The sequence below is a fragment of the Phalacrocorax carbo genome, chromosome 2 (genome assembly GCF_963921805.1).
Source record: "Phalacrocorax carbo chromosome 2, bPhaCar2.1, whole genome shotgun sequence".
NCBI classification, from domain to species: domain Eukaryota; kingdom Metazoa; phylum Chordata; class Aves; order Suliformes; family Phalacrocoracidae; genus Phalacrocorax; species Phalacrocorax carbo.
This window is the reverse complement of record NC_087514.1, coordinates 87,866,809-88,010,987: the sequence shown is the minus strand read 5'-3', so window position 1 is coordinate 88,010,987 and position 144,179 is coordinate 87,866,809. Positions and strand designations below refer to the sequence as shown.

At 36.2% G+C, this 144,179-nt stretch overlaps 1 protein-coding gene across 1 annotated transcript; it reads left to right on the top strand.

Annotated features, from left to right (window-relative positions):
- Positions 1-38,625: 38,625 nt before the first annotated feature.
- Positions 38,626-139,475, top strand: CDH9 (cadherin 9). Its single transcript, XM_064443428.1, has 13 exons — positions 38,626-38,884; positions 39,447-39,516; positions 68,041-68,356; positions 93,925-94,219; positions 114,977-115,096; positions 117,353-117,520; positions 121,432-121,619; positions 122,922-123,175; positions 124,493-124,629; positions 126,061-126,182; positions 135,018-135,135; positions 135,228-135,479; positions 138,104-139,475. The coding sequence occupies exons 3-13, from the start codon at positions 68,129-68,131 to the stop codon at positions 138,589-138,591; spliced, it is 2,370 nt and encodes a 789-aa protein (XP_064299498.1). The 5' UTR covers positions 38,626-38,884; positions 39,447-39,516; positions 68,041-68,128; the 3' UTR covers positions 138,592-139,475.
- Positions 139,476-144,179: the final 4,704 nt, after the last annotated feature.

Sequence of the window (144,179 nt, the reverse complement as noted above, 5' to 3'; positions counted from 1 at the left end):
CTTTCCTGTGCTAAGGGCCCCAGAGCTGAACGCAGGTGGGGTCTCACCAGAGCAGAGCAGAAGGGCAGAAACAACTTCCTTGACCTGCTGGACATGCTTGTTTTGATGCAGCCCAGGATATGGTTGGCTTTCGGGGCTGAGAGTCCATGTTGTCAGCTCATGTCCAGATTTTCATCCACTGCTACCACCCGAGTCCTTCTCAGCTTGCTGCTTTCAATCCCTTCAACCCCTAACCTGTATTGATATTGGGGGTTGCCCCAAACCAGATGCAGAATCTTGCACTTGGCCTTGTTGAACCTCATGAGGACCATGTGGGCCCACTTATCGAGCTTGTTCAGGTCCCTCTAGATGGCATTCCATCTCTTAGGTGTGTCAACCACATCACTCAGCTTGGTGTCATCTGCAAACTTGCTGAGGATGTACTCAATCCCATTGCCTATGTCACTGATGAAGATACTGAATAGTTCTGGTCCCAATACAGACTCCTAAGGGACCATTTGTCACTGATCTCTATCCAGATATTGAGCCATTGACCGCTAGCCTCTGGATGTGACCATCACCCAATTCGTCATCCACCAAACAGTCCACCCATCAAATCCATATCTCTCCAATTTAATGAGAAGAATATTGTGGGGGACTATGTCAAAGGCCTTACAGAAGTCCAGATAGATGGCATGACATTGTCCACTGATGCAGTCGCTCCATCATAGAAGGCCACTAGGTCGGTCAGGCAAGACTTGCCCTTGGTGAAGCCATGCTGGCTGGGCTGTCTCGCATCACCTCCCTGTCCTCCATGTGCTTTAGAAGATCTTCTAGGAGGATCTGTTCCATGATCTTCCCAGGCACAGAGGTGAGGCTGACAGGTCTTCCTTTCTACCTTTTTTAAAGATGGGTGCAATGTTTCCCTTCTTCTAGTCCCCAGGGACTTCACCTGACTTCCATGACTTTTCAAATATCATGGAGAGTGGCTTGGCAACTGCATCAGCCAATTCCCTCAGGACTCTGGGATTCATCCTGTAGGGTCCCGTAGACTTACATATGTTGAGGTTCCTCAGGTGGTCTTGAACCTGATCTTCTCTTACAGTGGGAGGGACATTGCTCACCCAGTCCCTGTCTTGAGGTCCATGCACTTGAGAGGTGTGGGAAGAGAGGTTGCCAGTGAAGACTGAGGCAAAAGGTTGTTGAGTACCTCAGTCTTCTCCTGGTCCATTGTTACCAGTTTGCCATTCTTGCTCATCACGGAGGATATGCTTTCTTTGACCTTCCTTTTCTGGCTGACATACCTGTAGAAGCCGTTCTTATTATTCTTTGCATACCTTGTCAAGTTCAGCTCCAGCTATGCCTTGGCCTTCCTGACCCCATCCCAAAACAACAAGGCAGCGTCCCAATACTCTTCCCAGGATACCTGTCCCTGCTTCCATTGCCTGTGCAGTTCCCTCTTGCCTTTTAATTTGACCACCAGGTCTTGACTCATCCATGCCAGTCTCTTGCCTTCCTTTCCTGAATACTTACACCTGAGGGCTGAGAGCTCTTGCGCTCTATGGAAAGTGTTCTTGAAGACCTGCCAGCTCTGTTCTGCTCCCTTATCCTGAGGGGAGTTTCCCAGTGGCTCTTATTGACTAACTCCTTGAAGAGCTGGAATTTTGCTTTCCTAAAATTCAGGGTTTTTACTCTTCATGCATCCCATATCCCTCAGGAGTGTGAAATCCACTAATGCATGATCACTGCAACCTGGGTTGTCTCCAATCCTGATGTCTCTGATTAGCCTACTCAGGTTCATGACCAACAGGTCCAGTATTGCATCCCGTCTGGTACAGTTATCTATTACCTGATTTAAGAATTTATCCTCAATGAATTCCAGGAATCTGCTGGACTGTCTATAGCTTGCCATGCTACTTTTGCAGCAGATGTCAGGGTGGTTGAAGTCCCCCAGATGGTCAAGAGCCTGCAAGCGTGCAGCCTCCAGTAGCTGGAATAAGAAGCCTTTGTCAAGGGGCTCCCCTTGACTGGCCAGTTTGTGGTGGACAGCAGAATGAAATTCCCTTCATCGTCTGTCAGTGTTGGAGGATTTTTGGCAGATAAAGGCTCTCAAGAAAACCATCCTCTGGACTGCATCTATGCCTTCGAATGTACATCACAGGACAGAGTCCTCAATACAGAGGACCTGACTCCTCAATAAAGACCTACAACAGGACTGTTTGTTGCATGAAGCATTCTGTCAGTAGATTCTGATGTGGAGATTAAAGGTTTCAAAGGTAACCAGTGAGCAACCAGACACTTGAGGTGATGACTTTGAGATACCTGAAAAATCAGATTTTCAGCAAGTGGCTAGCACTCTCCTTTAAAAACCAGTATCCTTTAAGGCCTCTATTTCCTTCCCTTTAAACTAGAAAACCAGAAAGAGAGGCACCATAAATCATTGTCTTAAGTTTGGGGAGAGGTGAAATCTTTGTGGTGGGGTATGACTGGAAGAATTTTATTGCTGCATTATGACAGAGAACGTCGTGTCTACATTAGAAAACGAAGCTCAGGCAAGATAAGTATCTTAGCAAAGCAAGAAAACTGTTGATTAAATAGATTTCTAGTGCCTTCCCCACTCCCGCAGATTCAAATATTATACTGTGTTTCTTTTATGGCTAAAGCAAAGCAATGAAATCATTACATATTGAAAAAGTAGGAGCCAGCAGTTCATAATTGTTTATGACTGGTATAGCCGGAAAAAAAATCCCTGTTGTACTTCTGATTCATTTTCATGATCCATTGACCAGCTGGTATGAGAAGCATCATTAATGAAGCATGAGATTTCATGCAGTTTGGCCACCCAGCAGGAGATATGCTTCACCTTATGCTGATTCTCTTTTTACTAGCTCCTACAGCCAGGAAAGTCAATGTGTTAAGGACACATTAAAAGTAAGATATGTATATATTATTCAGTCTTCTTTGGATATCACTGACAACTATCATACTGCTTCTTAGAGTGACAGCTTTCAACAGAGCATTGCCCTGTGAAATAGAGTACAGAGCCACACACTGTGAAAGGAAAAATGTAAAATCAAAGGAGTTTTGTAACAGCTATTATTCAGTGAGGTTTTAGATATTTTTAACAAAAGCAAACTGGTTTTCCTCTCTCATAAAAAGTCAGTACTGGAAACAAATTAGATTTTATATGTCAAGTCAGTAACAGGATTAAAAACACAAAGAAATATTTTTAAAAGAACAGTCTCATATGTACATGAACATGAACGAATAGGCATACATGATGGAGTTTTTTAGGCATGCCATTGTACAGGTTACTTACCTGTATTTTCTTCCTTAACCAATCTCTGTAGGAAAAATCTCTTTGATGTCTTTGTACAACAGGTATAATATAATGACCAAGATCTGAAATCTAGTTCACCCCCAAGACTCTTTGTAAAACATTTCACTACTGCCCTCTGCATATCTTGGTCACTTAAGATGAAGGATGGATCCAAGACTTTTGTTAAACTACATACAGAAATTAGCAAATGGTATCAAAGTAAATTCTTACTTAATTTTGACATTCATTTCCATTTTAACATCCCAAACTTGAATTTTCAAAATGCTTTTGAATTACTGTACTGAAACTGAAGTAGAAAAATTGACTGACGAAATCACTGGGGTGGGAACAGGGGGATGTGGGGCAACAGTTACACCTCCCCAAGCTTACATGTCAGATTACAGGGTCAGAAAGGCATCATTTTATACTCTGTTCATTGCAATGGGAAGAGGGGATGTTCATCACTTTGTAGGCTGGGATTTTTTGCTTCAAAAAGGAATAGAAAGATATAACTTCGTTACAATGAGAGGTACTAAATATACCTTATATTATTACAGAGATTCTTTTAAATACTTTATGATATTATAGAGATTCACGTATGAGGGCTTGGGAGGATCGAAAGGAATCCAAACAGTAAGCAGCAAGAAACTTTGTAAAATGGTGTCAATGAAAAATATAGGAAGATATACATGGCCTAATAAAAATAAATGTATTCTTTATGTTACTCTATGGATAGCTCTTATTCTCTGGACTCATCTTCCTCACTTTATACCAAAAAAGACCAATCTATTCCTACAGAAACCTTAAATGCTGCAGGTAATTTATGCGGAGTCAGATGGTCTAAGGGAAAAAATTTTTAAAAAGACTAAATTTCAAAACAACTCCCTTTTTCCTTTGAGATGCGAAAATTGTGCATATTGTCTTCCCCCTTTCAGCTCTGCTGTGAGATAGAGAAGAAGCTTAAGGCAAAAGAAGTTGGAAAAAAATTAACATCCCAAATTCTGGCTAGGCAGAACAGAAAGACAGAGACATTTAAAACAACAAAATCAAGCCAACTCAAAAAACAACAACAAAGTTTAATTCACTGAGTAACTGAAAATAAAGGAATTTAAATTATTTCCAGAAATTGTTGTATGTCCCTTCTAAATAATGTTTAAAATATTTGAAACATATGAACTAAATATTACATTAGACCACAGCTGTGTCACAAGGAAATTATGAAGTCATTTTACCTAAGTAGAATCACAAGTATATGTTTCTGAAGCACAGAAAAGATGATGGTAATTTATGTCATAATCTCAGTTAAAGATGTCTGAACAGTTTAGTGTTAGTGACAGTACTCCTGTCTCTGATGCAGTTTTGCATTTCTTCCAGTCTCTCTTCCTGCCTAAAAATGCAATGGTGCCAGAAGACTTCCGAGTTCGCTGCCTGCTGAGTGCAACCCACTCACAGGCTGGCACCAGCTTGTCTGTCTATTCGTAGGTGTCACTCACCACTCTAAAGTGTTAAACAAACTATTGAATCAGCAGGTATAAAACCAAAAGTAATAATTTCTTCTTTCCACACTGAAATACCAGGGGAAACAAAAAGTATATTGGAATCTATGAGTGAAATTGGAATTTGCCAATGTCAGCCTACCTAAACACCCCCATTTTCCTAAAAAGTTTCCTGACACTTTAAAAGACCACAAGTAACAAGTGACTCAGTTTTCTCATCACTAAAATATGCTAAAGATAGTTATTGTATACTCTATATTAGAATTACCACATTAATTGGTGGATAGTGATTGTTTGGGGTTATTTCAAATTTTTTCAGTAAGCCAAAAAAGATTCATCACAGCTGTTAGGGTTAAGAAACACCTGCCAGATACTTTATTTTAAGTAAATTGAAATAACTTTGTAATAAGAAGGCATTAATAGCATATTATAAAGGAATTTCCTTGGGATTTCAACATTTGTTGGAACCAAAAAAATATGTGAATAAAACAGTTATTAACAGTTATTATGACATGAAATAATTATGAGATGCCACTTGCTTGAGATATTGAGTGATAAGACAAATATTACATTATATGGATTTATACATATAAATAGTAATTAATTTTCAGATATAAAGTTAAAAATCAAGAAGACCATTGTATTAATAAATTTAGAGATTTTCTTTGGGAGAGCAATGAATGAAACTATCTTCTGCAATGCTGAAGAGAAACAATAGTTTAGAAGCATGAATAATTATAAAAATAAAGCAGACACCAGTGAATACATCTTATTCTAAATATCTAATCCTGAAAAATCTACCTCAGTACCATTTTCAGAACATCTGGCATAAGGCCAATCATATCAAGTTTACTATTGTACTGAACATTATAAAAATTCAGAACTAAATGTAGAGATCTTTTAAGCATAAGATTCACTACTGTTCTACTTAGATATAACGGCAGGTGTAACAGACCTGCAAGGTGATGGATTGAGTTATGGAAACTAATTGTAGGTCTGCAAACAATAAAAAATAAGTTCTGTGAGTTATGAAACACCCCAGGCAGCTCTGCAGAATCTTGAAGTAATCAGGAGAATATTCAAGTCTGTCCTTTTAATCTCAAATATTTCTGTTCTGCAGAGAAAAAAGAGTTCCACAAATGACATTTTTCTAATAGAACACTTTTTATCTGAAAAATTATCAACCAATTCAGTCAATAACTTCATGCAAAACCACCTTAAAAGACAACTCCAGCTGAATGAGGTAAGGAGGAATGAAGGTTGCCCAGAACATTGCTTATCCAGACACAAGCAAACTAATAATGAGACAAACAGTGGAAAATATTTCAATTCTTTTTCCTGTAAATACAGATAACAAAGAAAAGAAATTTTGGTCTGGTTATTCTTTGAAGGAATAGATGCTTAGGATGGGTACTGGAGAGAGAAGGGATGCATTATTGCTACTGAAGAACAACACGTAACCACTTTTAATAGGGATATCTAGACTGACCTTACTAATATCCTTAAGAAAATGAAATTTTTGGAACTGTCCGCTAAAGACGTAACAATGAATTATGCGAGCCTGACAAAACAGAAGCTGAGGGCCAGAGACAGGAATTGGGAGATAGAGAAGCACCTGTTTTACTAGTATATCCTTGAGGAGAGCTGAGAGACTGATCAAAGTAAACATCCCACCTCAGAAGCCACTGAGAACGGGGTGATAAAGTGTATAGTCAAGGAGAACAACTAATTGGGATGTAGATAAGAACTAAAACAAAGTGCCCAGTAGGGAAAATAGCCTCGTTATAATATTAAAAATCAGGCCTGTAGGCCAGAAAACACCCCCCCTTCTATTAAGTCCCTTAACCTATGAGCATGCGTGGTAAATCAAAGTGAACTGTACTGTTTCATCCAAGCAAGAAAGAAATTAACCAGTTATTAGCTGAGGCTTGTGAATATTAGCTGTGACTGACATATTAAACTGTATAAATGCCTTGTGGTTTCTCAGTGTGGTGTGCTGGCTTTGTAGGTTACCACCTAGCACCAATCTTTGCACAAAAATGAATGTAATAAAATACCTCCGCTCTGTGTGTTGTTTGGCATTTTGCACACCAGGCAAACGAACCTGCATTTTGGGATAACATTACCATGGGACAAGACAAAGGAGAAAGAAATTACCAGGAGTTAAAATTAGCCAATTATACCTCTGCATGCAATTATCCTAGTACATCCATGACAGACCCTGGAGGAATCCCAATTTTCAAGAGTGCCTTCCTTCCCATGTGTTCATGTGGGACTCCCTGGTTTGTAGTGACAGAAAGTATCCCACAGCAGCAGTATGTGCTGTTTAGAAGATAGCCAAGAGGAAATAACAGTTTTATTGTATATCTTCCTAAAATATTCACAGGCATTGAGCTGCAGAACATGGAAAGATATTATGGAGATACCTGCATTCCAAATGCTTCTAAAATTTAGCATGGTGAAATGAATGATGTGTGCATCTTCAGTGAAACAGCTTTGGCTGCCTGTAACAAAGACCCTTGTTTACATCTGAACACAAATCTGTTTTTAGTAGGGTGACAAAAAGACACTTAGCTCTACTTGTGTAGCAAAAGCTGGTCAGAACCTTGGGCTGCTGTTTCACTAGAAATGTAATTTTTATCGGTATTTTTCTGATTCGTGGCGAATGAAAGGCTCCTAGAGCTCCCTCATTGATGACATTAGCAATTTTTTCTGTGCTAAGGGAAAATGTCTATTTCATTAAACTCCATGTAAAGGGCTGTAGATCTTAATTTTCTAATATGCCAGAAATCTTCCAGAGGCCTCCTTAAGGGTTGGCGAAAAAGTCACCAGATCCAAAACCTGTTAAATAGAGGTTTACAACCTTAATAGACCAACATTGTTTCAACCAAATGGTGTTCCAGTGGATAATTTACAGACACCTCTATTCATTGAAGACGGAACATCTCAGCCATTGCAGATTTAATTAAAAAAAAAAAAAAAAAAACAAACAACTTATTGAACAAATACTGAATGTAGAAATTTTATGTTATTTTTGTATTATATTTTTCTTGAGACCTTAGACTAGACACAGTATTCAGAAGGGTTCTCACAAGTGCCAGGCAAAGTGCAATAATTTCTCCCTTTGATGTCCTGTCTGTACCCCTGTGAATATCTCCCAAAGTACTTGCTGTATCTGCAGCCAGGGCACACTGTTGGCTTATGTTGAGCTTAGTCTGCTGTGGCCCCCAGGTCCATTCCTGCAGAGCTGCTTCCAGCCAGGCAGTCTCCAGCTTGTGCCCTTGCACCAGTGCTTCCCGCCCACTTGGCTTTTTCCTGATTGATTGAAATACATCAGGTTCCCATTGGCCTCTTCCTCCAGCTTGTCTAGGTCCCTCTGGGTAGCACCACTGCCCTTGAGAGTCCCCAGTGGTGCCTCCCTGCCACTTTGGTGTTATCTCTGAAGTTTGTTAGAGTGCTCTCCCACACCTTCTTCTTCAGGCCATTGACAGAGATGGTAAACAAAACAGGTCCCAAACAGACCCTTGCAACAGATGCTTGCCAGAGACCTCCATGTAGAGTAAGAACAATTAACAACTACTCTCTGAGCCTGACTGTTCAACCCACTACGTAGCCATCTAGTTCTTTACTCACCCACAGCAAAAAGTCCCAATTTGGATACAAGAATATCTGGGAAACAGGTTGCCTTTCAGCTATTCATGGTGGACACCATTTCATGCTATTTACCTTAACTTTAGCAAGGCTTTCAATGCTATTTCATGCTCTGGGCTTAAAGAATCTTGGAGTTAACTAATAAGAAATTCAACTTTATTTAAACAATACTCCTTAAGCTCTTTGGAAACAAAACTTCAAAGCAAGGTTGTACTGTATCTATTTCAGTGGCACCTCATCTTAGGAGCAAAGATCTCATCAGAGAGATTTAAAGATCCTTATTTAATATGTAAAGTGAGTAAGAACATGGTGGCAGTTACTAACTTTTTTATTGGTTTCAAACATTCAAAGTTTAGTGACTTTAAATTCCCTTTTTTTTTGTCTATGCATTATGATGCAATTTTTAAGACTGGACCACAGATTATTTTTTTCCATAGGTAGGTTCCCTACCTTGTGGAGAAGGCTTGTGTTGGCCACAAGCTATTTGATACTGCTTCACGTTTGATAATCAAACCATGCTGGAAGAAATCTCCATATCTTTCTCCCTGATGTTCATCACAACAGTTCAGTAAGTGCTTTCTCAAAAATAAATTTATTTTCTTGCTACTCCAGTCACATTACTCATTTTACAAACAGAAAACTGAAAATTAAGGCCAAATGCAGTCTTACATTTAAAGCACCCAATCTGAGATGCTTACACCTAACTTCTCAGGTCAGGTAGCACAATACGGCATGTTCTTACTGACTTTAGCTGCTGTTCAGAGAGTTCTGCTTGTTTGCATGGTAGAGTCCAAAGTCTTAGTAATGGCACCTGGAGACAAAGGGTGCCTTGTGATTTCACTATATGTTTTGACTTAAATCACCGGGGCAGTCTAATGTATAATCTACACTGCACAGATAAAAAGAGAGCGTTTTTTAATGGTGATTTCCATTTACCTCTTCTCTGAGATAGGTTAGGTTTTTTTCCTCTCATCTTTAACCTCACTCAACATACATCTTACATATAAAAATATGCAAATTCCTGAACACATGAAAAAGGCCAGTTTGTGTAGTAGTATCAGATATGAACTGTCTGGCCTCCATCTGGTTTTAGTCTACCCTGCTCAGCAATATCATTTCTCCTCTCCTGCTACAGGGCCTTGTTACATTTGTCTCACAAACTCCTCTTCCTCTTTTTATTGCTTCCACTAGCTTATGTTGGTGTTTTCACCCAGGTAGCTTGTGTCATTCCCCACTCAGCTCACACTTGGTCCCTATGGTTTTTTCTTCCCCATTCCCTTTTTCAGGCACAGTCCTGGTGTGCTTTAAAACCTTCATGGATAGCTACAGTGTTTCCTTCCCTTTCTCACGAGCCTGCAGTCAACATCATTTATTTTTATTTCCTCAGGCTTTTCACAACAATGTAGTTCAATTTTCTCTGTACTCTTCTGAGACTCGTCTTTTTCCATCGTTTGCTTTAGGAGTGGTGCATTGAGCCACAGGAAAAATAGTTTTCCTGGCATCACTGAGAGCTTACACCCCAGCAGACAAAGCAAGCTGAGACATGGGTGCTAAAGAGAACAGACGTGTCTGTTGAAAGGGGTGGTTGTGATACTACTTAAAATATAGCTCCTCCACATCCTAAATAGAATATTATGTCCCTGAAGCAAGAAGGTGATCCAAGAAGCTCCAGAGAGCTGGCCACCAGAAGACCACACTATTTGTCAAATGATTAAGGCAGGTCAATTATGTTTTATAAATGCTTTCTTATCTGTACAAATTTTACCGGAGAATCTAAGTGACTACACTGGCAACATTTACCTGAGAGATGAATATGCCTTGCAAAGTCACTCAGTTCCAGAGAAATGTCTGCATAACTGTATTAGTGTGAGGTTATGTTGCTCTTAACCCTGGGAAGACATGGCATAATCAAACCTTCCTTTGTGTCTTATGCTTTGGGAAGATTTATTTGGAAGTTGTGAGTCAGCTTAAATATTCTACATGATGACATACTGAGAGCAACATATGTCACTGAGACCTCAAAGCTTGTTTATTAAGATTTCTTTTTCACTGAAGTATTAACAAGACTCATCTGCTGCTTCCAGCTTGTTCAGGATATAGCATCATTATTGCCTATGAGCTTGAAACACTGTGGTATCTTCCCCCGCCTTGAAACAAGTAGTTTTATGAACATTAGACCTAATGCATAAAACTTATGTCTTGAATCTTATTGACTTTAGTGTCTGAGTTGCAAATCCTGGTTGAAGCTGAGGTGAGCAGAAACATTCACTCTAACAGGTATTAAAAATATTTATAAAATGTGTGGAAAAATAGAAAATTGTGTTCTAAAGTTCCCTTTTTGAATCTCTCGCTATGTCATCTGTATTGTCTCTCTACTTAATTTACTCAAGGATTCACACATCTGAAAGTTCTTTCCTTCAAAAATCTGATAGGGTGCTGCACTTGCTTTGAGAGTTACACTGTAACACCGATTTATGAAATATTTTAAGGTTTCCTAAAAGTTTATGCTTATATTTCCTTTCCTCCTGACTTGAATTCATGTTATTAAGAACATAGTTATTTTAGAAGCAAAAGAAAACAATCAAAAGAACCTTACCTCTTAACAATTAATTTTAATTTTTTATTTCTTTGTATGTTTGTTATGTGGGCTTTGTATACTGGGACCAGTTGGGATGGAAGTAACTGTCTTCATAGCAGACCATATAGTCCTGTGTTTAGATCTGTGAGTAAAACAGTGTTGATAACACACCTGTGTTTTAATTATTGTTGAACAGTGCTTGCACAGCATCAAGGTCTTCTCTCTTTCCCACTCTGCCCCCACAGTAAGCTGGGCTCAGCAAGAGTTTAGGAAAGGGCACAGCTGAGACAGCAGACCTAGGCTGACCAAAGGGATACACCATACCATATAATATCATGCTCACTAATAAAACTTGTGGGGGTGTTTTTCCAAGGTAGCCATTGCTCAGAGACTGCCTGGGCATCAGTCTGCTGGCAAGAGGTGGTGTGTGATTACCTTTGCATCACTTCTTAGCTTTTTGGTTTGGTATTTTTTGTTTTTCATTCACTCATTAAACTGTCTTTATCTCAACTCAAGTTTTTCTTGCATTTGACCTCCTGATTATCTCCCCTGTCCTGCTGGGAGGGGGGACTGAGCAAGTGGTTGGTGGGTGCTCAGTTGCTAGCAGGGGTCAATCCACCACACTCTGGGACTGAAAAAGTTCTGTTTCTGTAAGATGAGATGCATACACAAAACAGAAGATGCTATCATTCCACACACAAATATTTTTATGATGCAGCTAGCTTGACTTTTTCTGGATAGTTTTCAATGTTGTTTCATTTTTCAGATATAGTCTCCTTTTTTACCATAGTCATAGGGAATTTTTTTGTGTTTCCCGAGGTATCTATGTATTGGTAAGTGTTCTTAACTCTAGAGGTTTGAAATATCATGAAAGTAATGGCTCTCAAGATTTCCACTGGTGGAGAAAATAAGCTTTATGATACCTACTGACATGGGATCTAGCTGTCAGGCAGGGTTGAAGTAAGATAAGAACAATTCTCCACATCTAAGTCTTAATCTTGCTTTCCATTTGGGTTCAAATTTTCTCTGAAGTTTCACATCCCTGACCACAGTGACATGACTGAAATTTAATGATAGGTCAAATTATAGAGCTTTCAAAATGAGATTTAAAAAACCTCATGGAATTGTGAAAACTCTTCTTGAATGCTTTCCAAGGCAGTTGATTACACAAAAGTGACAGATCCCTCTAATACATTTTCAGATCAACCAAATTTTGTAAGACAGCTTGACGTTAGCTTCAGCAATAAGAAGAACAGAAGTTATACGGTAATCATGTCTGTCTTTCTTCCCAGTGGAATACCCATTTGATTTAAATGCAGGCTAATTTATTTCTTTGTAAACTCGATATCCAAATAAATTATATATCTATGTCTTCAGACTAGGTTCTTACCTGTTTAAATTTTGATCTACTTGACTGCTTATTAACATGATTTGCAAATTTTGGGAATTCACTGAATCATCCTGTCTACTTAGCACTATAGTCCAGAGATGTTCCATAGGAAGAGAAATTTTCTTCAAACTCGTATTTTAACATTTAACAACTTCAGATGTTAAACAGTAACTTGGATTGTTTACCATGAAAATATGTAGCTTTATGAATTAAACAATAACTAACACAAAGCCAAACTAATAAAAGGATTTAAGTAACACACGTCTAAAAGCAAAATTCATCATCCATATTTTTATACGTATGGCCAAAATCCCAACTTTTCTGAAAGCCAGAATTAATCTGTCCTTTAACTGACTCAGATATGGTACAGAAATATACTTTTATGGGAAAAAGAAGCAAACAAAGAAATAAACAAATAAAACACTTGTTATTGCATTTTATCATAAAAATGCAGCTGCAGGCTTATGCGATTTGTACATGTATGTGTGAGGTTTGCACATGCATCCATACAAGTGCAGTGAAATCATCCACACTGGATGTTCAGGAGGTAGAAATGCAAGGGAGAAGAAATATATAGTATTTTAGCTAGAATCAAAATCTGTCAGTGCCTCGACAGATGACAGTTGTGGCCTGGAATTCATTATTGTTAACCTTACTTAAGGTCACAGAAACAAAACTAGCTTCTGGGAAACTGGCTAAAATTACTCCCATTATTTGTTTTTCTCTATTCAGAGGTCTGGTTGATATCACCTGACAGAGGAATAACATTTGTCCAAGTGAGAAGTGTTACAGTTGAAAACACCATAGATATTAGCACCAGAATTTTAGGATGATATTGGGAAATCTTCTCTTCTGAAAGATAATATTTTCATAATAACAAAAACAGTGAAAAACAAGGAGACCTCCTGGGCTGAAAGGAGTATACCAGAAGGCTTCACCTCACCTGTCAGCAAATGTTATTGTAGGTATCAGAGAGGACCACTCTTTCTGAACATATCAAGGGAAGTGCCTGAAAATAACCCTCACTGACATCTAGAATTCAGAAGAAAAAACTGTGAAGCAGTAACAAGCTGGAGTGTGGGGGAAGCTCCTGTTGATGAAAAGAAGTGCATACTGCAGTAGAATGACGCAATTTGTACAAGGTAGTCCTGAAATTGTAAGACAGCAGAGTCCAGAATGTAGTTCACAGGAGGCCTTACTACTAAAGACAGAAATAGTATCCTACCAAGGAAAATCATAGCCTTCATGTTTTACAGAAAAACATTGCACTGATCTTCCTGAAAACAGTCTGGAAAAAATAAATAAATTAACCCCCTCCCAGATGCAAATGCTATGTATGAAGGGAACAGGACATTTTTGTGTTTCTGTCAGGACAATGGACAGGTATTAAGATTTCACCACTAATGTGAATCAGATAAAGCCTACAGTTTTGGGACCTTTCATCTCCATGTGGAAGGGAATGCTGTTAACCCTCTCCCAAGCTGGAGAAAAGATATTGGATTACATGACCTTTTGGTCTGACCTGCTAGGGCTGTTCTTAAGTTCTTATTCTAGGAACTAACATCCCTGGGGTTTTGACTTCCTAACAGGTTGGCTACCATAAAGGTCCACCAAAGCTATTGGTTAGTATGATGCTATTTTCTTCTGCAGAAAAAATATCTTTGGTATCTGTTGACTGTTTACAATTGTTCATATCACTTTAATGTCACAGTTCTGAACCAGCAAAGGAGGCACTGTTGCACAGGTATAAAATAATTAAAAACTTGTGTACCACACAACTTGCACTCCAGTTATAAAACAAGAAGTATGAGATGGATAAGGTAAAAATTATGGATATGTGCTGCTCTGGCAGGCAGTGGTTTTGAACCATTAACAGCCTAATGTTGTCAAATTTCCTGCAGAAATTTTTGAAAATTAAACAAAAAGCAGTTCTGACAAGTAACAATGCAGTATCTGGATTAGTACTTCTTTTAAGTTAGAGAATAAACATAAATAATTCTGAAGATATTTATTTCAATGTTTCGCAAAATAGCAATGGGGGCTAATGTTTGCTCTTATCAGGGGTTCCAGGTAGCTTGTCAGTAGGGAATAAAGAATGATAAGCAGAGTGAGAAACTGATTGATGGCCTTAAAAGCAATGCTTTTTTAGACAAGTGTCGTGGTTTAACCCCAGTCAGCAACCAAGCACCACACAGCCACTCATTTTCCCTCCCCACTGCAATGGGATGGGGGAGAGAATCTGAAGAGCAAAAGTATAAAAACTCATAGGTTGAGATAAAACAGTTTGATAATTGAAATAAAATAAATTATATAAGGTTTATAACAACAGAACCATAAAAATTGTGATGAAAAGTAAAAAGAGAGAGAGGAACAAAACCCAGGAAAAACAAGTGATGCAACCATTCACCACCTGCCAACCAACATCCAGCCAGTCCCCAAGTAGTGATTACTGCCCCCAGCCTACTTCCCCCAGTTTATATACTATGCACAATGTCGCCCAGTTTGGGTCAGCTGTCCTGGCCATGCTCCCTCCCAGCTTCCTGTGCACCTCCCCTCAGGCATAGTATGGGAAGCTGAAGAGTCTTTGACTTAGTATAAACACTGCTTAACAACAACTAAAATATCAGCGTGTTATCACATTATTCTTATGCTAAACCCAAAACATAGCACTTTACCAGCTACTAGAAAGAAAATTAACTCTATCCCAGTTGAAAGAAGGACAACAAGATATAGAAAGGTAAGCTAGAGGAAGGAGATAAAAGCAAGGAAGCATTTTTGGCCTTGACAATAGAGAATATAAATAAACTTTGTAGCAGGAGTTTATATGAATCCCAGGAAAAAGGATTTGTTATTTATTTATTTATCAAGGGTAGGTAGTATGTTGCTGTAGTAGCTGAGACAGGAGATTAGCTTTGCTGGCATCCATCAAAGGAGTTGTCTTAGAGGCATTATACAGAACAAATTGAATTATTTAATACCTTGTAAATTTCAGAATTAATTATGATATCCAGATGTTGTCAACAAAAAATAAGAATGTTCTTGGTAGATAAGAACAGTTTGAGGAAGCCTTCTGGATAAAGAGGAATGTGAGAAGGCAAGGTCTGCAAAATACTATGTATCCACTGACTTTAATGGTGGAAGAGCAAAGGGAGATGAGACAATTATTGGAAAACTTAATCATCACTGGAGGACTTTTTGAAGGGGAAGCATGCATGCTTTCATCATGAAGAAAAAAAGCCAGAAAAGAACTGTCAATCAAGAAGATTTAGAGAGCTAAACAGAGATGTCATGAGAAAGATCAGTGGAAGAAAGATGAGGTAAAAGAAGAAAATGAAGGAATTAGAGGGAAGAACAGATGAGTAGGAGGTGGCTGGATGAATCAGGCTGTGTGAGCATTGCAGTAAGAGATAAAGGCCAAAAAAAATTCTGAAGAAAAAAAACCCCATGAACTGTGTAAGAGGGTGGCTCAATAGATGAATTAGCATTTTTTCAAGTGAAAACCGTTCCAAAAACACCTTCCAATTCATTCTATACAAAAATGCAGCAACATAAAACCTGCCATTCAGTTTTGAAGTCTTACAAAATTTTATGACTCATGATCTTTGAAAATGTGTGATGGGCAATGCTGCCCATTAAATCACTTTCCACAGTACCAAAACATTGCTTTGACAACTCTGTCTGCATAGCTGGCCAAACCCTTACTTTTAAGATAATTTTAATAGAGTAGCATTGCTGCTGAAGAGAAGTAAAATGAAAATGCTGGAGGGCCAAGTCCAGGTACAATTAGACTTTAATTAGCTAGGTTCCTAGCCAAGGCTTACTTCAGCTTTCACAGAAATCAAGAGAAAGCCTGCTACTGATTAGAGTGAAATTGGATCAAAGGTGCACGGTGAGATGAAGACTCTGTGAGAGTTCTTTGTCCTCAACTCTTTTTAATAGAGAGGTCAAAAATAATAATTTTTCTTTGATGGATATATTAAGGTTTGGACTTATGTTCATATATCTTATAAAACAAAAAACAAAATACAAAATTGTTTGGTTTTCTTTCCTCTGCTTTGTCAGTTTTTTTCTTCTTGTTTTCCCACTAGACTAGAAAACGCAGAAAGAAATCAATTTAGAAGAATCTTCAGCAAAGTGATACTTAAATGCCCTTTTTAAAAAATGTTTCCCTCTCCCCTGTTTCTCTCCCTTCAGTGGAATATTCTTCTGGTCTATTGCCTGCTGGGAAGCTGGTTTAAATTGTTGCAGTACTTTCCCTGTATGTGAAGAACCGGGGATGTTGTGACATCCCTGACCTCCTTGTTGGGTTAAGAGAAAGTAAAAGTCCTCTATTCTCTGCCTATTACTTCTTCCTGAAACAGCCTGCTTCTGTAGGTAATTGGATACAAATGAGAGCAACCTTTTCGATAAACCAGTGTTAATCAGAAAATTAACAGTTACTTGGCAATGTCAGAACTAGTGGCCAGAAAATTTGCCATTTAGGTAGATATACTCCCTGCTCAGCTGTATTGATCTCACAAGCTGGCAAATCATTCATATGTATTAAGGAAGAGTTGATTTAATACAGCTGGAGATATGAAATTTAAAGGCTGATACAATAATTTGTGAAGAAACGACAGCTACACTACAATGCCTATATGTATATCTAAGGAAATAATTATAAAGAAAAATACACAATATTTAACAAATAGAACTTATTTTTCAGTAATACACATTTTATATTTTTCAGCATTTAAATGAAGTCAGACAGGAAACATTTTTCCACTCCCTAGTAAATGAATGGTGTTTCAAATTTCAAAAAATTATCAACATCAGGTTTGGAAAATAATATAAAAACATAACTTTTCTATTAATCTATTTAATTTTTTATTTTTCAACTCACTGTAAAACAAGAAAGGAAATATTGTGTTTTAATTTAAAAAATGTTCAGTTTCAGATCAATAATTTAATAATGAATTTTGTTTTGTCTGAACCTCAAATCACACTCAAAAAGAGAAATAATTCCCACACCTAAAAAATATTTTTAAGTCATTGCAATAAGATGCTTTAGCACAATTTGTAAAAATATTTTTGTTTTTCAAAAATTGGAAATTAATTTACACTATCCCTTTTACCTAGAAATTTCAGTTTCAACTATCATAATTTTGTAAAAGAAAAATTAACTCTAGATTTCACTAAATTTATCAGCCACAAGTTTATCAATTGATCAACCACGTCTGTATAGTATTCTGCCCCAGTTAATGTACTGGTCATGGCATCACATGGCATGGAACGAACACCCCATTGGTCAGTCGGGGTCAGCTGTCTGGGCTGTGGCTCCGCCCCTCCCGGCCTCCTGCCCACGTGGCAGAGCATGGGAGGCTGGAAAGGTCCCTGGCTCCTACAGGCACTACGGTGATGAGAATTAACTGTTTCTCAGCCAAAACCAGCACACTAAGTAAAGAAGTGGAGAATTTCCTTAAACTGGTACATGTTTTCAAATACAGAGTTGTTTTTGGTTTTTTTCTCCCAGATTTCACAGTCACAAGAATGAAAAAACACGATGTGGAAAAATATTTCCCTATTTCTCACTCTGCAAAAAGCACACTTCACCAACTCCACCATCCTAAACTGTTCACTTCTTATATAGCCCTAATAAAATGTTTTAAAAATACACAGGTGTGAAGCATTAAGGAAAGTTCAAAATAAGACCTGTTAGTAAGACCTACCAAAGTAAGACCTTCCAGAAAGCTTCATTATCTACAACCTGTTGTTATTAACTTCAAAATCTGGAATAAGGAAATAGAGATGCAGTCAGAATAGCAATGAGCAATATCAGAAGTTCATTGTGAAGTCCAACAATGCTGTTGACAAAGTGATCTGTCAACCTCATACTATTTACCCTAGAGCTCTCGGGAAGCCCTTAGAGTTCACCTGCTACTGAAATAAGATTCTTAGATGGAAATTGAGCCTTGCCTTTATAAAATAAAAAGCAATAATTAGTGAAATAATAGCCTGAGAATCAAATTTAAGATGTTTCGATTCCACTGAGATTATATATCTATTTTTTCATGTGTTTTTTTTTTATTTTTAAATGAACGAAAGGTTCTTTTGGGAATCTGAAGGCTGTCTAGTTCTATTGTTTACTGAAAATGCTATTTTTTTTTCTTCTTATTTAGGTTCTGCATGACCAACTTAAAAAATTTAATTAAAAAAGAAAAAGAACATCATGTATATTCTTTGATTGTCCTTTTCCTCAAGCCATGGTGATCAAGAATTATGTGTTACCTTGCAATGAGTTTTTCCTCACAGCTTTTCCTTCAAGTAAGAAGGTCTTCTGGGCTCCTGGTTGGATTCATGAAAATTTATTTATAAATACTTAAATAAAAAAATAAAAGATGTGAATACTGCAGATGCTTGTGGTCAAAAGTAATTAACATGTTGATTGTTTGAAATTGTCAAGATAAGCTATTTAAACTAAAGTTTCTTGGTTATTCTTTAACTAAGGACCTAATGTTTCATTCTCCTTGAAAGCCAAAGACATTGGAAGAAAAATCAATTGGAAAACCAGGTAGCCAATTTTCTAGAATCACTTCTGGCTCAAGAATAATAATAAAAAAAAACCTCACAATGCTATTAAATATGGGGAGACACAGGATCTGTAGGATGAAGTGAATATAATTTTGGAAGCATGGACATCTCAAAATGCCAAACCAAAAAAATCCTTCATTTCCCTCCAGCAGGCTTGCTATTGGCTGCATCATTCTTCCTATAGCTCACAAGCAATTTTTTTTTTAGCCAAAAAAACCTTATTTCACTGAATTGTTTTCAAATGAGAACAAATTATAATCTGAACAGTGATTGGATCTTGCTGTATCCTTACTTGCCTTTCAGCAAGCACTGTGTGGCTTCACTGCAGGGTTCAACTAACGTGAGGACAAGACAATCTAACTTGCAATTTCCGCATGAGTAAACATGTCAAAGTAAACTCTTGTCTCCTTCTAGACTTTAACGTGTGCCAGTAACTCACATTAAAACAGCAAACCACTTTGCTTTCACTGAATTTTCTTGTAACTTGATTCCTTTGAACTAAAAAAGAAGCACAAAACATTTTATATTAGTTATATGATGGTTAGACTCGCTCTGAGGGAAGAGCTTCAGTACTGTCTTAAAGAGAATAAAGTATTCCTGGGTCACCTGTTTCTTGACTTTTATTGTGATTCCAGTCTATATTTATCTCCTTCTCTCAAAAAAAATTAACAAGTGTCATTTACTGACACCCAAACAATAATAACCCTAAATTAATCACCATACCTTTGCTCAAATAACAGCTGAAATGAGCAGAAAATACTACTATAAAACATATTCAGTTATTAGATGGTGCTTTACAAAGGGCAGGTTGTCAACTCTGTCCATTAGCCACATTTGAATTTGAAGAGAACTCAAGCAGAAGAAGAAATGAGAAGGACAAGGGAAAAGTAGGTTAAGGTAGGAATAAATAGAATACAGTCTAGTATTGTATAGGACCAAGTAATTTCTATGCAAGCGAAGATTTTTGTTCTTTAATATATATAAAATAATTTAGCATAGGAGAGTAGTTTTTTAAAAACGCTTTTGTCAAGTGACAGTAAAGTCTTAAACCCCAGCAGTACAGATAACAATAACGTCCCATACTTATTTAAATAAATAGGATTCTTTCTCTAATCATCATGACCTGAGACATCTAATAGCTGTAAACCTTTCTAATTACTTCGTAGAATAGGATTACTTTCACCTGACTGAGTAAACTGACATTTTAAATTCCTTTTTACAATATAATAGGATATGTTCTGTTCAATGCTGCATTTCTAATGTCCCAGTGTCTGGCAGAAGCATATTGTGAATTTCATTCAAAATACCAAGGCAGGTGTTTAAACAGATATCCCAAGCTCCAAAGAAAACACAACAAAAGCCAGCATTTAACTTTCTATGAGGAAAGAAAGGCAAGGAAACATGTCAACTTGTGCAATCCTTAAGAAACAGAATAACCCAGAAGCTATTTAGATTTGCATCAAATTCATCTACCTGGTATGCAAACCTTGTCCCAAAGACATTTTATCTCTTTAGAGTCACATTTTGTATGAAAAAATCACACACTGACTGCAGGGATAGGCTGTGCTGAATGAACGTGCTCAGATGCAAATCCTGATGTTACTGGCATGGTAACAGTTACAGTCAGTAGAAAATAGGACCAGACTTGGTGACATATGCAACAGTGGCTTATAGCCAGGTATGTTGTAGATGAGAAATACAGAAATTTTTTCACATATTTCTTGACAATGCAACTCAATTACAATAACTGAAAATGGCCTTGAAATTTAGAATTTGGTCTGGTTACTCAAATATGTAAAGTTAATGACTTTTAACACCAAATTTTTACTGAATACTGAATGGATCTTGTTGAAGAATTTGGAATATCAAGTAGAGAAAAAGACTTCAAGGATATCAGTTTGGCAAGGATACATGTGACTAACTTTATACAGCTGAATTATCTCACAAAGTCAAACAATTTATCTTAGCAGCCTAATGTTTGAGATTAAAGAAGTTATCATATATAATTTAGCTGACTTCCCTCCTATAGTTCCTGATCCAAAAATTTATTTCAAAATCTTTTCTGGGTGAGCTTTTGTAGAAACTTCAACTTCTTCCAGTGAAATCCATTGGCTACACAAGACCAACTCCAGGGGAAAAACGGGGAAAGAAAACATTATTTGGAAAAAATTTGAAGATCTCATCAGATGAGAACAGGCTATACTAAATGTATTCCCAAACCCAAAGAACATGTCCTGTGGTGACATATGATCCACATGTTTAAAGAGGGTTAAAATGAGTCGAAAGCACTGATCGGTAATCTGGGATGTAAGTGAAAAAAACAAACAAACAAACAAACAAAAAATCCTTAAAAATTGGAAGCTGATACAGCTGAAAGAGGTGAAAGCTTGGCTCCGTAACAGTCATTACATGATTTGTCATGAGCTCCAATGAACGCAGGATTTTGGTCATGAAGTTTGAAATTCCTTCAGAAGATTTTAATAATTAAATGTGAACCTTAAAAAAATGAAACAATTACTACATAAAAATGTATAATCAAGGCCACTAAACATTAACTTTTTTAAAATTATACAACAGGAAATACAATTAGGAGTAATGAATAAGTTTCTGGGGGGTCTTTTCATGAGACATTAATTACAATTTTTCCTTTCTAGCATCATTGCAAAACAAAGTTTTGACAGTCTTAAAGTCTCAATTTGCATATTTTAACGTCAGTTTGTGTCTTTTTTGAAGTAAATCTTAGCACTACATTTTCTGAGTGTGTAGTGCTTGATTTTGTGATAATTATATCGCTATAATCCTTTCTGCTCCAGAAGTATAAATATGTACTTCTAGATTTTCCTACTTTTCTTTGAGAACCTCCCATGAAAATAGCTTAATTATAGACAAATACAAATCAAAGACATTCTGGAAGAAAATGTTATGAAATGTTTATGACAATTTAAGGATTTGTGTTATAAAGCTTTAAGCTAAACTGAACATCAAAAAAGGCCTCGCTGCTTTTGGGTTTTGGCTTACCTGTATTACCTGGATCTTTTGTTTAACTCAGAATAATGGAAAACAATGAAACCATGTTGACCAATTTAAAATGCATTTACAGCTGATTTAGATTTCCAAGTGTTTCTGTCAGTTCAAGGCTGAAAAAAATGTAATATACTGCACTAGAAAAACTCACAAAAATGCATTTCTTCAAACAATGGAGATTGGACTTTTATAATGTGATTTGCATTGCAACCACAGGTAGCAGGGGACACCTCCCCCTGTTTAGCTAAAACCTGGGATATTACACTCAATTTAAACAAAGAGATAGTCTCCTTTACAGAGACATGCCGTTCTGTGACTTCAGCAATGCCATCCCAGTTATGAGCAATTGTATCATGAAGTAGATGGAGTTTTCCACGGAGAGACCATTAGCTAATTTCCAGATTGATTATAGCACAGCTGGGCTAATGAAATGGTTGCTGAAGGCAGTGTCACAGATGCTGTGAGAGGAACAGAAGAAAAAAATGGTTTGCTAGTGAGATGGGAATATACATGCCTCTCGTATCACAGATAATTGGACTAATCAGCTCTATCGCCAGCAGAGCCCTATATCCCTATTTCTTGATTTATCTGTCAAAGGCAGTGGTAGAGAGTGGCCCATGGGGATGTCACACCAAAGGGAAGGGCAGCATCAGTGCAAAGACATCATGGTATTTCATAGCGTGTTAGGGAATCTGACATCTCTGTAAAAAAGAGAAGCATAAATTTGTGAAGAGGTTAACTATTGAATTGTTTAGCTTACCTAACCAAAACTTTCAAACATTGTGAAGGCAAATGGTTCATATAATCAGGGTCTTGAAAATATTCTATGTTAGTTTAGACTCTGGGATATCTTCTTGCTATGGACAATTGAAATTTTTCTATCAGTTCTGCCTGACATACAAAATTTGTTTTGAATCAGAAGTGGTTTTGATGGAGAGTTTGTGCCTTCTGCATTCTTATTTTAGTTTTAATTTAAAGAAATTAAAAACCTAGGAAACAAAAAGGAACTTCAGAAAAATAACAGGATTGCTTGGTTAAATTTCTTTCAGATTTTAAATTAAAGAAAAAAGTTCTTGTTTGGCTTGTAACTTAAATCTTCCATCAAAACATAAGTAATTTTCAGGCTACTTTTTGATGGTGCTATTTTCCACTCAAAAAGGACTTATTTAGGTACCTTCTTTTGTAGAAAGTAGTGTAAGTTCCAGTACCTAAATGAATAAGACTTCCATATTTTTGTTCATTATTAGGAAACCTTGCTGTCTAACACATGTGCTGTACACTCAGCTCTTGTGCACATAGAATAACTGATGCACATGACACATACTGTCCATATTCAGACATGAAATTCACCATATATCAGCAGTTTGGATGCATCTGCAAAGCTTTGGTACTAGTTTGTGCTTACTGTACTGTTGATTTACTTGTGAAGAATAAGACTGAAGCATCCAGTCAAGGAATCATGGACAAGTGACTAAACCTCTCAATTTTTTCATATTTTTTAATAGGCTAAAACAGAGATAAACCTTGATACACTATTGTTTTGTATGCAGTTCTCCTAATGTATCCATAAACTAAGAGAAAACATGCATCATTTTATTCAGATAAAAAATTTTAAGATGTGAAATCCAGTCACTTACAAGGAAACGTATGCATATATTTTGTTCTGAAGCCGCTGAGGCTGTTATATGCATAGTTTATTTCAGAAAGAAAAAGCAAGGAAACAAAGTTAAATAAAAGAAACATAGATATCTGGCTCTTGCAAAAAAGAGGCACCAAATTTCCCATTATCACAAATATCATGCACTTTAGACCTGTCATTAACATTTCAACTGCTATCATTATGGTTTATCAGGCGTATATTTCTAGCATTAGGAATATTATAGATAAGTTGCTCCAACATTTGGTAAAAAGAAGGAGTAGTTTCAACACAGATTCAGTATAGAAATGTGATTACAGATGGAAAGGCTGCAACGCTGGTATTTCAAGGAATCTGGAATTACTTTGCACTTTGCAGTCAGAGTACATGTCAAAGTGTTTGAGAAAGTTTCAGACTTTTCTATTGGGGAATGCACTTTGTGTATCACCCTATAATCCACAGCAATGCTACAATGTGTTAATGTGCTTAGGTGATAAAAAATTAACCACCGAGTATTGAAGAAAAAATTGGGTGTCAAGTTGCAACTTTGAAGTTTAGTAAGTATCAAGTTATCACTAATTCATAAATAAATTAATGATTCTTGAAGTCCACGGACTGCTTTCTTTGCCCAATGTGAAAGATGGTTTCTTCTGGCACCTCTCTGCTTATTATGTCTGCTGCATTTGCAGTGTGATCTTGCTGAGTTATTTAGTTTCCTTCTTTTTTTTTTTTCTTTTTTTTTTTTAATACAGGTTTGCCATCCTTGAGGGGTGTTCTCAACATGAGCATCCTGAAAGCCAAATCATGTAGTATACATCACAATATGATGACTTCAGACACCTCCCCAGATGCTGTTTGAAATATGCCACCTGATTTTCTGAAGTACTAGAAGACTGCAAAAACACAGAAAAACAAACAAGCAACGCCCTTATACATACATTCCAAAACCTCTGCATATTCTCACTGAGTGACCTGAAAGTGTGATGTGCTTGGTCACCACAGAGAACACTGCTCAATCTTCACTAGCATGCACTATTTCCTTTTTTGAAGCTTGTGGTGTGTTAACAGGTTGCTTTATGTTTAAAAAGGCAATAATTCATAATACATTCATATGTGAGAATACAGTTTTATTATGATCTTGAACAAGTAATTAAGTGGAAAGCAATGATAATGACACACTGGCAACACTAGTGCATATAAAAAGGAGAATGAACTAATCTTTCAGTGACAAAAAAACCCCCCTGTTATTTAATTGCCTCATCCAGTAGGCTTAAATAACAACACTATCATAACATGAAGTTAATGTTCAATTTTAAACATATACTTTACTTAAAATATCATATACATTTAGCATGAATATACTTACTCTTTTTCCATGCTACTTTGAAAAATTATATATAATATTGTGCTATACATCAATTTCAAAGAGTTGGAAGGATATCTTAATTTATAGCCTGAAGGTATACAAATTTGATCATTTGATCAGTACAGCTGTCAGGAAACAATTTTCCTGTCCTTTGAGAATTTTTGACGTATCAAAAATTTTTCCACCTAAAATGAAGCCAGAAATGTCAAAATCCCCAAAATAAAATAGTGAGAGCTGATTAATCCTTCAGTCCATACTCAGTTTAGTTTCAGTGTTCTGCATAGGGAACAAGAGCAAAAAACACTGGTTGCTTGAAAATACATTGGTTTATTTTGGCAATTTTCTTTGAAACTATTTATTGACTTTTAATTAAGATATTTTTGATACTAAAAATATAGCTAAAAATATTAGAGTCCACTCTATTTACTAGGTTCCCCAAATCTACACAGAGAACAACCATGAAAAACTGATTTCTCCTCAGTAAGAACCTCAGAAGCATACATCTGTGGATGTGCTTAAAAGCAATTTTTGTACTTAAGAAACATCACACACAAACTAAAGATGCAAGGCTTCCCCAGAAAATCAAGAAAAAAAGAAAATCAGAAGACTGGTAAATTCTTGTCTGATTATTAAAAATCTGCTTTGTCTATACACTTTTTTGTTCATATTTATATACTAGGGTTTGTAATTCTAAACAATGCATTCATTATGAGAAAGATGGGAGAAGTTGTACTATATATTCAGTACATGACTAGCAAACACTAACGGTAATAATAAAACCTAAACAAACAGTTCTTTAAGTGTGTTTTACAAAAAAAAAAAGTTATTTTTTTAAAATGTGGTTATCTGTTGATAGTTATCTGCATGTTTACCCCATGTTTATTATTTACATTTTGTGCATTAAAAATCTAATTGTTTATTAAAAATTAATTAATCAAAGCAAACCTTATGGCAACAGAGGAACACAGCAGAATGAAACAGAAACTGTCAGGACAAAGCAAATTTGCCCAGAAGCCCTATTAATCTGAGACTTTATGATTGCCTGCTGTTTGTGCTAAGATGTCAACAACTGAAGTGTTGTAGGTTTGGGATATTTTTAAGCTCTAAATGCAACAACCATCAGTCAGAGGAGAAATTACATTTGAGTAAATGAGTGTGGCTCTCCTTTGGGGTAAAGGGAAATGTGTCAGAATCATCACAGTGAGTCTGGCATAGCGTCTGGGCTGAATTAATCTATCACAGAGGTCTTTAATGTCTCCACAACAGTAGTGCAAACAGACCGCATGCTTCTTCTGACACATCGAGCAATTTCCCATGAGATCTCGCTTTGCTTTACAGTACCACAAACAGTTTTAGGCAGCTTGACACAGACTGTTTCAGCAGTGGTCTACTTTCTCTAGGATTTACATTCCCCTTAATGCAAACAACAGTATTTGTCCTTAGGGAAAGTTGCACATAGACGGATTTTTTTATTTTCTCCTTTTATTTCATTAGGATTATGAATGGCACTGTGGTTAAGAACAGTGATAATACACAGTTTAAACCTAATCGGTGACATGTAGAATATAATCAAATTCTTTTCTCACTCTCACTACATCCCTAACTTGAAAGGGGAGCAAATTCAGTTTAATCTTCTAAGAAGCTTGGAGGAAGTTATATAAACTGAAAGACAACAAGACAAATAATTTAGAACTTATGAAAGAGAAGGAACTCTTGAAAAAAATCCCAGAGGGTAGTTTTAAAAGAATGCAACTTATACTCAAGAAAATTCAGCAGCCATTGTTAAGCTAGTCCCTGTATCAAATCTGACCACAGGTCTGAGGGATAAAAGACCATTGCATCTTCTCTGACATGAAGGACCCTTCAGCTGCACTAGTTTTGTAGCTTAGCAGAAGATAATTAATAAACTCTTCAGTGTCATACTGCAGAGAAAATTCTTTTAATTCAGAGCCCCTTTTTAACAGCCCTCCAACTATTTGGTTTTGTGTGCTCTAAAACATCCAGTTTAAAGCTAAAGGGCAGCAAAGTGGCACTCAGAGCTCAGACATTGGGGAGGAGCATGAAAGTCCTCTCATTAATCATGAGATGAAGGAGGAAAAGAGCAGAGCAATAACCGGAAAGCAAGTGTTGAGGTAGGATGGCACCAGGGCTCTGGTTTGAATGGGCCAACAAAAGGGTGGCTGCTCCTTTTCAGTCTTCCCAGCAGGGCCCATATCTGTCCCTGAAGAAAAGAACTGTGATTTGCAATATAGTAAGATCAGGTCAGTGACTGAATATGCATATTTTATACCCAGAAAATTGTTAATGGTGCACTGTGGCTGAAGCTGAATGCACTGAGATTGAAGCATAGGCATTTCTTTTATTCTGCCGAGTTCTTACACTCAAATGAAGTATTTCTCAGAGTAATATTTCTAGACAACTGGATAACTTGCAAAATTACTTTTGCAATAGACAAGTCATCAAACCCTGTGTTAAAACAGTAAAATTACTTCACTGTAGTAAAGGTACTTATTCTTTGCTACCTATTTGATCAACGATGAGGGCATCTAATCTGCAGACTTCCTTACTACAGTGGCCTCAGCTCTCTGCTTGATTTGGCTTGAGAGAATAGAAGATAATTTACTGTTATTAACAACACATACACTGACTAGCTAAGCTTGTGCTCAAGGCAATACAATAGTTTCTATGCATACAACGAAGATGGTTTCTTGGTAGAAGCTGGACAACATTCTCATTGAAGCTTTATTACAAAAATCATTATTGAAATTTGAGCAATAATAATTCTTACTCAAAAGCCTTAATATTTTATTTTCAATATTTTAATTGATCACAATATATTTCTACAATCAAAATCACAGACTCAGTACTCAGAAATAACTAAAGTTCTTGGAAAGTTATGTCCTCTTACTTATAGCATATATAAAATATTTGCTAACAAAATGTGGAAAAACTGAGGAAAAAATGCGCTGGCAGCTTAATTATTGCAACACAACATTTTGGGTTTGTGTTGCTTATTCCCATACTTTACCCCAGGCTTTTAAGAAAGGTCGTTTAATTTGTTTTGGGTTTTTTTTTTTTTTTAAATTTTCCCTACTCCTACAGCTGATGTAGCTATAATGATAAGTTTTTTTATTTATTTGTTCCAAAGCAAATTTTTAAAAGTGATGTGCATAACAGCTAGGCTCAGAAATACTACCATGTAGTTTGTTTGGCCCATCTTTTCAGAGTGATTTCTTGGATGTGTTTTGTTTAAATTCCAGTATGTGGCTTCATGAATTTTGATCTTGGAAGGGTGGGAGTGTTTCTGAGCACTCTTTTAATTCAATAACAAATAATTATCTCTAAGAGAAGGCCTCCAAAGGGAAAGAAATGGGAAGCTGGTATGATTTGAATATATTCATGTGGGTGCTGTGATTTGCAACTGACCAAAATGTGCAAGCAGATGGAGCTGTGTTTTCACTACTTTAGCTTCCTGAATAACGTGTGTCATAGTCATTTGGCCACTGGATGCAATGGTTAGAGCTGAGAAATACTGAATGATTCCTGACAAGATGGAAAATAGCTCAACATTGTCAAAGGTGTTACATTTTCACAGATGGTGGTCTGAGGATCTATGACCATTTGAGGAAAACCCCCTGCGTCTAGGTGCAGGTGGTCCTTTGGATTGTACTGCAAAAAGACCACACTCTAAAATAAAAAACCCACAAACAATAACAACAAGAAAACAAAAAAAGTAAAACAGAAAAAATCCAAAATCTATCCATGGCAAAAACTGCTGCTGTTCAACTGGCAGGCAGTGCACTGCCGAAGTGCTGACTGATGCATCAGAGAGCAGAAGGTGCATATTCCATTCCAACTAACCAGGGCTATGTGGGCACAGTTAAGCTTTGAACAAGTTCCTGTAAAGTGGTCTGAAATGAGCATTGTGGTCTAGGGGAGACACAGCACTCAAGGGGCAATGTGGAGAGCGAAGTCTTCCCATCCCTTCCCTAAGCTGCTCTATGACTGACAGGAGTAATTTCAGTGTAATTTTGCGTGTGCTGTTCCTTTGCATCCCTTCCACTCATGTTAAGAGGTCTTTGGTTATTTAAACTGTACATTCAATAATGTAAAAGCACTGTCTTACAGCACGCTTTTGAAGCATCTAGCATATTATGTTCCCAAGTTCTACAAAAGCCATCTTTTCACCACAAAAATAAAAGTAAATCATAATAATAAAGACTGTCACAACATAGTATTGGACACTCATTCAAACACAAGTGTACACAGCTGGCTACATCTAAACCACTGTGTTGTCTGTCTGCTGAAATAACCTGACTATTTTGCTGTTTGGGGGGGACTCAGTAACAGAGTACTCCACTCCTCCATCTGGCCTTCATCCTAAGAGGACACCTATTCACTCCAGGAAAATATTTTGAAGCTTGAGCTCTTTTGTACCTTTTAGGATAATGCATTTTTGGAATGTGGTATATTGTTTTTCACTAACATGTAAATATCTTTTGGATTTTGAATAAATTCTGATTCTGAATACATTTTGGATGCTATGTTAGACAACAAAATAACCAGGTGATTGGGCCTCACTTTTGGATGCCTTTATATATTTCCTTCTCATCTGTCTCTTTTCTTTTTATCCTTATTGTGATCTATGCTCCCTCCTGCTATTTTTTTCCCATCTGCAAACCTAACTTAAGGTGCTTAGAAAACAGCAGAAAACAGTCATTGATTTCAGGTCCTGTAAAAACAATAAGTAAATAAAAAGTATAGCATTTTTATGCTAACTTTTATAAGTTCAAGTGTCACTGTGTGCACACTTACAAAATAAGGTTATGGGTTTCCATTAACCTCCTGGCAATATCCAGGAATTCAATATAATCTAGATAGTATTTCCTCTGGTATATATAAAGAATGGTTGATCCTACAGAGAGCACCCTGTAAGGGGCTCTCCTTTTAAATTATCCTGCTGTGGTTAGCATAACATTTACCAAAAATGCATGTTGTTTAGAGAAAACTGATTACGTGGGACTTGAAGCCACATAACTTTTCTAGTTAAGATAAATTCACATTAAATTAATCACATTTTCATGAAAATAAGAGCCAGGAAACTAAGCACTGTGTAGATCATAGACCCATAAAACAGGGCATAAGGTTTTGCATAAAAAAAGAAGAGGAAGGTAAACATGAAGGCACAATATTAGTTCTCTCTCTTCCTCTTCTCCTACTAGAGACAACAATGCTATTAGGGTTGACTGAAACAGAATTTTCTAAGTAGCTAAGGGTGGGTTGTTTTTTTTTTAAAATCCAAATTAAAGAAAGAAATGTTAATAATTTTTAAAAAATCAAGAGGATGAAATATTCTGAAAAAAAACCAACCCAGACTCCTCAGAGTATGGTTTATTTTTTTTTAAAGACATGAGCCAAGTGGTTTCCCCATGTACTTTAAACTATCATGGAATCATAGAGTCATTAATGTTGGAAAAGACCTGTAGGATCTTCAAGTCCAACTGTCAACCCAACACCACCATGCCACCTAAACTATGTCCCGAAGTGCCACGTCTACACATTTTTTTAACACAGCCAGCAATGGTGACTCCACCACCTCTCTGGACAGCCTGTTCTAATGCCTGACCACTCTTTCAGTTAAGAAATTTTTCCTAATATCCAATCTAAACCTCCCCTGGCCAACTTGAGACCATTTCCCCTCTTCCTATCACAAGTAACTTGGGAGAAGAGACCAACACCCACCTCACTACAACCTCCTTTCAGGTAGTTGTAGAGACCAATAAGGTCTCCTTTCAGCCTCCTCTTCTCCAGGCTAAACAACCCCAGTTCTCTCAGCTGCTCCTCATAAAACATGTTCTTCAGACCCTTCACCAGCTTCATCTTCTTCCCACTGGGGGAACCTACACAAGACACCAGGAAGAGTCACCTGCAGAGAATACTGCCTGCCACTTAAGCCACATAGCCCAGCTCAAGGCATGGACACTGCCTTCCCGCAGCACCACAGCTACAGTCTGGGACTCTTAGGCCTTGCTGTGTCCAAGATTATTGCTGAGTCCTCAAATCTGAATCAACTACCAAAGCCCAGGAACTCTCTGATTGCCCTAAGAACTACCCAAAGGACAAATAAGGTTTCATGAACTTCCTGATTGTGTTTTGGTGAAATCTTGAACAATTCAAAATGCTTGCTTGAAATCTGCTGGTATTGCCAAATTGGTTGTGTTGTTGTTTGCTTGTTTTTCTACTCTAAAATATTTTTAATCAGAAAAATCTTAATTATCTGTGTACTTCCTATGCACATATGAGTAGTAGAATCTATCTATGGATCCATTAAATGTAATTGGTTTGACCCAGTCAAACTGGTCAACAGCACTGCTTATTCTCTCAGCATTGTTACATTTGTATGATCTATATAGATACCTTTTTGTAATTGAGCAGCATGGAAAAAACAAGCTGAGAAAACAGTGAGAGGCCATCATATTTTTGAACAAATAATAACATGCTAAAATCTTCTTTCTTGCCCTCTTTTTCGGTTGCACTTTCATTCTTTCCTCTCAGTCATGATGACTAGAAACATACTTTAACAACAAGTTAGGGGAAAAGATGTATCTTTATGAATTGGCATCATGAATCATAAACATTTCAGAACTCCAGGAGCTGGAACTTGACGACAGGATTCACCTCACCTATCATCCACAGTTGAAAGTTAGGCAAAGAGTTGAGATTCTCAGTAGGGTTCCCTCCATAGTAAGCTGAAAGAAAGAAAAAAAATCCAGATGAGGTTGCTTAGCAACTCCAATTTTCTTCAAATATCTTAGACAGCTATCTTAAAATGGGATGGATCTTCCTCTGGAGACCTCTTTCTCCTTCCAATGATTAAAGATGAAATAGTTTAAAGTGGCTGCCTAACTTCTGGTCCAGTAAAATAGGTGAAATTAATTCCATCTCAAGATCCAATTACAGCACAATTACAGGTTTTGGTTGTGCTCCAAGGACTGTAGTGGAAGGGAACTTGAGTATTACCATACAGGAGGTAAAGAAGTTTGTCTAAATAACTTGATATAAAAAGAATAGAGATTTACCAAACTGATGGAGGACTGTATTGGCATGTGCTGTGAAGATTATGCATTTATGCATTGTCTTACATCCATAAGCAGAGAGCAACATGGGAGAGGTCTGGGAATATTCTACACAGACAGACAAAGATCCTTCTTAATAGACTTATTTATGCATGTATATTTATCCCAATATAGAAAGAATGAAAGCTAATTTATTCAGTTTTGGGATCATTCTTTACCTTTGTCATATCAAGAGGCAAAACATCATCAGACAGAGCTTTGTTTCTTTTTTTTTTAAAAAAAGCTGCTGCTTCTGCAATTTTCTTTATTCGAAATCAGCTGCTTCTTCAATGTTAGAGGAAAACAACTCTCCTCCCATGATTTTTTTTTCAGTAACTCTTCACAACTGTCATATGTCAAACACTGTAAGCTAAGAATTTAGGGATCAAGCTATTGAAGGAAAGGCAGCTGAAGGGTGAGCAGTTCATCTTAATAAATTTTTGAACAAACATGGAAAGCTGATATGGACTCTAACTAAGGAATTAAGAATGGAAATTTCATGTGAAGCTAAAGTACTTTCTAGCTGTTCCTTAGCAAGTCAGAAATATCACTATTTATTTTTATTTTCAGAAAATAAAGTGGCTTTAAAAAATTGTTCATTTTATTGATATTCTAAAACTCCACTCAAATTATTTTTTTCCAATATTACATTTTTTTATTAATCATATTTACAAATTAATGTTAATAGTTTAAGGTATAGCTCTACAAATAAGTACTGAGTCAAAATACCACCTGCACCGCCTAGGGTTCATTGTTGCTGTAGCAAGCAAGTGGCATTCAAACCGCAGAGCACTTTGCTTGTGTCTCTTCTGAACCACAAGGACTGCCATTGTTGCCCTGAAACAGTTAGGTAGGTAGTTAATTAGTTAGTCTGTATATGTGTGTGTGTATGTACACATGAGTGAGGGTGGGAGTGGTTTCAGTTCAATCTGTCTGATCTAAGGTGAAGGCTTCACTCTTGCCCATCAGAGTGATGTTTCTATAATATGAAAGTGAGGGTGGGTTACATCTGCCCGTGGTAGTGGCACATTTTCTAAAATGAATTACATGCTTTGTTTATGTACTTATTCTCTCTAGAAGGTACTTAAATACCATAGTATATCTGGTCTTCTGTTCTGTAAGCAGTGTAGGTGAAGGTCCACCCTGTGCTGGAACATATGGTCTGTTGGTCCGGTCAGGAGTCTTGCATGTTTTTATTAATATTTAAGAAGCCCTATTTTCTTAATGTTTGGTGACAACGGTGATGCTGTTTTGAGTAGAAAGTGGAATCAAGATACCCAAATCAAATATTGCCTTAACTTTATTTCCTGTAGCAAAAGAATATTTAACTTGATTATTTCACCTCTGCAGCTGAAGATAATTTTTTAGCAAATACATCTTATAAAAGTGTATTGCTACTGTGATTGATTGAAAAATTACTGTAGGGAGGTCAAGAAATTTTTCATTCAATGTGATTTTTCAAATTCCTGAGAAATAAGAAGACCTAATCCCAAGTAAAATAATTTCAACATAATTTGCAGATTGAGATGCAAAAACAAACCTCTAAAAATCTGTTTTGATTAGGTCAATCAAAACAATGCATTTAAATAATTTTGAACAGCTTCATTTCATACAGGAATCATATGATTACGATTTGTTCCCCAAGGAATTGATAAAGGAAATAAACAAGAAGCACCTTATATCTGTCACTAGTTTCAGTAAACCAACATTGCCAATAAAAAATCTGTGTTAAAGATTGTGACCAGGTCTAATTATCCATATAAAAATTGTTTATGAAAGACTGGAAAATAAAGTGCTAAATAAATCAGTTTATAAAAGAGTTGTGACTTGAAACTCAGCCTGGCACTCACTCTTTCATGTACATGACTTTATCTTTGCTTTCTCTTCATGTATTAGTATCTTCCATCCAATATTTGTTGTTCCTACTTAAGTATACTGCACTTTATTTTTCTGTTTCTGCAATAAATCATGCTTCTATGATCATTTTCATAAATTGAAAATTAGAACATTATAATTTTTATACATTGGTTACTCTGTACTTTCAAAATCTTCACCAACTTTGAACTGATTAAAAGCTAAGAATACATTAAAGCCTTGCTGCTGTGAAATCTGGCCTGATGTTTTAAAACTCCAGTTCAGCAAAACCTAATCCAGATTTATCTTATTTTAATATTTTGAAAGAGTGTATCTACAGATGAAAGAAAGAAAGCAAAATAGAAGTGATTAACACCACTGATTTATTGATGACAAAAAAAATTTATTCAAAACGTTAATAAATTTGAAGCTGCTAGGGATTTCTAAAACTGTTTTTCCACCTATTTAATTCATGAAATCAAGTTAATTTGATATTACTTTTGAATCTTTACTTATTGCGATAAACAAACTTTCTCATAGAAATAAGTGGAGAATTTACGCCTGTATGTAAATATGCATGCGTGTGTGTGTGTGTGTATGCAAATAACTCCAATAATTTTGTGCCAACTATATAAAAAAATCACTGGGTTTTTACCAAGCTGGGAAAAATTCAAAATCAGGGATTTAATTTACTTAAAAATTATGTAAACAGTGTATACAGATTAAGCTCTGAAACTGACTGTTGCATATATTCTTAACTAAAGGTTTTACTACTGTATTTCTCAAAAGAAAAATACTAATAAATCTGGAGACATTTTAGCCTAATCCAATGGTCTGTGTGGCACAGGGTTGCCTTATATATGTGTTTTAGCTTTGCTTTGTTTTAAACAACTCAAAGTTTAGCGATGTCTAATTGTTCTTACCATGTTTTGGTCTTGTTACATGTTCTTCCCCCCTCCCATGCACAGATCTTCCCTCCTCTCATGCCTTTTTTGGGAACTTGGAGCCACATACAGAAATGTAATTCTCCTTCAGACAAGACAGAGTGGCTGTTCCTCGCATAATTGTACCAAAGGAAGAAGTTCAAAACAGGGAATGGAGCAGAAGATTTCTTATTCTCTCTCTTACGCTCTATCCTATGCATATCAAAGGGGGGCAGTCAAAATCTAGTGCTTGTCAGGTCTGATTTAGTAATGTTCTGACAATCTTTCAAAGTCATACACTTCATCATATTCTTTAACAAATGAATAATTTAAAATCTTTCACAGAAAGAAAGAAGAAAGTTTGAAGAAAAGCTGGAAAAGAAGCCAATAGCATTCTTTTGAAATGATTGACTAAGTGAAAATACAAATGTGTTTAGAATCAGTTTTTCAACTACTGGTAATTATTTGATCCAGGTTCTTTGTGGTTCAGAATCTTAAAGGCTCTGGTGAAAATGAACAGAGCTCAAGTTGCACAACTGTTAGCTTTGTTCTTGTGAATCTTGGGGAGCTTTTCGTATTTATGTGCTTCTTGATTGTTACATTCTGTTCAGCTCTGTTCTTTTTTGGCATCACATATTTGAAAAAGATTAAATACATATTTACCATTTCTGACAATAGAAAAAAACTCATGTAAGTGGCGTATTGAAGGGAAGTTGTTACTACCAAACCCCAGACCATTTTTTTCCTTACAGATCCTAAGACATCCATGAAAATAGAGATTTGTGAGAATTCAGGCCTGTCTTGGCTTATCAGAAACATGGGAAGAGATTGCATGGGATATCAAAGTCCCACTGGCAGATTTCAGACTTCTAGAAATCATCTGCTGACTGGTTTAGGTGGAAGAACCTAGGGATAAAAATAGATTATTTCTCCTCTCTTCTAAAGTTTTATTTGCATTTAGTTTTGACTGAACAAGTTAAGTGTAAACATGTCAAGAAAAGAAAAAATGATGGGAACATGGCAACCAGCCCAACTCCGTGCACTGCTGAGTGATCTTAGCCTCAGTGAAATAAGGAAATGCTCAGAATTTCAACGAAGATTGGGTATGTAATCATCACTTCCCATGAATGTTAGCAGATAAATCTTTAGGAAGGTAAAGAAAAGAAGATGAATAGGAGTCAAAATAGAACTGATTCCAAAAAAGACTTCATGAAGTATTAAACTGAAATACAGCCTGTCTTGCAATAAAAACAATCCTGCCGTACTCTTTTGGTGCACTGTCTGCTTTTCCATATCTCTTTCCACTGCCCACTCTTTTTCAGAAGGAGCATTTTGTATTTCTCCCCTATATGGAGTAGCCTTCTGTGTGTTAGAGCACAGCTTCAGATTTCCACCCATCTCTCCCTATTTGCTGTCACACCTACACTTTTTCCTTTTTGGCCTACTTTTGATGTATATTCCATTTACAGTGTATATTGCAAAACTTTTTATCCCCATCATGTAACAGAGTTTGCATTAGAAGCTCCTGTTTTTTGTGAATGTATAGCATGTAATTTCAATTCTTTTTCCCTTGTAGTAGTTACTGTGCTGTATTTACACCACCATAAAAAATATATGTGAGAAAGCAGGTATTGTGCTGTCTAATATAAATAATGTTGCTTGTTTTAGTACAAACTTGTGGATGACATCAACAGAAATTGAGCCATTCCCATTTATCTGAGTGTCCTCTGCCTGGTATTGAACAGATCTATGCCTGCCTTAAAGCAGAAGCCAGTCTGCCAGCTGCCACTGAATAATGCTTTCTAAAGCTCAAGAAAATATTGTGCAAAGATGCTTTGTACATCTCTCCAGTTTCAGGGATTCCTCTGTAGCTGGATAGTCTCTTAATATTGATTAGAGTAGCCACAATGTTCCCACAGAGCAGCCAAAAGAGTGGAAAAAAGCTAATACAGTGAAAAATGTAGAACTATTACTCAGGTCTTTCTATCATCCAGACACCATCCTATTAAGAAAATATCTTTTAGGATCCCCGAGATTTAAGGCTGCACTGAGACCATATGGCACCAGGGATATACACTTGTCTGTAGCTTTTCTGTTTCCTCTCCCATGTAATTACTGAGACAAAAATTATACTAAATATTTTTTTCCAGTAATTCTACTGCTAAAGTGGACCAACTGTGGGATGAAGATACTGATTAAAACTTCACACAGTTTAACTGAGCTACTGTAATTGATTTTGTTCTGGGTCTGGATTTTGTTTTTTGATTTTCAAAATATTAGACCAAATTCTGCACTCTGTTACACATGCGCAAATATTGTTTTAATGGATGTGTAGCATTCTCAGAGAAGACTTAGTTCATTCAGGGACCAATTTAACTTGCACTGAAATCAATGGAAAGGCTCTGACTGATGTCTATACAAATTTTATCAATCCCTGAATCATTTCAAATGGGATCTAATGGTGAAATGGTTCTTATTAAAAACAGTGTACTGTGAATATGAGGCTGCTGAGCTCATCAATGGCAGTATTAAAGCAATAATAAGAGCAAAAAGAAAGAGGAATTATTTACTTAGGTTTCTCAATTAGCTATTTGATGTAAACATTTTTTTGTTAAAGTTTCTCTGCCAGAATAAACAGAATAAACAGATTCCTCCTTACTGAACCCATAGCCCTAATGATACTTCATAATTAAAAACTAGCCTCATGATCCATCTTTCTAAGAGGAAATGTTGGTGCTAAATTAATTATTCTACAAGCCCAGAGAACTACACTTAGCAGCATTTCATTGTGTTATATTATAAAATAATATATATTATATTAGAAATGGCATTTCTATTGGTGCCCACAACAGACATCTTATGAAAGCTATCTTCAGGGTTTGTTGGTACAGAAAATGACTGCAAAGTACCAGTTCCTAGAAATCCCATTGCAAATGTTTATCTTATGTCCGTGACTGAAATAGTCATTAGTACCCAGAAACCCACAAAACTGCAAAAATAGCAGATCCAAACCCAGAACTTATGGTACTCCAGTGCTCCCATTTTAACAGGCAACATTGTATGCTTCAGTTGAAGATGCTAGTTCAGGCAAACCACAATATTCTGTAATATTGACACAGTAGGAACCAGTGATTACTTGTACCCACACAGGCTGCAGCAGGAAATGGGAAATTCACTACTGTTGCTGGTAAAACCATATATTTCTGTGAATGACCTGAACATTATTGGCCACAATGCCGAAACATCCTTTGCAACTTTGTATTATGCCCACTTTCAGGTACCACGACAAGCCCATCATTATCAGTATCTTTAAGTGGCACTAGTGCTGTAAACCTATGGAGTACAGGGGGAAATCTCCCACACCTTGCTTGCTTTCAACTTAAAATAATTTGTCACTCTAGTATTACAGGATAATTCTGCATTCTTCAATGAGTACGTGCACGCAAATAGCACTGTATTGCTAGTGTAGATAATTAGAGTAAATTTTTTCTCCACATAATTCACAGGTTATGGTCATGCCTTTACCCTTTTTATTAAAACCTAAAACAGATCAAACTGAGCTGGTAGCATGAGTGTCTGTATTTAAGCCTCAGTTAATAAGAGGGTCCTTAACAAAGCCTTCCTCTCTGAACCCTCCCACTGCATTCACTTGCAAATCACTGTATGGCTGGCAAAGCCGGCGTCCTGTCCGCCCCCCCAGCCCCAAACCTTCTCATGTTGAGCACTGCGGCTCTATCAGCAGCAACATCTCTCTCAGTGAGGGACGTTTCTTATTAATCAGGGGCACTGAATGGAAACCAATCAGATAGAGAGTCCCTTTGGCTTCAGCTCCCTGCCTGCCTGACTTAAAAGTGATGCTGGTAGACAGGGAGCCCTAGTTAGATGCAAGTACACACAGCGCTGGAGATACAGTAACAGGCAGAAGGAAGCAGATAGAGACACAGCACTGGACAGACAGAGCTAGGCTCACATTGGCAGACACGGTGAGTACATTAACTTTCTTTAGCATTGAAATTGCTGACAGCAAAAGAGCAGATGCTTTCTTAAGAAGGGTCTAAAGTGTTAAAGATGCATACAGATACTTTTTAGGGAGTGGGGGTGGGGGTAAGGGTCAGCAGAGCACTTTAGGGTGATTTCTTTTATACAATTCAGAAAGAAAATAATTGTACTAAATTGTTGTAATGTAAACTTCTGTTGCTATATATACGACAACTGCTTGTGCATATTCAAAAGCTGGCAATGTGTATGCTATTTGGCAATACTATCAGACATTATTCAGTTTTTACTGCAATATAGCAGTTACAATATAGCCTAACTTTTGTGCAGGATGCTTTTTCACATGTCCAGATAGAAGCTATCTTCCTTTTCTTTCTTCCACATTTGATTTTACTGAAAACATCTATATCAAAACAAACCCAGTTAAGAAGGATGAAAAAGGAGGAGGTCTTTTACTACTAATGAGAATTAAGTACTGATGCTTTGTTTTGTTCTTCTTTAGTGGGAGTAGCAAAATTAGTGTATTTTTTTTCTTTATATGTGTTACAGGAGGAAGTAGCAGTTCAGGGTTCAGAAAGATTGGGAGCTGAGGGAGATGTCCCTTTGGATATTCATAACAGTAAGTCAAAGTCAACAAGCTTAAAGTGTAAGGCTGTTTTCCAGAACTGCTACCAAACAACCTTATCAGCCTGTATAATCAGAGACTAGCACAGAAAGCAAGGCAGAAAGCACAAAAGGTTGAACTGACCACTTGATTTTGAAGTAACCAGCAGAAACAAATTGCCCAAATGAATGACAGTTTGCTTTTTCTTTTCACATGCAAGAAACATGCAGTCACATCCATTCAATTTCACTGTATTATCTTCAGACAAAGAATGATGTATATGAACTACAAAGAAATCGATCCCTTGCAGTTGTATGGCAATGTGCATACAGTAGCTACTTGCCTTCTCACAGATTTAAGTAGTAGGTCAGAAAATGGAATGGTATTTTCTTAGAATAATTTCTATTTCCCATAAACAAATTTACAACTCACATATCAGTCTTACTCTGATTAAATTCAGTGACAAAACTCATATTTTACTTAAATCACAACAGGTTTATGCTTCATTGCTCAGTGCTACACTAGTTCCTCCTCCATCATTACTAGTTGTCAGTAAGGACAAATATGGTTAAAAAGGCAAGTGTAATACTTGCAATAGTTTCATTAATGGATCAAAAGCTTTGTTTAATAAATAATATTGATGGTAATGATAGGAATTTTTAATGACAGATCTTTAAAAATCATTGTTACCCTGTCATCTTCCACATTTAAAATGTTAATTTCTACTCCAAAAAGGGAGAATGGACTAAATAAATATTTAGAAGTCTTGTGTTGTATTTTTTCTGTGAGTATTAAGAACTCTGTAGAAGAACTATGTTAGTTTTAAAAAAGTTGTCCTGTTATCTATATGTCAGTTTGACAGGTAAAATACACTGTCCTGTCATTTGTCCTTCACTATATAATAATATAAATTTAAGATAGAATTAAATAGGTTTACAGGTAATGTGATTATTAACAAAAGTATAAAACTTTTACAAGGTCACATTATACAAGCAAAAGCCTATGAAAGACATAATTTTTGTTTTGCCTTTTTTTTTTTCAGTTAGATAAGATTAATTTTTAATGAGGAAAAGTAACTGTATCAGTACTACATACTAAACTTGTACCTAAAATTGTTGTCAAGTCTTTTTAAACTTGATGGAGTGATTTCAAGAATTAAAATGTTTTGTATCTTTATTTGTGTGAACAAAGTAGGGCATTTCAGAGGCTGTCTTGCAGCCATTATTGTGAAAAATTATGTTGTATAAATAACCAGTACATCTCACCTAAACACAAAAAGCAGTTTAGAGATGCAGTTTGGAGAGAAAATGTGGAGGGAAACAGCCCTGCCATGTTCTTTGTACAGCTGCATGGTAAAAGTGCTTCAGGCTTTGAGCATTTTCACACTTGTCTGCAGAAGTGACCATTCAAAAGGCTGTTGTCCCCTCTGGACAGCACCCCATTTGCAGGGACCTGTGCTCTCCCCTCACCTGACTGCTGCTCCACAAGCACGCTGATCTCAGCAGCAGTTCCACGGCGCTGGCAGGGACACCATTGCATCATTCGATCAGCCAATGAGGATGATTTCATTCCCTGACTTATCTGCCAAACAAAATGTAATAAACTGAATCCAGTAGTTTAAATGTTATCACAATGCTGCAGAAAGAACTGTACAACTTAATTCTGGCATTCACTTATGCCCTGGCATCAGGACACGGTTTCTGAAGTTGCACTGCACGGGCTGCAGGGAATCTTCTGGCAGAAGCGTGGAGCAGTAGAGCTAAAAAGTAACAGGACTGACAATTTCCTTTTAGGACAAGTTTGCTCAGGAGTTAAAACAAGGTAGACTGATATCACCTGTTGGCTGTCCAAAGCCTGATGATAACAGGACACATGAAGGAACACTTATTACTTCAAAATTTTCATTTGTTACAGGGTAACACACACATACATAATCTTGCACCTCTTTTCAGAGATAAACAGAAACACAGAATTGTTCTCCTTCTCTTCCTTCTCCCCCTTCTTTCCCAGTTTTGCAAACTGTTCTAGAGACACAGCAAGACCTTATGGAAAATCAAAACTCCATAACGACCACTGTTTAAATTCTCCCAGTTCCTATGCAAATCTTGTGCTTATACGAAGACTGAGCTATATAGACCTGGATAAGGGACAATACGGATATATAATTTTGTATGTTTCTTTCATGTAGTCAGTGCTATTTAACTGCAGAAGGCAACTGGAGCAAAAGCCTAGACAAAAATGCCTCTCCCACTCATATCAGAATGCCTTCTGAATTTCTAAGGCTTGCAGCAGGTGTTACATGCAAATGCTATCTGCAGAAGCACAAATATTTGAACATGAATAGGGATGTCTGAGTGAAAGCTAACTGCATTCTGCATGTGAGTGAGAGAGTTTATGAAAAGTCATTTGTAGGAATAAATCCAAAATTTTGCTGAAATGTGGTGGGAGGAGAAGGAAAATAAATCAAAGGGAAATGATTCTCAGCTATGAACAAGAAGAATCTTTGTAAAGGCAGCCAAGCGTCGTTTTAATAACTTTCTCCTTTTGCCTTTTAAACAAATAGGAAATTGCTGAATGGCAAAAGGCAAGTTACCATCCTGACTTTCAGTGACTGATCATTATAAAAACACCCCAGTAGCATTGTGGCCCACTTGCCGAGCATTGACTGAACAGGAGAGACATATCTCGATCAGATCATACCCTGTGTTTGCAGTGCAAAACCTAGCAAAACTGGCCTTTGGTTACTTCAAGGAAAATGGTGTTACTAACTTCAGGGAAAAAGGAAAAATACTGGATATATATTGCAGCTTACAAGAAAGCTTGAAAATTATTATGTTTTAGAAAGAAATTATTTTTAATGCATAGCATGTAACTAATTACAGAGAAAATAGGAAGGGAAGTATGTTATTTATTGCATTCTGCAATCTCGGAAAGATTACAAAGAGAGATGGGTGGCATTTTCTTCATCCCATACACAGAGATTATTGCACAGAGAGTTGAATTGACTTGGTGTCAGTTACAGATTACCTTAACGTCACAGCCAGGCGTAGAACAGGGCCTCTGCTTTCCCAGTCCTTCAATTTCTTCATATGAATACAACAATGTTCATAAAAATAAATGTGCCTTGAATACTTAAATAACACCATAAACATCCGTTAATGTTTCTCTGGAAATATATTTCTATAACTGCAAAATTGAATGCCTCAAGTGATGGCCAGTGTATTTCTTTGCCAGTTAAATGCAAATTTCTATATTTAAACTTCATACCTTTTAGTAGTAAGAGTAATAACAACATCAAGAGAACTTCACATTAGATTCAGTTTTCCCTGTCTCATACAAACGTAACCTTCGTATTAGAATTTCCTGTTATGAAAATGTAAATGTCAGAGAGGTTTACGTAAATACAAATTTTCTAGGCACTAAATGGTGTTCAGGTTGCTTCATCATCACAAACCCTAGACAAGGTAAATAACCACCAGTTTCATGGAAATTCTACCTGGAAAAATATTGCAGTGTTGGGTCATGCGTGTCATCGTTTAGAGGCTCCAATTTTCCAAAATATACTGAAAGCATTTTCCCATTCTATATAAGTATGTTGAGAAAGAGCTCCTAAATTACTTGTCCAAATTCAAAACATGCTCTTTATAAATGATACCCAAGAAAAGATTCTGTGAAATAGAGAAAATTGTAGATAATGCTTTTATGCTTGGGGATGGAAACAGCAGGCCTTTTCATCATTTTAGACAAACTATACAACTTTCATATGGAGATTATATCAATTTGCATATTTTTAATAGTTCAGTTGAAGACAATTAATAGTGTATGAGCCTATCTAGAAATACATACAGGAATTATTAGATTTAGCTATTACTTCCAGAACATTATGATCAATTAAATTGATAATCAGTGGTGCAGAATTTGACATTTATATTTTGGCACCTCTTAAAAAAGAATTCAATAAAACACCAGGTTGAATAAGAGTGTTCAATAAAGGAAATTTTAAAAAGTATAATGATCTAACATCCTCCGTTGAAGATCTTACCAAAATAATTGTTCTTTATTTCCTCTGTATTCCATCATTCAATATTTGCTCTTGAGGAGATGATGAAGAGGTAAAGTGAAAAAGGTGTGAGCTGGAGATAAGGGTGAAGTTAATCCCATTAATTCTGCTTTGAAAGAAGAAGTAGGCATAGTACAAATTAAAATTAACATTTTCAAATCCAGAAGTTATAGGTTAAATACGATTAGAAGGTAATAGTAAACTACTCATACCTGAATTTAACAAATCAAAATAGCCCCAGTTCATTAATAGAATTCTTCATATATATACATCCACGTACATTCGTACATATATATATATATATATGTATACAGACATAACCCCAAGCATAATTCAGGCAAATTGTAAGAAGAATGATAAAATATTTTTAAAAGGCGTAGATTAAAATGGGTTTGTTGAAGTTTGCAGTGCTACTTTCTGGCTGAATTTGCCTGCCTGCTTGCTTTGTTGTTTATCATAATACTTTCACGTGATTTGCATTATTCTTTATCATAATAGTTCATAATAATGGATTCAAATATCAAGTTTTGTAGTGGGAAACTATTGTAAACAAGTTCTTTCTTCTGATTTTTAAGGTATAGATGCTCGTTGTGGGAAATCTCATGGAAATTATTCTGCCTGTGTAGTAACAGAAAAAAAGTCAGGAAAACATAGTTATTTCAAAAGGAAATTATTGCAGTTGTTGAAATTATTTATCAGGAGAGCTGTTTGTGCTGGTGCCATATTCTGGAACCCCTATTCAGAACGACTAACATTTTGCAATAAGACTAGTCCCCCTGAAGCCAGTGAAATTGCTTTTGTGCATTTCCCTTACACAGAGTAAAAATGAGTGCTGAATCTGTGTTTTTATAATGATTCTATCTGATAAAGAGATATATTTTCCTCAGAGTAAGAATAAAAATATTATGTTACAGAGAATATTTTCTCATTTCCTGGAAGATTTGCAATAATCTTCACATTTGCTTCCCAAATGTAAAAAGAAATTTCACCTCTAATGAGAATTCAGACTTGTTGAAAAATGGATATTTATTTAAAAATTAATGTAGACTCTTCATTCCTTGGTGTTACCCGCATCGCATGGATTACCAGCAGTTGAGCCAGATCTTGTTCCTAATGATTTTAAATGTATGTGATACATGCCTTCTTTCCTAATCAAGACACATTTTTGGATTGCATTTATATCTTTTCTAAGGTAAAGATACTAAGTAAAACACTTTGTGTTCTAAAGAAAATTAATCAGTCTCTTCATTCTCCTTCATGGAGGTAGAACTTTATCCATGACACTGAAGATATTGTTCTTTGCTTAGTAGTAGTACTACTACTAGTAGTATCAAGGCTGAGAACTCACATATCATTTCAAGTAAGAGTTTTGTAATGTTTTAATAGCATTTGTCACATTTTGAGAGAATCCAAGCTTCTGGTGCTGTCTGCTCTTCCATTCATAGTCCTACTGAAAAATCCTCACTGTTCATGATGGCAAACCATGCCTGCAGCAAGGAGCAGGACTTTCAAAACAGAAGAGTATGTCATGTATTTAATGTACTTCTAACTATGTTTTAAGGCAAATAAAGGGAAAGAAGCTCTCCAAAAATTTGGTACAGCTGCTCTCTGCTAGAAGTGGCCAAAGAACCTACTGTTTGATTACCTTTCCCTGAAGATTTCGTTCATGAAAAGGGAAAATAGCACTAGGGAAGTCAAAAAGGGGATTAAATTAGGAAGCAATTAGACTGCACCATAGATTGATGTTTTTAGAAAAAAAAAAAAAAGTTAAAATACAAGACGCTCATTCATACCATCAGACATAGACCTGTAACGGTTGAATCTAATAAATTTAGTTTAGTTTAGTTTAAGCATGTACCTATTGTTGCACGTTCAGAAACACAACTGTTAGCGCTGCTAGAAGGAAAGATTTAGCACTCCTGCCATTAGTACTCATTCTAATTATTTATTTGCCATTTGACTTTATATTTTCACATTTTAAAGCGAATTTGTCTTATAGCCCCCTACAATATAGATCCACAAATAAACTTCTTAAATATAGAAAAATCCTCTATATATTTTTCTGTCCCCAGGACATTCCAATCCTAGTTCATAATTTTCCCAAAACTAAAAGCCTGCAGGTAGAATATATATATATATTTTAAACTACTTTAAGGATTAAGTTTACTAAGCATTTGTTTGATTAAATAGTGAACCGCACTGTGATACACAGACACAGGACCATAGTTACCTTTGATTACTTGAGATATACTCAGTAATAGCAAGTAATATATAAATTATGATTTCAAAGAAAACATACATCTGAAGGTTTCCTAACAATTCTGGATGAGACCAGATAGTTCTTGTGTAGTTTGTGTACACCCCTGTGTGTGTAACACGCTAGGAGTAGCATATATTCACAGTGTGAATGTTGAACAGAACTAAAACGCGTCTTAAGGATTAACAGCACAGGATTAAAGTTCTTTGTCTCATGATATAAAGAGGATCTCAACTTTGAGTCAAGAAGAATTTCACTGCTTTTTAACTGTCATAAAATTGTATTAACTCAGAATAACTATTTAAATTATATTTTTCTGAAAGAGCAGGTAGTTTGAAACAGCAGCTATGTCCCATGCATATCCCTGGGAACTTTCCTAAGACCTACACATGGGGGTCTCATACAATACAAAGCCAGGGCAGAAGCACATGTTGAGTAACCTGATGTGATTGTTAAAGGACATGCCTAGAGCCACGAGAAGAATCACTAGTTCTCTGAGGAAGGAAGCGAGGAAGGAAGGAAGGAAGGAAGGAAGGAAGCGAGGAAGGAAGGAAGGAAGGAAGGAAGGAAGGAAGGAAGGAAGGAAGGAAGGAAGGAAGGAAGGAAGGAAGGAAGGAAGGAAGGAAGGAAGGAAGGAAGGAAGGAAGGAAGGAAGGAAGGAAGGAAGGAAGGAAGGAAGGAAGGAAGGAAGGAAGGAAGGAAGGAAGGAAGGAAGGAAGGAAGGAAGGAAGGAAGGAAGGAAGGAAGGAAGCTTCAAAAGTTGATTCACAAAGCTGAAGCAGCATAAAGATTTGTGTAAACCAGCATAAGATTCTGGATTACTTCATTTGAGCTTTTTTAAATGCAGTACTGTGAGCAGCTACAATACAAATGGGACCAAAATGAATGTTGTAGTTTGCCTATACCCTTTCTGTGCAAATAACATCAGAATCATTAATTTGTACAGACTGAAAGCTGAAATCTGAAGAAACATGTTTTTAAGGAACATAAATAGGGGGACATCGCTGCAGAAAGGGAAATAAATGAGTCACATTAATTTTCTGCTTCCTTCACCTCAAGTTGATTAGCACTAATTAAATTGTATGCTAGTCAGCCTGTGAGTTTAGTAGGCAATGAAAAAAATCCTGAAATTTCATTGCTCATGGTGAAAACACCCACACATGTATGTGTGCATAATGCATCTATATCTGTATCTGTATCTGTATAGATATTGATACAATTTTATAGACAGGGGTGATAGAGATAAAGAAATCTTCCTTATGTCCAGTCTAAACTTGCCCTCTTTCAGTTTAAAGTCGTTGGCTAGTGTTCAGTTTTTCATCCACCAGTATCCCCAAGTCCTTCTCAGCAGGGCTGCTCTCAGTTGCTTCATACCCCAGTATGTATTGATACTGGGGATTGCTTTGGTCTTTTTCTTGTCAAGACCTTGCACATGGTCTTGTTGAACTTCATGAGATTCACACAGGTCAATTCCTAAAGCCTGTCCCTCTGGATGGCATCCCTTCCCTCAAGTGTATCACTGCACTACTCAGTTTGGTGTCATCTGCAAACTTGCCAAAGGTGCACTCAGTCCCACTGTCTATGCCATTGATGAAGACATTATATTGCACTGGTTTCAGTATGGACCTTTGAGGAACACCACTCGTTAGTGGTTTCCACTTCGACATTGAGCCATTGACTGTAACTCTTTGGACACAGTCATCCAGCCAATTCCTTATTCCTCTAAAAGTCCAACCATCAAACCTGTATGTCTCCACTTTAGTAGCAAGAATGTTGGGGGGGGCATCATATCAAGATCCTTATAGAAGTCCAGGTAGATAACTGTATATCTTTGTCCACGGATGCAGTCAGTCCATCATAGAAGGCCACTACACTAGTCAGGCAGGATTTGCTCTTGGTGAAGCTATGTTGGCTGTCTCCAACCATCTTCCTGCCTTCCACATATTTTGACATGTCTTCCAGGAGGATCTGTTCCATTATCATACCAGGCACAGAGGTGAAGCTGGCTGGTAGTTCCCAGGGTCCACTGACTAGTCAGACTCAGTTTATTCTTTCAAGATTTTCAGGAAACAGTTTCCGCTTCATTCGATAACTTTGTACTGAGGGAAGAATTCCCTGGAAGAGGAACTGATGACTAAACTACATTAATATAATTATATGTCATTACTGATCACTTTCAGTGAAGAAACTCTATTTACTGTAACGCCCATTCAATTTCTACCTGATTACATATATTGGCAAAATTCCTACCTTCAGAAAATTTCAGCAGCTATTTCAAAATGGGAATTTCAGCTTGTCTCACTGTTTCTCACCTCAAGGGTGAAGATTCAGGAAACATGGAATCTTGCTGCCACAATGCAGTTTTCATAATATCTTCACCCCTACTATATGGTCATCTAAACAATCAGCCCCAAGTAGACAAAGTAACACCTCTGACAACTTTCACTTAAACGTCCCTTTACAATGCAAATACAAAGCTGACTTCTTAGTCCTACTTTACTTAATTGCTCTTGAAGTTTAGCTTTATCCTGATAATTGACAGGTGAAGTAATGTGAGCAAGCTCCTTTTAAACAGAAATTTCCATCCCAGTTGCCACTATCAAGTGTCTGAAGCACAGGAAGGACAAAGGAGATATAGATATGTTCTGTCTCCTCTGCAGGTAGTCTGTAGTTGCTGATTCTAAGGCACAACTGAAGGAAGTCCAATGTTTTCAGGATTGCCACAGAGTATCCAAAATTTCTTATCCTATTTATAAAACAGAGAACTTTAGATGTTAAGATTTAAATAAAAAAGGTACCCATAGGACAAAACTAGCACCTCCATTTACAAGCAATTTTCTCAGGTGCAAGTGACAAACAGCACTTACCTCATTCAAAAGATGAAGAACTGTTATTTGCCCCAAAATACAATGGTGTTCATCTTTGGAGATAGCATGTATTGCAATTTTTTTTTCTCAAGAAATAGAATGTTACCATACGGTATGCTAAACTATTGTGTCTGAAAATTGATATACCTTAATACTTTGCCAGCCATATTCATTAATGCTAGATATAGAAGTTAAAACTTGCAGTTTATCTCACTGAGAGTTTAATAACAAGTATTTGTCAGGATTCATTTAGTTTACTGTCCACAGTTCTGTGAAATTACACATGAAAGAAATTTAAACAAAATCAGTGAAAAAAACCTCAGTATTTAAATGCAAGAACGTACATATGCTTTACTTATGTGTATATATGTATTTATGAGCATAAATAAATGTAATTAAAAAGTTGGAGTTGACTTACTAGTGAGAGTCAGATGCATTATAATTTCATAGAGTGCATCTGCTAGTGAGCAGAAATACCTCAGGATCCCAGTAGAATTTTAATTTACATGATGCCAATTACCAAAACTATTATCTGCCAGAATGACAGCAGTATGATAACGTTTCCAACATTTATGTCTTCTCATACTCCATTCCCCAACCCAGGGCCTGGCTTCACTACCTTCTGGAGCAACTGGCCTTACCATCACCATGGGGTGAGGTGTCAGTGGAAAAAGTTCTTTCCCTTTGCTCTGGAGACCAAACTGGCTTAGCAAATGGAGGAAAAGATCCTTCCCCTCACTCCAAGTTTCACTGACCTTTTGTCCAAAAGAATAAATGTCACCATCATGTTTGTCTTAACACTTTATTGGTATTCAAACAATGAAAGATTCAGGAGATCTTATCAATCACTAATGTCTGTACTTCATCATTAAGAGACCTCTAGGAAAGGCTGGGGACTGGGATAAAGCGTAGGATCCAACCTGGCTTAAATACATTAACCCATGTCACTGGACATCCATAGTTTGTCATCCCATTAGGGCAGTCATTGATCAGGTCACCTGTGAGTTATATGTTCTTTAATAATATTGATGCCCACTTATAGTGAATGCCTGGCAAAAAATTAGCTAATAATTAACTTATAGAAATATTAATAATATTTCTATATGCCCCCAACATAGAAAATATTGCCTATTACTTAAGTGAAAAACAATTTATCATTTGTAAATTAAAGACACTCAATCCCGTTTTCACAGGACAACACAACACTACCTAGCTCTCTAGCGATACACTTTTTAAAGTGACTGTTTCTTACCCTGAGAGTCTGCAGATTTTTAAGGAGCCTGTTTCTAAGGATCCATACAAAAATATGTATGCCAATTACAAGCAGGTTTAAATTTGTCATACAGAATTTAATTTTCCTGATCGAAAATATTTATAGTGTCTGTAAACCATAGTAATCAAAAAGGAAGCAACTTAGAACAATATTTGTCTGCTGCATTTTCACAGATTTAAAGTTTATAAAAAAAGATATGTGGCCAAAGTAACCTTATGTTCATATACTGCAAATACAGGAGGCACACAAAGGGAGAGGTTGTGAGGTTGTGAAAAGACTTGAGAGTGGAGAACTTATTATTCATACTTGTTGTGATTTTGATATCACTAATAAATCTGAAGGACAGGAGAATAAACAGGAAGCTACAGATGGTGCACTTTTCAAAATTAGAAGTTTTAACCATTCTAGTTTTAATATGCTATTAACAAGTTCAGAAACTTTCATGGATATAAGTCTGCATAGCTTCAGTTCAAGTTTTGTCTTTGACTTCAGTTGAGATAAGAATAAACAAATAGTTTTACCACTGAATTTGAAGTCCTTTTAAATTATTGGTACAACATGAGAGTATAAACAGAGTCTTAGCTTACGGTTCATTAAAAAACACAGTAACTTGAACAACAGGCTTTCTCACTGATCACAGGATAAAATACTGAAATTAAATCTTGAAGAAGAAATACTAGAACCTGAGAAAATTATGCAAATAATATCAGTGCATCATATGTAATGTCTTTGTAATGATATGGTTCTGTCTCACTATGACTAAGCTGAAGGAAGATCAGTGTTGCATTAGAGACCAAGTAAATAGATATTCATGTGGTGCCCCTCAGAAATTACCAATTACCAGTCAGTAATTACAACAAAGTATTTCAAAGTGTTCTATGAAAGCAGTTAAGTATAAGCTCCAGGTAAACAACAGAAGTGCACATAGTCCTGATGGAAACTCAACATTGTCTAGCTGAACATTCCCATGGACATCGGTAACATTTAGATTCAGTCTTTACAAAGGGAAGAAATACTGTCGTGGTCATTAATAAGCAGAGCAGAGGACCTGAGAGCTGCAAAGGAACAGAAGGGCAGAATTTGCTATGCAGCTGAGCACCAGCTTGTTCAGGAACGTCTGAAGTGCCTGACCGACACCAGAGCCCACAGGACGGGCAGTAGCAACTGAAACAGGGGGGAAATGGTCAACTATTGTGTAATCAGGACTAATGTTAAATGATAAGAATTTTTTCTTTCCAGCCTCTTCATGCCCTTCCTCCTGCACAGGAGTTGGCATGTGTGCAGAATCCACTTTAATTTGTATAATGTGCATGTGAATATAATGTGAGCAGATAGATAATACCACATGCCTAATCCTATTAAAATAAAAAATGTGGAGAAAAAATATTTGGATAATTATTTTTTAAAATGTATTACCTTCTGCAAATAAGTCATCAGTATTGAAACGAATAAGTGGAATAGCTCCATGTTCCTTGCAAGGTAAACGTCAGAGGAAACAGTATTGCAAAATGCCAACAAATACTAATTTCTGATACATCAGAGGATAAAGTTAGAGGAAAATCCAGATAGTGTAAAGAGGCTTCTTTCTGCACAGGCTGGGAGAGAAATGGGAGGGAAATTATAGCTTGTTCAGCTACCAAAATGAGATTGAAATATGATTTCAGTATAGCTTAAAATGGGATAAATAGAATACTGTGAACATGTTGCTCATAAAAGTAATAAATTATTTTATTAGATAAAATAAACAGTCATACCTGAGTACTGCATAATTAGAACAATAGATAAACACATAGTACAGGGAAAAGAAATCTTTGGTTTAAAAAACAGAATAAAAAGTATACATTAGTAACAAGTGTTGAATAAGCCATTGGTTTAGAGGGCATTAAAATGTATATGTCACTAAGGAGAGTTTAATTAAAAGACAGAGACACTAAGTGAGTAATGCCAGACAAAATGCAGAAAAACTACAGAAATGCAACAAAAACCACAAAAACATAAGCCACTGAAGTTAGCAGAATCTTTTTACTCATGTGACTTGGAAGAAAGTTCTAACATTTCCTCCAAATACTACAATGGCAAAAAATATGAACAATAAGATGCACACCTGACCAGAGCAAAAAAACAGTGCATGTAGGAAAGAGAAAAAACACATACCCATACAAAGATTAATTGCTTATTGAAATTATATCCTATGTAAGTGATGGAGGAAAGAATAATGGAAATAAAGAGTGCCTTAACACACTTAAGCTTTGAATGCATGCCAAAATAAAGTTGATACTGAAATAAACACATCAGAAAAATCCAGAACACATTGGCTTTCAGAAAGAAAAAGCAAAATTATAATCGTATGTGTCATAGAGAAATCACCAGAAATTGGGAATTTCATCTATGAAGTAAATACCTAAATTCTTATTAAGACCACCTTTTTTACTGGTGCAGATACAACCTGCATTAAAAACAAACAGTAATTAAGTACTAATCGTAACTCACTGTATGACAGAGGACATACATAATTAAAACGAAACAATAACTTGAAAGTATGAATGTTTTTGACTTGGTAATGGAGTATTCAAAGTAAACCTAATGGCACATAAAAGGACTTCAGTGAATGTAATTGGAGAAAACATGAACACATTTTCAAATACCAACAGGTGAAAATAGAGCTGGAGTAAGCACTTTTATTTTTAATTACATTCACAAGGCTGACATCCAAATGAGGAAAGTTTCACAAGTAGTATATTTTTCAATTCATTGTCTGTTATAATTTTAACACTCACAAGCTGGTGTTAACAAATGTATTTTCTTATTTTTTCATCAAGACCGAAAGGGAAAGCTAAAGATCAAGAAATAGGTTTAACCTCAAGCTCATAATTTCTTTTATGATGACTTAATCGCAGCTGATAACATATATTTATTTATTTTATGGAATTAACTTCTGTGCAAAATTACTCTCTTTAATTGCAACACAAGTGGAAGGGGGGTTCAGTCTGGAATTTAAGGTAAAGTATTCAATTTTGCATTAGGTAACAAGGCCTTCAATAATTAAAGTGGTTTCATTATTCCATAATAACTCTAAAGCATGCCTCATCACAAAAGAAGTGGTGAAGTGGAAAACTGTTTACATATTGTGAGGCAATATAACAAAAACTCACAAAATATTGATATTGAAGAGCAAAAGCATAACTTTTAAAAAATACCAACTAAAGACATTCTCTTTTACAGGAAATCTGAAAAAATACTGGTAATGAGAGTAAATTATGAAAGAACTTTTAAATAATAGTAACTTGAACTTAAATAGCTGTAAATGCTCTCTTTTTTTTCAAGTTTTAACTTCAAACGTAGTGTAGGAGCAAAATATTGGGAGGGCAAGTCACAAGCTGTTTCAACAAGGTGCATCATAGGCTGGGTTGACCTAATGTGATGAAGAGGTATGTGACAAGCAAAAACTACCTAAAGAATTTCAGAGTGAAGAAGAAGCTGCCTAGATGCTTTGTTCAGATAAACTATTTTAAGGTGGAATGTTTATTCTGTTATGCTTTATTCAGCTGATTGCTTTTCTCAAAAAATCTGCAGTCCTACTTGTCTACTTTGCACTGGAGTCACTCTTAAAATTTATCATAACCCAATAACATAGAACTTTTCCTAAAACTTATCTCTATATAATATTACACTAGAAACTGTTAGGTGACTTCAGATACCACTGTGGTAAATACTGATTTCTGTGAACAATGCTTATTCCCAGACATGTTTTATCTTTGAAGTTCCACAAAATTAGCAGAGGCTCTTAAAACACATGGAGAAATTACTACTGTTATATACATCTCCAGTGAGGAGAAATCTAGGGACAGAAAAGTTTAGTGGATCTCAAAATAAATGAAACAATTGACCCAGGGTAACAGACTGTTTTCAGAGTTGCTGAGCATTTATAAAACTGGTTTAATTCCTGGACACGTTGATACTCAGCAGCTCTGAAAAAGTCAGATCCATGTTTCTTGAACTGATTAACTGAAAACAGTGATTCTAATGGACAACCAAACTTCATCTAACAAATATATGCTATGAATGGAGTGTTCACATTTAACTTTATACACTTCTCTGAAGAACACTTACCCTCCTTTCCTGCAGTTTTTTTTGTTCTCAAGTGTTTGTTTCCTCTCTCTCCTCCTCTTTCCCGCTCAGTACACTTGCTCTTTCCCTTCCCTCCACTTGTCTTCCTCTTTTCTTACTTACTCAGCTTTCATTTCACAAAAATATATATATATATATATAATGGTTAAGATTACATAGCATATATAGACTATGATGTTTAATTTTAATTAGGAATAAGAAAGAAAAATACCAGAAGCAAATGAAAAAAAATCACATTCCCATCACATTCCATACAAAGTGTAACATATTTTCACATATATGTCATATATAATTTTAATATTTATTTGAGCATAGGTGCTTTCAACCACAGAACTTGTATGTGGACTTGCATCTCCAGAGTTTTAACTTGACCTTTCTTTTCATGTTTACCAAATAGGTCTATGCTACCAACATTTACATTACCTTGTGCCAACTGCATCACTACTAAATAATATGTTCTTAACCAAAGCAGCAAGGGAAATTTTCTGTAAAGCAACAGTGCAATCAAACCTATACTTTGTTCAAAAATATTAGAGAAGGATTAAACAACTATCAGTGCTCCTCTGATGCCAAAAATACCAGAAGTTCCTCCTCACATTGGCTTACTAGGGTGTGCCGGACTCCCCATGTGGTACACAGAACTATCAGGGAGAGACAAAGAGAATGCCCTAAATAAATTACAAAAGTAAAGCAAGTGTTATTGATTATTCTGCGCTTTTCTGTTCTACTCCTTCAAATACATCCTAGTCCACTGGCCTTTCAGGTATGAACGCAATGCAGTCCATGCTTTCCAAAATATGGTTAATGCCTTTATGAGTACTGTGTTCCTCCAAGCAAAAGTTTCATAGAGCTGGATGCCTCATCAGTTATTAAGAGCAATATTTTACGTTGATGGCACTTTTTACAGAGACAATCAAATTATATTTAGCAAATACCTCAAGAACTCTTCTTTGATATATATATATATATTTTCCATTTCATAAGGTGGGAAATGAGTACAGAGAGATTAAACTCTTCACTCAAAATTAGTAAAAAGGCCTGTGGTGGAATCAAAAGCAAGAGAAATTACTGCAAATTTTTATTTTTTTATGACAGAATTTTTTCTCTTGTTTAAGGGTATTTCCGTTTAGTACAACCATTTCACTCAGCTCCAATAAGATTATTAGCGTGTATTATCTAGTTCTGAACTATATTGCTTATTCGTATAAAACAAACAAAGAGACAAACAAACAAAAACTCAGAGCAAAAATCATCCCTAAGTACATTTAAGAAAAAGGAATAAAACATTGTATGCAGTTTCACTGTCTCATAAGGGAAAAGCTATAGTATAATGTTATGGCTCCCTCTTTTGGATAGCACATATCTAGTATGCAATAATAAGAAAACTCATTATGTCTTTAACACCAGAAACATAACACAAGCCTCTCTCTTTTTCTCCCAGATCCTGCTTAACAGTGATAAATGCAGCCAATAAAACCAAGCTTTTTATAAGTCTCTTGCAAAATGCAATTATATTGCAGATTTCTACATTCTATAAAAATAAACATGCATTTCCTAGCTAGGGCTGTAGCTAGAATATTTTTGAAATACATTAAACATTAGTCTATCAAGTACCTATAAAAACTGGAACATAAAATTCTCTCATGGACAGCTCCTTATTTTAGCAGTGCTGTTAATACAAAATGAAGGAGAAGAATAAACAGAAGATTGATGAAAAGCACTTAAGCTAACTTAGTCTTTAGACAAGTGACCAGAAAGGAACAAATTTTGTTCCTACACTATTATTACTTCATTAGGAACTGTGAGTGAAAAATAAAATAAACAGTCATTTGCATTGCCTTTTTTGAAATCTTCAGCATAGCTGTGACATAGCCAAAAGTCCACAGACTTATATGCATTGGTTTCAGGAAAATTTTGAACATACCCTTGAAGAAGTAAAACACATATACCATTTTTAGAACAAGAAAAATCATTCCTGTAAAATAAAAGGTATTTTATTAGATGGGAAAGGTGAGGAAAGAGTAAAACTCTTACAAGGTATCGATTAACACAAAATAGTGAATCCTGACAGAACCTAAAGTCCTACGGTTTAAGATTTTTTTCTTCATGTAATACTAGTAACCAAACAATGTTGGTTTTATAGATATAACTATATTTAATTCTGAATTTGAGTTTTGCTTTTCCAAGTATTGGAGGCATACCACCATTCTTCTATACTAATATCTAGGCATAATTCCACATTACACAACAGGTTCAATTTACTCCATGTCTCCATGTATGCTGCTGTGAGACAACTAGAAATAAAATTTTTGGCAAAAAATGTCATGAAAATTTCAGTAGCACTATTCACTGACTTCAACTGTGTCATACAGAATACAGGCTTCATTTCACTCAAAAATCCTTCCTATTGCTTTCTTATTACCTTTATATAAAATATGGATTTTAAGCAGATATGTACAAATGAATTGTTCTACAGGAATTGTTTAGCATTTTCTAGTACTAGAAATAGTAATTCTTCAACATTCATTAAGTTGTTGTGCTATACAATTAAAAAATTAGTTGGATTTGTATCAATTAACTTAAAATTTTTATACCATGACACCCATCTTAATTATACCATTGCAGCATGTTTTCCCTTCAAAGCATCCAGAACTGCAATAGGACAATTGCATTTGACTATGCTGGATCATTAATATTCACTCTATTTATTAGTAACTATAAAGTGTTTATTTTAAAATCGGCACTATAGTAATGACATTTAGATGAAGGTACATTCTTTTTCATGAAAAACTACCTGTGGACAGTTAGTATAATGACAGTTCTTCAGAGTTAGGAAAGAACTGTGCAATTTAGCAAGCTTTATTTACTGTAGTAATGAAACTGTTTCAGTTACAGATACTGTCTACACCCAGACGTACTATTAAAAAGTGACATCAAAATCTGGCTGTAATAATGATTGAAGAATCACAAAGATAAAAAGAAGGGAGGAAATTCACTTGTAAGAAGTAAAACTTTGTTTCATGCAAAATATCTATTCCTACATAAAGATTAAAAAAAAAAAGTTACTGACATACGCATCCCTATGTACAGATTAACCATACACTTTCTTTTTTCCTGTTATGTGATTCTGTTAATTTGTTTTCTCTGAAGCCAGATATTTTATGAGTTGTCTTAGCAGTATGAAGCCCAAACATAGTTATGGTCCCTCATATACCCTTTTCCCTCATCTTTTAGAAATGTGAGAAGGAAGAGAGATAGTCATGGGCATTTGAGTTTATGTGAGACAGTTTTAAAGCTTGACTATGCCCTGCCATTTCAGTCAAAGCTAGACAAAAAATACTAGAGCAGACAACATAAAGCAAATGCTTTGTTACATCCACTTCTTTTCAGGCATATGCCTACTTTTTCTCTCTGAAACTGGAACCATATACATAGTATCATGCAGTTACATCTTTTGCTTCTTACTGAGTTTTAATGAAAAGGGCAGGAAAATATAGGGGGTAATTCTGGAATGTTATCTGAAAGGTACTATGTATGTTTTGAATTAAACCAAATAAACCATATGAAAATCTGCATGCTCTGGGAATTCATACTGAGATATAGACTATTAAACTCTCAAGTTTGGTTCAGTTTCTACTAAAGGAAACATATCACATGTCATTTGAAAGCTAACTGCTATCTTAAAGAGAAACAAACTAGTTATTTTTGTCTCTGGTTGCTACAAACAAAGAAACCAAATAATAAAATGGTTGGTATCAGCAATAGCAACTGCAGTCTCATAAGGACGTGATTAAATGATTAAACGCATATGCAAATGACCTATTTCCCTATCTCAGTTCCAGATGGGTCTGAAGTCTTCTGAGATTGCCTGTCATGGTAGTAACACTAAACCACATATAAAGTCTGCACTAAGGATAAACATTTGAGGAAGGCAAATTCACGAAAAGCTATAGGAAATCTTGAAACCTCAAAGAGAAATAAAATTTAGAGGATTTCTTTCCCCAGAGGGCTTTAAATCTTTAAGTAATCAAAATTTCAGTTTGCAATTGAACACAGAAACCAAACTCTGAGCTACTGATCAGAGTTCTTGGTGGGCTTCTCTGCAGGACTGTCAAGCACCAAAAGGAGTTTGACTGCCCACATCTAGGCTACTAGCTCTTGGGAGAGAGCATAAACCCTTAGGAAACAAATAGCAGAAAAAGGGTCCATCAGAACAGAATATACACCCAACATCCAATGCCATGTATTTGTGTGATACCCTTTCTGTCATTTCATCAGAGGCTGGGGAAACATTTTGATTTTAACAAACTCCTATGATTAAAAACTGAAAACTTGTTTGTGAAGTTCCATGCAAAACTTTACCATCAGTATTATGCTTGTGGCTACCCACTGTTCTGTGATTCATTTGTCACAGTTTTCATGGGAAAACAGAAATGGTTATAAACCCTTAAGGATTAAATGCCAGATTATTTATTTATTTATTTATTTATTTAACCAGGGATTCATCAGATCTAATTGCAGTACAGGGATTTCAAGTCAGAGTAAATGTCAGCAACTTCACGCATACTATCAGGAATCTCAGTGACGAAACTGCTGAAATATTCATCATTTTCTTTAACTTTTCACTTCAACTTTCTTGATACATGAGGGTTTCAAGGTATGAAATGCAACACCGACTTTTAAAAAATATTCAGTTCTATCAGAGACAAGTCACAGGGACAAACTCTGAGGCTCAAACCAGTGAAATTGCTAGCAACTCTTACAAAGAATACATTGTTGGACACATGACATACTGGAGAAAAGTCAGTAAAGTTTTTCGAAAAGGAAGTCCTGCCTCACAGACCTGTTTGAGTCCTCTGAAAGAGTTATCAAGTATATGGATAGCTTTGACCTCTGATATGATCTAGTTGTACTTCTAGAAGGCTTTTGACAGGGCCACTAACCAAAGGCTCTTAAGCAGCCATGAGCTAGAAGTGAAGGTCCCTGCATACACCTGTAATTAGTTACAGGAACCAGCAGGAAGAAATAAATAAAAAGTTTTCACATTGAAATAAGGTCTGTTCCACGGGATCTGTACTGGGGCCAGCACTTTTCAACATATTCATAAATAAACTGAAAACACATTTGAATAGCAAGGTGAAAAACTGCGTGACATTCAGCATGCTAGAGCAAAGAGGCCTTTGCAAAAGCTTGCAAAAGGATCTTGCAAGCTTATAATCATAGTAATCTATGATTATACTAATATACTTCACCTGGCAAGTAAACTGGCTTTTGCAATGTAATTGTCCATACCTTTCCACTGTTATTACAGTCCCTAACATCAGTTTAGCCTGTACTGACTGGCACTCTCCCAGAAAATTCCTGATGGTGTTTGAGGGCCAAGCCCAGGGTGATTTCTCATAGATGATATGGACATGGTAACCCTGTTTTGGAGGTAGACAGGGAAGAGAAGAAGAGAGTTTAACCATACGGATTTGAGTCTCCCCATGACAACCAGTCTCTACCTTACAATGGTTTAATAACTATAGTAGTTTGCTATATATACTTTTGTAGTCCATGTGATACAGTGAACGGACACCAAAATGGTGGATGGTGAAATTGTTACAAAATTATGTAAAGCCACACACATGGTAAACCACAGATTTTACATTTAAAATAATAAAGTCTGACTATTGCCATTGGGGAATAACACCATAATGTGATGATAGATAATAACAGGAAAGCATTAGCCCAGAGCTCAGCAGCAGTCAAAAAAAGCAAACAATGCCATGTATCATAATGAAATTAAGTAGACAGTGTGATTAAGCTGCTATCTATATATGCATGAAGCTCCTGCAGCTTGAATACTGCAACAAATTATGATCTCAAATATCAAAAGATACACCAAAAAAATGGAAGGGGTTCAGAGGAGGGCTACAGGTGCAATGAAAAGTATGGCACAGCTTCCAGACAAAGAATGATTAAACAGGGAGTCCCAGAACTTTTCATCTTTGAAAAGAGACAACGGAAGGAGAAGTGGATTTAAGTCTGTACATTAATTGGTGGCAAAGAGAGCGAAGAGGGAATGACTATTTACTGTACTGTCCAATGACAGTACTAGTTGTCTAATGAAGCTGTCAGTTGCAAAGTTCAAAAACAAACAAAAAGTGTTCTTTCCACAAGACTGTTAAACTGTGAGTCTCCTTGCAGAATGTTGTGGCTCCTAAAAGCTTATATGGTTTCAAAGCAAAGAACCTATTGGGGATTACTAAATACCTAATATTTGGAGACTAAGAAAAATCATTATATGCTTCTCCATGCTTATACACTATCATGGATGTCTGATTGTTGAAGACATCCTCATCTTGGACTATCTGGATACTAACAGAATAAGCAATACTTTCTTACACTTATTTAGAATTTGTTCATGTTTTGTATTTGCCTTTCATTGATGAAGTTAGATGAGATGCAAGTCAAGGGCTTTTTTGGTTGTTTGAAGGGTGTTTTTAAGGAAGAGATTCAGACCTAGACATAAGAAAATTGTACTTTATATTTCTGAAATCTGTATTACTCCTGTAAGTGGTAGAATTGCCACTTGTAGGTATTTTAGGGTGTTTATTATGGAAATAAAGGCTGAAGCCTCAGCTGCATCAGACTCCTTTCAGATTAACTGAGATAACAAATAGCAAGAAATGTTAAACCTATGCACTATTTCTGTGCACAAATTCCTGTGCTTGCAAGGGGCCTGCTCAGCTCTGAGGATGAGACTTTTCTTGGTTTTGTGATCCCCCTGGAGACAGCAGAAGGGCATAAAGGGGTTGAGCTCTGATAAATGACAGCATTCAGCAGCGGCTCAGTTCCTTAAGGAAGGAAGCAGCAACAACAGGCTGCAATTACAAGTCCAAATCTGCTAACTACCTTTAATTGGTCAGCAACTGAGTTTTTCCAGTCCAGAGAAGTGAATGTATATCCCCTTTCAGGCAGTAATTAAGTCTGATTTTCATGATCCTTCTCTATAGGAACAAGATTTCTAACAACTCAAACATACATGAGCAAAAAAAACCAGCAGGATGGAAGAGATTAATGGTTTTTTAAAATCTGGGAAATACTAGCTTGAAGATGTCTTTATTCTGAGAAATTCTGACTTGTAACAGCCTCTTGGGCCATTGTACAAGCTGAAGATGCAGAAAGTTTAACAAACTCTCATCCTGGTACATGTTGTGCTCAGGAGATATGCAGAGATAGGAGGCATCTGACATGGAATCTCAGACTGCTTCGTTAGGACCTAGCTGTGTGACCAGAGTGGACAGCTGCATAATAAAGCAGCAAGAAAGAGCCATTTGGTGAAAGCATGTAATCCCAGTTATCAGGAGAACTGGTAAGTACGTCCTGTCATTACCAGTGCTGCCATAGGTGCCATAGGTGAATCTCATCTGCTTCATGCAGAGAGCCTGATGAGAATTGATATGTCTGGAAAATAGGGGCCTTCTCCTCCAGATACTGCTTTGTTTTGGATCGGGCAGACAGAGGGATATGCTGTTTACAGAAAAACAAACAAGCAAACAACAAACAAACAAATAAAACCAAGCCAACAAAAAATGCCTTAAATATTGCAGGGTACCAATATCAAAGTACAGCAAACCAATATACGAGTGACAGAATTTGAGGCAATCTTAAAGGGGAAGCAAAAAGAAGACATTTGCTTTGATGACAGCATTTATTTTTCCTCTTGTCTCTGAAGGCTATTCTTTAAAAACCATGAATGTGATGAATGTGTTGCGTTTGTAAATAAGGTGTGGTATAAAAACACCTAATGCAGCTTCATTATATGATAAGAGTGAAATGTGTTCCCTGTGGAGAAAAATCGATACTAAAGATCAAAGGAATATCTTCAAAAGGCCTTGCATTAAGGGTTTACAAGAGCTGTATTTCCTAGTTCCCCTCATGTTGATGAAAAGCAGATCCTGTAAAAAGGTTCATTATTGGAGAAAAAGGGTCTTCTATTTTTTTTTAATGTGAAAATATACATTTTTCTTTTTTAATACAGTGAGCTGCTGTCTTAGGAGCAGATGTTTTAAAAGTCTCTTTTGAGCTTCATTGAATATCATTGCTAACAAGTGAGAGACCCTTATACAGGATGGGTTGGAAGTGCTGCAGGCTTCATTCACTAACTGATGGAAGGATGGTTGGGGGCAAAAGAGTCTAGAAACAGTTTCATCTGCACCTCAGAAGAGATTTGCTCCAGAGAAGTGCAGATGGTATTTTCACCACCCAGGAACAGTTGCTTTAAATCACAGCTGTGTCTCTGCACAAGTCTTTGCCAGTGGGGATTGTCCAAACACAAATCAACACATTCTCTTGCCAGATCTACCCACCTGGGGGACTGGCATTAACTCACTGTGAGTGCTATAGAGATGGTGACTCAAGCCATGTTGAGTTGGACTAGTGTCTCCAATGTATGTGCCCAAGAGGCTGGCAAAGCTCTAAAATAAATGCTACTCTCTCATCACAGCAAGATAAATGTTTCTTATAGTGCACCTGCAAACCATAGATTCATTTGCCTAAAGACATTAATTCAACAGACATTCCAGTACAAATTGGTATAGTTCACAATCCCTAAAACTATATTTATATTCATATGACTTCTTGACTCTTGTAGCTAAGGGAACGTGCAGTGGTGTCCCGGACATAAAGAACTGCCCTCAGCTATTTCCTGGCAAACTTTTCATCTAAACCTATCTCCAATGTGTATAATGCTGATCAGCAACCCAATGGGCAAAAAGCAGCTCTGAAAATCTGTTCCAAAAGGTTTGCAATGGGAGCTGCTGAGTGGGGAAGTATTTCTTTTTTTTTTAATGTGGCCCATGTTTTTGTGCCTGAATAGGATATGAGTACTTTACTCAACGAACGGCTGTTCGTAAGTCAAAAATCTGTTCCTTAAGTTTTGGGGATCCCTCAAAAGCTACTTCAGCTCTCATAGAAGTAAATGAAAATATCTTTCTTGAATCTCCCAGGTTCAGCACATTGGCTGTTTTCTTTTCATCCTTTCAATGTTACCCCCAACCCCATCTTTACCTATGAAGAGGGGAGAGGGAAGGAAAAAATTAGGAAGACGAAAACAAAAGGAGCTTGGTTTTTGAAAGTCAGCCATCGATAATACATCCACAGTCTATATTCATGTTTGTAGGATGACTGCACTCAGAGAATATTTGAGTGCTGCAATCAGAGAGAAGCATGTGTATGCATACCTGGGCTATCTTTAATTAGTTAGGGGAGTAATAAAAATGAACCCACAGTGGCACAGACCTAGCCTCTAGCTAAGTCTTGGTATTATCAGTGGCAGTGTGCAGTTTATAGCACAGCCTTTTGCTGTTACAGCTTCACTGTTCTTAGTATTTAAGCTACATAGATTAAAGCTACATTCAGCTATTTTGTTTTGAAAAGAAACACAGCCAAAATCAATGAGACTGCTTCCATGCATGCAGGCTACACAAGATTTATACTTGCTAGATCCTGTTAAAATACATATTTTAGTTTTACAGATTGTTTGGATCATCATGAACATCAGTTGCATCCTTTCTATTTAAAGATTAGTGAGCGCAATATGAAGCACTGCTGCTGCAGTTAACTCTGCTATTTTTAGCTATACACAAGCATTACAGCCTTTTTCTTTTAGAACAGAATTTTACTTCACTATTAACACATGAAAAAAACTAATGTGGGATACATTATCAAGTTGCCAAAGGTTAGCCTTTCTTCATGTTATGCTTGTGAGTGACTGTGCTGCACTAATTAAAAACATTGCCATGGCAATTGCTATAGAAACATTTAAATTGGCATCATTGCTAACAAATCCCTGCTATTGATCCCAGCAGGGCTTATTTCACACTACACCTGAAGAATCTAAATAGAATATTTTACATTCAAATGGGCTTTGATAAATACATTTTTCCAGTTGCTAATGTGCTCAGGAGAATAATGTCATTCATACAGAGATAATTCATTTACCTGGAACTGTTGTGGGATTCTGATATCAGAGTCCTTACTGCAAGGAGAGACTGTAATAGTTGTAGGCTACCACAATAGATCTCTCAAACTGTAAAAATAAAAAACATTTATTGCCTCCAGTCAGATCCTCTGATTTGAAAAGTGGGGAAAGAATCAAGGTTCTCCACAATTTGGAGTATTAAAATGTTTAATACCTTAATACCTTATCTTTAAAGAAGTTTCCATGCAACTAGGAAGAAAACCATTTTGACAAGAACAATAAGTTGATTCATGTAGTGAGTAAACAGTGGAAGCAGAAGTGAAGCAGGAGAGGCTGTGCATATAATTTTGATCGGTTACTTAGAATAAAACCCATTAAAATACTTCTCTCTGGTTTCAGACTAAAGATTTTTGCTCCTTTTAGAAGAAATCAGATTAGATGTTTACCATAATGTTCAGTAGATCCAGACTGATCGAGACTGGTAACTCTCTCTTTACACCTAATACATCCAACTACTGTAGAAATTAAAAGTAGGAAATAGTTTTTTTTCCTTTTTTTTAAAATTCCAAAAACTGAGTCTTACCCTTCTTGACATTAAGTATATTGACTTTCCTCTCAGTAGTGAAGTCCTTCTGTTAATTAGCAAGCAAATCAGTAGAGGGCAGCACTACACAGAAAACCGCACATTTTAAAGACTCTCATTAACTTCTGCACTGGCTGGGGTAAAATATGGTAACCTAGATTCCTCCAAGAAAAAAACTCTGTGTTTGCACAGAAATAATTTCTTATAGCAGGTTTGGACCATCTGGGCACAGTGCATTGTGGTCCCTTCAATAGCTACTCTTACTTTTCCAAACTACACAGAATCCTTTGATTCAGCATTAAAATACACCACCTAAGTCTACCAAAAGCAACTCCTGATCCACTTGAACAGCTGGCAGTGAGACAAGATGCATACATCAATGACCACCTTGAAGTAGCTCTTTGAGTACAAAGACAAGAATAGTATAAACATCTTATACATTTGAATGAATATGGCAAATAGTGTTTAGACAGGAAGGAATAAGGGTAATTTCAGGAAATGAAAAATGAGTAATTTTGAAAAACAAAAGTGAAGCATACAAAATTTGAAAATTCACTTGCATTTGAAATTGTCATAAAACTGAACATAGAATCACATGTGCCAAATGGCCAAATGAAAATATACTGATGTCACCTATCCTTCCCCCTATTTCAAAAAAGAGTAAAAATAAACCAGACTAAATAATCTGAATATTTTATTTGTCTAAGTTTTGAAATAATTACATTTTGAAGAGAAAATTTAAACTGTTCGACATTTTTGCATAACTTACTTTTGACAGCGGACTGCCAAGGCTTAGAGGTTTTGTAAAATATATTTTTAGTAGCTTCATAGATTCTATATGTATTAAAATTTTGCCAAACGCATGTGTACTTTTCAGGGCTTTTTGTTTGTTTTGTGGTTTGTTTTCATTTAATGCAGAAGAGGTGGTGTGTTCCAATAACTTAGAGAAATGAATCAGTCATGACCTTAAATTTATAAAAACATAAAACCTATCAGAATAAATAGCAACACATCACTTATATACAAAGCAAAATCAATCAAATCCAAAATTTGATCAATATGAATATTTGAACATATTATCATTCAGAATGTACATTAAGATTAATTCTTGAACTGTACTCCAACAAAAAGTGCTGTGGAAGACCATTATTTGAGGACATATCAAGCAAGCATATCTCAAGAAGAAATAAGAGACTTCAGAGCCATTGGACAAACTTGATAGTCTGCCTTTTGAGTACAGTATTTTCAAAAGTAGTACCTGTTGTCGTTTCCTTTCATTTTACAATACCTTAATCAGGATTACAAAGTTTGAAGAGACCCTCCAATCTACCTTAGATAGTACAGTGGATTGGATTTGAGTATAGGGATGATCATGTCTTATGCTCTACATTGATAAATAATTTTTATTCAGTGATAAAAACTACTTCAGTCTATATTATACAGGGAATTAGAATAATCAAATTTAGATATGGATAAAAGATTGGCTGAGTTTGTGGTTTTTTTTTTCTTTTGATCTTATTCAGTAAGTTTCAATCATAAGGCAAGATTATCATGTACACAACATATTTTCCAGCTACTGCCAAAATTTACTGTGTTAAATTAGTGACAGGGAAGTTTCCCTTTGCCCCTCTGCATGCTACAGGAACATACAGTACATTACAAGGGAGAAAACAAGATTTTGAGTATACCTACAGGATTCAAAGAAAATACATCTACTAATGTATGCCAAGATGTTTCTAAATCCATGATTTTATGCAAATTAGAGATAATTTACTTTGTGTTTTGATTATTCAGTTAAAATAAAGACATAAAAGAAAATAAGATTTTTCCTGCATTATATCTGTGATTTTCTGCATAAATTTGACACCTATTAAATTGTTTTCTTTTTGTTTTTGAACATGATGTTAGAAAGTTATAAATATTCCAAGCCTTCACTTCTTGCTCAGCTAAAACTCTGTTTGAAGTTACTAAAATGCTAAGACTTTGATCCTCCTTGAGGATTGCTGGTTAGGATCCTGAGACCATATAGAATACCATCATTTTAAGGAAAACTTCACACAAGGACACAATTCTACCAATTTAATCATTAAGGCCTTTATAGTATAATTCAATGAATGTTTTCCATTAAAAAATTTTGATTCTCAACTGACCAATAATTTTTCACAAAAAGCATCTTATTTCCAAAAATTTTGATCTTTTTATACAGAAAAAGACTTCATTCCTCTCCCCTAAAAAAAAACCCAAAGTGAAAATAGCTGCTGGTAATGATGGGTTGTGGGAGAAGGGAGGATAGGTATTTTTGAATAGGTATTCAAATGTTTTTTTGAAAGATCAAAATTTCAGTACTCTATAATTTCTGGGTGTTGTAGCTTCATGTTACTATTACTGTTCATGGACTAGGATTCCCAAAGCAAATGATACTTTTGCTGCTGAATTTTTTTCTTATGCTTTCTGTGGTATACAAGGACAGCTCAGCTGACGATATCCTAAAGCAAAAGCAGGCTTGACAGGAAACCCAGGTTATGGAAGAGATGGGGATAACGGGCACCTCAGCTATATTGCCAAATAGAGAGCACTGGTTTAAAAAATTAATCTTTGGTTTTGATTAAATATTGTTTACAAACTTTCACCCAAAACGTCATTACCAGTTTCAGAAAAATAATAACAAGTTTCTATATCATGAAATTCCCATTCATTAAAAGAAAAAAATAATACATTCTAAATGCAGAATTCTCTCCCAAATGCAGAAATTTTTTAACCCCACCAGGATTGCTATGAACCTAAAGTTATCTAAAAAGTACTTTTGCTTTCTTAAGGAATCTGTTGAAGGCATCAATAGAACTTCTTATATTATCTTATATTATGAGTTCCTTTATGCAGAAACAGAAGCAGATCCTCTGGACAATTGGGGGCTAGCAAAGGGGAAGAAGGGGTTGTGTTAGTCATGAAGCAACAGAAAATTCAGATTTGCAGATAATTCTGAACAGATAGTAAGAGAGGATACCATCAGTTTGAGCTGGGAAACATTAGGGTGGAGGTTTCTTACTATCTGGGCTGTTTTGTTGTGTCAGGATGCTGCTCATAGCTGAAGTTTTCAGATTAAGAAGTATTTTACTCAAATTGTATTTTAAATTAGTGTGTATATATAGTGTGAAAGAGTGAAATAGAAGATGAAGGAGACATTAAGGAACTTGACTTAAAACTCTCTGAGTAAATTGTTGTGTGTAGTTGTCTCAAGAAAATGTTCCAACATACAACCAGTCCTTATTTTTACTGTTATATGTAATTTCCAATGGGTTATTGTTGTGATCACTAGGCTATTGGTATTCCTGTTTCCCTAAGGCCATGACCTTAGGGACACAGAATTATTATAACTTACTCAAATACTTTTCTCCATCCTCTAGGTCCTACTTACAAGAGGAATATAACATTTGAAAAATTTGTTCTGGTGAATTATTAGAGGAGTGGAGGCTAACAGCATCACTGTAAATTATGAGGACTTATTCCTTCTTAACAGTTTTGCTTTGGAGCTGTATGTTTCATGCGATTGATATGATGCCATTCCAAAAAAGGACTAACAAGCACTCACACAGTGAAAGGATAACAGGATTGTCAGAGAATGGTGGAAAAACACTACACCGCACCAAGCGTGGTTGGATGTGGAATCAATTTTTCTTGCTGGAGGAGTACACAGGTCCAGACACTCAATACGTGGGCAAGGTAAGCCTTGTGTTTAAAGGTTTCTTTGGAGATGATGCATCTGACATCCCTCATATTTTCCCTCTTTCTCCACAGTTGTTTTGCATTTCATATAACAATGGACCCAATTTCTCATTTAAGTCAAACAAAGCATGTCATGGACCACCTGAGGCTTCCATGATTGTTCAAAGTTGTCATTTAGTGAAAAAAAAAAAAAAAGAAATTATTCAGACTGAAATGTTTTATTACATATGCCCATGCAAGTTTTATCACTGAATTCTTTCCAGCTTTCAACTGTTAAACATAAATATTACATAATGGAATAGAGAAGTTATGCCTTCATTCATCTACCTTGTGGCATTTGCCAGTATACTAGGATGTGTATTTCCTCAAGTGAAATATAGAATTCTAGTTATTAATAATAAAATGGCTGTCTGTGCATGATTCTAAGTATGGATAAAGTATTTGATAAGAAAAAGATCTGGTTTTCATCATTTCTGCAATAAACTGAGATTTTTACTTAATGTCTTGAGAGACTTTCCATTCTTTGAGACATATCTAAATCAGCTATTGATGACAACAGCACCTCTGAATTCCAGCTGTCTGTAGTCCTACCTTTTCTGATAACACACAACTCAAAGATTTCCAGATTTTTAGCCCTTTGTGGTGTCTCACCATCCACAGATCTGCCTTGTGGCCTGGTATGACTAAAGAATCTTGGTAGAGACCTAGAATGCATGTAGAAACCACCCAGAATGACTTACAAATGAAGTAAAAGTTTGTTTTAAGATATTAAGTTAACAAATGTCCATTCCAGTTTCTGTCGTCATCAGATCATTCATCCACAATGCTGTCACTAACTTGCATTGACAGGTATCTCTTGCTTTCCTGTGCCTAACTACCAAACTAATTGAGATATTTTTAATTAAAAGACCAAAAAATGGTTTTGAACATTTGCCTGTATCTCTGGTCATGGGAGGCATGATCATCTGGGAAATATGGAAATCATTTCTCTTTATTAAGAAAGAAATGTAAAGAAGTCAACCATGATAACTATGAACTTGATTCTGACCTTGTTTATACCAACACTACACCCATACAATTCTATTTTCAGTTAAATTAATTCTGACTTGCAGTAGCAGAAATAAGAGGAGAGCTAATAATCCTATTGCTCAATCTGTTTTTCAGTGTATAAAATAGGGAGGATTTTCGTAGGCAAAGGGATCTTCAATAAAGAGTGACCTAACTGCATAGCTAGATTTCTGAACAAAATTTGGTTAGAAGTATCTTTTAGAGTTGAGTAAACTTGCAAAGAAAACTTTCGATAAGGTACATAATAAAATAGCTCTCCATAGCCATAAGTTCTACCTAAACTCACAGAAATATTTTTTTGTAAAAAGAGAAAGCTGTCATAGATGATAAGTAAGTATCAAACCTAGGAGCTGATTCTAGTTTCGGTTCCACTGCTATAGATTAATGTACTCCAAACCATCTATGCCATTCTAAACCTCAAATCAAGTAAGCTTACATCAAGACTGTCATCGCTATCTCATTTTCACACAAGGAATGCCTACATGGCATATTGCAACAGGTGGAAACTTATTCTGCACTTACTCCAGACTAACTAAAAGCCATTGAACCTTATCACCATAGAGCTAAGTCCAGGAAGGAAAACAAATGGCTGTACAGCAGTTGGATCTGATATGATTCATGTCTTACAACTCAGTTAACATGTTGAGATTTTACACATTTCACTGCAAAATATTGTACAGAGGCCCCGAGGGAGGGGTTAGCATTACCAATTCTCTAAACAGATGGAAATCACCCCAGATATTACCCCATGTTCCAAAAAGATGGAGTTGGATTGAAGTGATAAACTCCATATGGTTGCATTAATTTTAGGACAGTTTATGACATGACAAAATGATGATAGTTCTGTCCTCAGTGGGATAAAATCACAGTAAATCCATTTGAGTTAGTTCAAATTATCCTAGGTACATGTGACATACAGCACAAAGAGGGAGCTGCTACAACAAGAAGCCAACTAAGGAATTTCTTCTTTTTGAAAAAAAAGAAATACCTTTTTTGAACAATATTCTGAGAAAGGCTTAAATCTCAGGTTTAGTATTCTTCTGCTCAAAGGGATGGTAATTAGCAAACTGGTATGTGTGAAGAGAGATCCTTTCATTCCAACCCATGGGGACTAGTTCACAGCAAGTATTCTTATCCAGTCCCTCTTTAATATGTATGTGCACAGGCAGATGGATTACTGGGGTAGAATAACAAATGTTGTACTAAAAATTAAATAAATCGAATTAAGAAACTTTATCAGGAAATAAACTTCTATGGGATCATAGCCATAATACCAAAAAATTAGTTTTCCTTCCCTAGCTCAATTTTAAAACAATTTTAATCTGTTACAGCGTTGTTTGTGTTTTGTTAGTGATGCTACTTTTTTGATGATTTATGATTGCATTCCATTATTGGCAGTGGGGTAGGATCGCTCAGTATGACATGAAGGGAAAAAATTATTTACTAAGAAGGATGGGTACATGGGATGGAGAGCTGTTCTGTGACTTCCACACACCTCTCACTCCCACAGCTCAGCCTCCCAACTGAGTTTAGACCAGGGACCCAGAGGAACTGGACACTTGCTTTGACCTCTGGACTGCCCAAGTCCTGCTGGCAGTCTTGTCCCCACAAGGGCACTTCTGCCTCGTGCTCAGGCTGCACATCTGAGGTGTTATCGTCTTAAGTTGTGCTTTTTAAAATTAGATTGTCAATTATAAAGATAGTAAACTAATGGCCTTACTAGTCAAGTACCCCAGGATGATCTCTTTCCCCATATCTAAGGCCAAATAGTAGTTGTTACTGGGGTTACTCTGACCCTCTGGTCTTCTTCCCAAATATCTCCCAAGACTGGAAAGTCATTAACAGCTCCATCATTCCTGATTTTTTGTTTCTTTCCTGCACATACCAGACTAATCTAAGCAGTTAGAGCTGGCAGATGCAATCTTGGGCTCATTTATCTGAGTGGTGCTTGTGTGTGGGCTTCACCCTGTGACAAGAAGTAACTAAAATAGAGGTCTGGTGTACTTGTAAGGTAGATGAAAAACCCAGCTTCACGCAAACTTGGTGCATGGCTCCCAGACTGCTAACAGGGGTAACATAGTGTTAATGGACTCTGAACAGCTAGAACAGAGCTTATGTTCCCAATTATAGTTAGATAGCTTTTAGACAAAGGCAGTGGTAGTGATGACAGGTGACATAAAATGGAGACCAGTAAGTGCATCTAATGCACTTAGCAGAAATAGAAAATATTGTTTGATGAGCAAAGGAAGTTAGCATTCAACAGCTGCAAAAAGGCTTGATGGCTAGAACAATTGTAGTAAGGAAATTATTCCATGAACAGACCTGAATCACCAACCACCCTTCACGGATGGGGCATACATGCAGAGTAATTGCCTTGTGAATGTGATAGGAGTCAAGGTGAATCCAGACAACCTACAGTATATCCATCACACATCTTTCTTTTCTTCTCCCAACTCAGAGGACCCCTCTGTCCCATATACAGGTGCATGCATAAAAAATAAGTGCATAGGAAGTCTTCAAATTTGTTAGGTGCTACTACTCAAACCTGCAACAATGCAAGAACCGCTTATGACATCCTTCTATTTGTTATCTTTTTAAATTGTTTTCAAGAAATGCTTAGAGAAAGCAGTAGCTCCATCATGCTAGGTGTTGTATAAAAAATGCATAGGGAGATAGGCTTTGCTCTAAAGAGTTTGCAACTGAAATATTCAGTCAGACACAGGTAAGGAAAGCAGTATCAGAGAGTCCTGTTTAAAAATTTAGCCAAGAAAAATTATTAAAAATTTCTAAAACATAAAAATGACCATATTCTTAAAATGCCTGTTGCCTAGTATGAATGTTGAATATCTCAATGAGATCATCAGTGTGAGGAATTTTCAGAGGACATAGTGATTTCAAGAGACAAGATATTTTCCCTCTTTTTAAGTCACTTAATTTCATTTTTACATGAAAGCTAGTCACTCCTTATACTGAACAGGCACTTTGCTAGTCAAAGGCTGCTAATCTTGACGGGCAGATAATGTTTGAAGTTCCATGCAATGTATGGTAGACCAATCATAAACAGTACAATCAAACACCTGCCATATCCCAGAATATAAAAACAATCAACGAACAACACCGACAAAAACATTTTCGTACACCACCTGCAACCTTTCCTCTTCATATTAAGAGGGGAAATGCAAAAACAAATAAAAAGGAATGGACACTGCTCAAAATTAACCACTCCAAGAATAACCTCCTGTTTAATAACTTCTATAAAAATAAATTAACTAGGCTTTGCATGTCAAAAGCATCATTTAAATCAGATACAAACTGAAGAAAAATATCTGTTCTGCCTCCAGTTAACCAGTTTGATTCATGACATTTGCCTGTGTGTCTTAATATAAAGTATAAAGTGAAAAGAAAAATATTCAGAGGGTGGGTTGTGGGTTTTTTTTTTTTTGTGGGGAGGATGTTTTGGTTTGGTTTGGGTTTTTTTGGGGGTGCAGGTTACAACATATATTCAAATGCAACCATTTATTTCTTGTAGTCTGCACTTACAAATATTCAGACATCTACAAGTAGGGTTGCCTAATATAGCAGTCTGCCTTATAAGAAAAGAGAGAGACAAGGCCAAAAGAACTTCATGTAACAATTCAAGAAGTCTCACTGAATTATCAACCTCACCTGACTTGCTGTTATTTAATACAAAACTTCAGTCTATTGCCCCATTATGCTGTATGGTTTGTTTTTCTTTTTCTTATTTACTGGAATTGTATAGTATTTCCTTGTAAACGTAGACCAAAGATTTATTAATGCCTGGAAATATTATTTCACATTCCTTTGCTGACTGCCTTCGGTACACCACAAAAGTGCAGAGTAGTCTCCCTCTTAATATACAAAACAGCAGAGAAGTCAGAAACTGGGATCAGTGAAGCCCTTACTCCATTGGTCTTAACCCAGTTCACCCATGCCCTCTCAACCACGTTGCTGAGGCCTTGGCCATTCTCAGCCTCTGCTCTGAGCAGTTTGAGACAAAGAAGCTTATGGTCCAAATGGGTGAACCACTGAGCTGGCCCTTGACAACACTGCAGTGCCAAACTCTGCAGTAACTTCAGTTTCTCCAACCTGAAGCATAATATTGTCATCCACTGTAAAACTATTTTTTAATTAATTACCTAATATTGTTTTCTTTATGTATTGAATTTTATCTTAATCTTGCCTTGAGAATATGTGAAACAACTTACTTTTTCACTGGTGCCTTTAAATGATTTATGCAAGTAATCCATAAGTATTTCTTTACAGCATTTGTTATGTTCACTCCACAGAGTCAGTTTAAGTACCACCTATTCTTATGATAAGAGAATATACAGGTGCACTATCCTTTCAGTCCTTCAAGTGCGCCCTCCACTTTGTTATAGATGCATCCTATATGTCTCATTTGAAAAACTGCTGCATTCAGTACGGCACATAAAATACGCTATTAAAACCAGTGCATTTCCTTCCCATATTTTGACTTAGCAGTATGATAAGTTTCAAAAAAACAATAAAATCATGAAAAATCATATGTTGATGAGATACAATCATTTATAAGTGTAATTCAAGTGCAGGAGGATTTCATCACATTCTTAAACATTACATCTAGCATGCACTGTAACCCAAAGCCATCTTTTAAAACACAGCTTCTGAAGAAGATTTAATAATGTATTTTCATTAGAATCCCTGCTTTTAAAGTAAAATCAGTATTTTAAGATTAAATAAAAGAAGAAAAATTAGTGGGGTCTCCTGGGTCTCCTCCTTTTGCCTTTCCTCTCTCAGACCCTAAGTTTTCCTTATCTTTGAACGAATACTGCAGAAATAATGACATATAAAACCAGAAAGGATAAAAAGTCTTATGGACAGAAAAGATCAAAGAAATAAGAAAGAGACTGACCAGTATTTTAAAAAATAAGAAATTGAAAACGTCTTTGATTCCAAAATTATAAATTAATAAACTATCCCCACTTATATTGTATTCTTTGGTTAACACATATTTTCAACAAATATTTGACCTAGTTTCAAGCACCCACATCTGTAGGTAGATGAATCCCCAAAATAAAACTGAAATTGAAACAGGCAAACCAAGAAAAAAAGATTAAAAAAAACCACCACAAGTCCCTGTCTCCAGATACATGCATAACTTAACTACAAAAACCAATGAAGAGCCATAGCTTTACTTGTTTAAAAATAATTTATTTTCTGAAGGCTTTCAACATAAATTTTATTGAAAAAGTGCTGGACGTAAAATTTATTTTTGCAAAAAAATAGTAAAAACCAAATTTTTCAATAAAATTTGATTGTTACTTCTAAAAGGAAGGCTTGAGGGCCAGGTAAAAAAATGGTGAAAGACAAATGCTACATCTTCCAAAACCGATAGGACTGTTTTCTTTTGGAGAAAGGACAGCTGCTAATTTCTGAGAACCTAAATACATTTTTAACTGAAGTTTCAAAAATAGGGAAGACATCTAATCACGTTGTGCATAACCCAAGTATAAACAGTTTAAATATGAAATACCTTGAAAGTTACATTGCACTGATAGGCCTGAGTTAGAATTTTGCAATCAGATTTGGACATCATATTTCACAAAATAAAGAATAATTTCTGAAAACAACTGCAATGATCAGAGACTTCAAACACATGAATAAGAGTTGGCATTGTTTGGTACAGATAGAGCAGCTGCCATGACACCTGACAGCTCCTGTTTTTTCAACTACATAAAAGACTGCTAAAAAAATAATCTCAAGTTCTTGTCATGTTCAGGGCAAGAAGTTGGGTTCATATTGTCATATGGTTGATTTACATTCAACATCAGGAAAAGGTTTTTGATGTTGTTTACAGTCAATACAGTGAAGTACTAGGTAAAGATCAGAGAGACAGGTTTATCTTGATACTGGAGGTTTTCATGACAAACTAAAAAAGCATGTGCCAGAAAGTCTACACTGGTCCTACCTGGAGGCAGGAGGATGGCACAAATTATATCCTTAGGTCCCTGTCTGTTCTGTTTTCAGGGATTCTGTGTGTGTTTTTCAAGTTCAAATGCTAAATCAGTTAAACTGCTTGTGAAAAAAAAAAAAACTAAACCAAGAAAAAAACCTAAAGACATAAGAAATGAGGAAATCCTCAAACTGTTTCAAACACTTCCTTTTCCCTTTCCTTTCCCTTTTCCCTTCCCCTCCCATCCCCCTCCCCTTCCATCCCCTCCCCCCCCTCCTCCCCTCCCCTCCTCAAACCTCCCCTCTCCTCTCCAGAGCAGAACATCCAGTATGCAATGACTTTCAAGCTAAAACAAAAAGCAGAAAGCTGCGAACTATGTGCCTTTATAGGGTCTTTGTGCTTAGTGGGAAAAAGGAGAATTTGCAAGATAGTTTTTGTCAATTTAGCAAGACTAAGTGACAACTTCATCCGTAGCATAAATACAGGCATCTGAAAAACTAGCCAGCTACTTTTAAATCCAAAGCCAATACAAGACAATTCAATAAAGTCAAAACAATAATAATTCCCCAATTAATTTCCCTTTTCCCTCTCTCCTTCCACGCTCCTCCTCTCAGATGTAGAAAAATTACACTCACCCAGTACCCAACATAACAGCAAAGGCTACTATGTGGAGTCTAGTTTACTGTTCACTATAATGCTTCATCTTTGCTTAGTCATAGCTCCCCTTCCCCAGGGATCTCCTGAGCGTGCACAGAGCACCCATGGCATGGGCCAGTACAACAGTAATGGGCGTCTGGGGCCTGCCCAGTAGAGGTCCCCACTACGGACTTTGCTGGGGTTGAGGGTGTTGACAAGCTAATGAAAACCAAGGCTCGACATAAAAAACCCCTTATTCAAAGACAAAGTGGGCATGCATATTGGAGTTCTCTTCTGTCTCCATTGGTATCTTGCAGTTGCCATTTAAAATACCATTCTCATTTTAATAAAAAATGGCTTTATTGAGATTAAAAGCCTTTTGGTCTTGGCAAGCTCCTGTGCTAAAAGGCCTAAGCAGGTCTGCCTCAAAGATTTGGCTGGCTCAGGAACTTGCCACAGCAGGTAATTGCTATTTGTAGAATACCCCAAGATTCCTATTACAACTTCATAGGCTGGTATTTCTCAGCCCTGCAGCTTTAAGCCTGTGGGAAGAGAAGATTAGACTAGTGGCAATCTGCAGGTCTATAATTATCTGTATCAGGCAATCATTTATTGTGCATGAAAAGGTGAGGAAAATGTATTTCAGAAGACACTTTTAATGATGTTGTATATTTATTACGTTGATTACATTACGGGAGTGATCCTGAAAGGGGAAGTGTTTTGACTGTATTGTGGTTTACTGCTACCTGCCAGCCTGGTGATAAAAGAGTGCAAAACCCATCAGAGCAAATCAGTATGTGACTACTTAGAAAGGGCAATTTGACTGCATAAGAGGGTGGTATTGTGGAACATCTTGTATGTTGGAGAAAGATTTATGAATAGTCATCTTGAAGACAAACAGAGGAGCTGTCAACAAGCAACTCTCAAGAACAGCAAGTCTTTTCTTCCTGTATGTGTCTGATACATCCAGTCCTGTCCATTGCAGGAATCATCACACATTTCATCCTTCTAGAAACTGAAAAATATGTTAGTCTAGCTAATGTAATCAGTCAGTTTAACACTTGCTGGGTATCAATCAAATGAGGAACCTGTGATACCTTATCAGTTATAGAAATACATAACTACAGTCAAATCCTTGTTGTATGTACTGCCGTAGCAACCCAAACACACTGGGCTAACTTCTGCTGTCTCTCATACCAATCCACAGTCAATAAACTCTGCTATAATGTCACTTGTCTTTTTTTTACACAGTAGAGTGTAATAAAAAGAGTGAGAAAGCATTCTGGCCTCCATGAACATTTCAGAAGCTATAAATTCCTCCCTGTCTTGCTTAACATTTCAGGGACAAGCATGCCCATTTCAGATGGAAGCCATCATCCCATTTTTGTAAACTTGGAATTGTGAAGAAATGACAATCAAGCTAATGATCTTAAATGAGTTTTGCCTTAACTGAGGAGGAATTGTTTTTATGTATTCTCTATTTCCATAGAGGGAACCTAAATAAATGACATAAATTCCCCTCTCTTTAAGTTGTAGAACTCTTAACAAAATCTCAAAGAGGTCTTTGAAATAGTTGATTCAGCTACAAGAATAAAGTTTTAGCCCAAGCCCTGCTACAAAAATAATTGGTGATGTTGGAAATAATTATTAATAAAATTTTATTGAATGTTTGTTTTACATACATTTTGCTTTATTTTTTCCATCTTTAAAATGTAATTGTCAACACTTAACCTAATGAAGCTTTTCCACAGACCATGTCTTTGTACGAGGTATTCCCACACAATATTACCAAAAATATTCTGCAATATCGTGAAAACAGCCATGAATCAGCCATTTGCTTGAGAGCAGGGCTCAGAAATATTGGGCTGAATAAGATATTAGGGCACACTATGAGAAGGAGGAAAAAACAAAACTAAATATTTAGTAGCTACTTACCTGGTGAACAGTGCTGGAATGTTTGAGTGTGTGATGTAAATGATTGCTTTAACTTTTCCTAATGCACAAAAATGACAAACATAGAAGTATTAAGTGGGATACTGTTATACTTCTACTCAACTGTCCGTAAAATGCATTTACCTAACTTAAAATTTGTGATTGTTGTCACCATCTGTAGCAATTTTTGCCCCTTGAACTTTTAGCTGTTGCTACATATTTGTGATTAAAAGCTGAAATAGTTTTAGTTTCTAAATATTGAGAACAAATTTGGTTCTCATAAAAAAGTTCTGGTTTACAACTTCTATGCACCTTAAGTGGAATTAACACTACTGTATCACACTTAAAAATGTTGCCACTACTGAAGCAAGCTTTAAAAATGATGCTTTTCTGATAGTTCAGTTTTACAGGGATTGTGGAAATAAGCATCTTTTTCTTTTTAATAAGCATTTGTGATGAATAAACACTGTCAAATACCAGGAGATAACAAAGCATTAAATGCTCAAATATAACTGGGTCAGGTAGCTGACTGATAGGACTGAATTAACAAATGAAGAACAAAATACAGAAAGTATTTGCTTACCTTCTCTCTCTACCACTGCAGCATTTGCATTTATAAAGTTGACATTAAAGATCCTTTAACTCAATAATTTAAAAAAAAATATGGAAAAAGTTACTTTGTGTTCCGTGTAACACAAGTGACTAAAAGAAAAAAACATGCATATTTATCTTTAATTTAAAACCTATAATAATTAGATATAAAAAAATGGTGTGGACAATAAAATGAATTTAAAGAGGAATTTGGCATGCAAGCAAGTATTTCTGTATATATTGTTGCTGAAGTAAATGGAAAGGGGGTTGTTGCAAGAAAGCAAAATAAATCATTAAAGTTTTTTTTTAACTGTCTCTCTAAGTTTCACAGAACATGAAAATACATTAATCTTTGTACAGGCTAGTAATTGTGAAGTGGAAGAGGTCACAGTCTGATTCCCACCCATTCTGTATGAAAGATTTAGCATTATATGCAGAAAGGCATGAAGTGAAGGGCAAAATATGAATCTATCCCACAATAAATTCTTTAGTCCTTCAAAAATACTGTTAACAGAGGGAAACAGGAGTTACCCATTCTGTATTCATTCTATTAGAGGTACTGCAATGAATTGTCTTTGTACTTCAGGGGACTAAATCTGGCCTAACTTCAAAGTGTGTAAAAAGAAACAACAAAAAAACCCACAGTTTAAAATCATTTTATGCATTTAAAAACCTATAAGACTATGCATATATTTGTGCGTGTGTGTATACACACACATATACATATTTATAACATATATTTTTTCTTTTCAGGATAAAGAAAAGATTTATTCTCTTTGATGAGGACGATGAAAAGGATAAATAGTCCTTATAATGTTGATGCTATGTTTATTAATAATAATTTTCACTTCTGTTGGTACTATTCATTTAAATATATGAAAGTGTTTTATATTAAATGAACAGTACCTATGGTGAGACAGGCAGTGACATAATATCTGTTCTTCTGAGGATAGAACTGCAGCAGAATTGCTGAAACAGTGATTTGAAGTCACAGAGCCACAGAGTAAGTCAATGACAACAGATGCAGAACTGAATAGCCACTGCACAGGGACAAATTCATCATAATGGCAAGGCTTATCTATTAGAAGAGAAATTAAAGCAGAAAGGACAACACATATCAAGAGTGAAAACCATTTTAAAAACAAGCTCTCTTGATCCCTCATTTTGAATATTAGCAAAATCTCAAGTTCAGTCTTAAAACCTATCTCCAAATGGTCAAAAAGAGCACAGCCAATATTTTACTCCAGATGAAGTCATAGGATAATTAGCAAAACCATCAATTTTACTTTGTGTGCTGCATGCTTCTCCAAAGTAGAGTAACTAGACAAAAATGGTTTCATCAAAGGTTGCAGTCAGCACTGACAACTCCAGTTCCCCCTAAAAAATCTTATTTTTTCATAAAGTTATTACAAAATTAGCATTGATACATTCAGACTTTTATCAGCTTTAACCAGATGCCAAAGCTTTGACTATCCATGCTGCTAAACTAACACTAGTTTAACTCATCCTTTACACACCTCCTGCTGGGCTTCTTTTTTATTAATAGTTGCTCTGAGAATCTAAAAAAAAAATATCCCTCTTAAATAACTCCTGCATTGTCTAATGTCTCCATATTAATCTCACTTAATCTGATCATCTTGCAGATTCAGCTATTAAATTAAACATACCCTCAATGAAGCAACACTGTTATTTTGCAGGGCTTTATGCTTAGTTTGGACCTTATGCTTTGGCTTCTCTAGGCTTTATTTCACTTTCATGAAGTTTTCATCTGAAGCCTCAGGCAGCCTTATCCTGGCTCTCCTTTAAGCCATAGCCTTCATGATTTATCAGACAAGTACAATCACCCTGTGGTTTATGCAGAACCTGAAGCCCATCTCGGGCTCCCTCCAGATGGCATTACACTTATCAGGTTCTGTTGTGCCAGGAAAATAATTAAGTGGTTTTGATAACTATTCCAGCCATCACCTTGCCTTTGCCGTCTTTACAGTAATAACTTTCCAAAGATGGTATTTTGAAACAAGATTTAAAGAACCATACAAGTAGGTAACGCAAATTTCAACAAATATAAAATCAGTGTCAAATAAGAAAAAGCAAAAAAAAAAAACCCCTAAGTATTTCTTACCTGACTACTGATTTTCAGCATACTTTTCTTGAAACAATAGCTTCACTTAGAGAAATACATTATCACAACACAGATTCAAGGCTTGGTGATTATTATGCTCCATCCTGATGATTTCAAACCTTATGCTTTGATAAACCTGCCTTTGAGAATCTGCTTCTCAGATTTTACCAAGACTTGAGCATGCACCTTTTTGTCTTGGAGCAGACAAGGGCAGAGAAGTTGTACTTGGACTGAGGAAGATATGAGGTAGATAACTCTACACTATACTTTCAATGAGTAACCTTCAGTTGGTATGACGGTTTACATTTCCAATACAGTCTGCACAATAGAGAAAGTATAATCATAGAATCATACAATCATACAATGGTTTAGCTTGGAAGGGACCTGTAGAGGTCACCTAGTCCAACCCCCCACAGTAAGCAGGGACAGCTTCAACCAGATCAGGTTGCTCAGAGTCCCGTCCAACCTGGCCTTGAATGTTTCTAGGGACGGGGCATCTACCACCCCTCTGGGCAACCTGTTCCAGTGTTTCACCACCCTCACTGTAAAAAATTTTTTCCTTGTATCCAGTCTAAATCTACCCTCCTTTAGTTTAAAACCATTACTGCTTGTCCTGTCACAGCAGGCCTTGCTAAAGAGATTGCCCCCATCCTTCCTGTAGTCCCCCTTTAAGTACTGAAAAGATGTAATGAGGTCTCCCCGCTGCCTTCTCTTCTCCAGACTGAACAACCCCAACTCACTCAGCCTGTCCTCGCAAGAGAGGTGCTCCAGGCCTCGGATCATTTTTGTGACCTTCCACTGGACCCACGCCAACAGGTCCATGTCCTTCTTGTGCTGAGGGCTCCAGAGCTGGAAGCAGCACTGCAGGTGGGGTCTCACCAGAGCAGAGCAGAGGGGCAGAGTCACCTTCCTTGGCCTCCTGGCCATGCTTGTTTTGATGCAGCCCAGGATATGGTTGGCCTTCTGAGCTGCAAGCACACGTTGTTGGCTCATGTCCAGCTTTTTGTCCACCAGTACCCCCAAGTCCTTCTCAGCTTGCTGGTCTCAATCTCTTCATCCCCCAGCCCATACTGATACCAGGGGTTGCCCTGATCCAGGTGCCCGACCTTGCAGTTGGCCTTGTTGAACCTCATGAAGTTCTTACCGGCCCACCTCTACAGCTTGTCTAGGTCTCTTTGGATGAGATCCCATCCTTCTGGACTTGTGTATATCCAGGTTCCTCAGGCAGTCATGAACCTGATCTTCCTTTACAGTGGGAGGGGCTTTATCCCCCTGGCTTCCATCCTGTGGTCCATTGGCTTGGGAGGGGTGAGGGAAGAGAGGTTACCTCAGCCTTCTCCTCATCTGTTATGACTAGTCCACCATTCTTGTTCATAGTGGGGGAACACTTCCTTTGACTTTCCTTTTCTGGTTGATACAGCTGTAGAAGCCCTTCTTATTATTGTTTGCATTCCTTGCCAATTCACATCCAGCCGCACCTTGGCTGACCCCATCCCTACGCAATTGGGCAGCATCCCTATACTCTTCCCAGGATACCTGTCTCTGCTTCCAATGCCATTGCAGGTCCCTCTTGCTCTTTAGTTTGACCAGCATGTCTCGACTCAGCCATGCTGGTCTCTTCCCTTCCTTGCCTGATTTCTTACACCTGGGGACTGAGAGCTCTTGCACTCTATGGAAAGTGTCCTTAAATATCTGCCAGCTCTCTTCTGTTCCCTTGACCCTGAGGACCATTTCCCAGGGGGTCCTGCTGACTGACTCCTTGAAGAGCTGGAATTTTGCTTTCCTAAAATTTAGGGTCCTGACTATACTCCTCACTTTTTCCGTATCCCTCAGGAGTGTGAACTCCACCAGTGCGTGATCACTGCAGCCCGGGCTGCCTCCAGTCTTGACGTCACCGAAGAACTCACTTGCATTGGTGACCATCAGGTCTAGTATTGCATTCCCTCGGGCAGGGCTGTCTATTACCTGGCTCAAGAAGTTATCCTCAATGCATTCTAGGAATCTCCTGGATCGCCTACAGCTCACCGTGCTGCTTTTCCAGATGTCACGTGGTTGAAGTTACCCAGCAGGACAAGAGGCTGCAAGCGTAAAGCCTCCTGGAGCTGGAGGAAGAAGGCTTCATCAGTAGGCTCTCTTTGATCAGGTGGCCTGTAGTAGACACCAACCACGTGGTTCCCTTTGTTGCCTCTGTCTCTGATTCTAAGCCATAAGCTTTCGAGCTGCTCATGGTTATTCTTCAGGGACAGCTCTTCACATTGTACCAATATCTTGATGTAGAGGGCAACGCCTCTGCCCTTCCTTCCTCACCTGTCCCTTCTGAACAGCCTGTAGTCATCGATAGCCACAATACTTTAAAATAGCTGATAACCATATCCATAATACTTTAAATAAATTTCAGCCTGTGTTTTGCTTTTTCGTTTGGTTAACTTTGTCAAAAAATAAGCAGTAGCAAAGGGCCTTAGTGGTGCTTTAATTCAAGCAATCTTGCCTAACTTCCATTAGTGTTTGTTTGAAAGTTTAGTTTTAGATAAATGTTTAAGGTATTTAGAGAGTCACCATTTAACAATGACATTCCAAAATTAGTATTGAGGAATGAACTGATTTCTTCTTGTGAAGTGCATACAGTGTCCACAAAATATTTAGGTTATCAGTTTTCAAAGTAAGATCTTAGGAAAAACACATCCTTTTAAATTGTGATTCGAAGCTTTGTGGTAGAGATAATTGTGAATCAATATGCCCAGAACTCAAAATCATCAATTTTTAGGTTTGAAATGCATTTATGTAACAGTAAATATGTTTTAAAGATAGTAAACAACTTAAAATATTTTGAATATTTCTGGAAACAAAATACAGTTGAACAGCTTAGGAAAAATGCACATTTTAGGATCTGCTTCCTTTGAGTCAACAGGCCTACAGTCTGGTTTTGTTTGTTTGGTGCTGCAAACCTGGAAGCCTGTTTACATATTTTAGGCCAAAAAAAGACTCTTTGATCATATTGCCTCATATTTTGACATCTTCGTCTATTACCCTTGCATTGTGCTGTATGACTTTTTGAAAAACATTCAGTCTTGTTCTGTAGACATCTGTCTACAAGTATACATACATATATGTATATATACACATAAAATTGTTATTAAAAGTAGTAAAATACTCCTGCTTTTGATGTATTCTTCAGATCATTGTGGATGATCCATAACTGGAAACAGTATAACATCAGTCAGTTCAGTATAACTTCAGTCAATGCAGTACTCTTCCAAGGTTAGGGCAATGGGTAACTAGACAAGTTCAAGGACATCAGTCACAAAACAGAACAAAATGAAAAGACCTCCCCACAGGTACCTCTAACGTCCCTGTTTTAATCTGACAGTTGTAGATGCTGGGGCTGGAAGGTGGGGGGAAATGTAAAATAAAAAAAAACTACTGTGGCCAGACTTGCATGGTCTCTCAAACCAGCTCTTTCTTATTGCTACTGAGATAAATACTTGGCTAGACAAACCATTGGTCTCTTCTACTAGAATATTTCTTATATGCTTATTAGTGCAGAGCTGAGCCCAGATCAATTAGTTCTGTGGAGGGTAAGGGTTCTATATGACAAACTCATGTTGCTTCCAGGGCCAGAGCTTTTATTCCTGCCTATGTCTCTGCACATCTTTTGGAACTGCAGTGCACTTTGAGTGCCTCTGAAACAGCAAGAGATATCACACATTGAGCCAGATTTCACTCAGAAGTTTCTGGTGAGAGAAAAATCTATGATAAAAATATCCTTTCTTATTGTGAAGCCTTTAAAATAAGGATGGATTTACCACTTGTTCCAAGGACTGATTGAAGTGATAATGCTTGATGTTGTGATGTGATAATTTCTGATCTGTGGACATAACTGAGGACTACAGTCAATTCCTGTAAACCTGTATCTCATGTCATGGAACAGCCAAATGACAGGGTACAGCAAACCATAAAAAAATAGTTTGGCTCTTTTCACCAGTCTGAAAACCTGCAATCCAGCTGTTGAGTTGGAGAATAGAGAGAGGAGAACAAATAAAGTAATTTTATGTGCTTGGAAACCCAATTCTTTGCGCAAAAGTAAGAATGCAACCACTTTTCCAGATTTTATTACAACCAAGCATATAAGGCACAGGAGCTGTAGAAGGTATGCAAGGGAAGGAGGCACTTGAGGAAACAGGTGTGGTTTCCAGTACTCCCCCTTCAGGTAGGGGGAGATGTACATGGAGGGAATGAATCTGTCCATATTGTGTTTGTATCAGCAGAACCAAAAGAACACTAAGAATTCTGTTGAACCCTTCCTGAATGAAAACCAGATTTACCCTTACCTACTAAGTCAAAATCAGCACCTGCAGCTGATATCAGCAGTGTTTTTCACAATATCATTCTCTAGAGAATTTGTAACAATAGACAGCTGAACACAAGAACCAGATGCTGGAAAATGGAAGATAAGAAAAGTAAATGTCATTTGCCTTGTTTAATATACAGCCACTTAGGTTACCATCACACACAGAGTTTGGTTGTTTAATTAAGAAGTTTATGCTGATGTCACAAATTCAAGTCAGGTAAATACATTGCCATTTAGCACATACATAAAACTTTTGATTAAACACATATAAATAGGAAATTAAAGCACTGCAGATACTGCTATTGCAGTCCACATTGAAGAACTGCTGCAGTTATTAAGATATCTTTAGATTTTTTAATTAGTTAAAATGCTAATGAAGGAAAATATTGTCTGAGCTGCTGTTGGTGCTGTATCTTAGCTGCTGTAAATCTCACAAAGGTATGAAATCATACAGTGGGGCATCTTTTAATATCCTACCTGTCACTAACACTCAGCGCATTTTCTGTGAAGTTTTAGGGTTGGCTGGGATGCTACAAGCTCTTATTTTAAGGTGCTTCTTGCATTTTTGGTATGAATTAGTTTATTTTGTTTTAGGTAATACTCATCCATCCCCTTCACAAATACTGTCTTCTTTCCCACCTCTGTATGCATAACCTTCTTAACTTGGAGTAAGCTTAGAGTGATAACTACAGTCAAGTTTCCTGGGGTCAAATCAATTTGTGTTTTAATACATAGTGGGTAGACTTGGAAAACACAATCTTTTTCGGTGCCACAGCTTCAGAATAAATAGCATAGTACAATCACCATATATGAATAGAAATTTGATATAAATAGGCATATGGCTTTGTAAAAGTAATATACACATGAGCTTGTCTTTTACTGTATTTTGTATGTTTCTTCCCTCAGCCCATGAGCGTTAGCTAGAAATTGTGATTAAAAGATATTTGAGGAATCCTAAAAGTACAGTAACTTTCCCTTTTTCCTCTCATTTCTGAAAGTGTCACTTTGGACACACCTGAATAGCTTATGCTTCCCTGTTCCTTCCCATTCCTGTTCATGCTTATTGCTTTCACATTTAAGAGGACATAAGCATATTTGAAAGAATTGTACTAAATCTGACAGTTAACGACACCTTACCAAGCTGATCATTTATGTACAGTCTATTATAGTTTCTCTATACATTTTCCAGAGTCAGTAGGTCTGGATATATTACAGTCAAAACTCCACATTTTCTAGCTGTCAAACTCTTAATATAATCACAAAATCACAGAACAGTAGGGGTTGGAAGGGACCTCTGGAGATAATCTTGTCCAACCCCCCTGCTTGAGCAGGGACACCTAGAGTGCGTCATTATGTTAATTTTATGAAAAAGCTTTTCAATCTGAAGTTATAGATGGCCTGAGCCTTCAGCCTTAAGGCATAATGAAAGCAATATGTTATGAAAAGTAAACTCATGGAGAAGACTTTTTAGTAAAGGCAAAGTTGTGACTGGCATGTGGAAAGCATCTTAACTGCACCAGGAACTAAGAGGCTGAATATACAGCGTTTTGTGGGGAGGGGAATGTTTTCCATCTGAAGTGTAAATTGCACATGAAACATAAAAAGAACAGAGATGTGACAGATGCGTTATGGTTTAAGAAAACCTTAAATAGAAATACATTTGGTATAAAAAGACAATATCAATGTAACTCTTGGTTCAGCTTTGATTCCAAGGGGTGGGGGGGGGAAGGGAGGGGAATCTTTGTCTTTATGTGATATGTGATATGTGATATCCTCAAATCAAAATAACTAGCAACATTTACAATTTACATTTTTTCTCATTGTTATGCCTCCAGCAACTGGAAGAAAAAAAACCCCAAACCTAGCAAGAAAACCCTAATGTCCTCCTTTAAGAAAGACCTTTGAATTACACACATTGAAACAAAACCTTATTCCAGCCAAAATTAGCAAAGAGCATGAAATAGAGTACTGCTCCCAACATCTAAAATGCATATATAGGCATACACAAACTTACCATTAGCATTTTCAGTGTTTTGTGTAAATATAAATACAATCTAACTTTACTGGTGAAGGTGGAAAGAAATATCAGAGAAGACTGCAGTAGAGTAGACTCCTTAGAAACTGCTTTTCACAACTATAATGTGAAAGAGGAATTAGCCCTTTAGATTATCATAACAAATATGCAGAAATTATGAAAATACCTTCACAGTTCTACAGGATTAATTTAAAAAATACTGGAGGACATTAAAGTTTTCTGATTTAATCTGTAGGACTTTTGCTCAAAGAACTTTTTCCTTGTATTTGTACACAACAGTAAGTAGCAGGTGATGAGCACCCAAGTGCAGTATTGCACAATATACAAGGCAACATTCTCGATAGTGAACGCAGGAAGAAAGGTAACACACCATAGCTATATCTAATCTGTGGGACCCAAACTACTTCCACATGCCAAGAAAAGACTCAGTTTTGCATCTTACTCCCATTCTTCACTGTCCTGGTTTGAGGAGAGAAAATAAAAATAACAGACACGTATAGGAGCCTCATCTCTCTCTAATATGTGTCCAGGATGTTAGAGAGTTTGGAGAGTTTAGAGTTTCAGGTGTTTGAGCCTGGGACTGGACATGCCCGTGAATTAACTTGCCCTCCAGGTCAGATATCAACCACCTGCCTATCTGGTAAGTTTATGACATATCTGAAAAAAAAAAAAAAAAAAAAGATTTCTTACTTCAAAGCTCTTTATTTGTGCCCTTTGCTCCTCCCATGTGCACCTGCATTCTAGATGGGTTTGCAGCTCCATGCAAGCCTGTATCATCGACATACCCTTGAAGAGGTTTGCTTGTGTTCTGGTAGTATTTTCACCACAACAATGTGGAAATCAGCGTGGTTTTCATCTCTCTCTAAAATATGCAGATGTACCAATTTAGTGACATTAGAAAGATTTAATTTGATCACAATAATCCCCCAGCATACCTTCACTTAAAAAGTAAGGAAAGAACATTGTTCACAATTTCTAGAAGGCATTTATAGACAAATAGGGTCTGAGACAGAACACCATGGGATATCAGGACTCCTCTGCTGAAAACCACTGTGTGGGTGGAGGCAGTGGAGGTAAGAAACCTCTAGTAAGAGCCCTTTTTCTATACCATGGTATAGAGGCACACCTTAAACCATCTAAGTTGTAAGCATTAGTACAGTACCTATCACATGTGACCATGGATCTACCCTCTCCTTGATGTGTCTTCATCCTTTCTTTCCCCTCATCCCTCTCCACAAGAGACATCATACCTTTTTTCTAAATTTAGGCAACCACATAAATGTTTTCATTGTATTTATTCATAACAATCTCTCTAGTCATAAGTAGCTCATCTTGCTCTTTTTTCCCCCATTTCACCTGCAACAATAGTTGTACAGAAATAAATTGCAAATAAAATGAAATTTAAATGAAGTCTGGCAATTTATTGCTTCTAAATGAGGAAAATTCATTCATTTCACTATGTAATTTAACTGCGTCCATTGATTCTCCCCTCTTCCGTTGATTATATGCCTGCATAATCTGAAAGGATTTACTTTCTATTACAAAGAACTGAAAACCAGATCAGCTGCACAGTTTACAGGAAATTTACTAAATTAAAATTGAATTAATAAGAAACAGTCAAACACTTCTAAGCATGGGCCTTTAAGGAACTCTTCTGTAAGGCAATATTTTTTCTTTTCCCTCTCTGTTTTCTTTTGCCATTCCATACCGGTTCCTGAATTTGATAATTTATGAGATATCTTTTCCCTCCAAAGAATGCTTGTTTCTTATCTACTGTGTATAATAATAGCAGTTTTGAGAGAAGTTATGGATTAGGGTGGGACATACTAAGAATACATAGTCAGATAAAATATTTCCTGGAACCAGGCAGTTATGTGTTATAACCACCATTTGCTGATAAATATTGAGTGCTGTGTGAGGGTGAAGTGTAAGCCAAAGGAGCAAGGTACTTAATTAAGGGGAAATAGAATTATGCTACAGAACTTTAAGATAATCTGTTGTTTGCCTACTCATTTACTAATTGGAAATTACAGTAACAGGGACCCATGTAAATTTATGTCAAGATTTTTTCTGAGAACATCAAGATCTCAATTATCACATCACATAAAGAATCAGTTTCACAGAACTAAATAGACAAGGTAATTTGAGCTGCACACTTTTCCTATGTAAATAAAGAAAAAAGATTGAGAGAGCATTTTTAAATATGCCCATATAGGGAGGTCATACATTATTACAGAAATAGCTAATTGTCACTCCCATAACCATTACCAATGTCTTAGTTTCTGATCGTCCTCAGGAAAAATCGTGTTGAGAATATATTTAGCCAGGCACACAAAAGTCTATAGAAAAAGAAAATTGTACAAAAGAATATTAAGAAATCAAGATACTCAGCAGTGCATCATCTAGGTTATGCCTTCATTCCAATGGGTTTCAGACGACTTGATGCTGGATATTGAATGGAATAGGGATGGCATTTGTTATCAATGTGGTCGCTATATACTGAGTAATCTAATATATTATCTGGTTTGGGTTTTGTTTCCTTATTTGTTTGCTTTCCTTTACCAAAGTATTTCGTGGTTCTCCTCTGTCCTGCCAGCTCTTCAAAGAAATGTCAGAATGTGCAATTTATTATATGAGAAAGGACACATTTGGCAAGTTGGTCTTCTACCCATATAGAGTATTTGCTTGCTGTTCTATCCCACCCCAAATAGAGAAAAAGTATAGTAAAACAAACTAAAATATTTCAACAGAAATTACTTTCTGCTGATTGTAAATGGTGGACCTCTTCAGACCTGCTGGGTCTGTAAAATGTAGAGGCAAACAACTGCAGTCAAAGATTACTTCAGATGAAATGTGTGAATACTATTTTTCTGGTTTGAACATCTGAGTCCCATTCACACACATAAACAGTTTACTAGTTAAAAAAAAAACCTACAAACTATTTTTTAATGTAAAACATTTTATGATAACTGGAAATAGGATTTAGAAATTTGTCTGTTCTTGTTCCTTGGTTTTAGTGAATAAAGGACATGATATTTTGCAAACATACTATAACACACCACATTTTTGCATGTGATTTTCTGTAGGGTCCCTGCAGAAAAGTTAAAATTTGAAAAGCTGAAATAATATTTTATATTATAAATTCAAAATATTTAAGTAGTTCATAGAAGATTACCAGTCATAAAGAAACACAATATAGATTTGTCAAAATTAAACTGCAGTATCTTTTTTATAAATGTTTACATACCTATACTTATTTTGCATAAAATTCTACAATCTTATGTGGAGTTACTCTGCCTCATGTTTTGGAATTATGTAACTCTAACAGAGTGAGAGAATTGTATTTTATTAGTATTTTATTTCTATAAGATGCTGGATAATGTTTTTTTTTTTTTAATTTATTCTTAAATATGAAAATGGACTTTTTTTTTCCCACAATCTATGATGCTGCAAAATTACTTCACGGATTAATGAATATTCCTCAAATGTAAAATGCAATACAAAACACATATAGGAATTAGAAATTTTTACATGTAGAATAAGTGGTAGTTTGCCACTGTACTTCAAGTGATCTTGCTAATATAAAATTGGCAATAGGGGTGGAACTCTTCATTGCTAGGAAATCACATTCTATTCCCAAATTTATCATGCTTGAAAATTCTGTTTATCATTCAGTAGAAACATGAGATAAGTGGGAAGCTTAAAATACCCATCAGTTTGAGCTACCTGACATCTTTGTAGATAGTCTGAACAGACAGATAAAATAAATTAACCTATTCTCTGAGGATCTACGTACAGCTGAGGAGCAGGGTAACGGAATGGCAATGGGCAGATGTGATTTTTTTCCAGAGCCACTTGTTAGTGCAGAAAAGATCACTGCTCCCTCTACTTGCTCATCATCACCTGGTTTCAAGAGGTTATTGACCCTGGATTACCAGCAGAGTTGCTCATATAAGTAATCAAAATGAGGTTGGCAAGTTAACACTATTTACATTCACAGCCTGGATCTCTGCTACTCATCTGTATCTGTCTTCTTTTAGTATGTAGGACCTCTTTTCACAGATGATCAGCTCTCCAAGTCTAGAAAGAGTTTGTATGAATACAAAATTTCGAAAAGCAAAATTTTCAGTCTTAGTAAATAAAGTGCTAACTTTAAGTCAGTTTGTAGTCTCTGACAGATTCTTTATGTAACAGGACTACCTGGGAAAAAAATTTAGCAGGTTTTCAAATATGAACTACATTGTAACCACAGTTTGAAATAAAATGATATTAAAATAACTTTCCAGATATAACTACCAATACAATGTATATAATGTACTTTTTCTGATAAAATTCCATGTATACAATATATCCCTATTCAAACTAAGAATTTTGTTTTCTGTTCTAAATAAAAACAAACAATATAAAAATCTCATTCTAACCCCTTCTTCCTTTTATATTCCAGTTCAGAACTGTGTGAGATTTTGTTTCAGTAATGGCTGCTTGTTTTTAAAGTAGGAAATGTCTAGTGTCTCTGGACATATTCCACTCTTCCTGTGCGTGGCAGTCCTGACAGTTAAAGACCAGGGCTCCTAAAAGTTAAGCAGGTCACTGTATTTGCAGTCTGCCAGGCAGGCTGCTATGGAGATACTACCTGTGGGCCAGAGTCCAGTTTAATTCATATAACAATATGCAAATTTAATAAATTCCTATCAATAACAATGCATGTTGGAATATATAGACGTGCAGGAAAAAAACAAAAGCCCCAGGGAGACTGACAGAAATTATTTAAAAAATAATGCAGGGCAGAGTGTGCAGCTACTCAACTTCTGAGAACTTACAAGACCTAGTGTAAGCACTTACATGACTAATGTTAGTACTATAAACAGTTTTAAAAATTACTGATTAGTCACTGATGACTTATTTTGTGGGAATCAAGAAGAACTTCCTTATAATCAGAGTTGAGAAATGATGTTAGCTTTATGGAAGCTCCAGCCTCCCTAATGCCTCATGTTAAGTGATTTCCGTTTGCCTGACCCATGGGACTGATCCCTCACCAAGCTCCCAGGCACCGCTCTTGCTCTGGCTGCTCACCCCGCTGGCTGGCTGAGGATGTTAAGGAGGCATGTAGCAACACAGGGCATTGTAACAGGCACTTGGATGTTTTAAAGACTCAAAAAGAAGCTGACCTGTCTTCATGAGAAAACAAGGTTTGGGTGCTAGTCATCAGCCCTAAGATCTGATTCTCATTTGGCATATTTTTAAAAAAGCTTCTAGCTCAAGTGTAGCTGTACGCTTCTACGGGAGAACTTATCTTGGGCCGCATACCTCCAGGACACAGGGCTCTACCCACCCTGGGGACAGTGATGCACAGACATCAATATGATGGATACAAAATGTCCGTCTATTTAGCTGCGTCACACGCTTATACAGCTCTTGCGGTTCCTGTTCCTGCCACTCCTATGGGGAGGAGTCTATCTTTCCGTCACATCCCGTAATCTTCCGGTCACCGATCCCTGTCTATTCCCCTACACTCAAGAAAAAAGAAAAAAGTTGTATTTATGCCACAAGGTGGGGAATATCTCAGCAAGAATGAATGTGCAGTTTCTTAGGGACAGGAAATTGTCCTGTGTGGCTGAAGACAAAATCATCTAATTGAAAGAAATATGCTATATTTTGTACTGGACATAGAAATAAGCCTACTCTTTTTCCCTGAAAATAAGAATAAAATAGGAAAATAAAATCAAATATGAAAATAAAAATCAGGTATTTTTAATTAACTTTGTATATTGATTATATAGTGCTCCACATTCTGTGTCAAGATGCCCATACAATATATATTTTCTCTTTATCACCTGTAGGCTGTAGTGACTATCTAGAGTGATATCTTGACTGTTACTGAGCAAAATTTTCTCAGGTGGATGATATACTACATTTTTCTACTCAGAGAAATAAAAAAAATTCTGGGATAAGAGTCCACATTTGAAAGACGCTCAAGTCACCAATCTGTGGCCAAATGTGACTGTAAGCATATACCCGAGGAAAATATACTGCAGATGTTCATAAAAACAAACTGTGAATCCCTGTAAATGAAATTAGAGGAACAGACTTCTGAAAAAGACTATTATGTGAAAACTTCTAGTGCCTGAGTCAGCTTCAATGGTTTGCTTTGGCTTTCGTTTTAGGCACTTTTTCATAATGGTGCTATATGGCAAACTTATCAGTGCCTATAAGTTCACAGGGATACAGTTTTGAACTCTTATAAAAAAGTGTGGTAGGAAAAGGATTGTTAAACCTTACTCGATGCTTTGAAAATTTACCTCCTAGTGTTCCTGAAAATTATTTCTCCTGTGTAGAGAGGACTAGAAGGAAGGAAGTGATTAACTGAGATAAAGTGTTCCTAAAGAAAAAAAAAAAGTAGAAGCACAAGTAGAAACACAAGTTGCTTAAATCAGAACATTTATAGCTGATTTTGGGAAGTTCAAGTTCAGATGCTGTAATCCTTAAAGCCCACTTCTATGTTGTTACAAGGTAACTGGTTGTCTTATCAGTGATCAATTAATGGGAAGACAAATACATCCCATCATCTTCAAAAAGTAGACTTCTGGTGATTTCTGGACAGACTATTCAAAGAAATATCATTCTTTGTTTTAAGTTTGTAACTTCAAATACTTGTACAATATATTTTACATCCCCATGTCCTTACGAGTTTGTCTAGAGCTATTTTTTGTGTATGACCGAGTCTCAAATTTGCAATTTTTCCAACAGTGAAACAGAAGATAACCACTGCTGACCCCAATTACAGTCAAGATTGTACAGACTTATTCATATATGCTGAATGCTTTGGTCTGTAATAACAATACATATATTTATAGAATTCTTCTTTTCTACCTCCCTGAAGCTACACACTGACCAAGATAAAGGAGATGGAAATTTAAAATACATATTAACAGGAGATGGGGCTGGCAGTCTGTTCATTATAGATGAAAATACAGGAGATATTCATGCTGCAAAGAAATTGGACAGAGAAGAGAAGTCCCTGTATGTGCTACGTGCCAAGGCTATAGACAGAAAAACTGGAAGACAAGTGGAGCCAGAGTCTGAATTTATCATTAAAATCCACGATATCAATGACAATGAACCAAAATTCACCAAGGACATATACACCGCCAGTATTCCGGAGATGTCTGGAGTTGGTAGGTAAAAACTTATCCTTATGTAAAATACAAATATGTTTTGGTTGATTTCGAAATTTTAAGTAATTTATTATTTGAGGCACTTAACACTAGCATCTGCAAATATCCATGGAATAATTATTGTGGCCAGTAACGTATCATAAGTGACTGGTTCCTGCTTTTATTTGTTCGTTTCCTTTTCATCCGCTTTTTAATTCTTTTTGCAGACTATAAGATACTCTACTTTTTTAAGCCCACTGGAACCATTAAGGAATGTAGCATTTATCGTTGGCTTATCAGTTACTACATAGTTTTGACACAGTTGAGAATATGACTTGCATAAATTGTATCCTCTTTGTATTTGTAAAGTCTAATTTACCAAAACTTTATGTACCTTTAGACACAAACAGCTTTAAGCACGTAAGTATGTAAACCAATTAATGTATCAAAAATATGCCAAATACATTCCCACAAATACCTAAAACTTTGTTTTGGTGAGGGTTTTTTTTTTTTTTTGGGGGGGGGGGGGGGGGCGGTGTTAGATTATTTTTTTCTTTGGTATCAATATTAGTAGTTGTTGGTGGTGGTTTTTTAATATGAACTTGTTTGGGTTTTTTTAAGATACTGAACATATGAACACCTACCCTAAAGAAAAACTCTTTTTGTTTAAAAATATTTTTCTCCATGGATAAAAATCTTAAGCTATTCAAAACTGTTGCACTGAAAAGTAAAAATGTGGAGTGACAATAGAAGATGGGAGAGAAATATAGCATCACAGGAAAACAATTCTCTCAGTTTTATTCGAATAATATAAAGTGATAGATAATATTCACCAGCACACATTCATCAGAAGTTATCATGATTACCTAAGTGCTCCAATCTTTTACAGTAGAGACAGTCTCTCTGATGAGTAAGCATAAAATATATAAGCTATGGGAAACCACTGACGGATAAATTCTCAAGAGTTATTTACTGATCATGAATTATTGTAATGGTTTGCAAAATCAGCCCTGGATGATGGCATTGCTAAGAAAAACAATAAAATGCCAATCAACATTTGTGACTAATATATATCTTTGCAAAATAATTTCAAAATTAACAATTATTTCTGAGATCAGAAATATAATAGAACGGGACTCTATTCTATAACTCTCTTTTATAATCATGAGAAGGGAATAACTACGCTACTATATATAATGCACAGAGTCCAAGAATGGTTCTTCTAAAGTTACATGGAAAAGATAAAATCTTTCTATTCAGAATCTACTTTGCTCATAATCCGGTAAAGGAAAAAAGTTGGCACTGTATCTGTCATATTTAATTTGAGATATACTTGTAAGGAAGGAACTCTATAGGAATAGAAAGGATAAAAAAACATGATGTCCATGTCTAACCTTATCACTTAGTCCAACTTCATTAGAGTCAATGGAGAAGCATGAATAAATGAGAACCAAAACAGATCCAGTGTTTTGGCACTGCCTGTGAAATTTTAAGTCTATGAAATGTCTATATTTGATGAGGATGATGATAGTATAAGTATTATTACATACTTTAAGCTGAGAAAGTGTCCATAAAAGACCCAATTAAAGGTCAGTTTTACTGTGAAGAATTAGAGGAAAAGGATTTAAACAGTAAAAAAAAAAAAGCCCCTTAGCTTCCAATAGGAATTCAAAAAAGGGAACCAGGTTACTCTTTGCTCTGTTTACTTGACATTTGCATTTGGGGGTATAAAAACTATACTGGAATGGCAATTTTTAGCATTTGAATGAGTAAAAGTAGTTTTGTAATTTCTTAAAGTAGCAGGGAATAAGAACCCTAATCCAGATCAGTCCATTAAAGAAGCAGAAATTCTGTATTTCTCAAGTCAGTCATAAGAAAAATGCTAATTCATCGGTTTGGATTTATGTAGAGGTAAATAAGGAATACACAAATATATTCCTTCTTGGAGTCCCTTTGTCCTCTTCCAGATAAGGAAACAGATGCCATAACTGGAGGAAATATCTTGGGAGTGAAAATGTGAGATCTTTGCTGTAAGCTGAATACAACTTACAGTTGAGCAAGAGGTACTCTCGTAAACCTTCCCATAAAACACACAATTGTACACATAAAATACAGAATTAAGATAATGTAGTTCTTGAATATCTAGACAAAAGAAAGCTATATGAATGTAAGCCAGCAAATCTGCGTTAGGCAGCACACACAACAAAATGCAGGGAAAAGAAGAAAAACGAATGTAACAGAAATTAAACTCAAATATGATACAGTGTGGCAATGGGCTGTGTAAGTAGCTGCTGGTTCATACTTTCCACAGTAGTGAGGATATCCATTACAAATCTCCAGTGCATTATGAAAATGGCATTTAAACAGTTGTAATTATTATTCATTCAATAGGTAAGATTTAACGAACAATCACTAGCTTTTCTTTTCTCTCGATATGCAGTCCAAATTATTTTTTCCTGAATATAGTGTTTATTGCAGACATCACACATTTACAGGATTGTCAATTATGCAAGTAGGTTCATTACATCTCAACACTTAATTGCTTCGGTGGTTGTGGTATATATTGCTGTTTGCAGATTAGATAGGTGTCAAATAGAAGTCCAAAAGCCAAATTTGGTAAGGAAGTAGGGCCAAACCTTTTAGTGGTTCTGGACTGTATAATTTAAAATTAAATCTGAGGTTGGAAGATCATGTAAAATAAGCCATGAAGGAAGAATAAACTGAAGAATTATTGAGCGAGCAACGCATATTAGAGTTATTGCTGCTGTGAAAGTAAGTGCATCTGATAGAAAAGGACAGGCAATATACTGAAAATTAAAAGAAAGAGAGAAAAAAGACTGCGATCACAAAAGTGAATTCCAGAAAACCTGTAGACTTCAGAATAAAAAATGAAATGCCCCTTAATTCTGTATGTTCCTCTGTAACAAACGGAAGAAAATAAAAATTTAAAGAAAGCAAGAATCCCTGGAATAGGGTGATCATCTTTACTAAGACTACATCAAATGAAAAAATCAGTGTAGTCCTGCACTACCTGCATAAATACTTAAGATGATGAAGGTTATTCATTATTACTATATATACAGAAATTCTTGAATACCTCATCAAATAACTTTTCTAACTGGAAAGAACTATAAAATTATACTATATACCTATTAAGAAGTAGATACACTTGTGATGACCAGATTAAATATTTGTAGGAAAATAATGGTTTCTTCCCATTCTTCACTTCCTCTCAATTTTCTGTCTTAAAATATAATTATTTTCTTAATTACTATATTATGTTTGACAAGTTCAACAAATATGACAGCAGATATTTATGAAAGCTCAGGAGAGTCACTGAGATTTTGAAATCAAAGGTGAATCATTACTAGCAAAGTTTCCAGATGCATGTGTATCTGATATTCAAATGACATATCATACTACATATTTCTCACTGTGTTAGACTGTTTCTTGGAAAAACTAGATCTAGAGCATACAAGGGAAAATGATAAGTCAACACCTCTGACAGAATGTGTGATTTTCAGTACCCATAGGCAAACGTCACTCATGTTTAACAAGTTTGATACTATAACAATGAAAGCATAACATGGATTTTCATCACAACCTGTCCAAGACCAGGGGGAAATATGAATTGTTATTTGTGAACTAGTTTGTGCTAATACCATGTTGTAATATCTACACTGCAGCCATTAAGCTAGACATAAATTAGCCCTGCTATGACTAAATGGGATCCAGTCATATCTCCAACAACATTATGGGTATACCTAAAATGCTGTGTAGCAACGTTAGTACTGGAAGCAATCAAAACCACTGAAGTGAGCTGACTGCAGTGTCATTTCAGATAGCTTTTATGGAAATGATCACACTAAATGCTCACAGTGATATTAACTTAAAAATTAAATGAGAAAGTTAGTTTAAGAGATCCTAAAACTCAATAACATGGAATTTCTCATTAAAAGCAACTCCTATACTGAAGAACTGGAGGATAATAACTGTTGTAGCTATATTTTTAAGAGTGCTAGAGTTGACTGGAAGAATCCTGAGATTTATGTCAGATTAGGTAAATTGATTCAATAAAAAAATAGTTCCAAAAAATGAGAAGAAGGTGCTAGACAGACCCAAAAAGGTTAATCAAAACATAATATAGAAAGTAAAGGAACAAAAGTAATTCAACATTTTAAACTGATGGAATGCCAAAGCTGTAAGACAAAATCTTGGTCACAATGAAGAGCAGGTGGATTTGAAACATGACCTATTCTGATTTGGCTATATTTAAGAAATACTGTAAGAGGAAACTCCAGAGAAACTAAATACATATTATGGATCTTGAGAATAATCTTTTCATTTCCTCTTCATGTAGAAGGAAAAGTAGAGCCCTGATCATACTCATTTCATCATGAGGCCTTACATAAGTAGAAGCTATGATCCAAGTATTCTTCCAAGTGAAAGATGATTGCTAAAAAACCAAAATAAAATTAAATCAAAACTAATCCTACACCTCATTGTGAAAACCACTTTTCTCAGGATATAAATACAGTTATTAAGAAAATTTTTTAAAATGAAGTTAGCAATGAGGTGTCCTGTGGAGTTCAATCCCTTTTGACTCCTGGGTCGATATTATTACATCCTCCTGTACCTGCCTTGCTAATTTTAATGAGTAAGGCTTACCATTTTTTCTCATTAAACATCTTTAGCATGCAGCTGATGAGTATTTCACAATGCGTTTTTAATCTTTGAATTGATCCTATTAAGACAAGGGATAATGCCTAATTAAATTTAGCACTCATTTCTTCATACTTAACTGCTGCTTTCTAGATTTTATGGATCAAACCAAAGGCACCTCCTGGTTCAGAATGTCTACATGATAAGATCTGGATAATGTATAAGTACAGAGGGCCATATTTTAAATGGCTAAATTTAAAATTTATACTTTTTCCATTAAATTACTTTTATTGCAATTACAGTCAGAATAAAAGAGCTCTTCCTTAGCTGAACAGTGAAGATTGATAGATATTATATAGGAAATATAGATATGGCCATTTTCAACTCAGGCATACAGAATTACAGCAAGCATAAACATGCCTTGTATTTAACAGCTACTTTAAATTTAAAATATATATAAGATACATATCACACAAAGAGAAAGAGAGAAAAAGAGAGATGAAATTGCAGTAAAACATACCAGGTAATATGCATTAATACTACCATTTTTATTATCATGCTATTGTCTCTGAGTGCAGTAGTATATACTACAAAATCAATTACACAATGATTTTGTTAGAAGTTCCATTATTGTTGTTCATTATTTCTATAGTATCTCTTGGGAATCTATAAGCAGCACAACTACTACTACATTCTGATATTTAGTTTTAGTGACATCAGGTTTTCAGCATCACATAATCATAAACACTTATTTCTCAAGAAGAGTTTATTATTTTGCATAGGAAGCTCTTACAGAAAAAGTAGGACTTATGGTTTTCTTAAAAAAAATCAAGACAAAAAAACCCTGAACCAAATATAGTAACCATCACATTTTCTATTTTTGAGTTTGCTTATGTCAGTAAGCATTAATCTACAGATGTGTGTAAACGACTAAATGGAGGCAGCTTTCATCTTTCATATTTCACCAGGAAATAATTATATTTTCTCCTCTGCATATTTTCCCGGGTTTCAGATGCTTATAAAAAAAGCTATGATTGACTGTCTTGACTTTGCCACAAGCTTATGAAAACTATTTTGCTAAATTGTAAAATTTCAGAATGCTTATTGTTAACATACATTCTATTTTTAATGAATGATTGAGTTAGCTTTAAATGAAAGATGTATTTCAAATAAATATTTTATCCACGAGCTTATATTTTACATTTTGTGGTTAAAATATAGCATTAGAATTCCTTTTAGTCAAAATAAGCATGATGGTAGAAATCCTGTATCTATAATACTTCCTGTATTTCTGTCTGCATTTACTCTGTAACTAAATAATTTCAAAACCTCTGTAGCTATCAGAATCTTCATAGGGTTCTTTTTTTTAAATGCAGTATTTTTCTCCTTTTTTAATTTTTCTTCTCTATGATTTTTATACAAGTCTCAATAATGAAAAAAAATCCCTATCAACAACAACAAAAAAGAAAATATAAGAGTTTAATGCCTCATAATACTTTCTTAAAACAAACCATCAAGGTGAAAAAACAAAAAAAATGCTTTTTGTTACAGTTAAAAATATAAATTTAGTTTTACAAGAAACTTTGGGTATTTGGAGGTTTTGTCAATTTTGGGCATGCATTCTGATAGATACATGCATACCATTTTTATTTACAACAGGCTTGCACTACAGTTTTGCTAGGAAAGTATATAGAATCCTTAAAAAACATTTTGTATTTGTCATGACGCAGACCTTTTTCAGAAGAGCATGAGATGGTACTTTAAGACTTTGTATTTCCAGTTAGAAGGAAACCAATGGAACGCCGAATGAATCTTGTTTAGATATTTTTTTCCTCTGAAACTGTTCTATTATTTGTAGTTATGTATATAGTATGGATAACATTTTCCTAGCCAAAAGGAGGTCTACTCTGCAAAGAAATTGCTAGAGCTCTGGTACTATAAACAGATTATTTTGGATTTGTACAGATCCATTGACTTCAAGCTGGATGTTACGTAGGTGTTAGGATCTCCCTGCATGTACTTTATTTCAAAATTAATGTATACAATTTCTGTAAAATTTAAATGTCCCTGTACAACTACTATTTTTTCCTGAGGTTTCTCCTATGTTCAGTTAGATAAACAAAATCATATATAATGTAGATATTTTGGCTCTTCAAGAAACAGAATTAAATCATACTCAGAGGAAAATCTGAGTTTACAACATTCCCAAATAATTATGTGATCTCAAGAAACAAACAAACATATACTCTGATCCAAAAGAAAAGCAATAGTTTCTTTTTAGGATCCAAACAAATGATATGACTAATTTTTAACAAGAACATTTGGGAATTATTGTTGTTGTACAGCTCTGTTCATCATCCAAACATAACATATGAAATTGAAAGTAAATATTTAATTTATATATTACTTTTTCTCTTTCAGAGCTTTGCTAATTTTATCTTTACATAAATCATTTTATTCATTAGAGATACTGCACTATTCTTAGCTGCTGACTGAAGAAAAGATAAACACTTAAAAAACTAATGTAAGCAATCACATAAAAACAAAAATGTATATATTATATATATGAAGATAAAGAGGAAACTTAAATAAATCATGTTTATAAAATTTGGGAAATTCCTCATAAGTCATCAGAAATGCCATTGTTCCTTTAAAGTTTATGCAGAATGTATTGATGTCATGCTTGAAAGAATTGAGAGACACTGGACCTTCAGAAAAATGAGGGACAAAAATCAGCCTTAACAAGATTCAAACCAGTGCTTCTGAAGAATTAAAATCATTCACAAATTTAAGATTTACAGAGCACTTTAACATTACAGATAAGTAGAACTCAAGCTACAGCTAAAAGGAATGGCTTTCTTTTTCTTCTTTTGGTCTCTCTGCTCCTAGTTGTGCTGTCTTATGTTGATTGTTCAAGGTCAATATTCTTCTCCTGCTACTATAGTCCCCTGGGTCAGATCACATGAGGTTAGATGCTGGGGCTGGTGCTAGGGAAGTGACAGGAGCATGCAAAGTATAGCAGGTAAAAGCAGAAGAGACTGTTTCACCCAGCACTTGCTAACCTCAGCTAAAAAATCACTTGACATATTCATTTTTCTTCAGCTGCAAAATCCTCATATCTTCTAAACAGGACTCCTCACTTCCTTTCTTGTCTTTTTTTTTTTTTTTTTTTTTTGGGGGGGGGGGGTGTTGGAATTTGGTTCCCTATTAAGACACCACAAGTCTGAAGCAGCACAATGAGAAAACCAGAACCATCTATTAGCTCCCTGTGAGTAACTGCTCGCTCTTGGTGCTTGAAGAAATCAGAGTTTTGTAGAATTGCTGTCAGCAAGTAAAGGTAGTTAGCACAGGAAGGTATAAAGGTATAAATCATTTCCAGATTGCTGTCCTGTGGGAACAGAGCAGCTGTCAACTCATTGTTAGAAGTTGGTCAATTCTTCTGAGCTCCCATAAACCTCCACCTGCTGACTCTTCATGACATGCTGGTCTAAACTATTTCCCATAGGAAGAAATAAGATGACAGCAGTTCTAATGCAGCAATTAGTAAGCACAATGGATGACTTTCAAAGCATTATATGGGGTATTATATGGGGTTTTAGGTTGGCCTAAACTTTGGAGATGCAGTTTAAAGGTGACCACATACTCATTTATGATCTGCATGTCTCAATTTCCCATCAATTAGTGAAAGTCTTGAACAGCTCTACTCCATAGATCTGTCAAAATGTGTTCAGCTACTGCAGCAATGGACATCACAGCACCCTTGGAGTGATAGTCTTCTTGCCAAGTGGAATTTTCAGGCCTGGGCTATGTCAAATGTGGCTCCACTTTATATGTCTCTGAAAGGATTCAGTGCAATACTGTTTGCCTGGCTCCTTTATTGCAACAAATTTATTATTTTCCATTATCTGTGTATATTGAAAAAAAACCAAACCAAAAAACCCCAGAGCTCTGGACATCTCTAGATTAGAGCTTGAAATTATCATTAAAAGTGCCTGTATCATACTTACATTAAAAATTGTTTGATGTATCCATTTTCCTTCCATTTATTTCAGTAGATTTTCAGCTATAACACTATAATCTCTGAACAAAAGCATAATGGGCCTAAATTCTTTACATCAGCACTTTTGTTCACACTGCAGTGCAGTACAATGGGATACATTCTGCATTGTTAGAGATGCTGTCCTTCACATAGGATATTAAACAAAGGTCCTTTCGTCTTTCATGGCTTCACATCTAAAAAGTAAAAGTCTCATTGACATTCTGAAAATATTAAAGAACAGCCATGTTGCTTCAGCCAGTATATATACCTCTTGATATGAGCATACCCCCTTTATGCATCCTTTGATACAAATGTGTGCTACAGTTCACAGCCATGTGCAACCTGTTTTCAAGCCACAGTAAATACCGAGTTCCTATAAATGATACCAGTTTAGAGCCACCTAATTTATTCCCTTATGAGCTCTTGCAGCTACCAGCCACCAAATAATTTTGCTTCTTTTAAGACAGGCTACAGCATAACAGGTGCAGTGAGCCCCTTCTCAGGGGAGCCTGCGGCAATTGAACTGCTGGTACTAAGGAGTGGAATAGCTGGGACTAATTAACATTACTAATATTAGGAACATCTGCGTCTTTATCAGAATGAACATGGCCAATAGATGCATACATGTGTTATATCCTTTATTAAAACTACAGCATGTCAGACAAAGTAAGCAAGCTAATAGTGAGGAGGACATAATCGGTTTTCTGAAGGTAGATCTTGCTCTTAAAGTGCTAATTTTAATGTCTCTATTAATATCATGCTAATGCACAGAGTTCTTTCCTGACACCATGTAGTTAAGTTACTTGTGTAGTTTTAGGTGTCTTAAAAAAAATTTTATCTTCAATTAAATGATTTTTGAGAATGGAATTTCTCAAATATTGGATCTGTAGTAGGCTGGGAAGACTGGACACACAAATCTAAGTCAGGAATTGTAATTAACTAGATTTAAGTTAAATCTGTTTGAGAATTGGTTATATGCAACACAGAAGCTTTTCAGTTGTTCATAAAAGCAAAGACAGCTTTCTGAATGCCTGAATATACATTTTCGTTGCTAATGTTATGCAGCTGAGTGTAAAATATCAAGTGTATTTTTTTAAAATCATGCTAACACATACATGCATCTATTTTGAAAGTAAAACACAAAGGCAGAGGTAGCTTATGGGGGGTGGGTGTGTTCACCAGATTTCTCTATATATTCTAAGTATTTCCAAAATGTGTAAATAATATACAATAGATCATATCTGGGTGCACGATAAAGCACAACTTTTTTCCCTAATATAAAGTAATTGTCACACACAGTAGAATATACATAAATATGCTTTGACTTTATTTTCAGTCTTCCAAAGAGGTAACAGCCTCATCAAACATCAGTCTGTCACAAAACAAAGGTCCAGACTCCTACATCTTTATTTGTCCTGTGTACCTCATCTCATGAGCTATCCCCTTCTGCCCCTATCCCTCAGTTTTAATAGAGCTACTGAGAAATGAAAGCTTTATCTCATGTGAATCTGAATTATTAGGACTACTTCTATTACAAATTATTTAGCTTCAGCATACCACCAGCCTAAGTGTAACAAACTCAGGAAAGGAACATTGCTCCCCCAAAACAAGTCCACTCTTCTCCCTCAAAGAGACCATCAAATGGCTCTCTACTTAGATGGAAGGACTATGAATATCTGACCATAATGCATACAGTATTGTTAAATAAGTAAGTTTCTCACTTAAAATGTGCCCATACATTTGTATATATATATATGTATATATAATAGATATGTATGGTTATATATATTACAGAAATAAAATATGACATTTCTTTCAATTAAATAATGAAAATAGGTATGAGAATTGTTAGTAAGTTTCTATCAACATAGAAGAATTATAGAAATGGCAGTTACTGTGTGTGTTTTCCTTTGTTCAATTAATAATTCAGTTTGAATTCCATTATATGTCACCATTTCTCCTTCTTCCCGATCATATAGTCATTTTGGAAATTTTCTATGTCATACATAGCCTTCACAGAGTCAGGAAAATGAAGGTAAGAAAAGGTTTATCCAGGACTATATTGTCTAATTCCTGCTTATTTGAAAACTACTCTACATTATTCCCCCTGATACTCCTCTTTTACTAAGTACATGGAACAAGATATCTTACAGCATTTCTCATGGCAATCACTGTATTCTTCTTAATATCTAGCAAAATGCACATCTGCAAATTTTCACAATGACAGCAATCCTGATGATCACATTTACTTTATTATCTGCTATCTAACCAGGTACTTCAAAAGGCTTTCCAGAATAGCCTTTTCTTACAACCTCGTTAGATATGTGACTGAAATTAAGATCAAGCATGATTAAGATCTGTGCAAGTATCAATTTTATTTCTCATGAAAGTTGTTCATATCTTCATATTTAAAACACATATTGCTCATACCTAATTGGTAATTTAAAGAAACAAAACATTGTTTGCTGTCCTTGTGTGAATACCCTGCATTTAACAGAGTTACTGCCAATAAACCACAAATTCTCATCAAAGCTTCCTGTCAGAAAGCCAACGTAATAACAGTTACTTCAGTCTGCTCCAAGGCAAATGATAAATAACTTGTGATAAATAAGGCTATTTACACAGCATATTGGAGATGTAAACAAAAAATCGAAAGGTTTATTTCCTCATAAAGTCAAAATATGTGACAGTTGTGAAAAAAACACCTAAATAATAACCACTTCTTTAGTGCTCTGAGGTGGTTAAGAGAGAGGACAGGAAAAAAAAAAGTCTTATATTTCATCATCCAGAAGACTACTGTTGACTTAATGAATAAGATTTTAAAAGCTACTGTGGCAATCAGCAACATGTGTCTACCTGCAGAAGATAAACAAACTATTTAAGAGCATATGTCCAACTAATTTTCACTGAGACCTAGACACCCTAGTGTCTAAACCTTTGGAAATTAGCTCAGGCATTTCTAAGAGTATTTCTCAAACAAGCAATTTGGAACGAATACCTTTAATCTTTTTCAACGAGAAGTCTTCAAATCTATGAGGTTTGTCCAAATGGGATCGTCCTCATGATGTGCATCATTTACTCTGACTGTAATCTTGCATCAATAGCCAATTCACTTGTGTTTGATTTACAAACAGTGAAAACTCAGGTGTTTAGCATAACATTTCTGCATGTGAATCATTTGACAGGTTATACTCAAGACATTTTAACACTTCTGAAGATAAATGAAATGTCTAGAAATAATAACAGAGAAGTCCCTAGAGTGACCCTACTTAATATTCCAGGGGGTTTGTCCACGTGTACATACACACACACGTACATACTTAGATCTATATTTATGTATACATATCCTTGCAAGTTCTAGAAGTGTTTTGTTTTGGTCTAAAAATAGTACTCTAACTAATATAATTTTTAAAAAGCCCATGACTAAGATAACCCTGGAATTTGTTTCATTTTCTCTGCTTTAGACTCTCTTTCTCTTCCAAATTACACGTCTTTATTGTCATTTCCACAGGCAACATCCAAAGTATCTAAACACAATAGAAGCAAGAAGCTTTCATGAATCACGTATTATAAACTAATGTAAATTTGAGTTTATCAATAATACCTTAATTTACTGCATTTTCATAGAAAATTACTGTTTTCCACAGCTGTATTAATGTTTAAAGAGACAGACTTTATCATCACCCAAACAGGAGTTCCCACGGATGATGAAAATGCCCCAAATAAAATATATATGAGGCCAGCCTGTTGTCTAAACAATAATGTACTACATTCTTTTGGTCATAATAAAGATTCATTTATGGTTCCAAATTGCAGCTGTTTGTAGAGCTGGAAAAAGGTAGAAACTCTGTAAAGTTTTCTATTTACTCGAATTACAGAAGAATTTTGAAGATGCAAATGAGATGTTCTAATTGCCAGTCGTATATAGAAATCCATAGTAAAGAGTATCTCCAAAATCTAATAAAGAGATACAAAAGCCAAGCTCAGAAAAAGAAAGCTAATTAAAAATAGATACAGAATGCTAACTTGTTTCTTCCCAAAAAATTCATAAATCTGTGTTGCATTGTAAAATACAGAACTGCACAGGCAAGTGCATCAGAAACTCAAAGTTTAGTCCTAAAAAATGGTAATTATTGAAAACTAATTCTTTTAAGCTTACTTTTTTGCTCTTAAGTGAAACCTTTAGAGATTGTATGGGGGACCCCAGGTAACTTCTTTCAAGAAAAGAAAAATGCAAAGCAGAAAGCTTCTTAAAGGTGTGCTACATGAACAAAGGTCCCTGAGACTAGCGAAAAAGTAACATCCCTATGATTACTGCACTATTTTATAAGTTTGAAATTATAAATAGAACTAAAAACTTGGTTGAAACTGTTGGCTAGGAATTGGGATATTTAATCAATAGGTAACTGCGTTGCAGCCCTTACAAACTACTACTTCTCCTAGTAGGATCAATAGGAACAAGCTCTTCCTAAGTGTATCACAAGAACAGTTGAAAGCTGTTTCTCTTTTTTGGAGTATTCCAGAAATTAAGATGGGGCAAAGGGCCAAGATTGCCAGCTCTCGTCTTTAAAAAAGAAATAAGCCTTCAAGGATTCCTATGACTGACCTGCCGCGGATGGCAGCTGTCAGTCCATGAAGCTGGCCTATTTCCACATACTCCATAAAAGCATTGTGGTCAGAAAAAAGAGTAACCAAGGTAATTAACTATCATATTATGGCATTACTTGTTGCTCGTTCAACATATTGGTTTCATTAGCAACTAATTCTAATTGGAACAACCTTACATATGCATAGCAGCTCCAGGCCCAGAAACATACTGGTTTCATCATTATTTTGAACATAAATTTTGAGGATAATTTTGTGATTCATTCTTTTCATTTTTGGTATTAATTTCTTTATGAACATAGACTGCAAATACTTGCTCCACCTAAAAGAAGTGTTCTCTAATTGTAAGTATGTACAGCATGTTAAACAAAATGAAAAATATTTCTAAGCTGCAGTTCATTTATTATGGATGGCAGATCACTTTATACTGTACCTCTTTAGTCACTAAGAAATGCAATGTAAAAACTAGTCAACATTAACACTTGAAAGAGTCTGACTACTCTTTTCCCTATCTTATCACTGCCATTTGATGGCACCAGTACTGCTGTTTCAGAAGTTACTTTCTTTATGGTGAGAAGGGGAAAAAGAAGCTTCCCAGAAAAATAAACATACACAGAGTTGTTCACCCACCAATACCTCAAACTACTTCTCATTCTTTTTACCGTTTCCCACTTGTTATTGCATCCAAAATGCTTTTCAAATTCTCATGCAGGGCATCTGATGCACTTCACAGTTACAATTACCGCCAAAGGAAAACTAAAGTTACTGTATCAAGGTATTGAACAGTGGGAGGGCAAGGCCTAGAGGCTTTGTTCAGATTTGGCCATTCTTTTTCTGTTCAATTTCAGACATTATGTTACAATGGTGTATGTATTCTATTCACTGGCAAAAGCCTTTACCCCACACAGCATTTCAGGCAGATTAAAGACAGAGTAGCTTAGTCACACTGCATCTTTCTATGTGGTGAGACAGTCATTAGCACATACTTACTTCTTTGATGCAAGTTCTGATAACACAAGCTAAAATGTGACTTTGTTTTGTCATAGGAAAGGAAGCATTGGACAAAACCCCAAAATATCAAAACAAAACACACACAAGAAATTACGAGAATTATCTCCCCACTGTTTTTATAAAATACAAAGGACTGTTTCCAGAGTAAAGCTGCATAAAAATAGCATCTCATATTTCCGGAATGGGTGGTAAGGTCTGTCTGTTTTTACTAGTATGGAGTCAAAAGGAGAGGAAAAAGTAGTTCTGAGGGAAGAAGTAAGGCTATACCATGCAGAATAGCTTGGTTTTCTTGCATGTCTCATAAATCAATTTTAGTCACATTTGCAGGGATGATAGTGACTGTTTATGAATACCACAGTGGTGCAGTTTGTGATTACTGTATGGGAGATCAGTGGGCAACCAAAACAAAGGTACAGTACACATCGACAGGAGCTAGCAAAACAACCGACTCTTGATCAGCCATTATATGAGAATACATACACAAAAATAAGAGATAGCATGTTTTCAAGTGAAATTAAGTTTCACCTCATACCCATATGGCAGATTATTAGAAATCATCAACTTGGTAAACATAATTTATGAAATATTGCATCTGCTGTTTTATGCTACTTTTTTGCCTCCTCCCTTTTTTCTTTTTTATACATTTCTGCTCTCTCTATGTAGCTGAACTACATTTTAAGTTCCTTCTTAATTTTCCAATGTCGTATTATTGCTTCTTTTAGTCTGGTTTGTCAGGTTCCTTATTTAAGTTGGATTTATTGGGTTTTCTCAGTCATGCCCATTTATTCCTCTTCTAGCTTGGATGATTCATCTATTTACCTGTTGACACTTGCTCCTTTTCTGCTTTTACTCTTCCTTTTCCTTTGCTCTTAGGAATCTTTCACGCTGCCAAACTTTTGGCCTTTTCTGCATCAAAGAAAATGCAGTCTAGTGAAATCTCTGCTAAATTGTGGTCATGTACAAAAGAGCAAAGTTGACTTTGCAGTTGCGTATTCCTTCAGCTTTCTAAGTAGAGTTGTCTTCCAGTCAAAACATAAAGAGCTGTATCTCAACCTTATTTGGCCCTGCCCTTTGTACAGAAAGCACTCTGAAATGATGTAATCCAACTGATGCGGTAATGAGATCCTTGGTGGTGAATTCTTTGTGATCTTAAAATTGTTAGGTTTGGGTAGTGCCATATGACTGCTCCTAGTTCATAATTTCTCCAGTTCATTGACTAAGCACAGAGTCCTATCCAGAGAGAACAACCTGCTCTCAAAAACAAAAATGGTTGAATCCCTGTCAGTATTTCTGTAGCTCACTCAAAATTTCACTCATGTCTTCAGCAGGGGCATCTCCATAGTACGACTACATGAAAACAATCCTTGGAGTCATGCTGTCTGAGAAAACTATCTGTACACTTACCTTCTTTGGGCTTTTAGCCAAACAAAATTCCTAATTTTGTCTCCAAAGGCTTTCCAGAGCTCTCCCAAATCTTTTCAGCTTGTAACAGTAATCCACTTCTAAAATCTTCCCTCCATGAATAAACTTGATGAACAGCAGATTGTCATTGTGCTTGAAAACAGGAAATAAGCACAAAAGCTTCTCCTTTAGGGAGACAAAGTCCTTCCTGCCTCTCCACTTACCCAGCTGGTCTTCTATTTCTGCAAATGAAACAGCCCTTCTGCTTTGAGTGGAGCTCTCTCTTAAACAGAGCTAGATACACACACACACACACACACAAGTTCTCTGTAAAAATCAGAACTTCTCAATAATTGCCAATTTTGACAGAAGTTGAATTGAGAAAAAATAGAAAGGAAGCTGTCTGTTAATGTACGAAACATCCTGGTTCATCATTTTCAGATTTTTTTTATTTCCAAACTACTTTTTGAAAACTTTATATTAGAAAGCCAAAGTCTAAACCAAACATCTTATTTTTTCTTAAAATGTAAAGTTTGAATTGATCTAAACTCCTACTTTAATAAAAAATGTCAGAATCAAACTCAAAATATATTTTTAAGTTACAGAATTCCCTTTGGAAAAGACATGTCATGGTTCCGAATGATAATTGAATCACTATCTGTCATTTTTGGATCCAGCGTTCATGGTGGAATCTTGAAACATAGTATGCTAACAACATAATTTGCTTATTTCCTTCGCCCAAGCTGGAGATTACTGTTCAAAATTAAGGTTAGAGAAAAAAGTTAGAAACAAAAATAACATTTTCAAATAGATGCAGATATATTATTCTGACTGGCAGAAGCTGTATTAATTCATGTCAACCAGAGAAGCGAAGTAGGTACAAGAGCTGCATGCTGAAGACTATGACTTTACGTGAAAAGGTAGCAAAATACATGCCTATCTGATCTAGCGGAAGACCTCCTTTGCACTACAGCAATCCTCTGCAGGCTATTTACTTCAGCTTTGCAATGCAGTCTGGTATCGTGCTAGGAGGCCTAATTATACCAGAGGGACTTTTTCAAAGACTGAATAGCACAAAAAATAGAAAGCATTTTAAACATAATTCAGAAAAACATTCTCATTTCAAATGCTCTTTCAAATTTATGTCTCACTCTTCATGAGTTCTGGAAATCTGTGTCAGTGGGACTCAGTTCTGACAATGAGTTATACTGCCCTATATATCAAGTGATGCCCTCTCTAATTCAGTTTTCCTTTTTGGACTCTACTTTCTTACATAGGCATACATGCATACGTACAGACACAAAACATACACACAGAAACACTACTTAAAGAGATTCAGTCTAGATTTGTCTTCTCTCAGGTTATCTTCACAATTATCCTTCTGCATTTTTCTTACATTAGAACCCCAAGCATCACAGATGTGTTGTCAAATTGCTTATGCTTCCAGACTCAAACGTACATCTAAGTATAGAAGAAAGGGAAAAAGAAATTAACGGTGATGCTATAGCACTCACAAAGCTTGTCAATTCAACAAATTCAGCAAACTGCTATTCCTTGCTCATTGATTGCAGACACAGAATCTTTGAGACAAAGCCAAAAAAACAATGTGCAAGCAGTGTGAAAGAATTGTTGAGAATTCATCAAAACAAACCAAAACAAAACAGATAAGAAAAAAGAAAAAGGAAAAAGGAAAAAGAAAGCAAAATAGGACGTACCCCTTGAGAACTCAGATTTAGTTCCCATCTGCAGATGGGATAGGCTTGCTGGGTAGGATTGGGTTGAAGTTTGTTTTGCAGAAGAGTGATATTATTACTTAGACTGCTATTCTAGTAATTCACACATTTTCTCTGTCATCTTTCACACCAGTTTGCTTGTGTGGTGTGTTTGATCTTGGCTGGCTGTCAGAGGCCCACCCAGCTGCTCTCTCACTCCTCCTCCTCAGCAGTACAAGGGGAGAAAATATGAAGGAAGAAGTCATGGGTTGAAATAAAGACAGAGATATCACTTACTAATTCCACCAGGAGCAAAACAGACTCAATTTGGGAAAATTAATTTAATTTATTGTCCATTAAAAATAGAGTTGGAGGGTGAGAAACTAAGACAAAAACTAAAACACCTTCCCCACACCCCAAATTCTTCCTAGGCTCAACTTCTCTCCTTCATTCCTGCTCATGTTGGCAGCTGTGGAAGTATCTCAGAAAGCTTCTAATTTCTAACCTAGCAGCCTGATTAGTATTTTAAATAATGCTGACTTCTGCTGACAAACACGGGCAAAAGGCTGCTTGTGAGGTAATCTGGACTATAAATAAATAAAAGAATAAATACATCCACATTCTGTGGGTACCATTCAGGTGGGGTTGAGGATAGGGCATAGCTGTCTTTAATTAAAAAGATCCAAACTGGTGTTGCCTCATTACAAACTACTTCGTAATTAGTGCTGAGTTCCTTTATTGCACTGCCTTTCCTGGTTTGATTTTGGAGCCCAAAAGCTAGAAGAAGTTTCTTTGCTCAAAGAAAAAAGGCTGCACAAGCATTGCCTAACATCCATGAGGATCCTTCTTTGTGACACGGCAGACTGTTGGCAGAGAAGAGAGTGAACTACACGCTGACAATAAATTTTCTGAGTATATACTTTTGTTAATCATTTGTCACAATTGTGCTATTAGTTTACTAGGGAGCAGCAGCTGTTATAACACTATTTTTTTCACCACTCTAAATAATTCAACAAATAAAAGAAAACATCAATATTTTTCAATCTATAATGAGATCTCATTCTGTATTAAGATCCACTTCAACCATCTGGTAGTGACCTCCAAAGTTTCTGTGGGGTTACAGCTTCTGTACTCTCCTCAGTAATCATAATTATATGAGACTTGAGCCTCAGGAACAAAGACATACATTCCAATGAGACAAAGACAGACATTTCCCAAAGACTTCCCTGAGCTCTGAAATGCCTTTCTTAAAAAAAAAGAAAAAAAATTCTCAAGACAGGCTTCAACAATTTTTTTCATCAAACCAGTATGGTAGGAAAAGCAAGTTAATGTGCATTAAGTTATGACCATACTCAAACCTCTGTGTTGGTCCCAAGACAGTGCCTAGATCCGGAGGCCACAGCAATAAGTTTTTCTGATGGAGATATTTTGGGGTTTTTGGGGGGAGGGTGGGATGGACATATACACTTCCCCTGATTCTTAACATATAGATGCTACAGTGGCATACAGCAAAAGCTGATTACTTTTACATTTTTTTATAGGCTAACAAGTGATATTGACTCTCCTGTTAGTCTTGAGGAGGCATGGGATTTAATTTATTTGCTTTATTTGAAAGCAGGTAGGACTCATAGAACTTTACATGTTCATTCCTCATTCCTCAGAAACATTCCTCAAAAAACTGTCTCCAGTTTTTGTCCAGACAAGCAGCACTGTTGGACACTGTTAGTGATAATAGTGTCCTTAAATATTAACTTCTTCAGGATTATCTTTACAGCTCAGCTTAGCCCACATATCACCTCTAATTCTGTTTAGCCTGTTTAACCAGGCAAAAAGTAATCTAGATTGCTGATGGCAAAGATCCTCTTCAGAGTTTGATGAGCTAAGACAAAGCATTTTTACAACTTTGTTCTACTAGTTTGTTGAAGAGAAAGAAGTATTCTTCCCTTCTTATCATACTGTTCAGATAACCTGAAATAGTGATTTTTACTATTTTGTAGGTATTATGTGTAAAGCAGTATTACATACTATGAGAAAACAGATGCATCTAACAGGTTCTAATAATAAATAACATGTGCCCTCATAAATCTGTTTTGATTACTCTGGATTTCTACGTTCCCCAATATCTTGTATACACTGAAGAGCAACAGCAGAGATTATTCACTTCAATTCCATTAGTCACAGGTAAATGAGCATCTTTTAAATTTATAGTCAAGACAGATACTTGACTGCAAGTTATCTGGGTGAACTTCAAGCTAGAGATGCTGAGAGTGAAGGAAAAAAAGGAACAGGAAATTATATCGCTTAAGTGGACAGTGCTCACTATTACATAAAAAATACTGAGCCAAAAACAGGGTAAAGAGCTGCTTATCAGTCAACCTTCTGTCTTTGGCAACAAGTTAAGGACCTTTACACTTCTAGCTATTGGACTGCCTGCATTTATCCAGACATTTGTCAGCTCTAGATTGTGTTAGCAAAATGTATCCCGATGTCTTGAAAATTGCTTAGAAATAAAAGTTTGTGAAGAACAGTTTTGTCTTTTTATACATCTTATAAGAAAGTCTTTACAGGAGCTTTCATTTTCTTCTAATCCATAAACTACATCAAACGTATTGGCTCACAGTGCTTTTAATCCCATATAGCCTCTATTCTCCTCATTGTGATCACAGGACATGGGTAAGCCATTTTCAGGTAAAATAAGTGAATGTTCAGAAAATGTGGTTATTGTTAAACGGCAATTATTTGCCAAATAGGTGGATAATATTGGTCAAGAGAGGAAAAAAAACCCAGAATTTCTTATTGCAAAACCAAGCTAATTTTTGAAAAGCATCTTAAAAATTAGTTAGGATGAGAGAAAAATTTTTATTCAGTCTGACTTTAGATATTTGGAGGTTGTAATCTAAGCAGAAAATTAGTATGGATAAATTTGCTTTAGGTTAATTTACTGATTAAGCCAAACTTAAGAATCATAATGGTACTTTTCACACAGCAGCTACCTTTGAAGTGAACAATTTCAGCTGGTGTCATGTTATTACCAGAGAACAATCTTCAAACCTGTTTGATCACCCAAAAAACCCTAATGTTGGTTTGGGTTTCAAAGACATGTGTCAATCCCTATGTATCTACTCACGTTTAACTGACGCGTGAAACTTGAGCAATAATGATTTTAGTTTTAGTCACAAGGACGATTTTACTTTGTTTTACGATTTGCTTGGGTAAGATAACACTGGATTTGTCCACCAGATGCCATTCAATTTTTTACTGAATTCAACACTGAGATCACTGTGTGTGGTTTACAGGAAGTAGGTGCCTTCTTGAAATCTGCTGATTCCTTGTTTGGTACCCATTTAGGTACATCTGTTATTCAAGTGACAGCCACAGATGCTGATGACGCCAACTATGGAAACAGTGCCAAAGTGGTGTACAGCATCCTCCAAGGACAGCCATATTTCTCAGTGGACCCAGAAACAGGTTAGCAATTCATTCACTCTTACTTTTTGCAATGACAGAGACAGGATGCAGGGATCAAGGCATGTCTCACTTCCATTTAAATGTTGGAACAGACACATGGCATCATATGACTTGATGCAAAGCTGATACACTTTTTCTAAATGGAAACTGGAATCATGATTAGAGTATGCCTTTCTTTTGTTAAAATAATATTATTGCAGAAGAACTGCTTTCCTTGGTATGAGTAAGACTTCCGGAAGACTACTGTTAACTGTAAAGGTCAACAGTTCAGAAAGGGTCTAGAATAATGTAAAGGGTCCAAAGCATCTTGAAAGTATTAAAGCTTATTTTACACCAGTTTCTGGGAATTTCACCTGCTTGCCTTTAAGAAAAGAAAAAAGGAGCTGGATTATAAGGTAAAAAAAAATAATCCCCAAAGATAAAATAATTATTTCTAAAGGTTTTTGATAGATTCTTGACCACTGAAAATTTTTAACTCAAAATGCTTTTTGAAACTGCATTCTGATTCCATCATCTATTAGAACTGAAGCAAAAAGCATTAATATTTTAACTTGTAAAACATGAATGGGCACCCATTTCACTGTTATGTAGGAAATCAGCTAAGAGACAGACACAAAGAAGAAAAACTTGTGTGAACTCTGAATATCTGTAATCCAAAACTGGGGTTCAAAAAAAAAAAACAAACAAAAACATTCTCCCCCCACATCCAGATACCTAATCCTAATGCACAGAAGACTTAGCAGGCATTTCATTAACTTGTTCCTGCACATTATAAAAATTTTTCTGGTTTGAGAATCCAGAATTTAAATACAATTTTGCCCAGAATCCCTGAAGTTCCTAATCCATTGGGCATAATCAGATCATGGTTAATTTCCTTTTGAAACATTTTCTTTTTTAAATGCAGCAAAGGCACGATACCAAAAGGATAATAAGAGTCACGCTGCTACAGTTTTAAAAGGAAGCATGATGATTTTGCCTAAGATTAAAGTGTTTGGGTTTTTTTCCACCTTCTCCTCTCCCTCTCCTTTTTCTCTTTTCTCCAGTCATCCACTTAAAACATCTTTACCAGGCATGAGCAGGGAAACAGGACCAGTATGACACAGTCATTAACTGATGGCAGCCGGTGGTTAGACAGGCAGATGGTTTGGGGGAGACTTGGGCTCTTGTCTTTGTGGGATTATCTTTCATTTTTATCCAATTTTCTTTTTACTGTTACATATATTAACAAGCCTAGGTAAGGTAATCAGAACCTGGTAATTCTGGATCAGACATAAATGCCATAACCACTAGACTACAGAGGTTTTTTTCTTTGTTTCACATTCTTTCTAGCAGTAAGAGGTTTCCAGAGTTGCTTTTCTTTTTTTTTGCATGATAAAATAGCTTCCATATCAAGCCAAGCCTGTAATAAAGAAAAAGGAAAGGCAGGGGTGTGAATCCCCCAAGCAAAAAAGCACACTGTATTGAAATTCTCCCAGTTCACAAGACAGAGCTCTCATCACTTAAACCTTGCAAAGCCACCACCCCTTTAAATACAAAAAAAACCAAAACAAACCCAGGCCCTGCTTGGTTTCCTAAAAGAAAACATATGTGTGTCCACTTTAATGAAAAGGTCTTTGGGCTCTGGATCCCAGGAGGATTGAGGTCACTTCTCCGTTCAGGCTGTGGGATCATTGGTTTTCTTATCGGAGGTGCCTACTCATTTCGTGTGCTTTACAAGTGTCTGAGACATTTAAATTACATTTACAAAACTCTTGAGATCGGACACTCAAAAAAGATTTTCCAACACTAATTTTACAGTTTTTTCCAATTATTTTATTACCTATACCCTTAGCTGGCTTACAGTGGCCATCACTGCACATTAAAATCTGTGATCCAGGGCACATTAGAGTTCAGCCTTGTGCTATAATATCAAAATCTCACCAGGGCTGGAGATCATATAATGCATTAAAAATTAGCTGAAAAACTTCATTACAAATGTATTTCATTACAAATATATTTATATTTTTGTCATTGAAAGAATTATATTTATTTAGTACATAACAAGAAATAGTCTGTTACATTTATTTATCTTTTTTCTTAAAATCACATTAAATCAGCCATAGATTGAAAGGTTCGTTGAAGTATACCTTGTTTTGATTACTATGGATTAGCATCTGCACAGTATATGTTACATTAATCCATTTTAAAACTCTGAGATTAAAGTGGGTGGTGCTTCTCCTTTACCTCTATATCTCTCCTTTTTCTCCCTTCTCCAAGGCATAATCAAGACTGCTTTACCAGACATGAGCAGAGAAAACAGGGAACTGTATCAAGTGGTCATCCAGGCCAAAGACATGGGAGGTCAGATGGGAGGACTATCAGGGACCACCACCGTGAACATCACACTGACTGATGTCAACGACAATCCGCCTCGCTTCCCACAGAGTATGGAGCATATAATAGCTGTTTTCTGAAGAACCTCTCTAATATCAGCTGTTTCACTGTCACCATCTGGGATATTCTTTTTTTCCCTTTTTATTTTTTTCCCCGGTATAAATACCAGCCTACTGCTGTGTCTGTTTATGTTGCAGCATTATTAAGGCAAATGGAAATGTCTGCCTTCATGTTTCTTATAGCAAGATATTTCTCGGAATGATAAACTTACTTCCCATTCTTATTCTGCATACAGAAATGTGGGCTGTAACAATAACCTAGGCTAACTGCAGTGACTTGAAAGCCTTTAGAGGAATCTAATCACAAAACCTAGGGTTCACTTTTTGGAGACATTTGTAGTTCCGCATGTTTAGGCAAACAACCAGGTCAGCAAATATTCTAATGTACCACCTTGCACAGGCAGAGTTGGTCAAGTTGTATGCTCTGCTAGAAGTCTAAGCATTTGGTTTAAGTACTTGTAATCTGTGTTCAGCTCTTGATGTTGAATGATTTTGATATTTAAAATATCTCTGTAGAATTAAAAATGGAAAACAACAGAAAGCTGCACAATACAGAAAGCTTCACAGCAAAGAAAGTTTCACAGCAAACTACAGATCCTTTCATCCTAGGCCACTGGTTTAAATCCAGTCCCAAGTTGTTATAATCAGTGTCTGATAGCTGTTTGATAGGCTGCAGACAGAAGAAATTTACAGCCACAGTTCAGTGCTTACTGGAAAAATGTCCACATTATAATATTTGAATTGCTTGTTGGCACTGATTAGGGACCTGACTGGCTCTCTTTATAGATTCACCAAGGACTGAACAAACAGAGCTGATTTAGAAAACATTCTCCCAGACTTGAAGAAACTAGAAAAGCACTTCAGTACTATGGCAATAAGTACACTCAGAATAGTATAACAGGTCAACCTAGAACAGATTTAAAAAAAATAAAATTAGAAACGCTGACAGTGTGGGAGAAAGGCTTCTTGAAACTGCATATCTTTTTTTCTCTATTCATGATAACATTGCTTTTTAAAAAGAGCGAGGAACACAAGTACTTTGGTCTTCATAAAGAAAATGTAATTTGAATTCACACTCAGAGTTTACTTGCTAAGAATCACCTTCACACGGCAAACTCAAACAGCAATTTTTACCAACCACCCTGTTTGAATTCAGGAGGGGATACTGCTTAAATATGTACAGCATTACATTGCCCATAATATTTTGGCAAATAGGAATTCTTGAACCTAAATTAGAATGCAGTGTAGCACATTGCATTTTAAGCTTTGTTGCTGAATTTAATTTAATTTAATGTAATTTAATTTAATTTAATTTAAATTTAAAAAATAAAGAATGAAGAATGTATAGAACTGCAAAATAACTTAGAGTTTTCTGTTTCCTTAGCCTTTGTACCTTATGATGCTCTTCTTTCAAGGTTATCTGACGCCTGAAGTCTATGGAAGTTCTAATTATTTCAATAAGCTTTGGGTTTGGTACTTAATTATAGAGAAATTTACACAATTTGATGCCTCATACAATATTCTCTGTAGCTTTTCTCTTTGAACATCACTGAAACACAGGGGATGGGCTGTAGGAGACCTGCTGTGGCATCTATTCAGTGGTGCAATTTTCATTTTGCTGATCACCCATCCCTCTCATTTTCTTTCTCCTCAGCGGGGTGGTTTTCAACACTTCCTAGGAAATCAAACATAGAGAAACATCTGGAGGCTTCGATTTCTTAGATAGTTATGAAGAGGGGCATACCTTCAAAGAATCATCTAGTTTTGGATGTCTGATCCTTCTAAAAACAATTATCTTCTATTTTCTCTTATGTGAGGCAAAAATAAGTGAAAATATGGCCCAAAGCTGAGGGTGAATTGCAAACGGAAGCAACAGGAGTTAATGTTAAGGTATTGAAGAGCTAAAGATTGATTTCTTAGAGTGACAGAATAAAGGAAAATGACAGAGTGCGCTGTGAAGTACTGGTTGTTCAGACTGCATTAAGAAGGAACAGATTTTCTGTTTTGTTTTGTTTCCTGAAAGGAATCCTGGACAGATAAAAGAGATTAATTTCAATGGCACTATAATGAAAATCTTACACATTTTGAATTCGGTTGTACCCTAAACCATATTAGCCATCCTGAATGCTGAAAATGCCACAGCACCACAAAATAAGGAATGCTTTCAGATGCAAAAGCATTCAAGGGAGTTATTTATTCTGGAAGAAGTCATAAGTAGCATGATTAAATCTGTTCTTACTGTATTTCTGGCTCGCCTGCTAAACCCTTGAATTTGAGCAAGCTTTCAAACTTATGGTTAGCTGCCAGGAATCCTAACTTTCATCCCATTTTCAGCCTGGTTTAAGGGAATAACATGCATTTCACTCTGTAAGGATTACAGCCAAACAGCCTACTGCTGAGCTTTCATTTACAACCTTGAATTCGTAACAGCAAATAAAATTTAGCATCAAGCATTAGATTCTATTTTGTTACACATCTATATAAATATAAGGTATTTGCAGTGACAGTCTTTGGTACTTAGACTGTACATTTGGGGATAGAAACCCATTCAGCACTCAAGATGTTTTGTTTAGTCCTTCTACTTAAAAGGAACCTTCAGGACCCTTTAAGTGTCTTAAAAGAAAGCAAAGAGAATGTAAATATTGGAAATAGGGTAGTTGAAAGAGAGACACTTGACTGTACTATACTACAAGTCAATACAATTTATACAGGTTCTTACTGGATGCTTCAAATAAGGATTGTGCATTTTATCAGGTGCTAATTTTGTCAGGTCCAGACTCTTAAGGTATTTTTCCAATGTTACTACTTCACTCAGTAAATTGATACTAATTTACCTAAGAAAACAGATCAAAAGAAACATCAGATTGTGGAATGTCACATGTAAAACACTGACTATATCAGATTTCTTTTTACATCTTTTTGGCCGTAAATAACTGAAAATACTGATTTAAAAACATTTCTGTCTTATTAGTCATGAAAGGTCTCCATTGTCTGCTTCTGACTGGTCAAGAAAACCATCTGATTAATACTTTTTCTGCAAGAGCATGTCTTTATAATTAGATTTTTATTGCAAATATTGGCAGAAAATACATATAAATTCACTTTTCATACACGTAGGCAAGATTAAAATGTCTGTGTAATCATAATTCTTTCTAGGAAACCCTGATTATAAAAACATTAAATGAAACCAACCATTGAAAGAGCACAAAAAGTATATGCAGAGTAAATTAAAAAAAATTTGAATGTATCGGCATTTCAATTAAATATAGCAATTAACATGAACATGCATCCAAACGCTTTTTACCGTGACTCTTTAGTATGTATTACCAATAATGGATGAATGAATTACTTTCACACAGGACATTTACAAATCTTGAATATATTTTTCAAAAGAATAAAAAATAAAGTCTATTCTATTTTAGTCTCTTTCCAAAATCCATGCTGATTTCTACACCTCTTGCGCCTTGAGAAAACAAAACAAAATCCCCTACTACTCTTAAATATATCTGGGAACATTTCTAGAAAACTAAGCAAAAAAATATATATATATATTGTTAAATTATCAAGGTTAGTATTGGTGTCTTATTGTTGAGCTTCTCTGTTCCTTACAGCTGAAGAACAAAAAAAAAAAAAAAAAAAGAAAAAAAAAGAAAGAAAAATAAAAAAGCAAAAAGCATTAAAAGCACAGTACTAAATGGATTGGAAGAATCACTTGAAATTTTTGTGACAGTTTGTCAATCAACTCCAAACCCTGTTTTAAAGTTTAGTATGATGACTAACAGCATTTTTCTTAAAGTGTTTCAAACTTCCAGTTACTTAAAAATCCAGGTGATATTGAAAATGTTTATTATTCAGAAGAACAAAGCTTCTCAGAATAACAAATGCTTGATATTTCTCTTCCAGGCACCTACCAGTTTAGCTCTCCTGAGTCTGCACCACCTGGGACTCCTCTTGGCAGAATTAAAGCCAATGACCCTGATGTGGGTGAAAATGCAGAGATTGAGTATAGCATTTCCAATGGGGATGGATCAGACATGTTTGATATCATCACTGACAAGGACACACAGGAAGGGATTATAACTGTCAAAAAGGTTTATTTTTTCTCCCTCTTTTTTATATGTACTTAGCTGTCCAGGTGTTATGGTTATTTTTCTTTTTCCAGGGGAAGGGAGGGTAGATCTCACAAGGGGTCAGGCTGCCAGGGAGTTGCTGTATTAGTTTTGTTCTTCTCTTTCTTCAGTAGATATCTGTTATTTTCAAGTCTCGAGGGAAATTTACTGGCATGTCACTTCACATAAAGCAATATTTCAGTGGCTGCTGTCTGTTCAATATATATACTCTCACACACAGTACTTTTGAATTAGGGCTGTGAAAACCTGGAGGGATTCAGTTCACAGTAGGGTTTGTCATCTGAATGCTGCAGTAAGGCTCACAAGGGTTGGAGGCTCACCTGAAGTTTGATGAACTTACCACTCTGATGCTAAACTGTCCCTCTTTAATCTGTCCAACAGTTGAGGTATCTCCAGTGTCTAAAATCTGTCTTTGTTTAAGTCCAGCCTTAGTGAAACTTAAGTTGCTACACATTATGTCAATGGAAGTCCAAAGAGCAAAGACATGGGCAGAAATTTTATTCAAAATACCATCTCTGACAGATTTATTGGTTGCTTTTTAGTGTTCAGACTGTTAAACTCTGAACATTATCTTTGTTCTATTCTTACTGAACATATCAGTAATAATTGATATATACATATATAAAGTACAGATCTATAGACATATATTTGGAAACATGTGCATGTGTGTGATTGTGTGCACTTATGAATGTATATATGCATATATGGATATGCATAATATAAATGCCACATAGATTGGAAATCAGATTTAATAGCTTTTCTTTTCACTCTGGAATATGGAAGCCAAGACAGGTCTGGGTTGCTCCTGATGCAAAATAGGGAAGGGTAGATGGTAACGGGGGGAGGGAAGGTGTAAGGAGAAAGGAAGTAGGATGGAGTATTTAAGAGCTGGGATAATTATTATTGTTCCTAGAAATGAGTTGAGACAAATAAGACCTTTAGCAATTCCTACCTGAGGATTGAGTCCAACTTCCCCATTTCTTTGTCTTTTTTTTTGATTTTTCTATAGATTGACACCTCATGGTTTTCCAGGAATCTGAACAAGTAGTAGGCAGAGGGATCATAATAGCCTTGCTGCTCTATAACACTCCTTATTTTTCTTATACCTAGAACAAGCCCTAATGTACTCCATCTTCTCCAAGATTCGTTAAATCTTAGAGCTTTTGATCCTAAAAATGCCTCCACTTCTAATCCAGTATTATAAAACTGACTCACATTTCTTCTAAAGTGACACAATTTTCTTTATTATTATTTGCTCCCCAGCATCTGGATTTTGAAAACAAGATGTTATACACTTTAAGAGTGGAAGCAACCAACGCTCATCCTGATCCTCGTTTTCTTCAGCTGGGGCCATTCAAAGACACAGCTTTGGTCAAAATTTCTGTAGAAGACATAGATGAACCTCCAGTGTTCAGCAGACCCTGGTATTTAATAGAGGTAGATGAAGATGCCAAGGAAGGAAGCATTATTGGGCAGGTTATAGCCCAAGATCCAGATATAACAAAGAACACAATAAAGTAAGCCATTACACAGTATAAAATGCTTTAGATGTGGGTCAAGTCTCACGCAGAAAGTTTGATGAAAGTGCAATGCAATAGGGGCCACCAGGATAATAAAGCCCATAGGGGTTACTGAAAAGTGTCAACCAGAGAAATCTCTGTAAGAGCTTGTGAAGGCAAACACAGTTAATAGTGCATGATATGCTTCTGAAGGACAGCCTATAGGCACCAGGTAAAAAGAAAGGAGAGGTCACCATTTAACTGGCGTCATGTTCTAGTACTTTCACCAAACTGTTTATAAGATTATGTTTTTATACCATATTTCCAATGGCAAACTTTTGTAAAATACTCAAAACAGTGTATTTTTGTGCTCCCTGCTGGTTGATAGTATTGAGCCTTCTGTACCTTTATAATCCCCAAGACATAACACTGTCTACCATGTTCTATAGCTTAACTATTTAATGATCACACTATATTAAATAAGAAATGATTGCGAGAAAGTCATAACAATTAGAGGAAAGAGTTCAGTGCTGTGAAATTGCTGTAATTGTTAGCCATCTGTTATTATCTGCAGTGACAAACACAGCATTGAAATTTGTGTATTTACCATGCAACTGATTGGGAAACCTGATTTCTTCATTTCTGATCAAGCCTGTTATGTTCTGTAGCAATACGGTTTGGGGTAGGAAGTGTGAGAGGAGGAAGAAAATAAAATATTTTAAAGTTATCTATGTACAAAATCTCAGTATAACCTGATAGAGACTGGTAACTAGATTAATTTAAAAAGTACCTGTAAAATCAGTTATTCCTTGCTGGGAAAGAACAAAGCAAAAGCAAGTGTCATAAAATAAGATTTTAAGAACTTTCACCTTAAACAACAACTAATCCAAAGATATTTCTGCTGATTTTTATGGTCTTTGTGACATCTCTTATATCTTGTTATAAACTGATATTTAATTATATCTGCAATGTGTGTCTTTTGATGATTGAGTTCTCCAAGAAACAACTAATTTGCAAAAATATTATCTAAAAATGTTCACTTTTAGTTGTTATGCCAGTATTCCCTATATACGCTAAAATGTCATTTCAAATATCAATCTAACAAACAGCCCACATAAATAGTTTGCTCTTCATCCCACTCACTCCTCTTAAAAAATGGTTTCTCAGTGTTTGTAACCTGCTGCACTCCTCAGGAAGCTACAGGGAAGCTTAGGTTAATTTTAAAGAAAACATTATTGATTAACCACAGTTAAAACTAGAAAACTTTTAGAGGTGGCTGTGAGCTAGAGACTATGACCGGAGATAGTGATGCTCAGTTGTACTGTATCTTGACAGATATTCTGTGGATCGACATACTGACCTTGACAGAATATTCAACATCTATTCAGGAAATGGATCCTTATTCATCTCAAAGTCACTTGACCGGGAAGAAACTCCCTGGCACAACATCACTGTCATAGCAACTGAAATCAGTAAGTTGGACATCATTTATCTTGAAAGAAGATTAGAACTGAGAAAAGACTGAAATTCTACAGTATCTATGATTTATCTTGTTTCATTAGTTTTGGCCCTATTCAGGTATTATCAATAGACAGTATCTTTACATGCACATCAAAGATCATTTTACTACTTTAGGATTATCTTTGCCCATTTGTGAAATGATAATTTGGAATTCTCAGGCTCAACAAAACCATGTAGAGTATATATTAGACAAGTTAACTGGTTCCCTGAGAATTCCCAGCAAATAATTTGGTGCAGGTGTGATGCACTGGCTTTATCCTAAGCTAAGTCTTTGGGAAAATCCTTGGAAAAAAAAGATGTCCATGATGGATGAACAGCACATTATCAGAATGACCACTGTACACAGGGGAAGAAATTATGCCTTACCTCAACTGCTTTTAACTTATCTCAGGAAATGGCTTCATTTGAAGCCAAAACTAGAGGAAATTCTTCCCCCTCCATGTCTGAAGCAAACCCTGGCCATAAGTCTTTCATCTGGTTTCTTTACTATCCTGTTGGACCCTTTTAGACCTGGATGTCTCTTCCCTGGTTTTAATTCAGCTGGGGCCATTCAAAGACACAGCTTTGGTCAAAATTTCTGTGGAAGACATAGATGAACCTCCAGCTGACTGATAACAGTCATCAGAGGGGAAAGGAGCACTGATTTTAGGGAACAACTTTTTTGCATTCCTTCATTCTTCTGATAGATTCCCCAGGAGTTTATGTGCTTAACCGTCTGAGAATCGGGTAATATAGAGAGATCAATTATACCCCCATTTTCAGAAAGACCGATACCTTCTCCTTAAAAACACTTTTTCATTGTTTGGTCAAATATCGTCTCCATTCTCAAAATTTGTACTGTGAGATTCATCTCCAGCAATAGCTTAACCTTGGAGGTCAAGTTTGTGAAGACCAGTTCATAATAATGTCTACATATATCCTTTTTTTGTTTTGGTTTTTACATTTTTGGGAGAAAGGGCAACTTTGAGTTGGGTTTTTTTGTTGTTGTTGACTGACAGTGCTTTACTACTTTACTGCTTTGAACAAGTAAATGTTCATGACAGCTCGACCTCAAGTGCAGCTTTTGCAATGAATCATTTACTGCACTCATGTATGGAATACAAGTCAATAATAACTCAGTGGTCTGTTTTAATGCAAATCAATTTAAGTATACTTTGTATTATTTCAAAATACATATACCATTAATAGGACATGTTTTAAATGTAAATAGGGCTTTTGTGTGTACGGAACATATGTCAGCAGAAAATGAAATATGATTATTTTAATGTAATCAAGAAAAATGAACATTTCCAACATGTATTGGAAAAAATATATTAGATCATTTCAGTTTCTTCATAGACTTTGCACTGTAATACAAATAATAAACAATTTTCTTGTTCCAGATAATCCGAAACAAAGTAGCCAGATATCTGTCTTCATCCGGATTTTAGACATAAATGATCATGCACCAGAATTTGCCAAATACTATGAAACATTTGTTTGTGAAAACGCAAAAGCAGGACAGGTAAACAAATACTTACGTTACTGAAAAACTTACAATGAGACTATCCTGGAATACCATCATGAAAACCTCAGCATATCTTAATTTGAACAACTGCAAACACATCCAACCTCTTTATTCCCTACCTTCTACAGAAACTACCAGTTGATTCAAAAAAGGTTTGAGGAACTAAAAGATGTAGGATTTTACGCTAGTATAATGACATAGCATCAATACAAAATCGTACTTTAAGGTGTTTTTTCATTCCTAATATCAGAAAATATTTTTTATATCTAGTTATGCATAATACTACAAAACTCTTTATACTGTCTGATAATCCCATTGCTTTCTGGACTTTTTTTCAAAGCCTTAGTTAATGTAGCCACACCTTCAGGTACAAAAAGCAAGAAAATCTTTTATTATGCTTCAGTAAAGGAGACATGAAAAATAAACTTTTACAAAACTAAAAGATAATGCAACTGTTACATTGTAAGTTAAACTTCAATTTGGGATTGAGTTGAATTTGGTCAAAACTCATGTATATCCCTTTCTAAAGTATCTCAACAGTTCTATAATAATCTGAAAAGGCAATAATAAGATTTGGAGAGAAAATAAAGTGATAACTGGGAACTGAGAAAGGAGGCAGACCAACAGAACTCAGCGCCAGGATATTACAGAAATCTTTTAATATTACTGCCACTACAGCCAACATCTATTTATACTAATGCCAGTTAGCCTTTCAGTTTTAAATCATGTGAAGAAAGACAAATGTTTTGCTGATTTCTAATTCTGAAAGTATTTACCAAAGAAGTGGATTTAGTATAAGATTGGGTACCTCGACACTGTCTTTCAAGCATGGGCCTAAAGTCAATGCATGAGCCTCTAGGCTGATGCATTTCTGAGTGGAAGAAAAAGCTTGAGATCATTATTTTTGCTAGCACAAACCTAAGTGTGTTCCTGCTCTAGTGGAGAGAGACCAGGATGGAGCCCTAAACTCAGCTTAGATCTGTCCCTGTGTCTCACTAGTTTTATGTGACCATCATCCAACCAAAGCTGGCTGACTTCACAGAAAGTATGTGCAAAAGATCAGAATGTAGGATATTTTGTTTGTCCTTAGAGCACAGTGACCATACAACACTCAAAGGCTTTACAGGCCCGCGCGATATGGATACACATAAGGAAGGATGCTCATGTTTTACCTTGGTCACTGCCCAGTGTTGTATTTAATATAGCAGTGATGAATTAAATTAAAACGGTGGAAGGAATTATAATATCAAAAAATGAAGACGAAGCACCTTTCAAAACAACTGAGGTTTATGATCAGAACATGGTGTCTTAACCAGTGACATAAATTGTCACATAAGAATACAGTTCAAGCCTTTTAGGATGAATAAAAATTCCCTAAACTTCTGGTTATTTTACCCTCATAGTTTTGTTTTATGATTTATAAGCTGTTTTTCCAGGTGAAATACACTCAGATAATTCTAGCCATTAATTTCAAACAGCTAGCATATGACCTAAACTTTGTCTGTGCAACAAAATCTCTTTGCACAAGATGAAATTGAGACAAATAAGTCTTAAAATCTCAGTATAATGACTGGTAGCAGAGTGAGTCAGGCACTTTAATTGCATAACACAAAGAAAGGTTCCAAAGCTTATAAATGAAGATTTCATTGGCCTTAATCATGGGCAATTTTATCAACGAGCAAACACAGCTTTTGTCATATATTTGAACCAAGTTCAATCCAGGCATACTGCTTGTCAGTTTCCTTAACCCAATTTCCATCTAGTCTAGCATATTTGATGAAATATGCATTAATGTATAAAATTTCATTTACCTTTCTGGTAAATTCTGTGTTTTTCTAACAACAGAGATGGCAGAGGCCCATTAGATAAGCATACTGTTATTCAGACCTCCCTTCCAACTAGTGTACCAATGTAATTCCAGGAATGATTTTTCCTAATTGGAAAAATCCACAAAAATACTAGAAAGACACTGTGCATCAAGTGTAGCTGCAGAAGAATGAGAGATCAGACTGTTCTTCTATTTGTTAACAACTGGGTTCCTCAAGACAGGCATCTGAGTTCATAGCTGAATATTTACATATAGTTGACCTAGTATTTCAAAAAATAAATTACCTTCAGTACATGAGACTACTTTTATTTTTGTGCCTAAAAATAGCAACGAATATAGAAATAGACACTTGAATATTTTGGCCAAGGATGCCAAATTCCAGATAGCCTGTATTGCTTATGTTTAGCAGTCCCCCTATAATACAACAAAGATATAGAATCATTGTGTTCATTTAGTACTATTCCACCATATTTTACAGATCCTAAAGCAGCTGTCTTATTAGAACCATCATTGCTTCTTGACACATCACAGCAGTGCTTCTACATTGGGTGCCCATAGCAGGAGAGCCAGTCTGAGAAGATAAATATATTTAGTTAATTTTTAATTTATTTTTTTTTAATCGGGCCTAGCTATTAGTCACATTGCTCTCCAAATCTCAGTTGTATCAGGAAGCAGTGAGAATGATCAAATATTGCTCTCTGCTGCCAAGTGACATTACTCATTCCCAACATCAGCAGACATTAGAGGCTGCATACATTGTGTTTTCCAGATAGCTTTAGGAGAGTCAGATGAAAGAAAATGCCACAGTCTCTCCTCCTTCCCTGCCACTCTTTTGTCTCCACACAACAATGGTATGACTAGGGAGAAACATTATCACTAGAGGTGCATAAACAACTACGTTCATTAGGCTGGAAAAGATTTGTCACGATGCGACCCCCGTTCCACTGGCTAATGCACAGGCTAAAGAAAAGCATGACCCAGCCTTCCTCTCACACAATTTAGAAATCCCTAATCCTTTGATGGCATGCTAGAGCCCCAGGGACTGTTGTGGAGAAGGCTCTGGTACAAGATCTCTCATGCCCTTGTCATGGGAATTAATTGGGTCTTTTTAGCTGGATTAGAGGATGAATCTTCTCCATGGAAACCAGGAAGATTTACTTGAAAAGGAAAGTGATTTAACTGAACAATTTGCTAGTAACAATTTAGCTAATTTCAACACCCATCAATAATAATATTTAAGAAAATAACCTGGGTTGCTTTTTTTTGCACTAATGCTATATTCTTTCTTGCCATTCAGTGGCTCTCAGACATAAGAACAGAGAAAGAGTTTGTTTCCTCTTTCAGAAAGCTGGCAGATTTTTCTTTTCATTAGTCTCCATACTACCCCTTCCTTTTTCAGGTGGAGCAGACGGAGATCACATTTTTCATGTGGCCACTGCTAATTATCAGGCATGAGCTGTTTATACACTGTAGCTGCCTTCTTTAGGTAGACACCTATTGGCTTGTTTTAGTGAGAGGCCCATGCTAACAGTCTGTCTCACTTTTGAAGTAAGAATCAGAGTTCAAGGGAGAATATTCCAACTTCTAATAAGCATTCAGTCCTGTTTTAAAACTGCCAACACATTTGTAGAACAGAGCCAAGACTTGAAAACCAAACTATTTTACATTACCAAATGTGAAGCTTTGTTCATGTGGCAGGCATTTTAGATTATGTCTCAAGACATAAAGCATCAAGAACAAAGGTCTGTTCAAGTTTACACACATGTGATGGAGGCTACTTTCTGCAGCTAGCACCATACAGGTGTATGGGCTAGAACTGGGCCTGAACATGTGTGATCACTCAAGCCACAAAACTACAAGATGGGCATCCACTGACAGCTGGATGGATTTTGAAACACTTCTATGTTGGGACACTTGAACTATATTATTATTTCACTCCTAGAGGAATGTAGCCACTTTGAAATCTTCTACAAAATCTTCATCCCACACACTTATACTGTGCTGTGTTATTAATACGTTCAAGATTAGTGATTGGCCCTACCAGATCATACAGGCAGGAAAAGGGGCAAGAGAAAGACAGTATGGGAGAAAGACAAAGTTGATCTTCTGTCATTCCCTCATAGCATCTGCACACTACTACATTCCAACGAAAATAAAAAGTGCAACCTCTCTCACAATGTGCTTTTTCATAGCTTATTGAAGATGAAGTGGTGAAATCTTTCCAGATTCCTTCAGAAATATTTGCAGCACAAAACAAGTTTAATAAATTTCAATAATGACACAGACAGTACTCCAGGATCCAGGATTTGTTCTGTTCTCTCATATACCACTTCTGAAAAATGTGTGAGACAAAAAAAAACCAGCAAAATGTCCCAAACATTCCTTTCTCAAGTGCCTAGCGGTATTTTTTAAGTCTTACCTCAGAAGCAGCTGAAAGCAGATAAATGACATTTGAGAAATTTCTCTGTTGTACAATATCTAGGTTTAACTAAAAGCATAATATAACAAGAATGAAAGCCCAAATGATTCAAGTGGATTGAAGGCCTACTCGTCTGCATACCTATAATCCCATATAAGAAACAACAAAATTCAGCAGCTGTCACAGTATCTCTAGCTTAACACTGTTTGTCTCCAGTGGTCTTACTTCAACTGAGACTGGACGTAAAATTTTCATGCTATATGACAATTTAATTGTTTTAAAACTTCAGAAAGGCACTGTATACAACAGCAGATCATCTTCAAATTTCTGGGAAAGTGACATTATTTTTTACCTTCTTATTTATAGCGAATTTTAAAAGAAGGAGTTTTTAAAAAAAGGTTTAAAAATACAATAGCAACCAACAATATTCTGTTGTTTTGAAAGGAAGTGGACATTCTATTTGTCTCAGATTTTGTTTTATTAGTAGAAATTTTTAACCTGAAAATGTATTGTATCTGTACACCCATAGAACTCATCTTGTTCAGATTTCTTCAATGAACCTTTCAAGAATATGTCGGGAAGCATGTTCCTGCATTTTTAAAGTGTATACCCTGGAGCCAGTGTGCAACTGTGGTTTATTCACATGACGTGCGAAGACAGCACAGGCTGAAAAGCCCAGCTAAAAAGAGGCTAGATGGTGCTGACCTTTATGCTGTTAAAGATGCACTACTAGCTTAATATTTGTGCTAATGGTTCCTATATTCCTTTTAGAGGCAGTCCCAAGGCTGAGTCCAAGACCCAAACCTCCTACTTGTGCAGCTCTCCTTGCCCAAAAATGAAGCCTCAGGAACAGTAAGGGCATGCTCTGAAGTGCACAGGGATCCTTGCTATTACAGAATGCCCCCACCTAGCTTTTAATCACTTTCTTCCTTTAAAACAGCTTGAAGAAAACTGGAAAGCAGGCTATGTCTAGGGATGAACCAGATATATGTAAGGAATCTGTTACTAGGCAGTCTATTTATACCCAATCACTTTTCAGAGATGAGTATGAATAGCTATAAAATAACCTGAACGTCAACTACAATCACAATATTGACTGTGGTGTAAGTCATGGCCTTAAAAACACAGTATCCCAGAGAACAAAAAAAAACACAAAACAGTATTAAAATCAAACCATTTCCACATTTGAAAAAATGATGCCAGTGGGAAATAGGTCCAAACCCTTTAACAGAATCTCTGGCTTCGTCATGAAGGAAAATCTTCAGGAATTTTTTTCAGTGGGAATTCACATTCTCATTCACATTCGCTCTTCATATTCTCATTCACAACTCATCTTACATTTTCAAGCTGTTATAACCACTTTGTCCTGAATGTAAAAGAGAATACTCTATGCCAATGCCCAAGTTTAAATTTTCAGTACCCTCAAAGACAAGTGACCCCTAAAAACTTGAATTTACCCAACAAGATCCACATAACAGTACGAGACTATTTCTTTAAGCACACAAATGTGCACATGCACATGCAACCCTCACAATAATGACAAAAATACTGTATTTTCCAAATTGTGCTCATTCTCATGGGAAATTATGGAAGAAAGAAAAAAAAATGAAATGCTTTTTTGTCTTATCTAATGCTGGTATGCTTGAAACATATTTGAGTAAAAGTCATTTTCTTGAAATAACTTTTCCCTCATAAATCTTACAGTGTCAGAGATCTTTCTCTGAACTCCTGATGAAGAGTGATCATAACTCAATGTCCATAACTGCTTCAAAACAGAAGAATACATTTCCAACATAAAATTACAAAATGCACATAAAACAGTACTAGATTTTTTCATATTACTGTGATACTTTAAAATAGCCACGTCTTTCATTTCTGCAGTGATTATCATGAACACCATTCTCCTTTATTTACAATTGTATAACTGAAAAAAACCCCACCGTAATTAGGCAATATTTCTAATTTCCTTTCACCTATTCACCATTTGGAAAAAACCATCTTCAGTCATCCTTTCTCATTATTCTTTTATTCTCCCATCTTTCCTGGTGGAAGAACAGCTGGTTCTCAATTTACCAGCCAATAGTTAGAGCAGGTAATAAGTTTGTTGAGGTTTTTTTTCCTTCTTCAGCCTTACCCTCAACAACTTTTCAGTGTAATTATGTTCCTGTATGCCTGGTACAACTGTCCTCCTCCATGTGATTTGCATATGAAGGGAACCAAATCCAGATCCTACAAACATCCCACTGATTACATCTCAAAAGCCCAAAGATACTGAACTGCAATTTCTGGTAGCTATTATATCAAGATATTTTCTCCTTGAGTTTTTCAGCAAGTAATTGTGCAAATATTGTCACTTACACTAATTCTCCCTCTTCTCTCTGGTAGTTTTAAAAATTTTCTGTCTTTTCAAGCTTCTAAGAATGTGAGAGGATAATTTTCTCAGATCAATTTGGCATTTTATTCCTATCAGAAGGTTGGGGGTTTTTTTGTAGCAATATTATATTTTTGCATTAAACAATGCAAAACTAAAATAAAACACCATCCTGGTCTTGCTCTCAGTATTGCCAGTCACAGAGGCAGATTATGGCAAAAAAAAAGCAATGGTACATTGGAAAAATGTTGGCATAGTCAGAGACTCAGCAACATACTGAATAGGCTACTTTACCATAAACAGGGATTTGACTAATGTTTGGAAAAGTGATAAAACTTTAAAATAAATCTAAAGAGCAGTGATCATCAAATGCTTTAAAAGTGAAGATACCTTAATATGCCATTACTATTCTAATCACACTTAGAAAAACTGCATAATCCTACCTTCAACATAGTCATGTCCTCTTGTACAAGGCTGATGTCCACAAGTTACCTTTCAAGTTCCTCAATATGCCTCAAAAAAAAAAAAAAAGAAAATTAAAAAAAAATATCTTGTGTTGTTTTAGAAGGAACTTCTAGGAAGTGAATGAGCCAAACTCAGACTTTCTCTAATTTTATTTTTATAACAACTTAATATTATTAGCTGCAACAAAAGTATCTCAAAATTAATTAGAAATAATGGGCCAAATACTCATTGTGCACTACAGCACTAACAGCAGCAGGTTTCTGAATGATACAGCAAGAAAAACACTTTAGTATTTTTGGTAGCCCTATAAATATGTTTGTCTAATACAGTGTTCCATCCTGAGAGATGCTAAATACCCTCTAAAATGTATACATATCGTCAAGTCTCATTCAAGCTGATGTTCAGACAAAGTACACAAGAAAAGCACATTCCTTACTTGATTGCTGCAAAGCTTAAAAAATCGTATCAGTGTTACTTGTCAATTACTGTATTTCTTGAAGAAGTTATGCTGTACTTTCCCGGGAAATATCAAGAAAACAAGCTGCGAAGTAAGTCTTTGATAACAAGTGGCTTTGATGTCTGTGGGATTTCAGGACACCCTACGCACTGGAAACACTTGAAAACCTCGACAGGCATTGGCTCCCTCATGGCTTTGAAAGAAACAAGTCTGACTGCTGAGCTCTTTCTGCCTTTAAGTTTAAGTGCCATAGGAACTCACATGTACTGAGTTGCAGCATCCTCAGTTGAAGATTACTCCCATTCTCATGCCGCCAAGCTTTGTCACCTTGAGATTGAGCTAAAACATGCCCTTGCAAGCCAAGGTGGAGTCTGGGTCACTCTCCAGTGTGATAACCACTAGAGAGTGCAAAGACATAGCAGTCATCCACACAGCTCACTAGAGTTACTACAACTCATGCAACCCAGCATGGTGTTAACTATTGCAAGTCATTTCACAAACCACAGCTATTCCCTGGAGGCTTTTCCTTCTTCAGTTCTGCAGCTATTTTCCTTAGTCTCTGTCAGTCTAGCAGCAGATAGAAAAAAAAAAGTGAAATTGCTAGCATGTACATGTGTCTGTATGTACATGAAAACATATATTTACAAATGTTTGATGCAACAGGAAAGCCTGTGCAATCCAGAGGTACTGCTGAAGCCTCTCCTTTTTTAGTCCACTCTACTCTGACCCTGCGCTGGCACTATTATCGCTCCTTCCCAGCTGGGCTTGAGTGGCCTTGTTAGGGCAGCTATAAAGCTCCACAGCCAGAGGTTTCAATTTAGGAGGGAGTAAAGCATCTCTTTTTTATTACCTCAGGAGAACCGAGCATCCTGCCAGTGCAGTACTCCAATTTATCGCCAGGAGCAGACGAGGTGGACTGGGAATTAGACCCACTTAACAACTGGTTTACACACTACGCTGTGTCATTGCTACATGATGCCATAGGAGGTTTATGGCTTATTCAGAAGGGGAATTGTTTCTGAATCACTGCAAGATACTGAGTACAAACCAAAGCACACAGCTGTCTTGCAGTGAGGACTGGCCCCTTTTTCATCCTCTGTTATGTGTTTAAACAATAAAACAAAAATTTGCTTACTGTAACCTCTCCTGTGTTTATGAGTGGAACATTTGGCTTCGACATCAGTTTTTGTCTTCAGATAGAGATTCATTGGATTTTTACCAGTCATGAAAGCAGAGACCATATTTCAAACAGAAGATTTCTAAAATAGCATGAAATACTGTTTTCTTTATAGCTGATACAGACTGTGAGTGCAGTTGACAAAGATGAGCCTCCTCAAGGACACAAATTTTTCTTTGAGTTGGTGCCAGAATTTGCTGTTCATCCAAACTTCTCCATTATAGACAACAAAGGTAACTGCTGACAAGTACCAACCCCCACCCCACCCCCATACCACATAAAACATAATCCAACAACATTTATTTATTCTGCTTTTCCATTCTAGATAACACAGCAGGAATTATGACTAGAAGAAATGGATACAGCCGTAGTAAGATGAGCACATATCTCCTGCCAATCATAATATTTGACAATGACTACCCGATCCAGAGCAGCACTGGCACGCTGACCATTCGAGTGTGCGCCTGCGACAGCTGGGGGAACATGCAGTCCTGCAATGCTGAGGCCTTGCTCCTCCCTGCTGGCCTCAGCACAGGGGCACTGGTTGCCATTCTCCTCTGCATCATTATCCTGCTAGGCAAGTACCTGTAATGAGATGTTCAATTGACTAGGCAAAGGTCTGGTTGCTTCTAGACCCTGATATTATAGAATCATAGAATCACAGAATTATTAAGGTTGGAAAAGGCCTCTAGAATCATCAAGTCCCACCATCAACCCAACACTACTATGCTTCCTAAACCATGCCCTGAAGTGCCACATCTACACGTTTTTTGAATACCTCCAGGGACAGTGACTCCACCACCTCTTTGGGCAGCCTGTTCCAAATATTCTTCAACCCCTTATTCACATGACTCTGCAAAACAATATTTCATATCTGATGTGGTCTGTCTTTTTTTTTTTTTTTACCAACTCTTTTCTAAGATGAAAAAGGAGCTGCAAGAGTGGGAGAGGGAGCTACTATGGGCTGTTTGTCATTACTATTCAGAAGAATGTGTGAAAAGAATGAGACTATCAATGCTATTTAGATGAAATAAATTTTTAAATCTAGGGTCAGTTTTAGATACTGTGCTCATTTGACTAATGTTTTATGTTATAAACAGAGCTTCATTTAGATCCAGGACTTTAAAATCATTCTCCTGAAGCCGAGTGATAAGTTTCTTACTGATAAAAAAAATTACCAATTATACTAGCTTTTTTTTTTAACTCAGGAAATATTTAGCTAAAAAGCACAGAGGAGAAACGTTCAATTGCTTGCAAGTGGTACAGAGAGCAGCTGATTATTAAATAAAGTGTGAGCACAGAAGTTAGATGGGTGGTTGGAGAGCAGAAGCATTAGGAAGATGAGGTGATACATGAAGAAACTAGAATAAATGCTAGCTCATAACCTGGTGTTTAGAATAAAAAAACTGCAACTTGTCTGTTTTGCTTACCAGAGAAGTGCCTCCTTAAAAGTGCCATAATCTCTGTGTTCCAGTCAAACTCTGAGGAAAACCTCTTTGCCTTTCCACCTGTCCTAGCAAACACAGCTTGCCAAGGAGGCAGTGACAAGCTTACAGGTGTCAGTTTATATAATTCTAAGGAGATCGCTTTTTTTTTCAGTTTTTAAACCAGATTCAAACTACCTTCAGTAAACACTCAGAAGACCACAGAGGTTGTTATGAGAGGGGCAATATGTAGGAACTATATCTGTACTGTTTGGCATAGGGAAGGGAGGGTACTTGAGCTCTGACAATCTGATTGTCCATACTGCTTAGGTTCAAACATCACCACTGGCCTGGTTTCAGCATTAGCTCAGGACATTGCTCAGCCATAGTTTGAACAACAGAACTTGCAGGGCACCACTTCCAGCAGACAATTATGGTTCAAACTCTCCCAGATCTGGCTCTCCACCTTGCATAATTCACCATGACAACAGGCTCTGCATCTTCAAAGCCACCCTTCATGCCCTAACACAGATCATGAAATGTGTACCATGAAACACATACCCTTACTCACTCACTATGAAAACATCACTCTGATCAGCTGCAGTGCTTTTAGTACAGAAACACTGAACTAAAAACAAAAATCAAAGTGTGCCTTAGGACCATAGTAATAGCACATGAGATCAGAACAAGCTCAGGGACCAGCGCAGTGCAAAATAAGTGTGACCACTTAGTGCCTCTTGGCGGCAGGGTCAGAGAACCTGCTCTACTTAGCACTACAGACATAGCTGAGGCCAGACTAGCATAAGGCTGAAGAGCACGTAAACAGAATTGTTAGTCTACAGCTGGTGTTGTTCTCAGCGCCTTATTTAATTGTTCAACAAGAGGTAGTGTGTTAGGATAGTAGACCAGTGTCATCATGCCCAAAATAGGAGAGACATAGTAAGTACCCAGGTGTGAGGGACACCTCTTCATAATAACCTTTTAGCGATCTGCCCTACTCTTGTATGTTAAGTTCTCAAACTTACTCAAGTGGGCTATTACTTGACTAGCATTCTGAAAACTTGAAAAGAATTGCTGCTGTACAGACACAAACCCACAAACAAAACAGAACAGAACATCCTTGACATTCATAACATTGTACCATGGCATGTGGATGATATCGGTTCCCGTCTCCCTACCTGAAGCATGTCCAACCTTCCCTTTTATTCACCAGTACTCAAGTAATTCAGAGTAAAACTTTGCTCCTAAGACTCAACAGAAGTGCTCAGCACTGATGTAATGGGTGGTTTGACAACCACTGTTATGCCTCATTGACAGATGATCTTTCTGGCCTCTCCTATTTACTCCAGGTACTGGCGCTAGAGCTGGATTTTTACATGCATTTAAGAATTTAATTCCTACTGAAATTAATACCATTTAGCCAACAGAATGTATTTACAAATCTTAACTTCAGTTTTTCATCTCCCTCTGTAGAGGTTCATTTTTGTGTCAATCCTTACCTCTCCAAAAGGAAAAGTTATTCAACGAACATTTCTTAAACTAGGGGTATCACGTTTTTTTAAAAAAACATTTAGTAGCAAAGATTAGATTTCAATTCTTGCAGTCATTGAAGGCAAAAATAGTTTTGTCAATAATATTGATAGTTGAAGGTCTTCAGGTTCTTAAAATCCCATCCCAGCCTTTAAACTTTTCCAGTTCAACAGAAAATGCAAAATATTTGCTCATTTATTTAATTGCTAACTGCCCATTTCTTTATTCACCTTTTGTTTCCTTTCAGTATTAGTTGTCTTGTTTACGGCTCTCAAGAGACAGAGGAAGAAAGAGCCCTTGATAATCTCAAAGGATGACGTTCGGGACAATATTGTGACCTACAATGATGAAGGAGGTGGGGAAGAAGACACACAGGCTTTTGACATTGGCACACTGAGAAATCCAGAAGCGAGGGAGGAAAGTAAGATGAGAAGAGATGTTATCCCAGAAACTATATTTCAGATAAGACGGACTGCACCTCTTTGGGAAAACATTGATGTTCAAGATTTCATTCATAGAAGGTTAAAGGAAAATGATTTAGACCCAGCTGCCCCTCCTTATGATTCACTAGCAACATATGCCTATGAAGGAAATGATTCCATAGCAAATTCCCTCAGCTCCCTGGAATCGCTTACCACGGAAGGCAACCAAGACTATGATTACCTCAGTGACTGGGGACCTCGGTTTAAAAAACTAGCAGATATGTATGGTGGAGAGGACAGTGATCGAGACTGAGAAAGTAGTCTGTGACCTGGTCAGTGTTAGTGGAATTCATGTCTATGTTACTAGATAAAGTGGCCTACTCTCTCTTACTTGGGAATAAAAAATTTACAAAAAATAGGTGTTGTCTTAGTAAGGGTTTGCTTAATCAATAAGTCAACGTGAATGAATATGAGCGATTTAGATTTTTAAAAATCTATAATTCACCCTCTCTGCCTAGAAACCTCTGATGAAAGGTTTTCATTGACAATGAAAAGACAATAAAAGGCTTTTTGTGCCTTTAATAATGAGATGGAAACAATTTTTTTAATTGCTTTGCATTACCTTTCCTACTAGCTGGGACAGTGTGCACCTGCATTGTAACATACTCTCAAAAATATACTTTAAAGAAGATTAATATTACTGCCATAATTATTGAGTTAAAGAATGTCTGTGTGTTGATTCATCATGATATTTTTATAAATGTATATTTATATTTTTGTATTTTTATTAAATAAATTAGTATTTATAAAAACACTACTTAATCACGTACTTTGTTAAGCATAAGGAACTGTCCAATCTTTCTGAACAAAGGAAACTGCGTATTGTGCAATACTTAATTTTTGAATGCATCTTCTTATATTGGATTAGTAGTTGAAATGTACTGTGCAAGAACAATATGGAGAGAGTGCTCTGTAATGGGAATGCAGTGTAGAAAAAAGAAAAAATATTTTGAAAAAGTTATTATGAATAAATGCAGTCTGACTTGCAATGTGTATTACTATATGGCATAATAATATAGTTTGATTGTGAAACTCGCCCCCACATACCTTCTTATCTGAACAGGTGACCAGTGAGAAGATTTAACAGATATGTGCCTGGGGATTTAAGGAACCATGAAGGATTATCCTGGTAGACATGAAAACAATTTTATAATATGCCTTTTAAAAAATTGGAATAATTAAGCAGATGTCAATAATGAAAGGAAGGCATTCATATTCTAATCTTATTTTGGGGTTTTGAGACAATAACGCAAACCAGGCATGTTACTAATAGCTTCTTTTAAAATTGAAGTGAGCCAACCATTATAAAAAAGGCCAACTAATATTTTATTAAAGATGTTACTTTTATCTTCCTTCAAAATACATACATTTGCATATTTTCTAAAGTGTTAATGACAATCTTCAAGTAAATATTTGTGTTTAAAATCTATTTGCTGGATCAACTTCTATGCAATGCACTTTTTTTTTTTTTTCACAACACAGGATAGGAGGAATTTACGTGGATCATGCACAATCTAACTGAGGGTTGCTAGGTTTATCCACGTGTTTAAAAAAAGAAAAATAAAAAATCTCAAATACGTGAAAAAGAATCAAAGACGTCAGCAATGAAGGGTGTACACTATCCATAGCATTTCCATTTTTAATATCGACTTTAGGGAAAACCAAGTGCCTATAGACATCCAAAACAATCATGTTTTTAGGTTTTCTCTAGATTACTTAGTTATATTTTTGATCTTTTCAGAAAGAAACTTAAGATACACATTGACAATATAATGTGGACTACTGAGGCACTAATCTCCTACCAGAAAGGTAACAGAGGCAACAGACAAGGTCTCTTCACCCAGACATACGAACACACTCCTGCCTAATATTTTTCTCTCCACTATGTTGACTTTCAGATTATTTCTTAAAAATATCTGTTTATTATTATTTATTTTATCCCTCTACCATATTCTTCTGCCAGTCGAGAGGATGCATCTCAAGATTTCTGACACTGAACAACTGTTTTGGGGGTTTTTTTGGGGGGACGGCTTGGGCCTTGTCAGTGGGCTGGGGGGTCCAAACAAACACCTGAATGGCTCACTGTGAGTTGCATGCCAGGTCTGCAACACTATGTTGCAAGCAAAAAACTTTAGTGACACAAAAAATGTCAAAATAACCTGCATCCATGTGGCAGAGGTGTACGTGGACGCAATGTAGTAACCTGATTTCTGTGTATGGTTTGATGGCATAAGAATGCATATTTCTTTTTTGTGTCTTTTGGAGGTGAAAGCAAAAGACGTGGAATGTATGTTCTCAACAGTGTTGCTGGCAAAGTGAAAGTACACAGGAATGCATTAGTCTTTCAATGAAATTTTCATAACTTTAAGACACTGCCTTAAGGTGGGATAGGAGGAAAACAAATAAAACAACTATATCCCTGACGAGAAAATATTGGAGGGAAAAATAAAAGGAAAAAAGGAAAACAGAACAAGAATATAGGAAAAACTGCCTTGACTTGTAGAAATTGTACACCCAAACTTCATCTTCAGTGACAAACACTGTCAATTGGACTAAGAGGAGAGATTTTAGCCATCTTGTGAGTTGTCATCAGAAATCTGAATATCACATAGTGATGTTGAATGGCAGGAGAGAGGAAAATGAAAATATATCTGTCCCCAGGCAAGGACAGATACAGACAAGGTAAATGTCAGTGCAGTTGAGTTAGTTTTTAAGTTGTTAAGGGTTGGTGCAGGACACATAAAAGGGTGCCAGTTTGATTTCAGAGAGGCTACTGGTGAAAGGAGGATGAAGGAAACAGGGTGTGAGGAATTCTTCTTCCTTGAAGACATACAAATTTAATTTAGAAACCCCATTTTCCACATAGAAATAATCTTATTTATGTACTGCTATTTACCTTTTTTTATTTTTTCCTCAGAAAGAAGTGACAGGAAGGAGAAAGAAGTGACAGGAAGGAGAAAGAAGTGACAGGAAGGAGAAAGAAGTATTCTAGAATTCACTTCACAGAACATTCTGGTAGAGACATGTCCTCAGTATCATTATATCATGGTACCACTGTGGTACTTTGGGAAAAGCAGAAACTCCAGAAGATCATCAAAAATCGCATCCGCCTTGTCTTAGACTAGGTTTCCTCATCTCATGAGGCTCTGCCCCTAAAGTAAAGAGAGGGAGTTTTAGCCTTTTTTTTCAGCAAAAGAATGAGACTTTCTCGTGCTTTCCCATTATTTCAGTAGTCAGCTCAAGAATACTGTACCACTTAAACCAATATACATTTAAAAGATGACCTACGTGGATTTACAGCTCAGAAATTCACATAGTTGATACAGCAAAACAAGTGATTTCTCAGAATTGCTAAAACTTTCAAGCATTCTTAAAATGATTAAATCTGGCTGGCAAGTTTGTCACCTGGCATGCCTAATTGGTAGTTATGTGGGCTTGTTCATTTAAATGGGCTGCAGAAACTATTTTTTCCTATTACAATTGTTTTTTATAAAATGGATCTTCTTTTCCTTTTACATCCGAAACAACACAGTAATTAGCACATTACAGATGAGGAATTTGCGTTCACAGTGGAAAATACTGTGATATGTCCATTTTGCTTTGTAGCATTTTTATCTGTTTACATCCATTGAGATTTTGGGGGGGCCTTTTTGATTACATTTTATACCATAGAACCAATGAGTGACAACCATATGTGATAGAATGAGCTGCTGCTTTTGGTGTCATAAGCCAGACTGATTCCCAGAGTATTTCCCATGGAGGAGTCCCTTTGCACAGCATTAGCCATGTCCCTCAAGGGTACCAATGACACCTTTGTCTATGACAGAAGCATGAACCTTTGCTGCAATGGGTATTCAGCAGAGCAGTTGCACTGCCTGTGAGTTTGCCCACCTGAAATGCTAGAGGATTATGCCTGCAAAACCCATGCTGTATCACCTTCCAGTGCTGAGGATGTTGTGAGATGAACAGGGGCAGGTTCTGGCCTGTGACTTACTGAGGCTGCTGGGTGGCCAGCTGCTCTGGATGCCCCAGTGGGTACTGCAGCTAATTATATCTCAGGTTTTCTGTACCTCTGAACAGGCAGAGGGCCAGATATAAGAACCAACAGGAACTTGCATAGCCTTGGCAGATACAGAAATCTACCTTGTTGGGTTACAAAAGAAAGAAAAAGCTGAGAAAAAGGAGTAAAAATGAACATGAAAAACTTCTAAGTAAATGTTCCAAGAAAAAAAAAAGTAAATCCATTCCATCTTGACAGCAGAAAAAAAAAAAAGGAACATATGATGAAGGTCTTGTTTTGTAATCTTTAGATATTTTCGATTTCTTTTTACTTTAGCTGAATTTTGTAACATCCTCATAGAGTTACAAGTTTATCCTGATGAACAGCCTTATGAGTAAAAAATAATGCTGAAGACAATTTCCTGCAGAAGGTTACATCTTTCAGGGAAATGCCAAAACAGACTCCTCATTATGCCAGGTAGAGCAACCTAACTACAACCACCACCGTACATGAACATTGCTAAAAATTTTTAGTCGCTTCATAAAATTTAGCCATATCATGAAATGGCTGTTTTCAGAATAGAATAGTCACACACACACACACAAAAAAACATATTTAAAACTTTCCCTTAGTAATTTTCTTACACATTGATGACCATACGCATTAAAACCTTCTGCTCTACCAAAGGCATTTTAAAATCACCAAAAAAAAAAAAAAAGAAAAAAAAACCAGAATGGGGAATTCAAACATTTTTGCCTCTGCTATGGGAAAATGAATGGGGGAGAGAAGAATTCTAGACATATTTTTCAAGAACATAATGTGGATATTTCTTTGTATGAGCATAATTATCTCTCTGTATGTATGGGTGAGTGTATATATATGCATATATCTAAAAAAACCCCACCTTTTTACCCACAAGGTTAACCAACAGAAACCCTTAGGTACCACTTCTGCTCAAACAGAGGTGCCCACTTAAAGGGAAAAAAAGCATTGCAGAGCACAAGACACATTCAACTATGTGCAAACCAAAGGACATAAACCAATCTGATTTTACAGACTGTTTTATGTTGTTCTAGCATCCTGTTGTTACAGGGTAGATTTTATACTTCAGTTCAGTTTCAGTTCATGAATCATAATTCAAACTAGGAGGGGTCTGACCTGATCTGTACTTAAAAAAAAATCACCTCCAAATTTCGGTTTTTGCATCTTTGTTAAAATCTCACAGAAAGGGAAATGCAAAAAAGGGGGCTGTGAATATCACTGTTCCTGCATTCCAAAGAAATCATGTGGATGTTATTTCTGCAAGAGAAGTGAGTGCCTCTGTGTGGAATCAGCCCACTGGCTGTCACAGGGCACCGCACAACAGAGGAAATCCAGTATTGTTTACTTCTTCCCTTTTGCTCCCTGCCCCCCACCATCCCCATTCAAAGCAAAGCACTCTGCAACACTCTTCACCCACTGCAGCAAAATTCATTAGAATAATTTTTAGCAAATTTTAGATCACCCATTAAAGCCGAAGAAGTGACAGTGTCTTGTCACAACTTCAATGTCTTTTTTTTTTCTTGCTGGTGTGTACTATTTTATCAGGAAATACATTTTCATAGCAGTTCTGTAACTTAAAATATGAGCATATTCCTGATTTTGCTCATTTTACCATGGAATTTGACACAGCTCCTGTCATAACACATATTAATATACCTTCATCAAGCTTGGAATGAACTCCATAATTTTAAAAAGCATTTGCTTTTAGAGTCAGTGTGCCAAGCATTTCTCCCATCACTTCTCACAGGGGAATGACAGGCTGTACAAAGTAAGCCTGCACAGACACAGATTTTGATTTT

Coding starts and splice junctions, on each gene's coding strand:
- CDH9 (XM_064443428.1), top strand. CDS start 68,129: ATGAGGACTTATTCCTTCTTAACAGTTTTGCTTTGGAGCTGTATGTTT. Junction 135,136..135,227: donor CTCCATTATAGACAACAAAG/GTAACTGCTGAC, acceptor TTTCCATTCTAG/ATAACACAGCAGGAATTATG. Junction 135,480..138,103: donor CTGCATCATTATCCTGCTAG/GCAAGTACCTGT, acceptor GTTTCCTTTCAG/TATTAGTTGTCTTGTTTACG.